This window comes from Harpia harpyja, chromosome 13, assembly GCF_026419915.1.
Source record: "Harpia harpyja isolate bHarHar1 chromosome 13, bHarHar1 primary haplotype, whole genome shotgun sequence".
NCBI lineage: Eukaryota > Metazoa > Chordata > Aves > Accipitriformes > Accipitridae > Harpia > Harpia harpyja.
In genome coordinates, this window is record NC_068952.1 from 6471001 (window position 1) to 6613614 (window position 142614).

Consider the following 142614-nt stretch of genomic DNA (forward strand, 5'->3'; position numbering starts at 1 on the left):
CTCAGGCTCCATTGACTTCAATGGAAGATACATAGTCTTAAATTTACACACGTGCTAAAGTGTCTCCCTGAAGATTGATCCCTAAGGAAAGTAACCCTGTTTAAACAATAAGGAAAGAGTACACGTGCCACATGAAAAAATTCTTGGAATTCCTTGGTTCTTCAGAAGAGCTTAAGAGACAGCTACTTTAAAATGCAAAATTATCAGTCCAGTCAAAGGTACTTCTTCTCACATTTTGAGCATCATGTGTGCACAGGGGATTCAGAACAATCTATTCTGGAGACAAACTGCATTTTTCAAATGTCTCATAACCCAACAGCGGTAAATCTGTTTGGGTTTTCTTCCTCCAACTTTTTTTTTTTTTTTTTTTAAATTTACACTGTTTCAATGAAAAGTTTCTCCCAAAAGGAAGTCCAAGGACAAAGTTCTAAAAGAGTGAAAATAAGCCTACAATAGCTCAGAGAATAAAATTCAGGACTCCTCGATTTTGCTTCTCTTTTTGGATCATCACTAATTTTTAGCAGGCTTGATGAGTTTGACTCGGCCTCCACCTTTGTTGTTCCTCTCCTGCAAAGACTTACCAAGCGCTTAGTTTCACTGAGTACCTGCCTGCTTTTATATATGGACTCCTGGCTCTAATTCTCTATGTATCATCCAGGATTCTCTTATTATAATCTCATTTGTATTGCCTATTTTTAACATACATGCACTGCTGGAACTCATCTCTCATCCTTCTAATGAGGTCCTACAGAACATGAAAGACTAAATAACACTACATAAAATAGCGCTAATTCTTTCTTTTCCATGGTCTAGTGAGTTTCTTCTGGTGGAAAGAGTGCCACACAAAAAACCTGTAAGAGCGCCCTATTATGACATCCCAAAGTTCCACTCCTATTCCTATCTTGTTTGCTTATTTTTTTACTTATAATAGCCTTTTAAATATGCTTACTATTTTAGTATCTTTTTTGTTAAAAAAAAAAAAAAGTCCATTGCCTTTTAAAGACTGGAAGTTAAAAATATCTTTAATTGCCTGGTACTCAGCTAAGAACAGTTCCAGGTACATAAGATGCATTGTAGCTGTAACCACAGTCTGTTTTCTTATCAGCTTTGAAGGGCTTGCATACAACAGTTCATTATCTTAAGGTGGAAACAGGACTTGAAATACTACACCAGAAAAGCAGTATTCCTATTATACTGACACTATATAAATCTTAAACAGAAACAGAGGTAGCTTTTTAAACAGCTGTACTCTATTTTATATTATGTTTTCATTTTGCATGACTCACGTGCTTAATATTTGATAATTATTTTCTCATTTGTTTCAATGTAAGGGGATGGTAAAGGAAAGTAACAATAAAAATAGCACTACCTGTTTTCACAGTCACGGACCTCCCCTTGACAAGAGAACTTCAGCTTCTTAGTGACTTCTCTAAGGTTATGCCTTTTCTTCTTCCATTTCTTAGGACGGTATTATGCTATTTTTCTTAAACAGATACTATCAGTTTGGAGTGCACTACAGGGTTAACTGAAACAGAAACTGAGTCCTAGCACAAGATAGGGAATAGGGTACAACAGATAATTGTGAGGTTATTGTACAGCCTTGTCAAAGACTGGAAATTGTATGATATGACAGGGAGTATCTGTGATTTTTAGATAAAATATGATCAAATGTCATAATGTATTTCAGAGACATGCTGTGAAATTTAATTATAAAAATATGTCTTAAGGCATTGGGTGAAAGGTCTGGTAGACAAACAAAAAGAAAAGGGCGTTTATTCTCTGTAATGATAATACAAGATTTTGAAATTCACCATACCTGCTTGAGTTAGTACTCATTGACAGACACATTTCAAGTGGGCTTTTGCAAGTTTTTCTGCAGTATAGGGAAGAGCAATTGTTCTGGGGAATATTTCTTCCAAGAGTTACAGTACGATAAAATTATTAAACTCATTTTAGCTTTCCTGGTTCTTCACACATGACTAAGTTATCATAACAACCTTTTTCTGTCTTTTTGAAGCATTGTATTGTACGGTGGAAGGAACTGGATAGCCCGTGGACTTCATCCTAATGGAGACTACTGTAAAATCTTTTATTTCCAGTACTTCTGTGTTGATAGATTCATTAAAGCTGCCAAGGAGAAACAACCAGCAAAAGCTCTAATTGGTTCCCAAATAAGATCCCTACTACTACAGTGATTTACTCGGCGCTCCTGTTGTAGAGAATTTCAGCAAGCTTATTTGCCCCAAGACTCACACATGCTGGAAAATAAACCCCTGCAGGCTTGCATTAGGGAGGGTTAAAAAAAAAGGCTCACTGTTTTCCACCACCCATTAGGCTCACATTGGCCCCATTTTGCAGCGCTGTTCTTGTAAAGGATGTCTTTTTATACACTAATGCAGTATCTAGCCCATGCTGACACTGTCTTGAAAGGCTCTATGAGCTACTATACTTGACAGAACTGAAAGAGTAATATTATTTATTTAATTTCCTTGCTCAGTGGGGTAATCTCATGAGATATGAGTCTCTTCTTCATGAGGGCCCTGGGGATAGCAGTCAGAGTGAAACTCAGCCATACTTTTAGTACAATGCAAACAGCACAGACCACAGCACTCAGGCTCCAACAGCAAAAGGCAGACCAAAATATCAGGTATGATGCCCAATATTGTAATTTATTTGGAACAACATTCTGTAGACTGGTTACTTTCAAATAGATCTGCTTCCTCCTTGTAAAAGCACAAGAGTAAGGTTGTCTTGAAATAGCATTGCTGCTTCACAAGCCTCATTTGTGAAAGTCAGCTGAGGAAGGGTCTCAAAAATGAAAATATTATTCTGAGGCCTGACCCTAACACAGTTGTGAAGTGTTCTGCCGTATTCCATCTTTCTTAACAAGTACTCTCAAATCTCAAAACCCACTTTCTGGAGAACTAGTCTCCTGAGAGCAGAAAAGGGAAAGAGAAGATGGAGTGGCAGACAGTATATCTTAAAGTGACAGCAAGGAAAATCAATTAAGTTATTTTCAGTCTTACGAGACTACAGAGTTTGGGGTTTTTTTTAAAGAAATGGAAGCTTCCTATTTTCCCAACATTCTTTGTAAGTCACACACTGTTAGACTATACTGTACCACATTTTTAGATAGTTTTTTCTTCTTTTTTCCTCCTCCTCTTCTCAAATTTGCATCTCATAAGGCATCTCAATGTGAAAACTGCAGTTGCTATTAAGAATAGTGCTTAATATTAGTGCCGCTCATTAGTTTCCTAATGCTTAGAAACTTACGTAAACACAATTCACTTTCAAGCCTTCTAAAGAATAACTAATTTGCCCTAACCACTCATTGTTGAGTACCTACAATCCCAGCTGAGAATAAAAGGATTCACAGGTATTTACCACTTCTGAAAATCAGGCCTAGTATACCTTTGACTACATACCCAGATGTGGGCACCCCAACCAGAGTCTATTTTTAAGAAATCCTGTAAAAATGCCCATATGCCTGCTTTCACATCACAAAGACGACAGTGCTAGAGCCAGAATTAGAAGTTCCTGGCTCCCAAACACGCTCTGACCACGCCATCTCTTGTGACGGAGAGCCGGAAGCAAGGGTGCAAAGGAACGATGTGGCAATTAAGTAGTTCCTTCTGATCAACGGTGCCTGCCAAGCCTCGCTCTCTTTGTGGGTACTGCAAAGCCACTGTCATGGGGCCCACCTGATTCAAAGGAGTCCAGTGATCCTTGGTGTATGAGAAGAATTTGTCAGGCAGCACCGGTTCTTCATAGATGACTTGTATGTCTTAGTCAGTTGCTAACAAAAATTCCCTCTTTAAGTTTTACAGTGAGTTTGGGGAGTTTTAATAAAAGCCCTAAATCCCTGCAGACAGATGATAACATCAAAATCTCATCTTCCGTTTTTGAATTGTAAAGAAAGTGTCAGGCAGTTGTGCTTGCAGAGACAAGCTTGATCCCCTAACAGCTCAAAACCCATCAAAACAAACAAACAAACAAACAAGCAGCAGAAGGTAAATGAGAACGCACAAATTTAGCATGTGCTAACATTGCATGATTCTGGCAAACCTTATGTTCTGTGGGGACTTGCTACAATTTTTGCATGCTAAGTCCTGGCACTGCTACTCAAAGTGTACAAGTGATGTTAAAATACAAGCCACAATCTAGGCAACTAAAGTGGAGAACGTCAGTTGGGTTTGACATGGACTGCACAGCATGGATCTCAAGGCAGAGGCAGAGAAGCAGCACCCCTTGAAATCTCTGCAACAAAGAACTTCGGGAGAGGTTGCCAAGCCTCTTTCCCCTGGGCTACGAGGTTTTCAAGTACAGCTCCCATGCTGGCACTCTGTCCCACACCCAACAGAGGGGCTGTGCTTAGGTAGGATAAATCCTCACTGCAAGAGGGAATAATTTATCAGATGCTACTGAAGTTGACATTAAACACTTCATTACATCTTGAAGTTAGACCTTTCAGCATAACCCTGACCCACAATGGACAGCTAGCATTCCGGGGAGCCACTGTCATTTCCCACCTGCAAAAAGCACACAGCGCCTTTCTCCCTTGGCTCGCTGAAGAACAAGCTGGCTGGCTGGCAGTCCTAAATTTTGGTATGTGGCTCAGAGGCCCACGAAGATTGGTCACGCCACATCTGCAATATTTAAGATTCTTGGTTATGAGAACCACAAGATCACTTGCAGAGCCTTCACAGGTAAAGGGGCACCCACACAAACGATGCAGTGAACACACTTCGGTGCCATGCCTAGTTCTGCAGAGTCAGACATGGTTCCAGTGGCATGAAGGCTTCTCCTGACAAACTGTTCCTGTAACTTCCTGCTACAGAAGAATGACAGAGAGGAAAAACCAACCGTCATCAACAAGATTTTCACAGCCGCTGTGACTTTCACACACTGGCAAGACTTCTTCATAGCCCTGCTTTGAGAAACAAGCAATCTGACATACTCTGACACCAACATCACTTCTAGGCCAGAGCCCAAGTTAGACAGGAACATGAAGGAACAAATGCACAGTTGTATCATTGTCATGTTGCTAATATTCAAATATAACCATGTGAGGACATGATTTTTCCAGGCCTTACATACATATGACTTAAGAAAGATCCTCAAGGGGCATAGCACACTGTATTACAAATTCCTCATAGATGACACATAATTACCTCTATTTTGGAAAGGATTAGAAGAAACACTGGAGGGGAGTCCAAAATACACCAGTGACATTCCTTAAACACCATACTAACAATTTAATTTCAATTGCATGGGTGCGAAAAGATGTTTGTGCTGGTTTGGGCTGGGATAGAGTTAATTTTCTTCATAGTAGCTAGTATGGGGCTATGTTTTGGATTTGTGCTGGAAACAGTGCTGATAACACAGGGATGTTTTTGTTATTGCTGAGCAGTGCTTACCCAGAGCCAAGGCCTTTTCTGCTTCTCACCCCACCCCACCAGCGAGGAGGCTGGGGGGGCACAAGGAGTTGGGAGGGGACACAGCCGGGACAGCTGACCCCAACTGACCCGAGGGATATTCCAGACCATACGATGTCACGCTCAGCATATAAAGCTGGGGGAAGAAGAAGGAAGGGGGGACGTTCGGAGTGATGGCGTTTGTCTTCCCAAGTCACCGTTAGGCGTGATGGAGCCCTGCTTTCCTGGAGATGGCTGAACACCTGCCTGCCCATGGGAAGTGGTGAACGAACTCCTTGTTTTGCTTTGCTTGCGCGCACGGCTTTTGCTTTACCTATTAAACCGTATTTGTCTCAGCCCATGAGTTTTCTCACTTCTACTGTTCCAATTCTCTCCCCCATCCCACTGGGCGGGGGGGGAGGGGAGTGAGCGAGCGGCTGCATGGGGCTTAGCTGCCAGCTGGGGTTAAACCATGACAGTGATGTATAAACAAAATGGCAAAGTATTCCAATATCAAGCCAACAAGAAGCTATGCATGTCTGTAGTGTTATAATGTCACTATTCTCCAACTCGAACTTACTGTTTAAAACCAAAAAACCCCAAGCATTTTCCCTAAAAATTATTTGTATGATTTCTTTTAAAGAGAAATAAAAAAAACCCTGCATCCGTTATTAGTCATTTGTAGGTCCTCTTTAAAGTAGCAGAACATTCCCTACACAAGGAGATAAATATTACTATTATAAGAATGCTGTCTGAATGTAAGTGGGGCTTATAATGATCCAGTCAAAAGGAAGCCATGCAAACTCAGCACCCAAAGAATGAGGCCACTGCAGACTGGATCCTTAACTTCACACATTTCTCCTTCAAGCCAATGGAGCTTTCAAAATTTACACTAGCTGAAGATCTGACTCATAACATTTTATCAAAGGGACAAACGATCAGTGACATGATCTGCTTTAAACAGGATTTATGAACACCCACAACGTGCCACAGACTGCTACCCACGTGTTCTCTCTGCTGAACATAACGCAAAATGAGGGATTACCTGCTTGAGGCTCTCTGCTTTAAATTTCTGTCTTTTTAGACCTGTCCTGTGTGCTTTCCCTTCTGTTGCTGTCCTCCTTTTCTCCTTCAGTTTCTTTGAAGAATCTCCCCAGGTAAACCGAAAGCAAGCAAATGTGGGTGGGGTAACGTAATTTGGGAGCTCCTCCCAACTACTGGAAATGCAACTTCAGTTATAGCAAGGAACATTTCCAAATCAACTTTCATCTCAGTTGAAAAACAAGTGAGGATACCTAATCTTTTTCTTTTTTTCTCCTTCAGCTGATCATTTCAAGAAGAATGTAACTAACTTTGGTCTAGGAGCTTGAAATTATTGCAGTGTTACAACAAGATGAAAAGCTTACATTGCAAGGGCATGCAATGTTTACTCCTGCTTCTTAAAAACTCTAAGGCATAGGGGTCTGACAGATAACAGAGATCTACCACGTACATAATACGCATCTCATACCATATGCTCACTCTGAGCTTTGGATTTTTGTGACGTTGCCAAACATTCAGATGCCAATTAAGAAACTAGAATCCAGTCCTTACACAGAGATTAAGTAATTCAGCACAGTGTCTCTGCAAGCTATAATTAAAAGCAGTTAGCTTCATTACAGGGAGAGCAAAAGTAGAGAGGCAGATACTTATTTTTGGTATTGTTTTCCTATAAAATATACTGTACACTACAACTAACCCATTTACCGCTCTCCAGCTGCATTCAGTTAAAATTAATCAGAACAGACCAAATCTAAGCACTATGGCTAGCACATCAGAGGAGACACAAGGTTAAGGACATCTTAGAATCCTAAGTATTAACTTCTACAGTATTATCTGGTTGTCTAATTAGCCAATTCATCTCAAATATTGCTGCCAAATTTAAAATTATTAACAGTAACAAGGCCAACTGTGCTGATGATACCTATGGCCAAACAAAAAGGGACCTTAGTTTCTCAGGTGCAATACATACATATGTGCAGAGCATTTTCCTTCCCTGAAAGGACTCACAGTTTAAACATCCTTGCATAGGATGGTGACAAAGATATTAAGCACAACAAAAGGACTAATGTGAGGGCAGAACCAGTTTTACAGCTATTTTTAAATCTTGATTATGTCTAAGTATCTGCATTATTGCTGACTATGGGCTATGAGAAGAATAAAATACAGTTATTCACCTCAAACTTGCTAGGAGATTGATATCTAGGCATTCACTGTGAGACAGTAAGTATATTTAACAGTAGCTATTGTATTAATACAAGGGTAGTATAAGTAACATAACATTTGTATTTCTGCCCCACTTGCTCCCAACCCAGTATCAGGTATCTTAACACACTGTCTCTACCCATTGCGCTGATAACACAGAAACTGAAGCAGATGACTATTGACATTTGGCAGGAAGCTGCACTTGCAAATATCAACTTAGATTCATTACGGTTAATTACATTTTTGTCAAACAGTATGATGTCATAGTATCTGAAGTAAAAAATGTTCCCTCATGTCATATAGCATCTTAATTATTGTCCTAAGAACATGCACACAAAGGTTTCTTTTCATTCTGTCCTGATTCTCCATGCAAAAATAATATGAAAGCGTGTAACACATTTAAGCCTTGCAAATACATTATCTGCAACTTACACTTTGGGATACCATTAAAATGTGAAAGAAAATATATCCAGATGAGCCAGTCTCCATATATACAATAGTACATGATTGACTGTCTAGCAGATGGAAAACCCACACTTAAAAGACATGTTTTCAAATTCAAAGTGGCTTTGGTGGACAAAATTTACCTTTGTTAATATCTCTTCACACTTAGAATATTCGAATAGGAATATACACATCTGTTTCATATTTTAAGGGGTATCTTTCGTCCTTTCTCTTGCTTGTGTCTAGGAACAATTTCAGAAGTGAGAAGCACTGAATTCTTACCAGAGCAACTTTTGACCCATTCTTTGTTAATCTGGGTACCTTGAGAACAACTGGTTTTGTGTTCTTCACTCCCACAGGCATCTTTCATGTGCAGATTAGAAGTCAAGGGCCAATGGCTACCTTACACCTTCTCTCAGTACAGAGTCTCGCATAATGTGATCTTGGTCTTGACAGACCGTTATTAAGCACTACAAAGCACTGCTACTACTATTAAAACGGAACTACTGGATGAAACGACAAGGGTGAATGAATGAATGAATGAATAGCAGCATTATGACAGTTACAGATCTGATGGTTCCAGGTAGAGATGTTCTAAAAACTCTGTTCCACATTAAATCAAATAATAGATTTTAAGCAGAAAATAGTCTAGTCTAACACACTGCATATTATAGGCCACAGAACCACACCCAATAACTCAGGCATCACACGCATGGATATCAGAATGAAATAAGAAAAGGATAGGTAGTCTCATCTCTTAAATTACGTCAAGATAGCAGGAAGTTTTAAAGTCTAGTCTTGGTCCTTCCACTGTCTTGAGAAAGCAGTATAACCAGTTTGCCTGAGTGTCACTGTTTAAAAAGTTGGAGTACTTACTTATCCCACAAGGGTTTTGTCAGGTTTAATTAATTATGTCTGTAAAATCCTTTCTAAATGAAAAGTGGCAAGCATGATTTATTAATTAAGTCTAAAACACCACTGCAGAATCAGAGACTGATCATTGTTTTATCAAGAGAATAACATTTCTAATAAAATACATTTCAAATGGGAAATTATAATAGCAGCCTTTTTGACTTATTTAAACTTTTTTGTGAGGAGCAAAGCAATAGACTTTTGATGAGTTCTAGGAATAGAAGTGTAATCAAGAACAAGAGAGACAGGAACACTCGCCCACCGACATTCATGTGGCACTAAACGGCATTGCATAAATCATGAGAATGGGGGCTACATACCTAGCACTGCTGTAGGACCAAGCTGACAGAAGACTACTCCTCTGCCTATTAGATGTCACTTGCTTGTAGCCTGGCTACGTGCAAGGATCTGCGCAAGTCACCTAGATATAGCCACCCACAACCGACCACGGCATTAGTGGCCCAAAACTACCTATAAGATGGCAATGTATGATCTACAAAGGGCCTGATTTATGGCAGTGTGACGCTACCGCTGCCAGCTCTCATGCTCACAGGTGTACCAACAGCTACAGCCTGTATCCGCAGGCAGAATCCAGGTGTCAGTTATGAATGACAGCTGTCATTGATGTACACCTCCTCTCGGGGTGCAGCGGGCCCTTTGCTTTGGTCCTCTTTTCCCTACGACGGCAGCTGTGTTAGCTAAGGTGCTCCTCACTGGGAAATTAGAATTCAGTCGGTGCTCAGTAGGGCCAGGAATCCACCAGCAGAGATAGAAGAGTAGTTTGAAACATTCAGAAAAAGTTGTGGATTGAAGGACCCGTGAATGACACCGGTTCAGCACACCCACTGGACAGTCAGTCCCGCAGCCCAGCTCTTTCCCGGACAATTACTCCGCCTGCACTGGCGAGCTCCACACCCTCAGCGCCGGTGGCCAGAGTTTCAGAGGAGGAAATGAATCATGCCCTCGGAATGCAACTGAAATCCTGCAGATCCGAGAAAATACTTATTCATGTGCATTTGTACACGTGCATACCTCATACATTGCCAGTTACATTTCGATCAGATACCGCATATGAATAAGAATACCCCAGATCTAGTGGTATTTAATATTAGGTGGCATTCCAAAGATAGGGCACGTGATTATAAGTGAAACAAGCGGTACCACATGACTTAAAATATAACATCAACTGAATTTGGGCCCAATCCAGCACAAAATAACCACCGCTTTTCCAGGCTACACAGACATCAGGTTTGAATGGTCACACTGCAGCAACATGACACATAATTTGGAAATATCAACTTGTTATAGAAAGACAGTAAGGGATTGTCTAGACTGGGTCAAAACGCTGTGCAGAAACATTTTAGCTAAAATTAATACAGCATAAGAAAGGGTGAGCCAAGTTTGATTTGTAAGTTGGCCATGGCAAGCCCATGGGAAGATCTCCTCAATTAAATTATTACTAATTTGTTTACATTTGCCTGTGAAGTTCCCAATTCTGGGTCACATCACCTTTCTGCCTCTTTGTTTCCCAGCTTCCTCCTTTTTTACCACATCAACTTAAGACGACCAGGCATGAGAGCTACCTCTCCATGCTCACGCAGACCTGGCCAAGCAGCATGGCTCTTCCGCAAGCAAAAAGGTTGAGACGGCCACAGCACCAAACTTTCTGGAACAGCCAAGCACCTCAGACACAAGCCCCATCTTTTTAAAGTGGCGTCGATACCTAAGACCTGGATGTAGCCGCAGGCTCCAACATAGGCGCCAGTCTCGCTTGCTAACTGGGGATTTTCAGTGTGGCAGGTGCATCCCTGGCAGGGGACCCCCCCCTTGGGCAGGGGCAGAGCTGAAGCAGGCAGATGATGCCATGAGCAACGGTCCTTGCCCATGCTGCTACTCCACAAAAAGGCACTGCAGGTAACGTCGCTATTTGGAAGTAAGGTGACAAGTGTATCGCGCTGCAGATCTCGGGGCAGCCCAACCACGTCTTCACTAGTGTTTGCAACAGTTCCCACCAGAGACAGCTGGTCGTGACCTACCTTCAAATATCCTCTAGCTGGATGGTTATGTTGAAGACATGGAGGAGATTTGAAGCCACCAAAGAATGCAGTAGTTACGTGGCCTGGATCGCCATCACACCTCTGTACGCGTCCTTTCCTGGGGAGGTAGAGGTGTGCATTTTCTTCTAACCAATTCTTCAGTCTCCTGCTTACGGGTAGTTACCGCATGTCATGAAGAGCTGAGTGTGGCCTCCTGCTCCAGCTCAACTTTCACCCTGATTTAAAAACACGTTATGTGACTATGTAACTGAATCTGCCCCAAACATCAGAGTTTGGGGCCTCTCCCCATCCATATGCTAAAATGCATGTAGGAATAAGCAAGACAAAGAAGCCATAGAGATGGAGTCCATCATCCTGCAAGTCCTTACATGAAATTTGCACCATATTTGATTGGACAATTAACAGCCGCACATTTCCATTACGTCTTACACTTGCAGTGCTTCGCCATGGAAGCGCTGCCCCTTCCCAGCCGCCTGAGGTGGCATGAGTATTTCCATTCTCATGCTGCCGCTGCCGCCACCGCTACTAAAACAGCAGGGAAGACGAGCTTGTTTGGAGCTGTGGTCCATTTTGCTTGCTGTTACGTCCTCACAGAGTCGATGTGACAGGTTGTAAAAAGCCTTTACGACCTGGTAGGCTGCACATAGCGGTCTGAATGAGAATTATAGGGCTGCCTCGTGTAAAAAAGGTAAAGGACAGAAACTGCTTCCCGGGATGGTTTCTTTTATCGCTTATGCTTGGAGACAGGGATGCTCCAACAAACAGTGCTCAAGGCCATTTCCTAAAACAAGACACCAGGGCACACATGGAAATGGATTCTCATTTAACCTTACATGTATAAAATGATAAATTGGGTCCCTAAGGACTGAAACGTCAGACCGACTCCAGAGTTTCGAATATAAAAAAACACAGGTTACCTTTCAGGTGTAAAACTGGTCCCTAAAACAACTGAAACATCACATTGACTCCAAAATATCAGAAATACAGGTTGCCTTAAAGTCTGGGTTGAGCCTCCAGCACTTAAAAAACCACCAAAACAAAACAAAACAAAACCACAAAAAAGCCCCCAAACCGATCAACTAGGAAATCTTTTAAAACTCCAATTAGGGGAAAAGCAGCTAACAGCAATTAGCAGCCTATTCGAACCGCATCGCCAAAGCGGGGCGGGCGGGGCTGAGGCGGGGGCGGGGCGAGGAGGGAGGCGGAGCCTCCCTCCTCGCCCCGCCCCCGCCTCAGCCCCGCCCGCCCCCCCGCGTCACCTGACCGTGCGCCGCTTCCGTCACAGGCGCAGGCGCAGTGGCCGTTGGCGTCGCCGTGGAGCAATGGCGGTGCTGGTGCGGGAGCCGTTGGCTTCGCGGGCGCGGCCGTGGCCGCTGCCCCCCGGCGGTGGTTCGGTGCGCGGCCTCCTCCGCGATCGGGCTCGGGCGCTGGTGAGTGAAAGGTGGGAGGGAGAAACCGGTGGCGTCCCCGCCTCAGGCCTCGGGGCGGGGGGATGGTGCTCCCGGTACCGGAGGGGGCTAGCAGGCCTCATGTCTGCCCTCGCCCCTGTCCCGCTCGCCGTCAGGGCTACGGGGAGAGGGCACTGAGGGGGCTGTCTTGTGTCGCGACTGCGGGCACGCTACTTCTCGTTGCTGTCGCTTAGCTGAGCAGGAGGGTTGGTTGTAAGAGAATCCTATAGTCTCTTACACATCTTTTATATATATGTGAAAGATCAATCTTAAATTCTTTACAGTTCAAAAAATGTGGCGTTTGTTTTTAATACGGCGTTTGAACGTTTAGTGTAAATTTTCCCGTAGCATGGCTTTTCCCTATCCGTGTTTACAAGCTGATTTAGACTGTGTTTAATTCTTTGGTAAACAGGAACTAAAAGCACCACAAAGAATGTTTATGCTCTTAAGATCGTCTGATTTTTGTTTGCGTTCTGTTCCTGTAGGAAGGAGGGAAACATAACTCCTTAATGATCTTTTTTGTCAGAATGTTTCATTTTAAGTCGATTATATGACTCAATTTTGCTGTTTTTTTAGAATATTCCTGAAGAAAGCTTGTATGTGAAATGTAATGGACGACTGGTTAATGATGAAGATGTGTTGCAGAATGGAGCCGTTTATAGTCTGGAACCAAGACTTTGTGGTGGAAAAGGAGGTTTGTTGCTTAACTGCTTGTTACCAATTAAAAAACTTTTGTTATACCGTAGTCTATACTGATAGCAGCAGTCCTAATCTATTAGCAGATCTCTTGTAACGTGGATGACTGTGATATAACGTCTCTGAGCTGAAACCAAAGTCGACATGCAAAGCTGAGAGTTGACCAGGGAAGCTGCAGTTCAGCTAACAGCTTTGCTGGCGTACCTCTTCGCACCCCTGGTCAGCTTAGCTCTATTAGTAGAAATCTGTGACATGCATCAGAGTGACTTCAGAGTTGAAATTGTGTTTAAAAGCACCTGGCTTCTTCGGCTCCTAAGTTTCATTCGTGGTCACTTAGGACAAATATTCCAGGTACAAATAGTCTGTGATTTGAATACATTATGTGACCTAACTGATTTTGTCTTCACTTATTTGAAAAAGCATGTAAATGCCAAGATCTCAGTAGCCTAAGAACTAAAAAATTCAGTCTAAGCTAGACTCCTTATATTGACAAAATATTTTAACTGCGTTGCTGAAGGTGTATATTAATCGTATAAAATGATGCAGCCCCTGACAATGTGGACATTCCCTAAAATGGAATATGACAGGTGAAACAAGTTTAGCAGAGTATTTGAGTGTAATTGGAGTCAGTATGTTTGCTTTTTGAATCCATTTTTCCGGCTGTTGCGCTAAAATGCTGAATAGTTGTGCAACCTCGCATCAGACTGCAGCTCATCTTACTTTGCCTTCTTCAGTTTTAGGTAGAACTGGAAATAAATATTGTTGCGATAGCTTATGAGGTATTTTGGTTTCTTTAAGAGCCCTAAAAGTGGTACACGTGGTAGAAGTTCATAGTATAGGATGCTTCTTCCTCACCTGTTGTCCACCAGCTTCAGTTATCCTGGGATGACACAGGATACGCATTCTGTGATTCACTCTGTGTTATTGATGTGCCATTGGGGTCAGTTTAAAATTGTTCTGTAACGATTTTGTCTGATTTCTAAAGTGTTCCTTTTGTTTTGACTTTATGACTTAAAATCCTGATAAAAACAGGGAAACAAACACAGGTCAGAACTATTGAGACTTACTGTGTAATCTCAAGGGAACAGAGATTATGCAGGTTTAGAAGAGAACTGAGCATTTTATTATCAGACCTAATTTAGCACCTGCAACCTTAGTGAATGCATTGCTGTTGATTTTGGGGAACATAACCTGGCTAGGTGTAGCAGCTAGGCCCACATTCTTCACAATGTAAAATTCAATGGCATGTTTCATGAGTTACAGAAGTTCTCCTCACTAATGGCAGCACTTTGTTTTATTAGCTGAACACAATACTTTTTCTGCCTCGTGATATAGTAGGCTGTCTGGATTGGTTACTGTTTGTAACACTCCTTAAAGGTACTTTTGGGGCACAGAAGAGTATAGATTTGTCCAGCTTCTAGTTAAAAAACCAGTGATTGGCACTTTCAAATTGCTTGAAGGATTATATTAATATTAATCCATATTGTGTTTCTTTGAGGTAGTTAAACAAGTGTCTTTCTCCAGCTGGGGACAAAATTAGATGGGACTGAGTGAGAGAAGTTAGCAATCTTGCCTATGAGTAATTAGTGGCTGAGGAGTGTGTAGAAACCTATTTTGGGGGGCTCTCCAGCATAACATTGTACATCATGATTGTCTTGATGAAGCGGCTAAGGTTGTCTCCTAAAAAAGTTATTTTGTTTTTTGTTAGAGTTTTTGAAAAGGGAATTTAAGTTTGGCAGGGGCTAAAGGGGCTTAAGGGAGAGGTATATCCTGGCTAAATTAGAAAGAACCCAAAATGTTATCTTGAGAGAAAAAAGGTTGCAAACCATTTCGCTGGGGGAGTCCAGAAATAGGCTTTCATGTTAGAAGTGCTGCACAGGTTCTAGTAAATCTGGAGTTCATCTGGTGTGATATCAGGAGCACAAAATTAGATGAGTGGTAAGCGCTGGATACCTTTTTTCACTTAGTGTTTCAGCATTTCACCCAATGACAATTGTCCAACATGTTGCAACTTTCAACTTACACTTCAGTTGCATCAAGGGAGAGAAAAGTGTTGAATTCACTGTATTCTTTTTCCATAATTAATTCTTTTGTTGTGTACTAGCTCATCTTCATTTGTTTCTGTTTAGCTAATTCTTGATTACTTTTTTCCTCAGGGTTTGGGTCTATGCTGCGAGCACTTGGTGCTCAGATTGAAAAGACAACAAATAGAGAGGCTTGCCGAGATCTCAGTGGAAGGAGACTTCGAGATGTCAATCACGAAAAAGCGTAAGGCATTTTCTTAGAAGCTAGAATTATAAAATAAACTGACCATGTAGTTCACTGTTAACAAAAGAGGTCAAATGACAGGCTGTTGTAGCAATGAAATTTTATTTTGAATACTAGAAAGAGCACAAATGAAATCTTAAGCACAGATGGACTGGAAGCCAACAGCATTCTTCTGCCTTTAATTCTATTATTGCAAAATAGGCGTGATTGTACTGCAGCCTGCTTCTGAGGGACTGTTCTGTGCCTCTTAGATTTCTCATCTGGAATTCTCACAGTTCTCTCTGAAGCTGCAAGACCATTATATTGGGGATATGTGACCTTACTGCTGTTTCTGGCTTCCAAAATAAACTTTACTCTCTTCTCTGTAGCAGAATCCCTATATATTCCTTCAGTAATTCCGCTGGGTGTTGTTAGTTGTCTTTTCCCATTGTCTCCCGTCCTGGCAGGTGGTAGAAGCATTGAGTAATTGCAAAGCAACAAACTGATATTACATTAGATGCTGGAAACACTCCCATTTTCATGGTTCTGTCACCTGCAGGATGGCTGAATGGGTGAAGCAGCAAGCAGAACGGGAAGCAGAAAAAGAGCAAAGGCGCTTGGAAAGGCTGCAGCGGAAACTTGCGGAGCCAAAGCACTTTTTCACAAATCCGGACTACCAGCAGCAGTGTCATGAAATGGCTGAGCGACTGGAAGATTCAGTCCTTAAAGGTATTGCAGTTTAACCTCACCTTCTCTCCTCAAAAAATAAAGTGAACTAAAAGTCCCTATAGCCTCACTCCGGTGTGGAAATTTAAAAAAAAAGGTGCTGACAGTAACTCTTTCAATGGAATGAAATTTAAATTCCAGTAAAATTTGTTGGACTTCATTTTTCCTCTTTGGCTACTGCTTTTCTTAAATTGCGTTGGAACAGTGTAACACAGATACAAGTGATGCTTCATCTTGCTGTGCTATAGTGTCATCATAATAAAAACAAAATTCTGTGAAGGTAGTGTTGCTAGTTCAGCTGTAAGAATTATGTAATAAGTTTCAGTGAAATGATAATATATAAATAGGTCTTACTAGAAATAGAATCTAACTACAAAATACCTTGTTTCACTTACTGTTTTTTGTAGTTAGTTACCCATGCAGGGTTCCCTTGCTGGCAGCTTGATAGTGAAACTTGAGGTTGAATGGGATGTAGAAACTGAGAGTTCAGTTCAAGAATCCAATTTTAAGATTGACTCCGTGCCTTAGTAGAGCAGTGTAAGAAAGCTTTTGCTGTTACTGAGTTTATTTCGAAGTTTTGAGTCTATGTAAATGTGCACCAATAGTGATTATTTTCAGCTGGTGTTTTAAATTGCATCTGAAATTAAAAGGTAAGTAGAATTTACAATATATGTGAATTGTGTACTGATGAAGTAGACTTTTAACTTTGTTTTAAAGGATTGCAGGCCACTTCAAGCAAAATGGTGTCACCAGAAAGTGGCAGTAGTCGGAAGCGTCCAGGTGAACCTGGAAAGAATGGAACAAAATCTCGAAAAAGAAAATGTTTTTGGTAAGTATTATGACTCTCTTAATACTCAAGTATTAAGCCTTGAACAGGATGACAGGTTAGGTGCATACAAGCAAGCAACATCTTATTGGAGATGTAGACTTAAATAGTAAAATTAAATTGAACTGATTAAATTGGAGAACTGAAAGTAAATCTTTATGCATTAATTTAATTCTGTCCCAGCTGAGCAGACGAACTTTATTTGCAAAAACAGGCACCTTTGCCTGCCCCCCCCACTAATACAGTTACATTCTGTATACCTCTCATGTCTTTTTTTTTTTATTAATGAATTAAATATACAATGAACTAAAGAAAGATTATTATTTTTTCCTGGCATTTTTCACCTAATGTGACATGAAAGAGAAGTCTTAATGATTCCAGCGGTGTTTGGAATAGCAATAGGTAGGACACATTTCTGTATTGGGAATGCTGTAAAAAGATACCTGTTTTCTGGGGATGTTGGGTCCTGTTCAGTTTTAGCAGCTCTTCCATTTACTAAACTATCCTAAGTAGCTGCTACAGTAGTTCACTGCAGCTCCCTGAAGTGAGTTTTGGAAAGAAAGTGTGACAATAAAAATAATTTTTTAAAAAGTGAAAGTAGATTAATATTCATTTGTAATGTACTGCTTATGCCAGGCTGGGATTGGAAGGATTGGATGATCCTGACAGTTCGGATTGTGAGGATGACAGCGAAGATGATTCCCCACATGCATCTGATGGAAGTTGTCCGTCAGGCAGCAGATATAATGAAAATGCTGGAAGCTCAAATGAATGTTCAAGCAGCTCTCTGGATTTGGTAGAGGATAGTCCAACTACCAGTGCAACTGAGAAACCACTGGAGCAGCCAGAATGTACTGGAAGAGATCTGCAAGGAGAGACACACACAGGTGGGCAGGCTGAAATTCCAGCTGAAGAAAACGGCAAAATGACAAAGCCCCTGAAGGAAGAGGCCCAAGAAAAGAATGAAGTAACCCAAGCTCCGAAAGAAGAGGAGCAAGAAGATATTTCTTCTAAGGCACAGGAAACAAACCAGTCACAGAGCACAGTAAGTATGAACCACTACAAAATGTGATACGTCTTTTTCTTCAGCTGCTTTTACTCAATCAGTTTTCCCTTTGTGGATCACAGAAAAGGGGAGGGGATTTGTATCCGATGACTTCAGCGTGTTAGATGTACATGCTTGAATTAGAATCATGGTCTCCATAAGAAGCTAAGAGAATCTCCAGAGTTTGATTCAGAGCACAAATCCCAAGGTTAAAAGGAAAAACAGCTTACCTGAAGATTCATCGTAGGACTTCTGAAAATGGAGTGTAGCAAGTTCATGGAAACTGCAGCCAAAGGCGGCTCTTGGTTGACAGTGTCTCCATAGAGAAAGCTGAATTGTGGTATGGTAGCATTGTCTTGAAAGATGCTAAGTAGAATGGGTCAAGGAAGAACTTCATACGATTAAGATTTTAATAGTCTAGAGTTTCTACTGGGATGCAGTTGCCCTTGGCTGTCTAGTATTGTCTTTCCTGAGATCCATGTTTCTCTTGAGGTTTTTTTGTTGGTTTTTTCCTCCTTCTACATAAATAGATACACTCTGGACCCAAAATTCTTCATTGAGGGGAAGAAAGGAAAAAACCCTTTTGTAGGATGAAAGACTCATACTGATTCTTTTTGACACATTACCAAACACTGTCCAATTTGACTAATCTTACTTACAACATAATTTGACCTTAATGTTTATAATTGGCCTCAGTGTTTAAATTAGAAGTTGTTCCAAGTAGACACCCCCTGAACCAATCAGCTGATCAGTCTTTCTCAGTTTTTATTATAAAAAGACTTGAGTCTAGTTCATAGAGAACCTTAGTAGTCTGCTGCAAGCTTCGGTTCTTCATTGACCATCGAAAGTCTGAAAGCAGCAGCTCCTTCACTAGAGAGTGTAAATGATGGGCCTCATCTGAACTGCAAAGGATGGTGGAAGAGTGGTTTTAAAATGGATCATCTGGTATGTCTGCGGTGGAAGCAGGCCTGTACTGTTGCCATACCATTATCTCTGCTGGCAATCTGGGTTGGTGTCACAGCCCTCAGCCAGATCAGAAGCAGTGCTGACCGTGAGGTTCCTTCTCTGGTGATTGACAGGAGGATGGCTGGGATTCTTCTGCTGAAGAGGCTTTGGATCCGTCTTCCAGCCAAGAGGGAGCGTAGCTTTTCCCACTGAATTGATGAAAGCCCAACTAATAATTGGCAGTAAAAGGTGCCAATACTTGTGCTTCATTGCTCCTTGCATAATATTACTATTAAAAATCTTTAGGGGTAATGAATGTAGGATTATTCTAGCAATAAAACAAAATGTGGCTTTTTTTTCAGGCTAGGGAGTTGCTTGGACTTTCTGCCTTTTTTCAGCTTGAGCAGAAAGTCTACCATCAGCTGCTACTGCTAGTGACTGAATTCTGATAAGTGAAAGTTTAATACAGTTAAATGGAAAAAAGACCAAGGATGTAATCTGATAAATTAGAACCTTACCATCTACTGTACTATTAGAGCTGGCAAATTTTAAACAGGATGTTTACCATTCTTCACTGTTTACCTTTTCCTCAGTATTTGTGAAACTGTCTATTCCTAGAACAGGAAACTCCACCAATGCTGTGGCAGATTGTTATTGCAGCTGGAAATATTTGTATAATAGTCCTTGATGGATTTTTTTTTAATTTTTTTTTTTTTTTAAAGTAGGATGAGAATAATGAGGCAACCAGTCTTTTTTTGTATGCTTAGCAGGACAAAGGTTCTAATTCTGCTAGCATTAATTGTTTTTGCTGAGTTTATAATGAAGTGGGCTCATTCCCACTGCTGGTATTACTTGCTCTGAAGTCTCTTTGATAACTCCACCATGATATGTACCATAAGACTAATATGTGCTTTTAAGTATTGAACTAAATGGGCTTAGATTTTTGTGTCCTTTTTAGTGTGTTAATGTTTAGTGTGTTAGTAATTCCAGCATTTTAGTTATTCAGTCTTTGCCCATGTTCTTGTGTGGACAAGGCCCTGGGCTTGGACTAGACGATCTGTAGAGGTCCCTTTCACCCTTGATTATTCTGCAAATATACTAATTTCATTTTAAGATTAAATTTTAATCCCTTTTCTTGTGGCAGGATGAGGTGAATTTCAGAACTTGCTTTTTGGTTAACCTTACTAAAAAGAGGGTGCTTTTATATCTATTTCTATAATTACAGTGTAACTGCATTAGAAATAACTATTCATCCTCCTTCCTGTTACTGCTGGGGGTGTGCTGGTTATATTCTACATCAGGCTAAAAAGGGGCTGTTAGCTTTGCTGTGCCTCTGGAAGCCAAGGTTGAGCTACTGAACTGCTAGGTGAGATGGTGGGCTCTTCTTTTTAATTCAGTTTTCTTGAGAGTACTTAACTTCTGTGGGGATAAAAACAGTGTCGACTATTTTGTCTCCAGAGGAATAGGATTAAATATTGCCACTTATTTTTTTTATTTTACTTTTTCAGCATTCCTCTATTGCAGGTAGAATATGTTATTTGTAGTGGCATAATTTTAAAAGTTCAGCAGTGTTCATAATTTAAAATGACCAGTGCTTCTGTCTTGGAGGCTGTGTACATTGCAAGCCTAAGCACATCTTCAGCTTGTCTGGACATGTAAGAGTGAGCCTTTAACTAGCTAGCAGAGGCACTGTGAGGAGTAGAATTGTAGCAGCACAGTTGGACACCAGGTACAAAGCTCACCTGGGCATTCACCCTGCTCTTGGGTGTGTTACTTCTGCTAAAATTTGCATGTTTTACAATTACGCTGCTAGCTAGCTTCAATTTGCTTGTACATGATGCAGTAATACTTTGCCTGGCTAGCGTAAGTACCGCTAATAATGAGAATATCCAACATAATACATATTGAGACATTGCTCAGCTTTATTAAGTAATTAGGAGTTTGAGATAATCCTAATTGAAGGTCTTCCATAAAATGAAGCATTCTGTCTATACTTGTTTCTCCACTCCCCCCCCCCCCCCAATCAGGAAGAAAATAATAATAGTCTGATGGGATGTTTTTCTCTTTGCAGGAGGTGGAACCAATAGACCTACTGGCATTCAACTCTGCTACTGAAATGGAAGCCCTGGGTTTAGATAAACTGAAGATGGAATTGATGTCATTAGGACTGAAATGTGGAGGCACTTTAAAGGAAAGAGCAGCAAGGCTTTTTTCAGTGAGAGGTCTGTCTAGAGACCAGATCGATCCTGCCTTATTTGCAAAACTCTCTAAAGGGAAAAAAAAGTGATTTAAAAAAAAAAATTATTTTGTATCCATGTGCTTTTAATTTTTTCTTACTCTGTTGTCATTCTGTACTGCCACATATAATTCTTTGGCATCCCTGGATAGTTTTTGTTTCTATTCTTGGTGAAGTTTGATTAATGTAACACAGAGTAAGTTGCTAGATAGTGAGTTAGTTAATGCATTTAATACGATCAATATTAAAGGAGTGAAACTACTGTCTTTTGATAAGCTTTACAAATGGTTGTAACAAGTCTTAATGCAACAGGTAGAACAAACTCTCTGTATATGGAAAGAAATAACCTGAATGTTTTCTGGAAAATGGTTGTATGACACTGTCATCACCTATTTTAAGAAAAATAGCAATTGTTTCTTAGCTTTATATTGAATCTCCTTTAATGTGCATTCCAGTTAGGGCAGTTACAACTGTCAAATTAAAAACATTGAACTTATGATTCAGGCTTAAAAGCTGAAGTTTCCTTAAATAAAAAGAACATTTTTATATGGATGAGATCAGTATAAATAAAGATGTTGTTCTGTGAGTTTCTTTGGGATGTCAGGTATTGGTATGATACAAATGATTAACATGTGTAAGTATTTCTTTTAGAAGAAATTAAATAAGGGTATTTACTTATTTTGCTCTGGAAAAGTATCTGAGTGAGGGAAAGGAGAGAATCACATCCTTAAGAAATTAAAAAGAATACGCTTGCTGGCTGCTGAAGGTGTGTAAGATAGAGTGATCATCTGAAGCTGAACGGGAAATTCAGGATGTGTTTTTTTAATTCTTTGCCTATGGTAAAAACAATGGAATGGTCTCCCAAGGACTTAAATATCTGCAGTGGTGGTGCTTTATCATAGAGCAGCATCTGACATCTCAGTACTGGGAGTTATCCTGTGAGGTGGTGAAGGCCCCTTGCTGGAAAGGCAGCATGTTTGCATGACTGTGGGTGCAGCTGCCGCTTCTCTGGCTTGCGAGGCTTTCAAAAAATATTTAGTTCAGTGCCTCACATTTCAGATTTACCACCGTATGCTGGAGAATATTATGTTTATGATCTGCTTATCTGATTTTCTTGTAGAGATGCTTGAAAAATATTTTATCTCTCGTGTTCTGACATCATACCATCCATTTATCTGTTTTAAAGTTTGGCTCATAAATTTTTGAATTGCAATACTGGCAGGAAATGGGCTCCAAACGCTAGGAAATCACTTCACTTGTGTGGTATTTAATGTTTCTGACATGAGCAGCTTGTATCTGATACTTCAGTCAGTTTTGCAGTCTAATGACCGCTCTCCTCAGAAGCTGTTTTGTTCATGCTTGGGAGTTTTGGATTGAGGGAGGGTGTCAAAGCTCAAGGATTTGTCCCTGACAGACTCTGCAGGCAAGCTGTTGGGTCGGTGGTGGTGGTGCAGCCGCTCCAGCATGCTGGTTAACCTGACAGCTTGTCCTTCCCTGACCTTCCCGGACGCGCTTTGTTACAAAGGGACGCTGGAAGGCTCACTCCCCCCCAGGTTCGTGTGTGTGTGTCCTGTGTGGGTCCCCCTTCCGTGGGGGGGGACGGACACACGACCCACGCCGGCAGGTGTCGCTGCGGGCCCGGGCTGCGGGGCCCTGGCCCCCCCCCGGACCCCCCCCGGCCCTGGCAGCCGGCCGGGAGGGAGTTCTTGGGGTGTTCTGCAGGGACCCTGGTTTGGAGGAGACAGGGCTCGGCCCTGCTGCGGACAGGGGTGGGCATGGGGAAGTGCGGAATTTATTTCTAATGCAGCAGCTGCTGTCTAGGCAAGTCAAAAACACTGCATGTACTGTAGTTTTTCTACCCACAAGATAGATTTGAGAGCATTTACCTATTTGCAAGCATATTTGATGTGGTTAAACAAAAGTTCTTGGTATCCTTTCAGCTCAGTATCCCCAACTTCTAAATTCACATCCACAAGATAAGCTTTGTTAGCATCCTGAGGAGTTATGAAAAGGATGGGCAGGTATTTGCAGTGGTGGTAATTACGCCGTGACACACAAACCCAGCACTTGTGGATCTGTTTGACACAGTGTTCTGAAAACATAATTCGTGGCACTTGAGGGCTGAATTGTTAAAGCACATTTAAACTGTTCTCTGTTTACCTGCATGTGAGATCCAAAAGTAATGAACATAGCATTCTGCAGCTTATCATTAGTAAAATCTGGTTTATATGTTGAACAGTGACTTAAATGCAGCAAATGATCTAGTAGGTAAGAAGATGTTTGGTGGCAGTAAAGCACTTCGCATATCTGACAATCTGTAAGAGAGTCTTGGAAAATTAAAAAAAAAAGGGGGGGGGGGGAGAGAGATGTTGAGGCTCTGCACATCACATCTCATGGGGGTTGTGACAGGACAAGTGGACCCTGGGTAGAAAGGAAATGGGTTTTAGTGAATATATTTCATTAGGAAACTGGAATGGAGGGTACCTGGGAGGTCACCTCAACGTAATGAAGTTTTGCTGGTGTAAATGTGTCAGCTGGGAATGTTACATACCGGCAGCAGTCCCGCTTGGGTGGCAAGCCTTCGGTGCGCTTACAGCCAGCTCTCATAAACACGAGTGCATCATCTGGGTCAGGAGAGCCTTCAGCTGTATGAACACACTCAAGCTCCTCTGGAGTAGGGCAAGGATGGTGTGGGCCAAGACAGAACAGGCCAGTTTAATGACATGTTTTGGCAACAACTCTTGCCTAAGTTATTTCCCCTCACTGTAATTGCAGTCTTGCTTCGGTTGCACTGACGCAGCTATTTCCACGTCTACCCCATGTGTCACCCATTTGCCTTTTGTTGTTGTTGTGGGTTCCTTGTTAAACCCGATCAGTTCCCTGACGGGGCATGTGATGTGGCTCTCACAAATTTATGCCAGCACAACTGAAGTCGCATTGCACAGGGTAGGGAATAAACACTGGTTGGGGAAGGGGAACTGGGATGCTTTAAACCAGCAGTAGTGCTGAACGCATTATGGATGAACTGTGTCTTCAGTAGTGCCAGAATTAAAACATACACCCTACATCTGTGTTAGAGGACAACAGATTGTACCTTTAACCAGCTCCACACTTCGGCACATTTATTTGGGAGTTGTTTAGCTCCTGCTGAGCTAGAGGAACAAGTGCTTGCTCTGGGATCTGCCCATGTGTTGTGGTTCCTAGTTGTACCTTGTACCAGCTGCTAGGAAGACAATGAACTCCATCCCAGCTGAAACCAGGACACCACGTAAAGGGTTAGCCTAGAGCAATGCTGTGTCTGGAGAGCCGTACGGGCACTCGCTGGCAATGCTAGACTTTTCACGTGTCCGTAAGGCATCCTTCAGAAAATAACTGGATAACAAACAGGACTCGGACTGATCCTTCAACAGAACAGAAACAAGTAGGTGAAGTGCTTGAAGCTTTCTTAAGAATTTGGGCAAGAAAATAAAGAAGTTGACAAATACCAGTAAAAAAAAAGAATATAAACTGAAACCTTCCAACATCATATGGGCCGTTTCCATAGGACAGAATGGCCTCAGAATAGAGGTGGTCTTTCTTTTTCCAAGGATTAATGCAGCTTTGGATTTCAAAAGTGTTTCTGGTTGTAAATGCACCAAAACTGTGAACATCTTTCCAGAGAAAAGGTTCATGCTCCCACACAAACACTTCCCCAACAAGCAAGTGGTATGACTTACAGAATTCTTCTGAACTGTCATTTTAAATGCATTTCAAACATCTAGAAGATCTAGAGCACTGCCTCGTGCTTCTCTTGCTTTTCAGAGTTACTGACTGAAAAAAATTAGTTAGTGAAAACACTGGCACAAACCTGAGGGTGGGCTTTTCCTCACCTCATACAGATCCATCTATACCCTGGGAAGAAATGTGAGTACATATAATACACAAAAAATAGCAGACAACAGGGCAGGTCAGAGAGAGAAATAACTTGGGGAAGTTTAGAAAGATCATCACCAGCAGACACGGTGACAGCTGCCAGCCTTCAACCAAAAGGCTCCCTTCCCATTTTCCTCACCTGCGCAGTCCTCCGCAACACGGACAAGTAAACGAGTTACTAAAAAGCCACTTTGGTGTTTTGACCTAGACAGCACTTTGCTGGAGTGTGCAGGAATTTCTTCCTTTGGTTTCCTGAGTCTGACAGCTTCTGCACTTGCTACTGTAGGTGGCACTGAACTAACGGTGGAGGATGTGTCCAGTTTGTGCAGCGCTGAGCAAACCCTCAGCCCTTTGAAGAAAATACCTGACCGGAGGCCCTGGCTCTGTGCCACGGTGCACAGGCATACGGTGCTGCTGCAGAGTGGGGATATTAGGTCACATTTATGTCATTCTGCCTATTCCAGAAACAGCCAAAATCGATCATTTTGATCCCCATGAAATTCATTCTTATCCAAGATTTTGCTTTCTGGGAAAACATTGACATTTTAAAGGTTTGTTTGTAGCAATGTCTATTCTCAGGAAGGTGCTATTTTTAAATCTTAAAGGTTCCTCCAAAACATTTAACGGGAGATGTTAAAGACCGCACCGCAGTTAGTTAACCCAGCCACCTCGCAGCCGGCTTTGCTTTCAGTTATAGCTGCGCAGTTAGGGTGGCTTTGCAGATTAACATACCTAATGGCACCTGACGGTGGGGAAGTGACAACTCCGCTGACCTCCAGCTGTTGAGGAGGGCCTGGGCAGGCACCGCTGCTTTCCAGCACTGCCAGAGGCTGGGCAGGCGCTGGCTGATCCAGGACGGTTAGTCTGGATTTAGACCCAGCAGCTGTCCCTGCCTGGGAAACGTCCCGGTGGCCTGAACGCATGTGTTGCCCGTCCTGCTTCTCCCCGCTGCGTTCCCTGTGTGTCTCTAACCAGGCACAAGGAGTCAGGAATTTACACAAAACTTGCAGCACAGAAAGGAGCAAGAAGCTCTTGAAAGACCTACTTGGGATGTACGGAAAGAAGAGCAGTGTTTATAAGGAGCCAGCCGGCTTGTGAAACATCTGCTGGAAATATTACACATTTTGGTGAAAACATGATGTCTAGCGGTTATAGATGGTACCTTATGACCTGTGTAGTATTGTATCCAGCATATGGTAACTAGCTGAGACCTCCTAAGGGTGACAGAGTTAACGGACTACTGGGATGGAAGTTGGCAGTCATCGGAGAGGTAGCGATTATGAACTGATTGCGTTCATTTTCAGCAAAGAGAAAACAAACTTTTAGAGGGGATACAGGTACTTAGACTTTCAAAGGGGCAGGTTTATCATCACTGAGAAAATTAGAAGAAGGAAAAATGTAAACAGAAAACCACAAATAAACATTAGGAGTGCCTTTAAAACAAAATAACTAAATAGCTTTTTTAAAAAAAGCCCTGATTCAGCAATTGTCAAAAGGATACTGAGAGCTGTGGTCTGATGACATTACTTTCAGGTGCCCAGTATCTGCAGATAACTATTTCCTGCCATGGTTAAAAACTGTTTCTTGGCTGTTCTGTACCTGCTGGTTTAGCTGTAGGAAATCCCAGCACCCACGCAGCTCTGGAGTGCCCTTGTACCCCTGGAGAGTAGGCCAGAAGACAGCAGTTGTGATTAGCTTTTTATTCTGTTTTACTCTGAAATGCACTGACATAGTGCACGCTGCTCTCCTGCACCTGCCCCAAGAATGGACAGAGGAGTTCAGGTCCCGGCTGCAAATCCAGCACTTTGCACAGGAGCTAATTTCACATTAAATTAATGGCAAAAATTGGGAGAAGTTGAGACTGTTAAGAGGCTCCTCTAAAAATATCAAAGTCCTGCGGGATCTCCACCTCCCGCCTTCTGTTTGCCCCGGGTTCCCCTTTCCCAGACTCCAGCTGTTCCCAGCCAAAGCCGGAGGAGCTCCCCTGATTATCACCTTTGCCGGGATGTGGATTGGGCATCCGACTTTCTACTTAGACTGGCAATTAGAAGGCTGCCCTGAAAGGCAAAGTGTCAGACACTCTTGGTAGGAGTTTGTGAAATGCAAAGGGGACAAAAAGAGAGAGGGAGAGGAAATACAGTCTCAGCGGCAGGGTAAAGCTGCAATTTCTCATAGATTTTGAAAGAAAATGGGAGAGCATCCTTGGTTCAAATGAAACCATGGAAGGATCAGAGCAATGTAACTCAGCTAGCAGTGGCATTTAATACAGCTGAAAACTTTTTTTCTCTCTCCTAAAAGGTAATGATAATGGAGAGAGAAAGTGCTGCTCTCCTGCCCAAGCCTTACTCATAAGAAAAGCTTTTGTGAGACCAATAGATTTCCCTACGTCCAGCTCCATTAAATATTGCAGGACGTCACGGATCGTGTTGTGAGCAGTGCCATGAAGGCAGGTCAGAGCTTACGCTCGTGATAAGCTTTAACTCGCACATGCTGCCACTGTGAACGCTTACACAAGAGCTTAACTTAAAGCGTGGGACTAACACTAACTTAATGTGAATGGCACACACCTCCTTCTTCTTGAGCATCACACGGGTGCTCTGCGCTTTCAGTAGTGCAGGAGGACACGCGATGTTTTAATGCTGGTTTTGCATCAAACATCTTTACATTTTTTGAAATCGTTTCTGCGTAGATGTGGTTCATTATGCTGCTGCACTGCTCTGCCTTTTTTGTTTTACAGTTCAGCATAAATGTTAATGCTGAACCATGCTGCTGCCAGGTGCCTTTCCTCAGAGATGTTCTGCCTTTCCTCAGAGACTCTGGTGCCGCTCAGACGGAAGGGATAACATGACAGCTTGACAGCCTTTGTATGCGTTACAAGTTGTACCGATATAAAAGCAGTGAGGTAGCACACAGAAAGTATCACAGTAAATGCAGCCTGTATTGAAGATGACAGGCTGGGAGATAATTTCCTGCAGCATGGGCTGATGTCTGAAAAAGCCCCAGGTGTGGCAGTATTTCATCCACAGCCTTCTGCCTAGAAGTCTGCGCTGTAGAAATCTCTGCAGCCTTCCCCACATCAGCCCGACCTCCGAGCCCACTGCATTTTCACTACAAAGCCAGCTAGAGTTTGAGGAGCGATGTCCTGTCCCCCCAAAAGCAGGGAGTCTCAGTCCAAATGTGGATTAAAAACTAGCCACAGCATCCATTATACAATAGCACAGCTAGATAATTTTCAATTAAGAAGCTTAATTTTTCAGCCACTTCAACAGATGACGGTGCTGCTGTGCACAGAGTCAGGGTAGGGAGGGTCTGGGCAATCCCGAGGGTCCCCAGGAGGCCCCATGTGCAGTTGCTGGGAAGGGACGGGGGTACAGACTGTGGGCACAAAGAGACGGGGACGCGAGGTGCCAGATACGGGTGTCAGTGATGCCCAGCCTGGCACGTAGCCACCCAGGCTATCTATGCTTATAGGTTTCTATAAATCACCTCTTCCCCAGGCCCCCCACTCTGTGCCTACCACCGGCCTCACGGCCCTGGACGGGACCACACACTGGGCTCGAGGGCTGTGAACGCAGCGGGGCGGTGGGACCGAGGAGGGAGATGCCGTCACATCTGTGCAGCTCCCCTAGCAATAAATAAGTATCCTTGCTGGTGGCAGGGCTGGCAGGGCTTGATCGCTCCCAGCTTTGTGCCCTGTCCCTGCACTGCAATACCCACAGTTCTCCCCAGAGTAACCCCACCGGGTCTCCTCGGCCACCGCCTCCCCCTCCCCATCTCCCCCGGCTGTCACACACATCCACACAGACCTGCTGCTCGCTTTTATGTACCTTGTGCTCACAGGACACCAAAGGGAGCCAGACGCAAAGCAAGGGGAGCCGGACACGGTGCAGGATCCTGGTGGAGGGGAGCAGAAGGGGGCTCAGCCCTTGCCCACCCCGCTGCTCCCAGCCCCGCATCCCTGCTGCGACACACTGCTCCCCGCTTCCCACAGCAGCCTGGCCCCGATCGCACTGGGTGGGATTTCTCCCAGGCCTGCGGGATGATGTCTGGAGCCTAAGTGCTGGAGAGAAGCCAGAGTTAATGCTCTTCTGTTCTCAGGCCAGAACCAGTTCAAACACTGTCTTCCCCAGGAGTGTGTGTGGACACATCTTAGGCTTTGTTCTTCAGGGTGGTAGCTGAGCTCATGGCCTTCAGGCTATGCCCTGCCCCGAGCTGGGTGGGGAGGAACTGGGGCTGAATGCCAATGCCATTACGTACTCATGAGAAGGAAACGGCCAGAGATCGATTGGGCTCATCCAGTTCTGATTCCAGTAACCCATGGTGCTGTAGCCCAGTGCCAGTAACCGGTGAGTCTGTGCTTCTGCCTTTTTTTCCTCCCCTTAAAGCTCTCCTTTTGCAACAGGCGTTTGCACAAGTGAAAGGTGCCAGCCTACCCACGGGCCAAGGTGAGGGCAGGGATGCGGGGGTGACCTCAGTCCTGGGGTCCTGCAGGGCAGCAGGGACATTTGACATCTCAGCCTTCCTGGTGAATGACCCAAAGCCACCGCAGGGACCAACGGGTCCCTCTTTTCAGCTGGTCCATGGCCCATGGCCACCCTGTCTAGCCAGACAAACTCATTTCCAAGCCTTCCCACCAGCAGTGGGTTCAGCCAGACCCCCAGGGACCACGTCCCACAGAGAGAAACAGCAGCGACCACTTCATCCCCAGAGCCACCGGTATCTCAGTAGGTTATGAACTGTGCAGAGGAGTCTGACACAAAGTGTGGTAATCACTATCATTAGTGACACCCTGGCCAGCAGTTCAGTACAGTTCAAAAAGGGATTAAACCACATTATCATTGCATTTCTCCAGGGGACGTGTTTGTTGGTCAGATGTCCGTAAGGAAGGGTCAGGGTTAAAACGCTTCACCTGGGAAGGGAGAGGGCAGGAGGCAGCTCATCTCTTTCTGCACCACAGCTCCAGTTGATTGCCTGCAGGTTCTGGCACTGCACTGCTGCAGCTCACACCAAGAGCATCACCTCTTGCCTGTCAGATATGTTTCTAGGTTTTCTCTTTAAGAAAGCGTTAACTCAAACTCCGCAGCAGCTCAGGGAGAAGTGCTGGCGGTGTGCACTCTGCTTCACCTGCCCATTCAGCCCAGTCCCAGTCCCTGCCTGAGTAGGCAAGCTCTACCAGAAGCAGGCAGGATTATGCAGGTAACTGAGAAGAGCTGTTACTGTGCGTATGTTTATAGGAGCTGGGCACTGGGGTACCTTCAGAAATATGACAGATTTTTTTCTCTCCACTTTTAGACCTAAGAATAAATATAAGCAAACACATGGCTACTTTAATAATGGTATTTTATTGTTGACTTGAGTTTGAAAGCATGCAAACTTGGAAAATATTCCTAAATTGAAATAACTGTAATACACAACCAGAAAAATAAGGGTCTGATTCTACAAACTGTTACTCACGCAAGTAAACCTAAGTCCTAATATTCCCATTGACTTCAGGACTACAAATTCTGCCTAAAACTGTGCTAAGCCCATGGAGCAGGGGCCAAAAATATAATCCTTTGACTTCCAGATAATGTTTTACATATGTGCATATATGTATATATGCATACGATACATACACGCATATATATGTTCCCTTGAGCTCTAAACATAGACAATACTTTATGTACATATATGTATGTATGTAGACGGTATGTATATATCCAATATGTATGTAGACAATACATACATATATTCATATACTATATATATGTACATGTGTGTATGCTTGTGTGAATACAATATATACATGTAAGTGCTTCTGCTCTCCAGTTCACCATAAACATGACTTAGACAGACAAGGACTAAAACCAGGAGTCTAAGAATGAAAAGCTGAACCCACCCATTACTTCTTCACCTGGTGATGATTGCTCCTCCTTTGCCTGTAGCTGTTTGCAACACTCCAGGGTGGGGACCAAAATAAATCGGACACAGCTCCATCAAATTCGGTGAAGTTTGGCTAGCATCAAGGGGGCCCTGAGAAGCGTTAGGCTCCATAGGTACCCCTCACATAGGTATATGTGAAGATGGATGCTGCTCTGAGCCCATCTATACAGACAGTGCCTTTAACTGCACCCTCTCTGCAGGGTAGTGGGGTGCGTGGGAGCTTTATCTCCGGCCCCACGGCTGGGGACCGGGGTGGCTCTGAGCAGGGCTGCAGGGAATCGGGGGACTGGGTGACCACCCTGGCTGGCCGCCTGCGTCTCACACCAGCGCCATGCTGTCCGTGACGCAGCTGCACTTCTCGACGATCATGTTGGGAAACTCGGCCGCTTCGATCTCTGTGCGGTTGCCCCTCTTGACGAGGTACATCATGGGGAGCGGGGAGCTCTCCGCCACGGCGCAGGTGCGGTCCCCGTAGCCGAAGCGCCGCAGCGGGCTGGGGGGCTGCAGGCAGCCCCCCGAGCACCGATAAGCCTGGTACCCTGCCGGCTCGATGATCCAGTACTGCGTCCAGGCGAGCTCGCGGAAGTTGACATAGTGTTTCTGCCGGCAGCAAGTAGACTTCCCCATCACCGCCTCCTCCTTGCAGTCCCCGGGACCCCTGCGTGCCAAGGGAGAAACAAGAACTGGTGCCATAACTGGAAAGCGGGAAGGTGGGAGGAATAATCCCCCCTGTTAATAGCAGGGGCGGGCCCTGAGACATGAAATGTGGGCCATGCTTGGGTTTCGTTTGAATATTCGGACAACACATATGGGGAGCGGAGAGGTGTGATTGAGCGAGCAGCAACTTTCTAACTCCTCTGTTCACAGCAGTTTACTCACAAGGGCAAGAGCTGCACGCCCTGCGTTGGCACACACGGTACAATAATTCAGGGGCAAAGCTACACCAGAGACAGTACTGATACAGGTTTACGTACCCATAGTCTTCCAAGTCGAGGGTGTAAAGCACCAGTTCAGGTTTGCCTAGGGCTTTATCCTTGGGGTCCTGAGAAGTGAAACGCACAGCTTTGGCCATTTCTGAGGCATGGCTGCCTACCCTTTCCCCTTCAATCCAGACCTCCAGGAACATTGGCTCCCGCCTCTTGTTTCGCAGCCAGTAATGCACGGCCTGTGTCACATCAAAGTTCTTCCAGCCTGACTCGCGTATAGGAACCAGCCTGTGCGATAAGGACTTGGCATTAGAGAAAAGCCCATCAGATAAAGCCCAGGCTCGCAGCCCTGTTATTGCAGCAGAATTATTTGCTTCCCGTAGATTGTCACATGCCTTGATTACACGATAATTTTTGCTGAGCGCTCTGGGCGAGCACCCATGGTAATTAACTCACACCTCAAAAAGAAGCATGCAGATCTAACAGACACTGAAGGCCTAAATAAAACCCTTTGTGCATGCTCATGTCAAGGCATTCATTCATGCTCATACAGAAATACGGCAGTGCAGGATTATATGCAGCCTCAGCATTAGTGACGACAGCTTGGTAAACACCACTACTCCCACCTGCTCCTGTCCTAGCTGCATTAAGGCCGTAAGTTTCTACCCATGCAGAAAATTGGTTTGATGTCTAATTCTGTCTTCAAGGATTGTAAAACTTCCACAGAGCTCAAAGCTACAGAATCAGATGCTTTTTGCATAATTTACTTGTTTATATCAGCTACTGAAATGGCCAATGGAAAGAATGCCAGCAGCCCGTAACCCACGTGAGTTAGAGCGAGGGAGAAGTGAACCAGGTGGAGAGTTTTAGAGGGGAAGACCTAGCAGTACGCAGCATTGTTTGACACAGAAATAGATTATTTCAACGAATCATCATATATTGCAGTCTTAACCTAATATCCGCTCTTACGAACTCATTCTGGGCTTAGAGGCTATAGAGCCTGATTCTACAGATGTAACCCCATCAGACTGACCAGAGGCACAAACACGTGACACCCAGAACCCGGCCCAGAGGACCCGTTCCCTGTAACTAGAGTCCTGCCTTCAAGAGACGTCCCTTTCTTACCTGGAGTCTATCAGGGAGGTCCTGTTGGTACCATCGTGCTGCCGTTGCACCCAGTACACGCTGACTCTGGCGTTGGAGACGGGCCTGTGAGACTGCTTGGCAGGCAGGTTTGCTCTGTCCAGAGGTTTTTTGAAGAGCTTCAGTTCAGCCATCGTCACTTCGCTGTTTTTAGGTATTCTGCCCTCCATGTCGAAGATCAGGTTCTGGCGCGTGGTGGTGTCAGAGTAGAGGACTTCTCCTGCCATGCCAGTGCACGTTGGGAACAAAAAAGGCAGCCTGCCATTGCCATCCTGGCGAGGAAAGCCCCCACACTTCGTCCACAATTATCATCACAACACACTCCTTCCATGCTCCCACATCGAGCCCTTGTGGCAGAGACAGCCACTAAACACACCTTTTCTAATGCATACTTGAATCAATGTCTTGCAAATGCCCTAATTCTTCTCCTACGTCTGAGTCTCTGCAAGGAGGAAAGAAGTCTCCTATATAATTTGACCCCAAATTGAGCAAACCCTGAAAGGTGCGCATCTCTTTGTGCCAGTGCTGGGTGTGAAAGCAGGAAACCGCACCACTTGCAATGAAAAAGTGTTTTCGTTTGCTGCCCAGGGTGCTGTGTATGTCTTTTGAAAGTGAAACAAGCTCTAAGTGTCCTTGTACAGACACCATTGTGCCTGTACAGCTGATTTCCTCCTTGATAATTTTTCCCAGACCAAAAAAAAGAAAAGGAGGGGGAGAGTGAAACATCCTCAAAGAGGTGTGATTCCTATTAGAGGACTTTCTGGAGTTTTGACCCAAAATCTGCAAGGTCTGCACTGTCTACTGACTTTTTTTTTTTTTACATCGTTTTTCTACCTGCCCAAAATGTTGCCTGGGTACCAAGGCTTTTCTATTCTATTCTATCAAGCGCCAGCAGCAGCCTGCTCTTTGCGACAACTGTGGGACCCCCTCTCCAGGTGCAAGGAGTTACAAGTGTGTGTTAATCTTTAAGATGCTGTTACATGCACTTCTTCTACCCAGCTCAGGTTGGCAGCCAGACCCAAACCTCATTCCCCCCGTGGGTTTGCCTCTGCCCGTCCTGTGGCCGGGTGGGTGAGCATGGGCAGCTTCCCCTGGCAGCGGCACAGGGCTTTGTGAGCTCCCACCAGTGACGGCCGAAATGTTACCTGTGTTGCCAGGGATCCCTCTGAGGATGCCGGCCAGGCTCGGCAAAGCTCGGCGCTTCACCCTGTGGCGCTTCAGCATGGAGATGTATTTGTTCTTTACGTGGTCTGGGATAACCAGGTCCACCAAGTCTCTCTTATGAAGTTTAGGGACCTCAGAGAGCCCCAGCCGCTTCAGCAACACCTCCTTGAACCCTTCCTGGGTAAACGCTCCGACCGTGATGACCAGGCAGAGCACGCAGAGCATCCGGGCGAACCTCGCATCCATCCTCCTCCGTCGGCGAAGCAGCCGCCTGCCTGGCAGAGATGAAGGGGGGATCTCCCCGGGGCTGCTCTCGGCAGAGATGTGGTGGCAGGCTGCCTGAGTGGGACCAAGTTTTATAGCCAGCCTTGTCCCACTGGCACAACAAATTCCACAAGTGGGGACGAAGCAGAGGACTTAAAAGGATCACTCCCCCGTCGGTAGACACATGCCAGTTTAACACCTTCATCTACTACAAAGTTAATACAAGAAGGTTTAGGGGAGCTTCAAGATTCCTTCACGGGGAATAAGTTTCCATCCTTTTTTAACTCCCTGTAAACTTTTGCCCAGAAAACGCCTGAGTGATCAGTGTCTCATGTTCAGCCTCGGTCAGGGAGGAAACACAACTGCAGAGTACATTGCTTTATGTACCACACCGTATGATTCTTAAAGGAAGCGGCAATCTTTACCGCAGGGGACTTGCTACCTAAAATAGCCAATATCAGTCAGGACAATAATGCTTTAGCTGGAAGTTCATCTTTATGGCAAGCATTAAAAAAATCATTTAAAATCTTTTTTTTAGGGGGTAGGTACCGCTTTGATCTCTGAATATTTGTATCAAGCGTGTGAATCAGGGCAGTGAATCACAGCAGTTGAATGGTTTATGGCCTTTTACGCTGCTTCTGAATCACAGAAGGTGGAAGATGCACAGGCCTGACATTTTAGAAAAATGTCCCATCACTCTTTATGGATTCCTGGGGGTTTTGTAATACTTGTGCTTAAAAGAAGGCGGCTTTATATAAAGGCAGATCACCTTTCAGTGAACATGAGAAATCACTCTGCTTTTCCACAGCGTGGATGAAGAATATTGGTATTTTGAAAGCTGTTAACAACCACAACAGAGAGCTGTCTCTGGAGAGAGAAGCCAACCTGGAGGCTGGCGGGGGGGGGTTGGATGTTTGCCTTGAAGTCAACCTTTAAACTTGAAGCTCACCTCCTTTGCTTCCCTGGCCTTTGCTGGCATAAGATGCGGAAGTCTATTTTTGAAACCAATCCCAGGAGAAGTGAATTGAAAAAAATAAAATGTGATCAGTAAAAGCGTGAAGGAGCGTGGCACTTGGGGCAGATTCTCATCCTCTTCAGCAGTAACATGCCTGAGCATACATACAAATGACTTCAGCATTAAAAGTCCTTTGGATTTCATATGTCTCTGTAAATGATTTAAAATTGGTCCAGTTTCATGTCTCTGTAAATGATTTAAAATCGGTCCAGTTTCATCCAATGTCCAGGTTGAATGGTGTGCCCTGAGAAAAGTCTGGCTGGAGGACCCGACGCAATGAACTTGTACAAAAGCACCCCGTTGTGGTTCATCCCTCATTAAAACAAGTGTCGGCTGAGGCAGCCTGGTTTTTGCGCAGAGGAAGACAACAAAGCCATCTGAAAGAGCCTAACTAAACACTTCTGTTACTGCTTATTTTGTCTTTATACCCTTTTAAGAAACTTGTCTCCTTAAACATGATAAAGCATCTGTTAGATGTTAAGGGGGCACCTTATTTAGCTGAATTGAGTTTTAAGGCTAAAATGGAAACATAGACTACAAACTAAGTTTGTGCATGGCCCGAGGCAGTACATTCTTTAATCTTTCCCTTTGTGTAGCGGCTTTCTCTGAATGAATCAATATTTTCTGTTATATTCATTCCCAAGACACAAATAGCAGTGAAAAATAACCACTTCGTTTGACCGCCTCAACTTCAACTCATGTCAAAAACTCCTGCTCTTGTGAATAAGAGGAGGGAAGGGGTTTTTTGCTGAAATCTTGCCGACCCTCTCAGCCTCTTAGGAAGGCACCGTACACCCGGCTGTTCCCTCTGGACTGCCTCTCCAGCTAAAGGGCACATTACTGGTTCTCATGGGATGGGACAAATGCAGTCACACAATGAACCGCTTTGGAGGCTTGGGCAACAAACTCTATCTAAGCAATGTTCAGGTGGCTGACAAAGTTTCCTTCAGATATGCTCTATAAGTATTCAGTTCCAGCAGTGAATTTCTTATGTTTATACAGTGACAGTCACCTGGATAAAACTGCAGTTCATGGATTTGTAATGATCTCTCCCTCATGTCAGAAGACCTGATCATGTAAACCCTTATCCATCCAATTAGTCTTCGCTTCGGAGAGTGGTCCTGCTGTGTAGTGAGGGCTCTTCAAAAAACCATGATAACATGAAATGAAAATGCCTGATTGCTCCAGCAGCACCTGGCTTTCCTGGATCCAGATGTGATTTTTCCTGTGGCTGATGTCTAATCTACCAGGACTCTTCACTGTCCAATGTGTATTGGAAGGTGATTTATGGGCTTCACATGTAAAATAAAATTATTGACCAAACACGGTTGAAACTCAGCTAAGAGGAAAACAGAGGATGTGGATTGTAGGCTTTTCACAGGAGAGTGATTATCTGGTGCAATTGGAGGATTTGCCATTCCCTCTTTGTCATGCAAACAAGAAAAAGTCAGGAATTTTATAATAGCTCTTTTTGTGCAATGTGTATTAGAACCTGCATGGCACATTAAAAATGTCAAACAGAGGATTTAAAGAGGCTGCAAGGGATGAAGTATGAGCAACTCACAGTTTTAATAAAAGCCAGTACTTAGTGAAGAGAGAATCTCTGTATTTAAGCTTTTAATTTGGTTACAAATGGTTCTCTAAGACATTTGCTGGGCATATCTATGCAATGATTTTTGGTAAATAAATCCAATGGGTTCAAAGAGAAAGTGTGAAAGGCTTAGCCTAATTATGTAGCTATTATCCTGGGAAGCAAAAATGTTTCAAATGTATTTGCAGTATGTCAATGAGGATCTGAATATTTAGTTTTGCAAGATTTGAATTTCCATGGACACAATTATTTTGTGTTACAGTTTGGCCCATATTAGAACAGCCTTTGCTTGAGTGATGTGAAAGGCAACAGTTTTTGTGTGCTCCAAGAAATGCCCTGATTTGTGCAACAGGCATAGCGTACAGAAATGAGAGCACATCTTTATGTAGACTTTGGTCTGTTTTCCCCCAAAGTCAGGGTCTTTTGAATCTAGGAGTGTGGAAGTAAAAATAGGGTGGTTAAGATGCAGGTATAAACTTGCCAAGTTAAAAAAGAATTCAAGTAGAAGTTCTGTTTCATATTCTTTTTCAGTCTTAAGCACACCGAGTTTTACATGGCTAACAAAACACTGCAGAATAGACTGGTCATGTGAAGTGCTCGGTGAGAGGTTTCAAAAGCAGAAATAAACTGCAGGCTATGCATGAAGGCATGCCCTTCTCGTGCTGCCTCACCAACACACCCCAACAGCCACCAGCTGGTGCTTCAAACTTAATATTCCCACCAGCATTTTAAACCCAGGCTACACACCTTTAAGTGGGATTTTGCAGGCATCTTTAGCACAGTCTGTGCTGGTGGTGGGACCCCTGTTCCTCTGCAGGGACCATCCCTGTGTCAAACAAGTCCAGACAGCGAGTGAGGAGGTCACCAAGCCTACCACTGGAAAGCCACCCCACTGCCAGCAGATAGCAGCCCCATTTCAGTCAAACTGGGTCTATGCCTAATTTCTAAGTAGTGACCAAGGCAAAAAGCATTTCCTTTTCCCATCCTTCAAGCTGTGCAGCACAAGAGCGAGGTGTCACCAAGAGCAGGAGATGGCATTCGCCTGGCTCGTGGCTTAGCCTGCCCTCGATGCAAGCACGGCTGGAGGTGCAACACAGCGCAACGCTTGTCCCCCCGCCAGAGAAGCAGCCCTGTATGTTGATGTTGCCTTTATGTAAGGAGAGAAGGGCAATGCATGCCTCACTCCGTCCGCCCTGTGTGGCTCCAGGGACGATGCAAAATGACGAGTGGTAATTCCTCAGCAAGACTCTATTATTCCACAGAGGCAAGACCTTTGAGAAATTTGAGAAATTCTTCTGGCACAAAGAGCAAGTGAGCAGGCCACAGGGTTCTTATCCCATTTGTTTGCCACTTTAGCTCCAAACACCACCGGCCACCGGCCTGGTCTAGAAATGCTCTGATTTGTGCTATGCTTGTTAGAAAATGGCTTATAAAATGGCATATGCCTGCTGAAAGATACAGGGAAACTGTCTTGCCAGAGTGGTGGCTTTCCATCCTCCTCTACTTCGAGAGACAGCTGCTCTTTCTTTAGGGCATGAATAACTTGCTCAGTGTACAGAGCCAGAATAACAGCACCCAGGACTTCTGTGGGGCTGGTATAGCTCGCTGGAGTTTGCATGTGTCCTCCCCATGGCCTCAGCCTGCTCTGCAAGAGTCTGGCGTGGAAAAGTTTCATAAGATATGGCCTGATAACACAGGACATCCAGCTCTTATCTGGCTCCCAGGGCCAGACTTTTAAAGAGCAGAGCCACTCAGTGCAGAGTGTTGATATGCACTAAATGCTTTCTGCTGCTTCTGATTTGGTCCAAAAATTTGGCCGTGTTAATTTTTGTGCCAAAAGGCTTTTTGATCTATTAGGTACCGCCTGACTTACCTGTCCTTTCCATGCATCCCCCACCCCAGTGAGCATAAAATCATAAAATGGACTTTACATCCGTATTGTGAACTCTAGCTAATACGACTCTGGGAAATATAACTTTGTCTCCCATGTCTGAGCCAAACCATGTTTATCGTGACCTGATAGCGCAGAGATATCACGCCAAAGACACTGCAACCACAGCCTCAGTCCCTAACGTTTACTCTGCCTGCCAGCTAAGGAGCCAGTTTCAGTAGCAAGTTTTGTGATGCAATCACTTACTTGAGCTATACAGAAATTATCCAATTCATTTAATCTAGGCAAGACCATGAGCCTGCTTTTCCTCATCACCAGTCTAGGCCAGACTGAACTGGCCATCTCGAATGGAAATATCTTACAGATCACATTTCCCGTTGGGTTCCTTTCACAAATGCTGGTGGTGAAGCTGCAGGCAGCAATGGGGATAATGTTCCCTTATGCATTTATCCCACAGTGTATCCAGTAGACTAAAAACCCCAATTTATTTGAGAGAGATATTGCAAACCTGGTTTGATCTTGAGCTCAGTTCATGTAACTTCTGGTGCTGTGTATCTTAGACTGCATCAACTTAAGCACGCCTTCCATAGGCAGGCTTCTGCTTTTACTCACAGGCTTGTTTTGGTCAAACGGCCCAGACAAAAGGCTGCCTGTTTGAAGAGGAATGGATAAAATGTCCAAAGTCCCACCATGTCCTTGGTCAGCTGATGTCAGCTGGCTTGCTCGCGGGGTTTGTGTTGGCAGCATTTGCAAAGTGCCAGTGTTCTGGCAGAAAAGAGATCTCCAAGATATTTTTTTTTTTTTTACAGAAAAGCAAACACAACTGTTTAAATACAGCCTTTTCTGTCCCCTCAGCAGTCTCCTCCCCACCGCCCTAGTCTGTGCCTTGTTTGTAGCTGGGGAAGCAGGATTTGTTACCACTCCGATGGCTACAGAAAAGGCTGCTAGGAAAAACGCTGACATTTAGCAAATGCTGTTGAATCAGATAAATAAGCATATGGCCCTAAATTGCTTGCTTTACACCACAGTCCACTTCATTAAGGAATGTCCCCATTACTGAGAAATAGCTGTATTTTGTAGGAGCACCACTAAATTTTCTAATAAGAGCCCATTTATCTGCCTAGTTAAAATGCTTCCTTTTTTTTTTTTTTCCCTCTTTGCAGCTGTGTGTTTACACTGTAAAAGTTTATCAGCTTTTTTTAAGAGTATGTTTTTCCTGCCTTAGTGATGCAAGTGAGAGCCCACCTCCGGGCCAGGCAGGGCTGGCGAGGCTCTGGGAGGCCGCACAGGCTCTCCCTGCCCTCGGCGGTGCTTGTTGCCGAGTTGGGCTTTAACCAACGTGCTCCAGAGAACGTCAGCGTGAGGGCTCAGTGTGCGACCCCCTCAGCTGCCTGCCCCAGAGCACGTCTGTCCGTCTGTCCGTCCGAAGGGAACCTGTGTGCGAGGGAGGCGTCAGGCACGCTGGAGCAAAATGTGACAGCGGAAGGCTTTAATGCACATGGTGCTATCAAGAGAGCTGGGCTCCAGGTTGACACAGCTTTCCGGCTGAACAGCTCTATGGACTTCTGAAAGTTTGGTGCACGACCACCAACATGAGCCGGCAGTGTGCCCAGGTGGCCAAGAAGGCCAACGGCATCCTGGCCTGTATCAGAAATCGTGTGGCCAGCAGGAACAGGGAGGTGATCGTCCCCTGGTACTCGGCACTGGTGAGGCCGCACCTCGAGTACTGTGTTCAGTTTTGGGCCCCTCACTACAAGACAGACATTGAGGGGCTGGAGCGTGTCCAGAGAAGGGCAACCAAGTTGGTGAGGGGTCTAGAGAGAACAAGTCTTATGAGGAGCAGCTGAGGGAACTGGGGTTGTTTAGTCTGGAGACAAGGAGGCTGAGGGGAGACCTCATCGCTCTCTACAACTACCCCTAGCAGATTCGGTGCCAAGTTTGCTTAGCAAGCAGCCTTCTGGTAATTGAGAAGTGCCCCCGTTTTCCTGTCATGCTAATACACTTGGAATACTATTCATATTGCATCTCTGGCAGTGAGTAGCCTGGCTTAATTATGGATTGTATTTCCTCCAGTTAGTTTCAGCTCTAATAACTTTTGCTTCACTGAACGGACTTTCCTCTTCTGCTAAGAAAAAGAGAAAACGGATCACTTTTCCCAACTCAGATAGACAGAGAAAGAATAACACTATATTCTAGCAGCTGTAATTTATTTCTATTACCAGCAGAAGCTGCAAAGGCACAAAGATTATGAACGACATGTTAATGGCAGTTGAATAATTTGCATTACTAACTTCACTAGAAGATGTTTTTCTTCTGCAGGCCAAAAAATAAAGATGAAAGGCCACAATGAGTGAGATCTAAAAGGAACTTCTTCTGCTAAGCATTGTGAGCTGTCATGCAAAACAGTAATTTGTTAGTGTAGTGCAAAAAAAGAAAAAGGGCCGCTCCTTGCACAGAAAATTACAAAAAACAGTGCAAGATTGTAGAAGACAAAATTAAGTCATAACACGCACAGACATGACAAGATAGAGTCAATAAATACTTTAGACTTCTCTAATTTGGTACATCAGATGGTGTGTGGAGCAACTGCCCAAAGGCTTCCATTAGTCCTCACTGAGATATTTAAAATTAACTTTGGCAGTGCCTTAGCAAATACATTGATTGGAAAAAAGATACCTGCAACAGCAGGAAAATTAGCTAAACTACTTATATAGTTGTTTTCCATCTGTAACATCTGCTGCTAAAGTGACTTTGGGGCTATTGTATGTCAGTAGGTTTTACACCATGGAACCTAGATGTATTCAGTTTCAAAATAATTACTTGCACATGGCTTTTTTCCTTGATGTTAACAGCACGCTAGTGCTGTGATCAAAAGGGTAATGAAGTGGAATTCTGAATGGGTCCAGCAACACCACCAGACCTGCCTGCCTGAGCTCTGGGTGAGCTGGGCTGATACTGGGGGAGGATGTCTGAGAGGCTTCCAGGGGAGCCAGGAGATTCAAGAGGTACCAAACAATCTCCTTGGAAATGATGATCTGGATCAGACTACAATTCCTCATCCCGATGCTTACTGTTCCTTCTCTTTAAACAGAAAGAGCCTGGCCTAACTGGCTGTAAACGTTGCATTGAACTTTGCAGGCATCTTTTCTTTGTCTTCAGAGTTCTGTCATCTCTTTTGAGAATGGTCTTAAAGGGCTATAGAGTATTTGAAATGCATTTTAAAAGATTTTAGATCTGTTAATACAATTTCAAGTCATTAACATTAACTCATTTTTTAAAACCCAGTGAGCGGTTTACTATTTATGCTGATTTATTATTTATCCTGTTCATTCCATTCCCTTTCTGTCTAGATTGGGTACCTCGTTACACCTTCGAGAACTGCATAATAAGAAATATCAAAATAGCCCCCCTAATTTTCTTTTGCCTTCAAACAATGCTGCAATGTTCAGAAAGGAGGGTGTGTGGATGGACTGCTTCTACTCAAGCAGTTACTACAAAGCTGTTTTCACTTAAATGTTTATATTATTGTTGTATTGCTTTTGTAACTTTTTTGGTATGTTATTACTTTTTAATGAAAAAGACTTCAGTAGGAAAGAACTGGAGAGAATACAGTTCCTTGTATATTTTTCTACAAAACAGAACACAAAGGGGTATTTTACTTCATGGCACAGGTTAAATTATGTAATTTCCTGCCACGTACCCATATCCATGTAAACAAGGGGTATAAAGTCTTGGTTTTAACATGGCCCTTGTAAAGAGTAAAATAAAGCTGTGTGACCTGACTAGTTTTAATCCTTTTAGCATTCATACTACAGGACCCTGGAAGATGCATCATGGTCATTTGATTTTAAAAGGGAATCCAGCCACACTTGGCCAGGTCACTTGAAGCGTGAAACACAAACTTCAGTTGTTTTTGTTTTTTTTTCTTTTCTTACCTCGCCATTTGCTTACTCAGAAGCATTAATCCAGGAATGGCCAACATTTCCACATAGCAACCAAATGCATTTCTGAACCTTAATTTTGGATTCAACATGAGATTCTGCAGGAAATGCCATGCATTTGAAGCTGGTATCTGTCAGCTTTCCAGGCTGAATAACTACAGTGAAGACATGGTGTCTAAAATTTGTTTTATTTATGCAGCATGGCTGTTAGCTTCAGCAGTTGCCAGTACAGAATCCAGGGTCTTTTGACAAATCATACACGTGGAGAAGAATTTCAAAGGCGCAAAAAGGAATTCAGAGTCCATTTTTCATTGATTTGAGCAAAACTTGGGTGCCTAGTCCCTCTTCTCTGCTTTGATTCTAAAATAGAGCAAGGAATACTTTACCTCTGTGACAGCAAAACTAGAAATAAATTACTACAATCAGAGCAGAGACATAGATGACCCCGGAATTAACTTGAGATACTTACTCAGTTTGACCAGATCTGTTAGAACACCTCAAAGGCAGACTACAGGAAAACAGTATTTTCAATGAAGTTCAGGTTCTGCAAATCCAATAGAAGGCATTTGAAAAGCATGATGTGCAGCAGACTTGGAAGACTGGCTCTTAAAACTCTTTAGAGGCTGCACTGCTTGATTTGTTCTCAGTCCCTTGTCGTAGGAAAGCTTACCTCTGGACTTCACCATGCTCCCAGGTTGGTAAACTCTTAAACACATGCTGTCCCAAATAAGAAAATGCTCCAATTCATAGTGGAACATGAAAATATACTATTGCCTGGGCTTGCCTTGAAACTGATCCAGAAACCGCAGCAATCATGGAACACAGCTGTCTTGTTTCCTAAGGAAAGTGGATGGGGACTGGTTTCTTAACACAATTTCATGTCCTCTCAGAAATGCTCTCACTGTGATAATTTGAATAATAAGTTCAAGGTCTTACATTGGCATATGAAACTCTTCTAATCTTCACAGGAACTACGGTGCAAAGGAACTACAATCAACCTGGCTCACTGTTCCCCAGAGAAGTTGGCAATTTGGGGCCTTAAACCTCAGGTCTGCTCATCTCAGGGCAACGCATGCAGCAGTACCAGCTTATACCTGGTCTCTCAGCTGTGCCCGTACAGTCCCAGGAACTGATCCAGACAGGGTGTAGAAGAAAAGGTGCCCCGTGTTATGAAGGCAGCAACTGTTTGCCTAGGTGCTCCCACGCTACATGGACCACTCCAGAAACTCCCACAAAGTGGCTGTGCCACTTTACAGGACCAGCCTTTAACTCCTTCCAAATTAATTCTGATCGCTCACTTCATTATAATCTGGTATATAATCTGAATATATAAACATCTGCTTTACTGAATCTGAATATATAAACATCTGCTTTATTGAAACTGTACAGAATGGAAGAGCTGGAAAGGGAGAACAGGAAGGGAGAGCTGAAAAGACTTGGGCGCTCTTCCCAGTTCTGTCCCTGAGTCAGGATAATGACCTTGAGCAAATTGCCTTGGCCAAAATTTTCAAGTCTGTATTTAGATACCAAAATAAATAACCTGATTTTCAAAGGTGCCAGCCAACCACAGCTTCTATCAACAAAACCCTAATCACCAATAGACTCTAACAATTACTGTACATAAAATATCTTAGTAAAACAAGAGATATCCCTCTTGCCATCTGTTACTGCTTACTGACAGGGAAGAAAGTTCTCCATTGACCCATAGATCACCCATGTGTTTAAGCTCAGCTTGCAGTGACTACATTACTTTCTCTTTTTACACAGATCAGGCCACACTCTCACTCATGAGGCAATGATGTCCAACATGCCAAGTACAGCTGGAAGAGATGCAAGGGAATACCTTTATACCCTTTGCATACATTTGAAAGGAGAAAGATGGAACAGAAAGAAAAGAAAGTGATTCAGAGAAAATAAAATCATCACAGAAAAGGAAATACGAGAAAGGATGAATGGGAGGAGGAAATAAACTACTACAGAAAGGAATGAAAGAGTGGATAGGGAGGGATGAGAATGGGAAAGTCAGAAGGTATGGTGATAATATGTCCAACAGGTGATCACACGCTAAGGAATGGCCAGTATTTAAGCAACTCTTCTTCCCTGAAGTGGAGATGCCAAAAAGTGTCCAGCGAGGACCCACATGCCTGCAGTGTGTCTCGAGTGGCAGTCATGCACTTGGAACAGGTTGGATGCTGCTGCACCCCACCATTTCCATTCACACTCTAGTAAAGCCAGGCCCTGGGTGCGGGATCTTCCTTGCTGGAAAAAGCCACACTGCCCTTGATCATGGCTGTTTGCCATTCTGATAGCTCTTCACGGCTTCCTGCTTAAGCCACTTTGCATCCGATCACCAATTTGCCCTGGACACTTGCACCTCGCATACCCAGCACCTGACCCCCTGCTTAGGCTCACCAAGATCATCCTGCTGTCATTAGTGGCCCCCCGTGCTCGCCCGCTGTGGCATGTATCTGCAAAGAAGCCAGGTCACTGCTGCAGTGGAAAATGTAACAGGGACCTCCTCAGCTCTTTGCAAAGCCAAAATCTGAATTCAACAGATTAGGCCAATTTCTAAAGGCTGAGACACACAAATCTACAGAAACAATTCTTGGTGCAGGCTCCTAGGTAGAACACAGAAGCTAATAAAGTGTAACTCTTAGTTCTGCTGCTTCGGGTTTGCTTTGAGTTAACCGGAGATTAGAATAAAATCAAAGCTCTTTGAAATCCTCACAGTCTGCACTGTGAATTTTTTTCATCTGTAAATCCAGAAGTGGGAAGGGGGAATTTTTGCCCAAGGGAAAAAAGAGAACTCCATTTAAAAGTCCTTTAAAAATCATTTAATCCAGATTTCTATTCAAATATATTTCTGTTTTTTAAAAATACACTTATTTAAAGTATAACCACCTATATTAAGGCTTAAGATTTTGACACTTGAAAAATAATGTAAATTACATTTATAAATGTTTGAGCAGCCTGTTTGATGCTGACGTTTTAAGGGAAGTCAAGCCAGTGAACCAGGAAGGGTCATCACCAAGGCCTTGGAACCCAGTTCTTAAGTCTAAAAGCTGGGGATCTCACTGGACTCTTTGCAGACAGAGAGCGGATAAAGCAGACAAAAACTAGTTTAATGACTAGTTTGCTCAAAGTTGTCAAACTGAGTAGTATTTGGGGAAAAAAAAAAAAAAAAGGAAAAACTAGTTTTCCTCCTCCGATCTATTCTGATCAAAAACAGGATTTGAGAGGTTGGTTAACAAAGATTTACTTTCAATCCAAGGTTCCAGCAAACCCTCCTGACTTGACCCTCCAGTGGTGTAGACTGCAAAATCTCCTGGAGCGTTTTGTGGCTCTTACACAGGCAGTCACCCAGCTTTCTGCTCCAGGGAAAGCAGAACCTAAGGGAAGGATGCTCATGTCTGTCCAGGTCTCACCCCAGTACTGTTGCAACTAGAGTTACTATGTACGGTCAGGACAGCTATGGAGAACAGAGGCTTTTGAGGACACTAGAGTTCTTCGCTAAAACTCATGTATATTATACCTGAGAACAGGAAAACGTTACAAGCTGTAAGCGGTTTGATGTTTTACACTGGTGACAAATACACCTGCTCCCTGATTCACCTAAACCCAATGGGTCATGTGGCCAGGGGCTGTCCTCTTCAGTGGCAGAGACCAGATTGTGACAGATGGTTTCTCCGTCTCCCTCTCTCTCTCGGGGAGCTGCCTTAATTATAGTTAGTGCTATGCCACCTATGCATTAACTCCCTTCAGCTTCTATACATACAGGGTTAATGCACGGATAGGCATTTAGATAATATGTATATTCAGAAAACAATGAAGTCATCCATGTTTCAGGTCACCTCATCCTACTTTTGTACCAAAGTGTGTCACATCAACAGCGGTTGCATTTTGACAATAGACCTAAAAATCCTATATATCAGTAAAAGATTCTCCACCGCTCCAACTATCTGCAAAACAGAGGTTTAAAACCTCACACCGCACACCGGTGAGTGATGAGGAAGTCCATGCAATGCCCCCAGGTAAGGCATAGGCCTGTCTTAGCCCAGTCAGGCCTATGGCAAGGTTCAGCAGTTGTTGCGGCTGGGTTTGGCAGTGTTTATAGCTGGGATATCGGTACAGAAGCCTCAGAGCACTCACAGGGATACCTCTTTAGACATAATCAGGATGATCAAAAACAATGAGCTCAGTGCACAAAGTAGGGACAGTAATTCACCATTTCATAAATCAAGTTTAAATGCAAAATATGTTGTAATTAAGCTTACTTTTTTCATCTGTACTTTTCAGTATTGCTATTTTTAGATGACAGTTACCTGTGCATTTTAATAAAATTCCAGTTTTCATCCAAATACAACTTGACGAAGATCATGAGATAAATTAATCATGCTCAAGCATCAATATCAATGCCCCATTTACCATTTCCTATCTGACACAAAATGTAAAAGAAAAGCAAGGCAAATTTCTATCATATATTGCTAGATAAATTTGTTTAAATATTTTGTATAATAGTCAATTCTCTTGATTAATAGAAATACATTCCAACTTTAATATAAGGCTATTTCTACCTTGAAAATCAACATATTATCTATGAATGAGAAGCAGCACTACAAAAATAATGAATAAGTAGGGAGAGAAACCAAGTGTAAATTGTTAATTTAAATCAGCACTTGCTGCTTATTTGTATTATGATTAGAGTTCATTTAAATCTGTCTACCTGTCTAGATTTTTCTGTTTGTTTGTTTTTATTATACACATATTAATGCTCAGGCCTTTCAAAGGAAGACTCCATAATGCCCACACTAAGTCCTTTGGTATACTGAGGCTTGCAAACAGATTGCTAGAAGAAGGCAAAGATTAAAAGACAGCAAAGGGCTGCCAGGCTAGAAGCCTGAATTAAATCCATTAAGATATATTTGAATAGGCAGATAAGTAAGGAACAGCAAGCTGGGCTGATGAGTTTCTTCAGAGAGAAGAAACCATGGCAAGAGTTGCCACGCATGGTAAAGCATCAGGCCACCTGCTACTCACGTCCAGAGACTATTGATGTTCTGTTGGGAGTTCACCCATCAAGGGAAGTCCTGCTGTGATAAATCAAACTAAAGTGACAGTGGAGTTCTTCAGCCATAAGGTCATTTAAGAAAGTAAGGGAAGAGTCACACATATAAGTGTAAATACCCCGCACACTTGTTCAACTTGGTGCTAAAGAGCTGTTGAAGTGAATATGGAGCATGCAAAATACAAGAAAGATTGAAGAATTTTAAATTCTGTTGACCTGCTCCCTAGGTCCTGAGGCTGGGTTTCCATCTGCTCTAGCAACATAATTAAACGTTTGCTAACTAATGACAGTATGTGGCTTTTGTCACCAAAAGAACAGACAGTGGTAAACAAAACCCTATTTACAAGAGGTAGGGAGGAGGGAAATGTGACTCTGCTGTTGAAATTAGAGATAAACAAAATCACACCACTTAGCTAAAGAGCCTGTCTAGACAGAGGAAGAAAAAAAACAAATGGCAAAAGCTTGATGTTATTCTTGTGAGAAAGAGAGGGAAAAATGATTTTGTAGCTGGGCAAAAGTCTTCAGAATGAAGAATGTCAACTACAATGCCAAGATCACTGAATATCACCTATTTTACGCTACAGAGTGAGATAGTCTAGCCAGAGCAAGGCCTTCTTAATTTTGAAAAATAAGGCAAGAATTAAAAGTACAAACAGCTTAGGAAATCAGTGAGAAAAGCAAGCAAACAGATTTTGGCCCTAGAAGTGTAAGAGCTGCAAGCATACACTGAGGCTTCACCTACATGGTAGGTCTACTCTGCTGCAGCTACATCAGTGAAATTTAATTTAAAAGAAAATTATTATAACTATTTCAGTTTGAATTCCTGTTTTGAAATAAACTGTCCACAGGAAGAGTTATTCCAGAAAAGCCAGGATGGAATAATTACTCTATTACACTCATGCCAAACAACTTTCCCACCAACATAGCCCTAAGTAGAAGAGAGTGCGTTTTAAACATAATTAACATCATTCAATAACAGTGGAATTTCTTTATTCCAGCAGTGAATCTGAACCACTCTGCTTTGAGCTGAGAACTTTTATGCCATTTTCTAACTAACATAATCGTTACGGCCAATTTAAAATCACAGATTATCTACAAGGCAGCTGCTAGATAAATTATGAAATTCTATCTTGAAATGTCTCTCAGTGCAGATAACTGGGACTTTTCCATTTTTGTGGGATGGAGTGGGGGAAGGCACATAGTACATGTACAGCCAAATGCTGCTCTCCATTGAGCAGGCATTCCTGAAACAATGATTTGACAGAGCGAAGCAATTGTGGATTAATAAAGTGGCAGAGAGCAGGATAGCGGGTATGCACGCAGGGCCCTAAAATAATACACACAGTTTGAATACATAGGGACATCAGGAGTTGAAGATGGAGAGGCAGGAGCAGAACTGTCAACTGGAGGAGATGCTGGCTTCTTGGCAGCTAGGATGCTCATTTCTTTTAAACATATAAGTCAACATATGACTGAGATTTTGGTCAGCGTAACATCAGATTGAACCTGTGGTTGTTTTTAGAGTGGGTCGCTGTTCTGAAACATCACTGCTGCTTCATCCACAAGACTGGAGGTAGGGTGCAAATCTTTGAAGGCAAGCGGTCTCCCTGCCTCCCTCTGAACAGTTACATTTTCATCATTATCATAATTTTCTTCTTCCTCAGATGCCTGCTGCTTATTGAGGTCAGTCATGCCAATCAGGGGCAAAGGATGAAGACACAGGAGGATGATGATTGTTGGCAATGCTGGGTATCAAATGGCTGCTGGAGGAAAGGGTAGAGAAGAGGTGGATGGCAGGGCCTTGCCGTACCGCGTTTCTGGGCTGTTGGCTGGAAGCAATTAACCCCCGTAAAGGATAGGACGTCCTTGTGGATGGCTGGGAATCAGTCTCATCCCAACTCTGTCATAAACACTTGAAGTTAAACTCTCTAGGTCTCATTTTTTCCAATTTACAACATTTGAATGCTATTTCTCTCTTTATAGGTGTGTGGAGACAAGGGGCTTTGACAATTTCACGGAACATTCATTTTACTACTATTACTTAATTTATTTCAGAGTTACCTGTCTTGGTGTATGGCCTGCTCCACTTGTACTTGCACGCTTGCCCACTTTACTAGGTTGGGAATTGTGAAATCTCTCTTGAAATCTCACCTATCTTCTTCCCTTTTTGCTATAAAAAGTGCTGTTTGGATGTGGTTGGGGTTTTTTTTTTATGTTAATGGATACTGTGCGTCATAGAGGCACACAAGGGTTTCCTCCAAACCAGAGCACTGTCATCCACGCTGATCTAAGATTAAAACTGAGAAATCACCAAGTAGTTAGGAAATCCTTCATTCTTCACCAGCGATTTTGTCTTTAGGATCCAGCACAAAATTTTTGTAGATAAACTATGGACTTCTAAAATAACTCTTGTAAACCATTACAGATATAATTTCAACGATACTGCATGAGGGGAAAGCTTGGCTCACAATGCTTCGAAGGCAGTTCTGGCACACACTGCCCTCCGACTCAGCGGCTCTTGCTGACCTTGCCGTCTGGGAATAGCACCAGCTCCCAGCACAGCTCCGACTGCCTCCTGTGCGAGAAAACAAAACCCCGCTGAATGAAACCGGGTGACTGCAGCTCCCGACCGCCATGTCACATTGGCGGCAGGTGGAAAGGGGCAGCAGTGCAAGAAAAATGACAGCAACTTCCCCTCGGGTTGTTTTACTACGGGCTGCCTTCCCTGAGGGAAGCACTTCAGGGTCTGGAAAAGAAGGCTAGAGAGGCGAGGGGCAGCAATAGCCCCACAAAAGAAGCCGGCCGCCTTTGGGGCTGCGCTGCCCCGGCAGGGAAGGAAGGAGGCGGGAAACCAATGGCCGCCGCCCCGGCTTCTAACCGCCGGCCCCGGCCCCGGCCCGGCCCGGCTCGGCGCGGGTACGCATGCGCAGCTCCCGGGACTTGTTGCTTGGGCTTGTAACTTCGGGGCCGGGACGGTGGCTTCGGCGCCGCGCCCCGTGTGGTGACGAGACGAGACGGGAGAGGAGAGGCGAGGAGAGGCCGCCCCGGTGCAGGTAAGGGAGGGCGGGAGCGGGACTGCCGGCCCTCTGTGGGGACGGGACGGAACGGACGGGACGGGCAGGGGCTGCGTGAGGCGGCCTGGGGGCAGGTCCGGCCGCGGGTTGCTGAGAGGGTGAGGTGAGCCCTGAGGGGCGGCCGCCGGGGCGCGGGCTGTGTTGCCGGGCGGGGCCGGGCTGCCCGCGGGGGCCGGGGCCGGCCGCCTCCCGCTCCTCTCCGCCCGTCCGTGTTTCCTCGGGGCCTCCTCCCCGCTCTCACGTCAGCGGCCGCAGCGGGACCCCGGCCCTCCGCGGGCTCGGGGCGGGGAACGGGCGGCCGGGGCAGCCCTGGGGGCGTCCCCTCCCTGTGGAGGGGCGGCGCAGGGCGAGGGGCTAACCCCCGCCGCGTCCTCCTTGGCCAGAGGCGAGCGCGGAGCCGAGGGGCTGACTCCCTGCGCCAGTTAGGAGCCCTGGGGTTTGCCCGTGTGCCGCCTGGGGAAGCTGGCCCCGCCAGCCCCGATTGCACGCCCCTCCCAGGGCCGGGCACACTGACAGGGTGCCAGCCAAAAAAACGGAGACGGTTTCTCCTTCCCAGAGCCCGTACGGCTGCTCGCGTTCCCTGGAAGGAGGGGTCGCGACGTGCCGCTGCTTGCGGGCTCGTTTGGTTGCTGCAGCGCAACTCCACCCGTGGGAGGTCTTGCCCTTATCTTCCTGACAGCTGGCCGGTTTAAAAATAATGGCTTTCAAAAATTGGAAGCGGCGCCTGATAAGGTCCAGTGTGTTACTTAAAATTTAGCGTGCAGTCTCTGCAGTTGTTGTGTTGACGGTTTCCAAAGTATGTTCAAAAATACTGTCTCTCTTCCATCGGCCCTAAATTTCAATCCTTAGAAAGCAAGGACAGATTTATGGCACAACTGTGTGTGTATTTTTTTTTTCTTCCTGTGAAGAAAGACGACAGTTGGGACAATGTTTCTTCTCTCCTGTGTCACGCAGTCCAACATTTAGTAAATGCTGTTTTGGGAGAAGTATTCTCCATGCTGTTTTTCCAATGTTTAAAGGGAGAGCTTGTAGTTATTCATATTCTCGTTTTGGTTTTGTTTTGTTTTCAGCATCCAGAATAGTGCTGTCATCAGAGACCTGTGCATTCCTCTTACAGAGGCATGATATCCCCAAAATAGTGTCCCTGGACCTGGGTGATGAGGACCTACAATATTTGCCTTCAAAGGATAGAGTTTTGTGGGGTATGCTTTCTTTATGAATTTATCAGTCAGAAGTGCGTTCTGCATGAAGCATGCTTTTGTGTAAAGTACATGGGAATCATCAAGTTAATAAGATCCGAGAAAAGAAATGTTTGAAGTCGAAAGCCCCCAAATAAGCGAGCAATTGCTTGCACTGATAAAAAGACCTTTGTATCAATAGCCAAATCTTGTGCATTCTTGTATGTTACTACTCTATCTGAGCAGCTCAGTTGACTAAAATGAGGTAGGTGGCTGTTCTCTTAGAAAATTAGAAATACTCTTTGTTCTTTCTTGTTCATGATAAACTGTAATTACTATGCTGTTCTTTCAGCTGAATTCTATGAAAAAAGGAAAATCACACAATATTTTAAGAACAGAGAGGAGCATGTGTATTTGTGTAGTAGTTCTTTTCTGTGGAATTAGTGGTGAATTTATTAATAATCTCAAGGTCTTGACATTTGAACAGAAAGTTCACAAGCCGGTACGTTCACACATGCTCATCAACTAGGAGCAAAATCTTCAAAATGCTACTGTTGGAATATCTAATGCCCCGTGTTACTCCTAGAATCAGAATCTAGACTGGAATAAGTAGTTCAATGTTACAGATTAGAAGATAGAGAAGTTTAGTTTGTGTGGGTCTTCTGTAGTCTTCCTTGGATGCCTGTAGAGGACATGGTTGGTTAGATGTCTGGAATCCTCGCTTGGGCACTGCTGCTAACTGAGCCTGTCAGTTATTGCGAAATATTTTACAGGGAAAGATTGTCAAATATGACTTCGCTTCCAAAGTGGTTTCCTGGTTGAGTCTTCCTCCACTTTTTGTACTTTTAATGTTAGCACATCTCACAAATACCAAGGCAAGCTTTTCACATGGTTGTCTCACTTTTTCTTTTATTTTTGTTTTTTAAGGGAAAACCAAAATGAACCCTTTCTTTTTTCTGGGTTTTGGACATTCTCATCTAGTCTACTTCTGGAATAGAAGTCTACCTTTCAACTCAACAAATGAGACATACTGCTACAGCACTGCCCAGGGCAGCACGGTGCTCCAAGGAGTAACTTTTGGTGGAATCCCAACTGTCCTGCTGCTTGATGTAACCTTCTTTTTTGTAAGCCCAGTTTCTGTTTCTTGTATTGAAAATCCTTCTGGCCTTTTCAAAAGTTAGATTGTTCAGAATTCTGTTATTTATCAGGTAGGGATTTGTTTCTGAGAATCTTCAGAATAATAAATGTGCTAAGGCCATCCTGGGAACATCAAAGCACTTTTCAAATATTGATAAAGATTCACATACATGTGGGATGACAGTGTTGCTGTATGTTGGATGTGTAGATGTAGAGAGAGTGCAATATTATAGGGTCTGCATGTGGAGTCATGGTGGGCTTTGTAGTGGTAGCTCAAATTTCTATGTTTTGTCTTAACTGCAAGAACACCTTTTCCTTACTCTGGGTTTAAGTACTGGGTACCTTTTCAGGAAGGGAACGCTGTTGCTAACTTGCTTTTTTTTCAGAAGGAAATACAATATGGAAAATCTGTCCTTTCACAGATTTTTTTAAAATTAGATTTCCTGAAGCCATTGAGGAAATAATGTACTGATCAGCTCAGTCCTGACCAAAGGAGGAGTATGATTAGTTGTTGGTCTGGAGGCTCCAAAACTGGAGCTGGTCTGGAGGCCTGAGACTCCAATAAAACTTACAGTTCTTTCTGTTAAGTTTGGCCTAGGTGGTCTTAAGCCACCAGAAAAAGAGCTGTAGATCTGAAATTGGCCTGATAAGTGAGGTTTCTGGTAGTAAAATGAGACTAAAGGGATCACGTAGTTCCTGAGTTCTACAAAGCCACTGTGTGTAAGGTCTGAGCAGGTAGTTCTGTAGGAGCGTAGAGGATGTTCCTAAAATTTATGTAGTGGCATTCTTTGCTATTGATTTGGTGTATGCAGCGTGCTATCATAAATCCATTTTCCAAGGGTGTACACTATTTATTGATTGCACAGCATTTAATAAGATTTAGTTGGAGTGTTTGGGGGTGTCGTCTTTTTTTTTTTTTTTTTTTTTAAAGCTGTGATTGGATTTTAAGATACTGAGTCTCTGCTTTTGAGTTCCTTGCTGTTGAACCCTCCTCTCAAACATCATTAGGCAGAGAGTGAGATGTAGAAGGCTCCTCTTCAAGTACTGCAATTTATTGAGCAACTCTTGTATTCCTACGTTCATGACATGTTTACAGCAGATCCCTTTAGTAACTGTAAGTTGATGGGTTTCTAAATATTATTGCTAGGCTGGTTTCCTAAGGAAGTGAGGTTTATATATTGCATTGTCTTCCCATTTTTGTCTGGCAGTTCCTCCTAATAACCGCAGAATACATTAGCTAATTTCAACCAAAGTTGTCAAAGACTCTAGGGAACTTGATATCTTGAAATTCCTGATTGCATGAAGTTTAATGGCCAGATGAATGAGAAAGATCTAAATTAATATTCTGTGTTGCAAAGAAGGCTATTATAAGAAGGTTTTATTAATTGTGAAATGCAGAAATTATCTGTGTAATCTTGACACATAGATAATCTTGACATGTATCGTGGCTGGCCAGTTGGTATTCGCATAGATCCAAATAAGTTACATCACTAGCACCACTTTCCAGCAAAACAAGTATGGGATGTAGGAGGGGCTAGAAGGTGAGGGCGTATGCTACATATGCATGGAAAACAGGCCTTGTTACTTCTGCTTCATTGCTTTGTACAGAGTAACTTGTTTCTTTAAAAAAAAAAAAAAAAAAAAAGAAAATGAAATGCATCTATGAAATACATAGTGAATTTTTTTGTTTGTTTGTTTTCTTAGCCTCATTCAAAAAGTGAAAATACAAAAAGTAAAAAATACATTGCAGAATGTAAAGGGAACTAGGCCTTAAGCCTCATTGTTTCTAAGACTATTCATGTTAGACATATAACTAATGATAGAGATTGCTTTAGATGTGATTAATAGAATGCAGGTGCTTATAAAACAATATGCATAAGCTGCTTATTTGTCCCATGTGTAGCCCTCACCATGGCTGGCTTAAAATCCAGTCAAGCTGAATCAACAGAAGAAGGATCATACATCTTAGATCTAAGACATAAGAATAAGAGTAAGTGATTAACTTTAGAGTAAGATGAATTAATAGAATAACCTGAGTGATTTTCAGAAATTGAAAGGTGATCTTTGATGTGTAAGAAGATAAGTGACTGTGGTGATCGGAGACCTTCTGCCTACGACCACTAACTTCAGAAGAACCGGGACAAGACAAGTTGAGACAGGAAAATGTATTGGACTTTTGAAACCACTGGAGAATAGATAACTGAGAAGAACACCTAGAACTTCTTTTGACAAATTATCAATTGCATATTGTTTTGGAAATCATATATATAGAGAGAAGGTGTTTTTGAGTAATCTTTTGCCATTCACTGCAGTGGTGGCCTAACTCTGAGTTGTTAATAAAGCAAACCTAGAGAAACCCATCTTTGAAAATCCTTTAACACAGAAATCAAATATAAGTTTCTGGAGTTTATAAGTTATAATAATACATTACTTTTGCTGAGGATAAAAAGAATTCTCATACTTGAGAAAATAGTTGAGCCCCCTACAGCCTGTTTACATGACTGTTTAAAAATAAAATAAAATGTCAAGTCTTCCATCATAGTTCTGGTCATTAAGTAATGAATAATAATAAAGGTGTATTTATGAAAGTTTTGACTTCCTCTCAAGTACTACTTGCTACTTTTCCTGTCATAAACCTTCATACACTTGCAGTTCATAAGTAATTTTGCATGCAGTTCTCCTTCTTTATCAATTAGAGCAGGAAGGCAGGTGTTCTGGTCCTGTGGTCCCAGACAGGTTGGTTTGTAGCATGGCCACCACTGGGTTGGTTAACATATGAGAGTTGGTTTAGGAACTAGGACAGCATTTTTTGACAGTTCCTACACACCTAAGAATAATTATTATGAAGTGGAAAAATAAATATTCAGAGATCTTTGTTTTTATTTTCTAGATTTTAATATTACTGTTTTCCATTATAAGAAAGAGATTCTGGGACTATGGTCGTGTTGCTCTGGTGTCAGAAGCTGAAAGGTAAAGATATGCAGACTGATTTGTTGAAACCATTTGGGGAATGTGGAAGTAAGTTCAGTAAATAGGGCTTAAATTAAGTGCATTTGTATCAGTTGTGTTTGTAATCGCATGCACGTATTTGTTAAATATGTCTTCATGCTGCTTTGTGTGAAATATGTCCCACTCACAAAGTTCCTCTTTGCAGTGTCAGTAATAAAGTTGTGTGTTTGCCATTGTCATGAATTTCATTCTACAGTTGTGGGTTAAGGAAGTGGAGGTAAGAAAATAAGCTACTTATCTGCTAACATGTCACATACCTATGCATTGATGTTTACAGTGTGTTTCTGTGATAAAAGGATATTAACTATTTTGTTTATCTTGGCTCAAGCCCAGTATCTTCCCAGAGCTCTCTATACAGCCTGTGCCATAATATTTTTGAAGGTGCTTAAAAATAAAACAGAAATGTATCACGGCAGGTTTCTGAAATTCTTCACTGATATTTAATAATACTGCAAATGAGCCTTTGATTTTTTTTTTTTTATTTTTTTTTTTTTAATAAGATGATTTCTACAGGATGATGTCTTGGGATGTTTAAAAGCTAGCTGTTTATTTATGAAGTGGGTAAACTTTAACAGCGAGCCTCTTCCTGGTATTAGTGGTGTAACTAAGTTGTGGTAAATTCACAACTAAGCAACAGGAAAGGACTCAAAATGTGGGTTTAGGTGTAATCCATGTACAATTGTGAAAAGTAGATGGTGGAAAAAAAAAAAAAGATGGACTGTAACCGAGACAGCTAGCTCAGGCAGCAAGAATGAAGGTGCTGTAGTATAGGCTTCCATGTGAGCTCTGTAGGCCTGCATGGGATAAACAGGTCCTTGAGCAGTCAGACACCTAGGAGCCTACGTTATTGTCCCTGCTGGATTGAGACCTGAGCCAGCTAGGTCAAAATTATCATAGATACACCTATGAATACGCTCCATTCTAACCTGCATTGTCCTGTAATTATGGGCACCTCACGATTGCAACCTTTCTTTTTAGCAGCAAACTAAAACCAGGTATTTTGCTATATTGGAGGGCTACAGAGTCTCTAAATGTTTCTAGCCTTGCTACAGGACTGAATTTGTCTGAGGTGGTGGCCCTGCAGGTAAGGGACTTAATTGTGCGGAGAAGTTCTGAGTAGTGGCTGGAAAATGAAGAAAGAGAGGTGGAGGGAAAAGAGGTGATGTCTTGTAATGAGGAATAACTGAACAGGAAGCTAGCTTGCAAATCTGATCTACGCTAGGCTTCCAAACCTGTGTTGCATTTTCTTATGTCACTGTGCTTTAATATTCCAATAAAACATTGTTTTCTTTTTAGTTCAGTTAAATGCTCTCACATTGGGAGCTCACGTCCTCCCTTTTCAACATGAGACACAGCGAAAGTTTCTATAATTAAGCATATGCTACAAGATGAAAATCACAGCTTTCATAAGTGAAAAAGTGTTTTTTTACTACTTCCCTTAGTTATTTCAGAATTGTTAAAGTTGAAATAATTCTGTGGGATTCCATCATCTGTTATTAAAGATACTTAAAAGCATCATTCAATGTATTTTAGTGAATCAAGATACAACCGATTGTCAACATCTTCATCAGTACCTGAAGATCTTGAATATGATAGGGTAAGTATTGTAGAGTTTTGATACGTTTTTTTTAATGTCAACTATTTAATGGTATTGGTCATAATTTGCCATTCCACCTAGCCCAATGAACCAGTCATTAAACTGGAAGACCATCTATGTGCAGAAATTAGTAATGCATTGTGTATTGTGTTTTTATAGAACTGTATGTAATCTCTCTCCATTTCCTGACAAACTATTGCCATATCACAAACCAGTATCTTGTGTTGTTGTTTTTAAGTGACTTTTTTTTTAATTAGGAGGGGGACTATGTGTTAGACCTTAAAAGGGGAAGAAAAAAAGAATACTAAATAATTTGTGCTTAAATAACAGTCCAAAAGGTTACATTATGTTCACATTGCAAATAATACCTAGTTGGTCTTTATAGTACATTGTCTTCCTCACAAAGATGAGAAAACTGGATGCAAGTGTGAGGCTAGTAATGTCGTGGTTTAACCCCAGCCAGCAACTAAACACCATGCAGCCGCTCACTCACTCCCCCCCACCCAGCGGGATGGGGGAGAAAATCAGGAAAAGAAGCAAAACCTGTGGGTTGAGATAAGAACGGTTTAATAGAACAGAAAAGAAGAAACTAATAATGATAATGATAACACTAATAAAATGACAACAGTAATAATGAAAGGATTGGAATGTACAAATGATGCGCAGTGCAATTGCTCACCACCTGCCAACCGACACCCAGCTAGTCCCCCGAGCGGCGATTCCCCCCCGCCACTTCCCCATTCCTATACTAGATGGGACGTCATATGGTATGGAATACCCCGTTGGCCAGTTTGGGTCAGGTGCCCTGGCTGTGTCCTGTGCCAACTTCTTGTGCCCCTCCAGCTTTCTCGCTGGCTGGGCATGAGAAGCTGAAAAATCCTTGACTTTAGTCTAAACACTACTTAGCAACAACTGAAAACATCAGTGTTATCAACATTCTTAGCATACTGAACTCAAAACATAGCACTGTACCAGCTACTAGGAAGACAGTTAACTTTATCCCAGCTGAAACCAGGACAAGTAATAATGCCATGTGATCTTAATATTAAAACTGGTTTGGAGTGGAAGATAATTTTTTGGCCAAACTTTTAATTGTTTCCATCCATGGTCTCTCTGGAGTCTTTGAATTCACACATCTGTATCTTTTGCGTTGCAGTTTCAGAATGAATCATGCGAGAGTTGTCCAATGGTGGCAGCCTACATTTTAACATGTTATATATGTATCAACTTAATATCTAGCCTTGCAACTAATAATCATGTGAGCATTAAAAGCATACTGGTGTTTGATCAGGATTGCTCTTGTGTTTGTGTAGTTTTCTTCATCTTTTTTAAAACCATAAAGCAACTTTCTCAGTGAAACTGTTGAATAAAAACGTATCTCTCTAGTTGGATACTATTCACGTGAAAGGAGAGAGAAGGGTTTTTTTGACCTATACTGGAACATTCAGTGAGATGTGATCTCTGCTGTACAGTTTCATAGGAGGATTTGTAAACTTATACAAGAAGCCTTTCTGTTAACGTAATAACAGCGTTGTTTCTAACTACCATTTAACTGATTAGCTTGTATTAGACTCTCATGGAGTTTATCCTTGAAACTGGAGAATCTTTTGAAATGGTTTTGGAAAAAAAAATAAATCACCTTTTCTGCTCTAAAACAACCCATTAAAAAATAATTCCGTAGAAGCCTCAGTCTTGACTTCAGTTCATTGGAGATGGGATTTGGATACACTTGTATAAATTCAAGAAGCCCAAGCAATAAATGTGCAAGTAATAATAAAAAACCCCCAAACTTAAATACTCTCTGAAGACAGATATATAAAGTACCTTGTAAAAAGTGTGTAGAGTATGAGGTATTTTTCTGTATGTTTCTAAATGATGATTTCAGAGCAACAAACTGCCATCTTTTTAGCTAAAAGATTGGCTTAATAGAAACAATTCTCTTACTTGTACAGATTAGAGACTATTTTTGTGTGTGTTAGCTCCTAAAAACTTCCTTCTTTCTTTATAGGGGTTTTGTTCTTGGATGACAGCTGCTTTTCGAATGCAGTAAGTATATGAAATGGAAATAGTGAGCTGTGGTTTGCTTTGCTCTTTTTTTTTTTTTTTTTTTTAATTAAAAAAGGGGGTTACATTCAAAATTTTTTTTTTCCTTGAGTAGATGGAATTTAATATAAACAGTAATACAGGTGCCTTTTGTGGGGTAGAAAAAGAATATGAAAACAAGATCAGCTTATGGGAATACTTCAGGATGCAGTCGTCCTTTTGCTGGCAGCCCAGGGACTTCCTGCTCTTGGAACAGTGTGTACCCTAAGTGAATCTATGGCATTCATATAGGTTCTGAGCTAATAACTAGGCTCTAGGCTTTTACCCTTCAAAGAGTACTGTGTGGGTGTTCCCCTGTTTGAAGCCAATAGGGCCCTGGGCAGGAAATGGGGTTTCCCTGCAAGGATTTCTGTGGACAACTGGTGGTTTACTTGGGGCTGGAATTGACTAACGAGGAAAAGCCCATCCCACTGTTTCCCAGAAACTGGGTGTTAAATGTGTGATGTTCATTCTTTGTATCTCTTGGGACTTAGTAAATCATGATTTTTAAAAATCAATTTCTAGCTTGGGCACATTGAAACAAAAAAGGGGTGGGGATTGAGCCTGTCCTTCTCCGTTTTTGCTAGTTCAGTTCCTTCCTTTTTCAAGAACTCCTATTTTAATGATCTGTCTTGCTGACAATGGATAGATGATGAGAGTTCATTCCAAAGCCTATTAATGTCATCTGTTAATTGGGTGTCATAAGAGTAAGGTGATTCTGTTGTAATTTTCCTCATGGGGAGCCTTTATGGAGGTGAGTGAACACTGTCACAATGTGATCTTAAAGTTTGAGAGCTAGACTTAACACCTTGTAACTGTCATGAAGCAGGTCACAGCAAATGACTTTGTCCTCTTTTAGGGTGATAAAAAAGAACTTGGATTTATATTTGCTTTTCAGATTACTTGTTTCCCTCTTAAATTCCCTTATGTTAATTTTTGTATGTTGATACTGCCCAAGAAAAAGACACTTTTGGAACCTAAATTTGTGCATGAAAGAACACACGATGTTGAAAATCAATAAGGATTGATGGAGATGTCACTGGGTAGACTGAGAAATTAGTGTATGTTCAAAAACCACCCCCCAAAACCCCAAGGATATTAAGTAGACTGACCGTGTGCTTTTCTGTCTATGATGCAGTGATGACGAGATTCATGAGAGATGTGGTGAAGATGCCATACATTACCTTGCCTTCCAGCGTCACATCATCTGTTTGTTGATTGCTGTCAGCATTTTGTCTGTGTGTGTCATATTGCCTGTCAACCTATCAGGTGATCTACTTGGTAAGAATTTTTTTTGTATTCTGAGAAGAATTTTGTGTTTTATATAATTGCATTTTTTTGTTTTGGTAAACTTTGTAATGTTTTGTTTGTTTGTTTCCCCCCCTCAGTCTGATATGTGTGTCATTTTGTGTGAATTTGCACGAGAGTAGAGGGTTCTTTAAACATCTGGCAAAAACTGTTGTCAGAAACAAGATGGCAGACCACATGCAGACATAGATGACCAGACCTAGAAGGCTCAAGGCAAGGTTAACTTGACCTATGCCCTCTTAACTGGTGTTTATCTAAGCACTCTATGGTTTTTATTTGTGTTGATTGCCAATGGAAACTGTCTTCACAGTTCAGAAATCTTTTTCTAGTGTCCAGTCTGAATCCCTTTTGCTTCAATTTAAGATCATTACTTTTTTTGACCTGTCACTGGGGAGAATAGATTATTCTTTTCCTCTTTGCAATATCCTTTTAGTTGCTTGAGGATTATAAATTCATCTGTGCTTTTTCCTCTTTTTGATAAACCAGACCAGTTAATTTGGTCATTAATGAGAAAAGTTTTCTGTTTGGCTGATCATAAGTTCAGAGGATGGCTGATCATTTTTTCTTTTATCTAGCTAGACTGTCTCCCATTGTTCCCTTCTGTCTTGGTTTGCGGCTCAAAACTGGACAAATCTTCTCACTGAGAATTTGTCCATGCTGACTAAACAAAGAATTATTTCATGTTTCTTGCAGTCTAGTCCTGATTATGTCTGCCAGTGTGACACCTACCTCTTTCCATTATTAACTCACACTCGACAAATACAGTGTGTGTGTCCTCTAGTCTGCCATCCAGGTTGCTAATGAGAATACTGGTAGACAGAATTCTGTTAAACCCTGTTTAAACTTTCTTCCATTTTTGATAATGAGCCCTTATAAACCCACTTTATACCTGGCTTTGTATCAGTCTTGTTGAGATCATGTTTACACAGTTGTTCACAGTTGATCATCTTGATGAACAGCGATGCAAAAAAAAAAAAAAAAAAAAAAAGCAATAATTCATTTGGTTTTCCTGAGTACTTGCTTGCCTTTTGTTTTCTTTGTTCTTATACAACAACAATTGCATCTTATTTTGTGTACTGCCCTTGCTGATCTTTGTCCCTATAATTTATTCTCTTCTATTGTCCTTAATAATGTGGCCTAGTTTTTGTTTTCAGTTTACTCCTACCTGTGTTTTAAAGAGCCTTGTGACTTAGCCCTCGTATGTAATGGCATACGTTGTACTTGTGCCTTTAGTATTGTTTCTTTGTGGAGCCGCCATCTCTGACTTCCTTTTTATGAGCTCTTTCTTAGCAATTCTGGTTATATTAATATCTGCTTTCTTAAAGACCATTGCTGTTCTCTTTTTCTTCTTTGCACATCTTTTTTTGTCCTTTCAAAGGACCCTTTATCACTTCAGTCAGTTCTCCTTCCTTGCTTTCCATCTCTGTGTTCTTAGCCAGCATTTGTAGTTTTACAGAATCACATCCAACACAACTGGTGCCCTAGTTGCTGTCTTCACCTCCTTCGTGAAGTAGAGAGAGAGATGCTGGTGCTTTCAAAGAACTTACAGAATGTAATTCCCCCTTCTGGTCTAGCTACTATCTGTATATTTATACCAAAATGGATTTTGTAATATGCATCAATTTGTGTGCACTGTCCTCCTCTAACTACAATTTGATAAAAGTTGTAGTAGCTTGGATACCAATAGATGCTCTCTGTTAATTCAAATGGCAGAGTATGGCTGGCCTTCTAAAGCAGGAGATTACAGCTTCTGTTTTCCTGCATTAATTTTCGTGATGCTAGGAAATACAGCTGATAAACAAATATGAAGTTTTAGTGTCTCTCCCCTTCTTCCTCCCCTTCCACTCTATGTGGATTTTGTGCATTTGCAGTTCTTTCTGTTGTGACAACTTAACATGCAATGTGATTTAACAGTCTATGCTAGAAGATTGTTTAGCTTTCCAGGTACACTTAGCTCTTTTTCCTTTGTGAACATGTACTCAAATTTTCACTCACTTGCATTATCATTTTTTAAAATACTTGACAGTCTACAGAAACAATGTCATATAAACTTTCTCATTTTTGACCTTAGTAAGGTTATCGGTACTGTTTTGTCAACACTGAATTAATGCAGTTTAAAAAACTGAGATAAGAAGTCAGTGAAGATGGAGTAAAAATGTGAAGGAAATACGTTCAAATCCCTAAACAAAATGGACATGAAGGGAGATTGGAGGGAGAAAGGGAACTGCTACAAGGATCTAGTATTTAGATTTTTAAAATAATCTATTATTTCTCTTGATGGGTTGAATGTGTGGTATAATCCTGGAGGGTTTTTTTTTTTCCAACTTTAAAATGCAATACAGTGTAAACCAGCATTTATTATGATTCTAAATCTTTTTAACAATTAACATGCTCAGCATTAAGAGAAGTATATCAACATTAAAAAAAAAATAGAACAAAAGCTGGCTCTTGGATATTTTGCATGTGAATGTTGCAGCAGTTAATTATGCTACTTGTTTTTGCTCTTCTTAGATAAAGATCCCTATAGTTTTGGAAGAACAACTATAGTAAACTTACAAACTGGGTAAGTAAATCTTGCAGAGTACTTTTATGCTTATGTCTTTTTCCTGCCATAGTCTCTGAACGCATGAATTGATACTTGCAGCATGGCTCATGGGGTAGGAATTACTTATTCAAGCTTCATCAACTGAAACTGGGATACGTTCTGCTTCAGGCTATGCAGTTACAGTGCTGATAAGAAATCTGGAGACTTGGCTTCTACTCTGTCAGCTCTTACTTCTTACACCACGTTTCTCTTGGCTAATGACTGCACATCTAGTGATAGTATTTTCAGAAATTTCCACATTAAAAGAAACCATATTTCAGAAGGAAAATAAAGCTGACAGCTTTACTAGAATGTGTAACTCAGATGATTTAAATTCTCTTACATCAGATTTATGTGTGTGCATATCTCCCATCTGAGATCACGATTAAAATTACTTCTATGTGTTTTAAAAACAGTCTGTAAAATAGTTGAGATACAAAGCTGTAAAATTTTTCTGTTTTATTACTTGATCAATCCACATCTTTCTGTGCTACTATGTCCAGTAGAGTTTCTGCCAATGCACTTTGTTTTTTTTAACCATGTTATGAATCCTAGTAACTAGTGGGGATTTTTTGTTTGGTTGTTTTTTTTAATCTGTAAAATAGGTTCCTGTATTTTAGGTTAATTGTAATTATTAATGCTCTTTGCAAAACTGAAGAACTGTTCACAGAACAGAACTTCTGTAAGCTTTGAGAAAGGAGCTATCAGAGAAGCAGAATTTACTCCCTGTATTAGGCTGTTCTCAATTTGAGTAAGGATTGTGTCAAGGAGAGTTCAATTATGCACTCAGCTCAGTAACTAGTAAGGCCAATAAAAAATGTTTTGGCAAATAGCATGGTGTATGCTATCGGTCATCTGAATGAGAAGGTGCAAGCCAAACGCTGCCTAAAAATGTCCGTGTCCTAGAAGATCCGTTTCCTTTGGAGGTCTGTTACACATAGAATTTTATGATAAGCAAGTAACCCTAATGGATATCCAAGGCATCTGCATAGGCGTGACTGACTACCAGTAACTACCTTTTTTTTCCTTGTTTTGTGTTCAACAAGAGGTTCTGATCTGCTTAGCATTTTGATGGCTACTTGTATCAGTTGGACAATTAGTTCTTCCTGTTTCTCATATTCATAACATTTTGTCTGACAGTAATAATCTTCTTTGGCTGCACACCATTTTTGCTGTTGTTTACCTGATTCTAACTGTTGTCTTCATGAGACATCACATGAAGTATGTCACATATAAAGAAGAAAACATAGTAAGTTTCTGTATTGGGGTGAAAAAAAACGTACAGCATGTTTGCAAGTGGATAATGCTAAAAAGGCAAATTGCCAAGATGCCGCCTGCTTGCTAGAATGTGACATAAGTGTGAAGGAATTCACTGAAAGCAAAGCTTTGCTGAGTGAATTGTGAAAATGGATGGAGAGAAGGGGGTTGGGGAGGGATTTGTGAAATTTTGATGTGATCTATTACCAATGTAGAAGGTGAATGTGGTGCTGTCTTGAATAGATGCAGCTCCCATCAAAATCAAAATGCCCTACCTTTTTTCCCCTCTACAACACAGCTACTTGTGCTGTGTTAATACCTTCCTCATGTTCTTGTTTTCTCTTCCATGATATGGTTTCTCAAAATTGGAGTTGCATTTTCTTTTGCAGGTTAAGTGCACATTGTTTATAACTGGTCTTCCAAAAAATGCAAAAGAAGAGACAATACAAGGCCATTTCACGTAAGTTCCATTCTTCAGGATTACCATTAGGAACAAACAGGAGATTTAAAATTGTCCTAGTAGTTTTACCTGCCCAAGCAGAAATGTTTTTTGACTTTTGCACTGTTTAAAATTCTTATTATGTATCTGTCTTCTAAAAGCATATCTTATTCCTTAGGCAGAATTGAGAAAAGACTGTTTTTCAATAAAGTTAGCTAATCTTAGAATTAGAATCTAAGAAAGTGGCTGTGTCTCCACACTTTCCATTCATGCTCCTACATGGCCTTTACTTGAGAATAATGCTGCACATCTCATATGAAAGTAACTTTCAGCAGCTATCTCTCTGGAAGTCTCCACTTTATGATATCTCATTCAGAAATGAAATAAGTGATTGAGATGTCAGTTGGCCATCAGTGATGCTCTTTGAAACAGTTTCTTCATTGTACTTTCTGTTCTTACAGAACTGCCTACCCAACCTGCACTGTGCTGGAGGTCCAGCTGTGTTATGACGTAGCCAAGCTTATTCATCTCTTCAAAAAAAGGTACTTGTTTTTGCAATCTACCTGAGTTTAGCATGATTTTATGAATGCTTTGCCAGTCCTTAATCAACATATACCAGTAGTACTAGGCTTGCACATACTAGAAGTGAATTCTGCTGTTAAAGTCCTGGTCTGGACTTTAGTTAGATTCAGCTGTGTTTTAAGGTGAGTTGTGGGGTTCTTGTAGGTGTGATATGTTGTGTGTTGCATAAGATAAGCTTTGACTTGCTGATTATTCAGGTATATATTTATTTAATTATTGTCAGGCAGTGCAAATTGGAAAACTCAACTATTGAATTAATAACTCTGGGACCCTGCTTCTTTGGCTGGAGGTGCTGGTCACAGGAGAGAAAAGTGTTATCTTCTGGGCTATACATTGGGTTTTTTTCCTGGAACCTCATTACAAGTGTAGGCTGTATAATGCTATTACAGGCTTGAAAATAAATTATACTAAGGAGCCAAAATAAGATATATGAATATCTCTGGTGACCGATTAGTTTGTTATCAGTCCTTGACATAACTTTTTCTCTTGGGGATTATATTCTTCTTAAGCTTAATGTTGATACTGTTTTCTTGCAAAGTGTTGTGGATGTATTTTTCTGTCCAGAAAACAGGCAGAAAAAAGCCTGACTTACTATGAACACCTGCATCAGAAGTATGGCAAGCGGGTCCAAATCAACCCTAAGCCATGTGGTCAATTCTGCTGTTGTGAAATGAAAGGATGTGAAAGGGTAAGAGATTGTGTTCATTTTTAGTGATGGCTAGGTAAATTGTTAGAATAGTAGAGAATAGTTTTTGTATGACATTTTGTTGAGTTTTGGAAAATTCTTTATTCATTTATTGCAGATAGCTCATACTTCATGTTCTTGCACTGTACAGAAAAGGAATTCCCCAAAACTTTTGAAATGTAATCTTAGTGCAAAAATTGAAGTGCAAGGAAAACTTCCTGTTTGTTTGTCTTCGCCTTGTGACTTGATTTGTAATTTGTGGAAGTAGTATGAGGAAGAGAGACTATGGTTTGTGTAAGCTTTATTTTAATGAAGATATTAGCCATCTGGTACTTGGATGTAACAGTCAACAATTTCCCAACAGGAGGATGCTGTAGATTATTATACCAAAGTTAGAAATGAACTGATGGAAGAATATTCAAAAGAGGAACAAGCTGTTCATAATAACCCACTGGGAATGGCTTTTGTAACATTTCAAGAGAAATCCATGGCAACCTAGTAAGTTTTGTCTGGTGTCTTGTTTGTTCTCTTTTAACTATAACAGTACAACTGATCTGCTGTTTGTGTTGCTTGTTTGCTTATGTTGGTGGTTCTTCCTTTCTTCTTCACCATCCTGTGGATTTGGTCTGCTTTGCTTTCCAGTAAGTTTTCCCGTAAGTGTGCATTTAGCCTCTATGCTTTGAGTGAAGAAAATATCTAAGGGACTGAATGGCTCTGGACATTTTTTGGGATAAGGAGCCTTACTCTTCTGTATGGGATCCAGTCCATGAGTGTAGGTTAATAGTAGGCCAGACTGACTGGCTCTTTGATATGAGTTACTGATCTCTTCATTGTCTACTGTGCAAATGGTCCAATTACCAAACTATCAGAGTGGGTGCAAATTACACTGCTAGTTAGTCTTCTCTACAAAGTAGAGTCAGTGACTCTTCCCTGTTAATATAGATACATGCCTAGGCCTAATATCAGAAGTTGTTCAGTGCTTTTTACTAAGTCATTTGTAGAGAAAATGCGTGTAGCCTCTTGTTTTCTGTTGGCACTTTGTGAGCATCTTTTACTAACAGAAAGTGGGTAACGGGAAGCAGAATAATGTTTGTATTACAAAAATAACACATGCTTTTTTTTATTCTTCATAGCCTCTCTGATTTAAATTGTCTGCATTCTTTTGACCTTCAAGTCATGTTAGAAGAGCCAGTCTTTCAGGCTTTTTTTTCGAGGAAGTCCAAGGTATAGAATTCCGTGCAAGAATTTGAGATGCTGGAGAAAGTTTTGCTTGCTGCTCTTTAACTGAGTAGTGATTGTGTGGTGCAATCTGCCCCACTCTTAATTTTGTAATGTTATACACCATATTTAGAGAATCTAGAGCATGAAATAACATTTTAAGATGTGAAACTGAAAGGAGAAATAAGCACTGAAGTTCCTTCTGTAGCTGCTGATTTGTCATATACGATTTTGATGGGATAGTCTCTCCTTGGGCATGCGTTCTGAGTTGCACTGCAGGCATCTGAGTTGAATTATCAAGAACTGAAAAGATTTTAGTTTGTTTAGCTTGGAATTGATGCAGTGGACTCCATTCTCTGGAAAATTAGATGATATTACATGCAAAGCTGAGGCTACCATCAAATTAGAAAGTTATTTGGTGCCCTTAGTAGGCTCTGCTCCACAGAGCCCTGAAATAGGGTGGGAGAAACAGGAAGCCAGGATTGAGGTTCATGGAGCCAGGTGGTTGTAGAAGCTTGGTTAATGATGGTGCTCAGTAGTATGGCTGGTAGTGCTAAAGCTTGCTCTGTATGTATTTTTAAAAATAAACTGTCAAAGTGTAATTAACTTTCTTAAATACTTGCTGCTGCAAGATGCTGGCAATTTGACATCACTACTTGAATTCTGGTAAGGTAAAGATCTGGGTTTGGGGGGTTATTTTCGTTTGTTTGGTTTGGTTTGTGTGTGTGGCTCTCTTTATGTTAAGAGCACAACTGAGAAACAAGCATGTTCAGGAATTTTAGAGTCTACCCATTGAAATATAATATATACTGTTTCCATGCTAGTGTAATACAGCTTATCTGGAGTGGAACTTCTTTTACACAGTAATGCACACGCAGTTGTACTGGCTCTGAATATATGCCTAGCACTTCTATTGCTGTGTTTTGAGAAATCTTTGAAAGCATTTATTCTGGCTATGTTTAAATTTTGTTTAAATACATCTATTGTCAATCAACCTATAATATTAGAAGATAAAATTAAGTATTGTGATTATTTTAGGAGTGGGTGAAAGAGGGTAATATTTTGAATTGTGAGAATACCAGCACGTTAAAAAATTTTCTGAGCATTGGTACTCAAGGCAAAATTGGCTAGTTTTGATACTAGTGTAATGAAATGAGAGTGCAGACTAATCCTTTAGTCTGCTTTGATTTGAAACCAGCTGTAATTACATAAGGAGGTGCTTGGAGAACTGGCAGTCTTTAATTTTTCCAGTGCTTTCAGGCTTTGATTGTTTTTTTTTTTAATATATTTTTAATATGAATCACTGCTGTTGTTTCTGTTGGTAGAAGCACCAAATGGTTCAAACCACGACTGCTTTTTGTTTCCAACTTTGTCAGATCTCAAAGACCTGTGGTAGTAACTGTTTATATGATGGTCATCACATGCATAATACACTGCTGCATTGTTGTCTAAGTACTATCTTGATCTCTGGTCATTAAAAGCAAAAAAACCTTTGTCACTATTCCCAGTCTTTCTCATTACATATGCAGCATTTTCAGGTGTAAAAATTGGGAAAAATTCTCCTTTTTCTTCCTTACAGTATCCTTAAGGACTTCAATGCCTGCAAATGTCAGAGTATTAAGTGTAAAGGAGAACCCCAGCCATCGTCCTACAGTAGGGAGCTATGCGTATCAAACTGGGAGGTTACATATGCTCCTTATCCTGAGAATATTTGTTGGTAAGATTCCTGTCTTGCATCCATTTATTTAGGGTAATGTAGGTTTAGAATGGGGACAGGAGGAGGGGGCTGAGTGCATTTTTCTTTACCCCTAAACTAAGACTTTATGTAGCATTTGTATTTGGCTGATCTGCATCTTTATTTCCATTACTGTTCTTCTTTGGCCTTGGGCAGGCCTCTCAGAGGCTGACTAGAGTTTTGCCACCCCAAAGTTCTCGTGCCTGCAGTTCCTGTTAACTAAAAAAAATAAATAAATTTTTAAAAATCAGCTTATTAATTAATGTCTGTGCCTCAGTGTTTCCATTTTACGGGGTTAACGCATATCTACAGTTGAGATCTGAGGAAAGCAATTTGGTGTTAGTGCTGAGTATTCTCCAACTATGTGTATGTTTTTTGAGTTGCCACATGATGACTATAACTTGATCCACTCTGTGAACTATGGTCTGTCTTCTAACATCTTTTTATTGACCCAGTAAATTTCCCAGACTTTACCCACTGCTTACAGGAGAGTGTCGAAAAATAGATAAATACTTTTTGAGTTAAACTGTTCCTGTGCTGTCTTCTGTCATGCTTATAGGCTAAAAATGACTAAACATTTTCCAGTTGCTTTGCAACTAACTTAGGGTTGGGTCAATATAATCCCTTATTCGTACAACAGTAGATTTGTTGGCATTTCCATTGACCAAACCAAAACTGCGAGACACAAACATGCACAAGTTACTGCATTTCACCTGTATGTAACTGGTTTTTTTTTAAAAGTACACTTTTCCCTAACAATTTTAACAGAAAATTGCTTTTAAGGTGACTATGCCATCTATTTCTAATAATTGAGAGGTCTTCTCTAGAACTACAATTCTGCAGTTGGGAATAAAGTACAGAATCTTTAACCATAAAGCAAACAACCAACCATGATTCTCAGCTGTGTCTTTCAGATGTGTTATTTTGAGACATGAATTAAAAATCTCTTGCAAACTGCTTCCCACGTAGGGTCAGTTTAATCTGCCTTTTTTCATGGAAGGGTTCTTGCATGCGTGTGTGCTTCATTTCTTCTTCCTTTGTTCAAGCACTCTCTTAGGGACACAGGAAATGATCGTTGAGATTCAGTGGGTTGAAGCACTTACAAAGCTTTTCTAAACATCTCTGAGAGGGGAGGATGGTGGGGTTTTGTTGTTCGTGTTTTTTGTGGTGGGGGTGGGGGTGGTGGTTTTTGGGGATTTGGGGTTTTTTTTTCTCTGTTCTTCCCCTCCTTCCCCCACCCCGAAGAAGAGGAGGCACAGAGATTTGCCAAGTTACTTACATAGGTTCACAAAAAGAGTTGTCATAATTGGGTATGTTACTGAGCCTTTGTATCCCTGTTTTGTCTGTTCTAAATACTTGGCTTTGGCTGGGGTTCAAATCATTCCAGTGCTTTTGAGAACCATTTCAGGTAACATTTAAGAACTTTTACCTGTTTAAGACCTATTGTTGCTGTTTTAATATGGCAGGAAGGGATGCAGGGATTTTTAATTTTTTTTTTTTTTTCCAAAATCATGGTTTCTTGGTAGATTCTGCCTCTCATAACTATTCTCCTTGCAGAAATTCGCTGTATCTTCTTCTATCTCTGTCTCGTCTTGTTCTAACTTTTAGTACTTCCATATTATTAAACAGTGGAGGTGTTTCACCAAACCTTGACTACATTAGACGTTATGTTTGTGTTATGAAAGACTAAATATGTTCTTCTGCAAATGCAATTTATGTTATCATTCAAGAAAGGTTGCACAGTTTCCTTTATTTCTAATAGTAACTGGAACTTGTGTAGTGCTTTGTTACACAACTTTGAGACTATGAAAGCTCAATTTAGAAAAAGCTGTCACTTGTTACTTGACAGTATATATTTTTTTTAACAGCAAATGCTTACTGCTTGGTTTTATGTCCTTTTTTTTTTTTTCTTTTTTGCAGGAAAAATCTTTCAGTGCGTGGACTGAAATGGTGGTTTAGATGGGCTTGCATTAATTTGCTTCTTTTTATTGTACTGTTTTTTCTTACTACTCCTTCCATAATCATCTCAACCATGGACAAGTTCAATGTCACTAAACCTATTCACTACCTTAATGTGAGTATCACCATATGTTTGGATATAGCTGTGTATCAGACCAAAATGTTGATAAACTGATAGGTGTATAGTAAGACAATGAAACAATGTCTATAAGCTAAATTCAATTGAAATTCTCAGGTCTGTTTTATGTAACTGCTGATTAAAAAGCATATGTCCAGAATCAGGTCTTTAGTCTTCTTTTGTTCCATGACAGTAGGCTGAAGCAATTTCACCTGAAACTTTATATTACTATAAACGTCTTGTTTGTAGTAAAAATTTGTATTTCAAATGTACATAATTCTAAATTTTGTAATCAAAAACTTTTGCCAAAAATGGAATTTCAAGTCCAACTTGTATTTTGATTTTTATGGTGAGAAAGGGGAAATTCAGATTTTAAAATCTGAAGTAAAATGCCATGGTTTTATTTTGCTTATTGGATTCAAAACAGGACGGCGTGTATATCTGGTCCTAATTTGACTGCAGCTAAGGTCTCTTGCAAACTGTTAATTTTAAATACTTCCCAAGCTGATGTAAACTACATAAATACTGCTTGCGAGACTTCACTCTCATGGAATTTAGTTCCCAGTCTTTTTTTTTGTCTTGCACACCAGTGCTGAGCACTCACTCATTTTAAGACTGTATCTGAATATAATTTCTGCAGTCCAGCCTATTTACAAATAGCAAAATATTGCAGCCTCAGTTGTACCACAGCTGCATTAACATGTTTTTAATACTTTATTCTTCCTTTTTTTTCCCCCCACTAGAATCCCATCATCAGTCAGTTTTTCCCAACGCTCTTACTCTGGTCCTTCTCAGCTTTGCTACCAACAATTGTATATTACTCAACTTTGCTGGAGTCCCACTGGACAAAGTAAGCAAGGTTTTCCTCTGTTTTGGCCTTATTAGCTGAATTACTAAAATAAATGGAGAAAGTGCTTATCTTCCATGGAGTTCTTAAATCCACAGACTTCTCATAGCAGGGAATGTCGTGTTCTCGTCTCTTATTAATGTTAGAACCAACACTCTGGAGTTTAAGTAATTTGTAATCGACACAGCAAGTGTAATCTGACCACATGATTTGCTTATGCTCCTTCCCCCCCTCCCCCCACTTTGTGTTTAATCAGAAAAAAAATGTATAAGCAGGCTCAGGGGGTGTAGCTTCAGCAGGAGCATTGGGAAGTGCCTCTGATCCCATAACCAGCTCGCTCTCTGGGAAGATAGGAGGTGTGGGTTTGGATCCCCTCCAGGCTGAGAACATCACAGAACCCCAGAATCCTACTTCAACAGACAGTGCTCCAACTGCTGGCATGCTACTTACAAAAAGGACATCCATCTTTTTGTTGTTTTACGTGGAAAAAATGGTCTGGTTGTAACTCTTGGTGCACAACTCAGTTGCTTTTGGATATTGTTAGTGGTGATCTGAGAAGACCTATGGCACCAAGGCCCAGCAGGTGTGTTGATGCAAGATTTTCAGATATGACTGGTGCGCTCCAGAGATGTGAAGCACAGTGATGTGCTGCTAACTTGGAGAACTCAGCACAGCTTGGTTTGGCGTACTAGATTTCATCCCCAGTTTCCCTACAGTCAGATAAAAGCATGATACTGCACACTGAATCCCAGCTTCTTTTAACTTCACTCAATCTTTTTCCATAATGCCTGCAGCTATTTTTTGTTTGTTTTTATGTTCTAAGGTCAATTTTTTTTTACTTTTTAATTTTTTTGTACCATTCCCTTGTAAGACACCATGTCCAGAATCTACTGTTTATTCATCAAAGTTGTATTCTTTTCATCAACTTTTTTGGTAGTTGTACTAGGCACATGAACTTTGGGCCCTTCTCAATCAGTTAGAATAGTTTTCTAAAGTCACTAGTGATCACAGATCTGATTTCAAGCCTCTGTATAGTTATACTGATATGTCCCACAGTGTCCAAGGGCTACACGATCCTATAATAAAACCTCTGTGGTTTTAATGCCCTATCAGATACCACCTTTAACAGTCTGAATTGTTTATAGCAATTGCTGCACTTTTCTGGCAACAGTGTGTCACTAGATAGATGTTCCCGCTACTGTAGTAGGGGTATAGCATTAGTAGTGTCATGTTGTTCCCAAAGAGTTGACACTTGGCAAAGACAGTCAGGTAGCTTGTCCAAGTGTCTGGTTTCTTGGCAGTGGTGCCCTTTTACGAACTGGCTAATCCCTCTTGGCATAACACTTGAGGAGCTGTTTGTTTACAAGCTGTTGTGAGATGTGAGTATCATTGGATGAGAGACCAGCTGTGATTGTTGCATATCCCCTTGCTTGTGGTGCAGACCTGTAGCGATGCTAATCAAGAGTTTGGATTAATGTTCAGAAATGTTTTCTTTGCCCAAGAAGATACTGAGAGCCTGCTTGGTCCAAATTAGTGAATATCTCAAAGATGTTTGTTTTGTGAGTATCTTGTAGCAATGTGATATGGTAGGGGAATCTGCAAGTCTGACAGGTGTAGACTTTCTCTGGGCAAGATCCTTCATGTGTGGAAGTCTTTTGTATGAGTTTCTTACTCAGTAACTTTTTATGTTGGTAGATCTGCAGAGAACAGAATAATGATGCATAAAGTCTACATATTTTTGATCTTCATGGTACTGATTCTGCCCTCCCTTGGTCTGACCAGGTAAAGAATTATAGTTTAATGGAGTAATGTTTGAGTATTTTAATCGTATGAGACAACTTCTGTTCTTTAGTTGCTAGTTGAGGTATAGTTGATGTACCCCCACTCCCTCCAGTGTGTATGGTTGTACTGTCATTACGCATTAGAATACAATGTTCATCTTTCATCTGAGGACCTCATAGCCCTTAAAGTTTCTAAAGGCTGACTTTTCTTTTAGTAAAGAAATTTTTAAGACCTTGTAAGATCAATGACTAATGACTAATTGAAAGTTGCCCATACTCACCATCGTAGCTGAGAACCCAGTTTCCTGACTATGTCTTATACTTCAGTTATAGTTGTCCTTTTCTTTCCACCTTTACAGTATTTGGCTGTTTCCCTGACTAACCTGGTAACATGTATTTGTCCTATCTATATAATAACTGCTAAAAATGAATCATTAAAACTTCAATATGAAGTCGATGTTTTTGTTTAGTTTGATTCTGTATCTTTTTTCCTGTTTCTGACTATCAGTAACTGTGATAAAGCTAAAGTAGTATTCAGATTATTTGATTAAATTCTCTCTATCCACTATCCTGATCTGAACTACTTAAAAAGAGAAGCAATTTTACACAGTACTAAGCTGTTAGAGACTGAATTACATTAACTGTCTTTCTTTCAGCCTTGATTTTTTTTTCCGTTGGCTGTTTGACAGAGAATCATCTGATTCTGCAGTTAGGCTGGAGTAAGTATTAACAACTCTTTGCTAAAGGAATACTTAAGTTGTTTGTTTTTTTTTTTTTTTTGCTGTTGACTAACCTCGGTTAGTGTTTATTAAAATTTGCTTGGGCATGGTACCCTGTGGGATGATGTTGAGCTTCTGAATAAGGGCAGGAGAATGCAAGTGATTTTGCTATGAAGAAATCCATGCTTGTTTCCTGCTAGCTGATGTATGCAAACATTCAATAAAGAGACAGTTATTCTTCCAAAACCTTACAAATTTTGTAGAAGACAAGAAAGGACAGGATGATATGATGCAGGTGAGAGGGGACCAGAAAACATACTGAGGATTGTTGCATATCATGGACGGAGGATCTTCCCAAGGATTACAGCGAGACCAAATAGCTGCAGCAGTTCTCTTTCTGAAATCTATTGACTCTTGATTTTAAGAAACATGAACGTTTTTACACCAGCATTGCAAATTTGCACATATTGGTTATTATAAGCTCTCGTGACTGTGGCTGGAGGGAAAGAATAGAATGCAGTTATTAGGACATAGTTAGGTTTCCAAATGCTGTTTCAAAATCAGTAACAAGAAGACAATTAGGAGTTACTAAGCTAGGAAAGATAATTATTCTCTTGCAGTCTTATCTCATCTTGTCTTGGGTTGCTGTTGCAGACATCAAATGATGCTCTTGTCTGCTATCAGCCACCCATCAGACTGCTGTATATTTTTTTGAAGAGTTTATTCCTCATCCGAACTGCAACTTAGCCAGGCTCTTACAGTGTACTACACTTACTGTATTTATAGCTGTGTAGTACTCTTTTTCAACAAGATTATCGAAGTCTTCTAGCCACTTCTTATGGTGGCCAGTGCTTATCCTTACGGTAAGAGATTTCCAAAGGTGATGGGGATCCACTGTATGTAAGCTATATTTGCTTGTCTGCTTTCCAGTCACTGTCTGATGTCTTCCCTTGCAGATGTGTCTTTTTGCCTGACCAGGGAGCCTTCTTTGTGAACTACGTGATTGCCTCTGCTTTTGTTGGCAATGGGATGGAGTTGCTGCGCCTGCCTGGGCTCATCCTTTACACCATACGCATGATAATGGCCAGGTCCACAGCAGAAAGGAAAAATATTAAACAGGTATTAGAGCCCCTCCTTAGCAAGTGGCAATTAAATGACTGATCCTTATCAGAAACAGTGGGAGCCCCCATCCTTCATACCATTAACTATCATCTCATGTCTATTTTTTGGCTTTTGTTTCATTCATCCGTGACAGATTCATATTCCCTTCATTTGCAGCACAGATAATGGGGAGGTATTTATTCAAGTCAGAGATGGTCAAAAATCAAAACCCAAGCTCTGAACTTCGGGTATTACTCTCTTCATAGCTCCAAGTCAGAGTTTTATGATTTGGATTTTATAGGATAATTCTAATGGATTTTATCTTACAGTCTAAACTTCAGTTTTGTAAAAATTCAAATCTGTCTATAGTTAGTTTCTTCTGTCAGCCTGCAGGTGTGTACAACTTACTTTAACCTGAACATACATCTAGCAAAATATATACTTATTGTCTATATTCCATTTTAAGTGGAGGGCTTTCACTTCCAGATGATGTGTCATCTTGCAGCTTGAAATTCCAGGTGTTACAATGGGAATTTAAGCCTGTATACAGCTGCCCCTGTTCTTTTTCTTCTTTCTATTTTTTTTTTCTTTTTTTATGGGTGGGTAGGTTCCATTTTTAAAAGATTCTTTTAAACATTAACTTCTGTTAACTGTTGAATATTACCCCTTGCTCTGGTTGAAATGATTTATATTGATTTCCTCATCCCAAGAGGAAAAAGTGGGAATACTGACCACACCAAAGCTTTGATATCTTGAGCTTTCCATACTGGGAAAGCCAACACAAGGAACAGTACAGATTCAATGGAATCTGCAGTGAGATGAAGGTTCTGAGTTTGGCGCAATTATTTTCTGCCTTGTGGTTTTAAGTAGTTGCTTCTTGTAGATGAAAACAGATTCTCTGAGGAATTACTTTAAGGCTATGAAAGAAGCAGCATATTTTCTGTAAGTACAGATGCATAAACCGCATAATACTTCATCTCTCTAATTACGTCATTTATGCCTCTTAGGGAAGTAACTGATCTCTCATAGGGAGAGAATAAGAGAAGGTGAATTGTTCCTTTAGTCAATCTCTACTTAACTCCTGACGTATTGATAGATGACATGAGCGGCTTGGATGTTTTGTTTTTGTTCCTAGCAACAAGCATTTGAATATGAATTTGGAGCAATGTATGCCTGGATGTTGTGTGTGTTCACTGTCATCATGGCCTATAGCATTACGTGTCCCATCATTGTTCCATTTGGTAAGTTTTCCAATGAGCTGTGGGCACTGTGTGAGCGAGATGGGGGCACGTGGGAGGTTTGGAAGGCCCAGTTCTGCATTCTTATCCCAGTTCAAATGCTGATAATCCATAGGACTTGGATCCAAGTTTCTTCCTTTCTTGTGGAAAAACAGGGCAAAACATGGTGAATTACTCAGCTCTTGTACTGCCTTTAGAAGTAGAAAGTATATTTAATGTCTATTAGATGCTTATTTTATTTCTAAAGTTTGAGTGTACTAGCTCTGGTGGTGGTTTTTAATAGTTAAGCATAGGAGATTAGGTAGGTTTGAGGATGAGGGGATTATTTTTTATCTCTGGGTCCTTGAGGTCTAGGAGAAGCAAGCCACAGAGGGTACCCAGCCTGGAGGTCCACCTTAAGCAGCCAAACTTGAGTTGAGCTTTAGGCTCATTTGAAATAACTTTTGTCCTGAAGTTTGACTGATGTATGTAAAATGAAGCACAAAAATAAGCATGTTGATCCAGAAGCAAGAGAGTGGAAAACTGCCTGTCCTTTTCACTACTACCCCTCTTCTCCATTGCAAACCATTTATCTAAAATTCCACATCCTGAATGAGAATGAGAAAAGGGGCTGTGGTTATCACTGTGCTATGGACAGCTGTATGCTCCATGGTCCTGACCGCAGGGATGTGACCTAATGATGTACTGACTGCTTTGCTGGGACATGGTCTTGGCGAACACCATAGCTGCCCTTTGACCAGAAAAGGAAATGCTGTATACTCTGGTAGATTAGCTGGCTTAGAAAGCCAGTCAACTAGGAGTTCAGGGCATGTGGATAAAGCCCTTATTCAGCTCTTATTCAGTTGGTTTATCTCTGTCCCATGAACAAAACTTAACATTTCTGCCTTAAGTTGCCTGTGTATCTGGCTTTGACTACTTTCTTCTTCCTGCACCAGCCATTAAATCCTGTATGGGTGTGCAAGAAACTTAGCAGTCTGTTTAGAACTCATAGACAGTTGTCCATCTTTAGTGACTGTGACACGAGCTACATCTTATGTTATTGCATCTTTCATTCACAGAGATTCTGGACTGTCATAAGAATTATGTATAAAGAATCATTTCAGCAGCTACAGATATTTCCACTCTGGAAACCTGTTTAACAGGCATAAGTAGTACTAAATCATTTTATATAGCTGGTATTTTCCTTTTCTAATCCAAAATTTTAGAGAGCTAGATACAACATAATTAGCTATTAGATATTGTTCAGAACTGATTTTAATTAACAACCTTATTATTGGGAGAATGTGGCCAATTTTTTTGTAACAATGTTCTTTATTTACATTTCGTTTTGTGTGCATTTGTAAATATCTGAATGTGCTAGTGCATACCAGAGCTGTTGCAATTCATAGCTGTCACAGCAGTAACTGGCTTTTTTGGGGGGGATAAGAAACAGCTGACTTGAAATCCAGTCATGAATGTGTTGAAGGCTGAGAAAGAGACATTAAGCCACTGTTTGACCTTTCTTCCTTACCAGGACAGTGGTGGAGGAGTTACCAAGTCTCCCCTACCAGCTTGGCCTCATGTGCCAGCTCTAGGAAGGAGCTCTGGGTTCTCTCTGGGAGCACGAGTGGTGCCGCAGAGAAGTGTGTGCAGAAGGGGGAGCGATGGGGAGACTCCGGGAGTCTTGGGCTGGGGATGCAACAACCTTAGGAGCAGGCTGCTGTCATGCAGCTGTACCCCACTCATATTTGGCCTGTATCCACCATTGGTATCTAGATTTTCAGTCACTTGGTTAGTGTAGATCTCATCACAGAATTGCTGCTTTTTGTCAAGTCTTCAACCACCTCCCTTGGCTCTCCCTTTTTTCCTTCCAGGTTTAATATACATACTCCTGAAGCACATGGTTGACCGTTATAACCTTTACTATGCATATCTCCCTGCCAAGCTAGAGAAGAAGATGCACTTTGCAGCTGTGAATCAGGCCCTTGCAGCTCCAATTCTCTGCCTTTTTTGGCTCTATTTTTTCTCATTTTTGCGGCTAGGTAAGTATTACCTATTTCCACCTAGAAGCTGCTCCTACCTTTCTTGTCAACTTACCTGAATTACATGTGAAGTTTCATTGGTTTTATGGGCTTTTCTTTTTGCTTCCATAAATGGGAAGTCATAGTGGTTACCTGTGGCGCTGAATTATACAACGCTTGCAGCTTACACAAGTTTGCATAAGATACTCTGATGGCAATAGCTGATATGTTAACTTAAAACTGTTAGCATGGAACTTCATATTTCTTCATTTTACAGGAGATCATGTGTTCCCTAAATCTGTGGAGTTTGAATTGGCCAGTTAGGCTGTGGAGTGACTGACAGTAAAAATCATTAAATAAAACACAGATGTATTCAGAATTAGCTCTTACTAGAAAGATGGTCCCTGGCTTCACTACCTGCATTTGTGTAGTCTGTGCATAAATTTAATTTGCCTGGGTGAATTGGCTACTGCCTCTGTTGTACAGTTGTCATTTGGAAAAAAACTGTTAAAACGTTGGCTATTGCTAGTAAGACCTGTGTTCTACATCATCTGTCAAACTTTACATGGAAGACTGCAGTGAGATGGTAACTCTCCTCCCCAATTTAAAAACTCATGTTTTGTGTGTAATTTATTTTAAAAATAGGGACATTCTGTATTTTGCAAATACTTGGCATTGATAGTATTGGCTGTGGTGTACTAACAGCTTTGATGTCAGAAAAGGTAGGCAATAGCTCATGGCTTTTTATCTGTGATATAGGAGGAAGCATTTGGCATGGAACAGGAATGCTGGTGATGCTGGAAGGAGTTGGGCTTCCCTTCCTGGGAAGGAGGCCCTTGGTATCTAACTGTATTTTGCCCTCTTCTCTGCTTTCACATCACTGATGACAAATGACCGTGCTTGCAAATGACCGTGCTTGCATTGTGTTTTTCTAGCATACCAGTAGTAAAAAAGATATTGTTGGCAGACTGTCATCTAACTTCAGAGATAGCTCCCTGTGGAAGTCAGAGGCACTCAGAACTATTGCTTCAGGCTGTCCTTGGATTTGAGCAGATGTCCCTGCATTACTTGTATGTTTCGGAGCTTGTTTTTTCCCTTGTTCTGAGAGCTGTCTTTGCAACCAGGAAGACCAACAAATCTATGTCCTTTAAAATAACAGCAGCATTTCTAGAGCATGCTTTAGAAGAATCAACTCCAAACACGCAGCAATTGATGCGCCTCTTTAATTGTTATGAAGGAAATCCTGGTGTAGTAAAAATGAAATCTTTCTAATAATGTTTTCTGGTTCTGCATCTATGGTAAAACCATCATTTGTCATGGACCTTAGTAATGGAAAATACAGGCTGGATTACCATGTTTGGTTTGGTCAGTGTAGAGGATCCTGTTTACAGGATGTTGTTCAGTGATTTGTCAGTGCACAGGGCAGTCTAGCCAAGCAGTGTGAGTCTGAGAGGTAGGAACTTGAGATTTTGATTTTGTTGCCATTGATTTCATTGCTGCTTCTTGTGCCAAAGAGAAGGAAGGAGGGGGAAGAGTGCCCTGCTTCCTTATCTGCAAAATTGATTTATGGTATGTAAAGTTTGATTGCTTAGTCATTGATTTGTGTCTGGTATGGATATTTCAGTCTGGTTGCAGAGTACAGTGATAATACTCTGTTTTCTCACTTATTATATTAATGTAAGGCTGGAAGGACCTCTATCCCAGTTCTCAGTGAGGATCAAATACCACTTGACTGCATACAGAAAGTGATAGGCTGTGCTGGTGTCATCCATTTCCTCCTCAGTTGCTGTTTTCTTCCTCAGCTCTCATGCCATCCATCCGTCATACACCTAAAGCACCACTGGGCTTCTCACAACAGAGGAGGTGACAGTACTATCTGCAGTTCAGCCTCTGTCTCCTGGGATAGTCACTTAAGTCCCATGTTCTCTAGAACTGTTGGCAGGGAGGAGTGCTGACGACACAGGGCAGGGAAAACTGATCTTTGGAGGTTTCTTCTTCCTTGATCTCTGCTGTTTGCTTTGTGGCTCACACCATATGTTGGCTTAGGTGTAGATATACCTCACCAGCTGGTAAATACCGATGTAGCCTATGCTTATAAAAACAACCTCTTCTGAAGGACATTCCAGAATACCCATAGGGAGGTTTTTTCACTTCCCTTTTTTGTTTGAATAGTGACATGATTGTGGGGTTTTTGGTTTTGTTTTTCGCGTGCGTGTGTTTTTCCCCTCGTGAATAGATTTGCGCAGGGCTTATATAACCTGCTAAAAAGTAAAACTTGTCTATTCTGTGCCACTGCATATTCTGGGGTTACCACAAAATATTTGAGGGTTGGTGTTGCCTGTTTTGACTAAAGAAGCTTGGAAACAGCTAGGTTTTGTGGTTTGGTTTTTTTTCCCCTAATATCTTACTCAAGTCATCTTTGCTGCAAAATGAGATTAATTTCTTCAGAATATTTCCCTAGTGGACCTGGAGAATAATAAGTCACTGTAATCACTACAACTTTTTCCATACTAGACGCTGCTACTATGTCCTTCCCTATAGTTCTCTCTCTCTCTCTCTCTCTCTCTCTCTCTCTCTCTCTCTTGCTCTCTCTCTCTCTCCACCCCCCCCCCCCTTACCTTCCAGCTTAGTTCGCTTACTCGGTTTCTTCTGTTGTTCCTTCTCCTTGGATTCCTCCCAGTTCTCTCCATATTTTATCGTGGTGTCCTGCACAGACAAGGCTGCTCAAGTTGAAGGCGCTTAGTAGCACCAAATTATTTTGTATAGGTACCAGAGACTTGCTGCTTTTTTTTTTCTTCCCTTCTTCCCATGTTTTGTGATAGAATCACACTATTGACTCTTTCCAGCTTGTAATCCTCAGTTGTATTCTGTAGTGCTACAGGTTTGTTATCCCTCTACATTTCATTTTTCCTTCCAAAAGGAAGTTATTTACAGTTTTCTAGGTACAATTTCATCTTACTGTTTATTTTTGGTTTTTTGGTTTTTTTCCTTGAAAGAGGGTGGGGTTGTTTTTTTATTATTTTTTCCTTTGGGTTGTTTGCAAGCCATCCAATTTGGTGCAATCATCATATTTAATAAATGGACTCTATCTATTACATTTCACAGATCATTTATGAAAGTATTTTAGAAGTGGGTCCAGAATAGATGACTGAGGGAGGAGGAGAAGAATCGCTGAGTCTTGTTTATCATTCAAGTATTGCAGCTGCCTTTCTTGGCCTTTAAGGAAGCTGGGAAAACAGCTTGTTCAGCAGTTTTACCAGTCAAGGAGCTTTGTGCATAATGACGTTCTCCTGTTTGTGTCTGGAAGTAGCGTGCCCAGTCCTCTAAGGGGGAAGAAAAAAACCCCCGAGACTTCTGAAAATGGGGAAGATAAAGTAAAGGTTTGTTTGGTTTAGTGTTTTTTCCTGCTATGTATTTTTATATTGTATTCTCTGGATATTTTTCTAGGCTTTAAAGCACCTACAACCATGTTTACCTTCCTAGTTGTCAACATCACAATTATCATTTGCTTGGCTTATACTTGTTTTGGCTGTTTCAAGTACCTGAGCCCACTGGATTATAAGGTAAGTGATGGATACCTACCACCTTTCAGCACCTACCTATGTGCTTGACATAGCACCAGCTATTCCTACTGGGTTGTTTGTGCCTCCTCACTAGCAATGTCTGTCCATAAAGGTTCATAGCGGTAAGATGGCTAAAGAGGGCTGATAGTAGACATAGGCTGCTTGGCACAGTGGGAAGTCTGCAGTGTTAGGAACTGAATTTGAGAGGAAAGAGCAGTATGGAAGAAGTATGCAAGAGGATTGGAGGAGAGAGTACCAGCACTGCAGAGAGATCTGTCTGTGCAGGTTTTCGGGCACTTATGATCTCTGTATATTGTTTTGACTTACCAATTTGATATTGTCTCTCTTCCTTTCCCCACGTGTTACTGGTTACAGATAGAAGACACGCAAGGTGAAAGAGGAAGCGACACAGATGTACCACCCATCCCAACATCTTCTGTAAGAAGTTAAGAGTTACTAATCTTCTTACATTTCCTAGAAAAACTTAATTTCTCGCCCCACTAACCAAAGAGCTTGTGTAGGACATATTAGTCTGAATGGACTGTGGGACTTCGCATATGCATGTGGGACCACCGAGTTCTGCGGCTGGGCTCCTAGACTGTTCCCAGGTGGTGTTCCAGAAGTACCTTCAGCTGACGTTTTAGGAGTAGTTGAGACATGCTACTTCCAGCAGCAATGTACACTGTGTTCTGGGCCTTACACCAGACAGATCCTCACATCTGGACTGCTGCCAAATGCAGTCAGTTGCCACTGCCTTGTGACTTTCAAAGTTGTGACGTGTAGCAGATCTTACCTGCCATGTCACTAAAAAGGATGTAGGACAGAGGTAGAAATAAGGGCCTTTGTACCACAGTCTACAAGTACAGGTGAGTGTTGCACCAGGAAGCCTCCATTAGGGTGCCAAAGGCCTTAGGTGTTAAGGTGAAGAATGGGAAATGGATGAAAAGAAGAGTGGCGAGGGCGTTATCCTGGGTGAATTATCCTAATGTACTTTGAGAGACTAGTAAAATCCTTAATGCTTGTGATTTCAGATGTACGTCCCCCGAGTTTTGCATCCTCATTGTACAGAAAGGACGATACTTGCCCATAAGGAGCAACAATCGTATGGCACCATGGACAACACTTGTTCACAGGCAGAAGGAATCATTAACTATTCTGCTGGACCTGCAATTACTGAGCAGGCACCGAGAGGTTCGCTTTGAATGCCAGGGACTAACACAAGGTGGAGCACTTGGTCCAGGTTTAGGAGAACTAATTCCACCCCCCCCCCCCCCCACCTGCTAAGTATTCTGTTTTATTTACATATTCCTGCCTACAGAAGAGGTACAGAAATAATTCATTGTGTGGTCTGCAGCTGTGCTCAGAGATTAAAAAGCAGATGCCTTGGGACTGATTGTTTTCCAGGCTGTCTACACACATTGTGAAACAAACGCGTTGAACACATTGATGCTGATCCTCAGGGACTTCACTTATGCTATCTCATCACTTGCCTTACGAAGATAACTTATGCTGCATATCGATAACTGGTCACCAAAGCAAATGCAGCTATGACAGCTGCCATTTATTTATTAAAAATAATTCTTCCTTTTTTTAAAAAAAAAACAAAACAAAACCAACACAACTCTTTAGTATTTATAAACCTCTTGGGATGCGTTAAATCCTGAGGCAGTGTCACTTTTGATGAAAATGCTGTTTGCGTGGGTGCTGAGGATGGTGTGTGGGAGTCTCTCCTCTTGTCACCCAAAGTAGTTGGTACAGACTTGATCATGTTACTTTTTTTCCTTAAAAGAGATGAGGGAGTTACTGTGCACTTGGGTACTACAAGTACCAAAGCAAAATGACTAGTGTAAAGAAGGGAGTGATTTATCTGATTGTGGTTTTATATATTTTTTTGGAGGGCATTTAGGTTGTTAGTTTCTGTTCACTATTTTTAAGGGCCTTCCACAATTAAAGTTTACCTGCCAACAATAAAGGATGTAAACATTTTATCTTTCTTTTAATCTTGGGGTCAAAATGACAGATCTCTGGGTTTTCTCTATAGTGCCAATTATATGAACTGTAAGATAGTAAGTTTTTAAATTATGTAATAGGTGCCAATTTATTCCAAAGTACATTGTGTCAAAATGTAACTAATAATCACAAAGCAATAAAACACTGAGTTCAGAGAAATTTCAGGCTGTCTTAATTGATATATATTTTTTTTTTTCTTTGTGTATTGAAACAGTTCTTTTGCTAGCGGTCTCACAGCATGATCAATGTCATGAACTGTCCATAAGAGCACTGTCATAAGGCTTAGAATGACAGTATGTCCCATGACAGATTTGAATACTTTTAAATTTCTCTAGGGGATGAATCTTGGTGACCTTTGGGTAGGAGAAGGTTTTGACCCTCCCACGCCCTCTGTTTGCCTGCTCATTGTTAAACTGTTAGTTCCTGAACTTGACCTTTTCTAGCATGTCTGTGAAGCAGCAACATCTTGAGATTGGAGTAGAATTTGTGTCATAAATAAGTGTATGCAGATGTTCAGTGTCTTGCAGGACTGCCTCCAGCTTCCTGAGACCAGCACTCTGGTCAAATGCTGAGTAGGAGACCTGCCCTGCTGCAAGAAGGACACTGCAGAGCTTTGATAACCATGATGACAAGCCATTCCTGTTAGTTGAAGGTACATATAACTCCTGGTTCTTAAAAGGCAAGGGAGGAGCCTTGTCTAGTGGGGGGGCATGGATTTGTGTCAGACTTTATACTGTTACTTCAGTGTTGCAGTTTAGTCAGGGGGGATGTGTGTGTGTGTTTGTTGATTTTAGCAATTGTGGTATTACTAGAGGTGGTACGTCCACTGAATATTGTGGGGGTTTTTTAGTGATCATGGTATTACTGGAGGTTCTATGTACCCTGGAGACAAACTGCCATTTAAGATTGGTATTCAAACCAAGAAAAAAGAAAACCAACAGATTCCACAATTTTTACTTGTCTCTGAGTATCTCATACAGATGTGAGGACAGAAGGAGGAGACAGAGCCTGTTTTATTAATTAGATCAGACGTGTATGATTGTTCTAACTCATTTCTAGCTGCAGTACCCCATCTTATACCAGTGTCTGCAGAAGCAGTGGACACTTACGTGTATACTAATTGAGGAATCAAATAAATGATTCAGCTACCACACTTGACCTATTTACAGTGCTGGCACTGCGGAATTTTTATGGTCTGTGGTATAACTTACTTTTTTGAACAAGTGACTTTTGATATTCACTGTGAGGTTCTATATGCCATATCAAGGACAAAAACTCTTTTGGTGATTGGATTTCCTTTTTGTGCTTGGAAGGCTGCTGAACCTTGGTAATGAAGCTCCTTGTGGCTGGCACAGGTTCAGTACAGAGCGAGCCAGCTCTGCTGTGAACTTGAATAAACCCACCTCCAGTCATGCTAACGTGCTTCAGATACAGAATATGGAAAACCTACTAGGTAATGGAAAGTTGCATGTTGCTAAATAGTCATTGCTGGCATTCGAGGAACCAGTTTGTGTGTCTGATGGGGAAGCCACCTGCATATTTCACTTATCATGTAGCAGCCATTCTTGTTCGCTACTGTACTCTGTTGCAGTTAAACTCATAGAAATGTCTATGATATTAGGACATGCACTAGTTTGAGTAAAGGCCAGGATCACATAGTAGTAAATTATCACAAGACCTCCATGTACAGCAACACACAAATTAAAGGCTGGTTTATCAGCTTTGCTGTGTTGTGCTTGCTTCCTAGTATCTTTTGGTTACCTCTCTGAGAGCCGGAAGTAATTAGGAAACTGCACTGGCTGTAATTTGTTCCTTCATGCTGGTGGATATCTCTGAGAGGATAAAATTAGATCAGCAGGAGAAACTCCTTGCATTCCTTGCTGAGCCTTAGAGAAAAGCTGAGGGATGGAAGCCTCCACAAATGTGGATATTGGCTGCACTGTATCTGAAATTCATATTTAAAGCCATTGCACATTCTTTACTGTTCTTTTTATAAATCTTTTGGCAGGAAGCCTAAGCAAATGGCCCAGCTGGAGTTACTGATTGTAGCTCCCAGAAGCCATATTTGTTGAGATCCAGCGCCTGCTGCTTGCCTTGCATTGCTCAGTTGGAACAACTCCTCCCCCCCTCCTTGGTCCTTGCTAAGTCCTTACTTGCGTTCTAGCAGCCGCCACCAGCAGTGCTTCTGTGGAACATGAATCCTGGACAAGTCTGACATTTGAGAATGAGTAAGCCCTACAGTGTGGTCTGTGATGGGATTCTCTGTGACACAGCTGAGGGGACAACCTTTGAAAAGTTGAAGAATGGAGCTCATTCAATACCGTACAATTCAGTATCCTTCTGCAAACACTTCGCTGTAGACTATTTTCTTCTATAGTGAAGAAAATGCTATATGGTATGCTGAGACTCAAAAAAACCCCTTGGCTTGTTTAGATATACCTGCCTCTGTGCCAGTTAGAGCTTATTCTAGATGTATGCCCAATCTGGTTCACCTCCAGCCCTGTTGAAACATATCCCCAACACCCAAATGATTGCAATTTCTCATTTGCATTAGGTGCACACGTTCATGTCTTGTTTTTCTTCGGGCTTTTCCCATGTCTTGAGCCAAAAGCAGATTTCTGTGCTGGCTAAGCTTTTAATGCTTCAGTGTAGCACTAAACCATGTTCTTTCTGTCTCTTTACAGAAATCAAATTCCCAGCTCTGCTTACCCACAGATGCTAGTAGCACAACTGAAAGCTTTCTCATGTATGATCTACAGCTAGTTCATTTATTAGTGTTTGGAAGCCTTTCACTTTTATGCTTTTCAAGAAGGTGGGCTTGACCTACAAGCAGGAGGCCACAGAGTTGTGTTCCTGGCTCTTGGCAAAGGTGAGGTGAGAGGCACAGGAAGATTTGGGGAGGAGGGGTCTTTTTCTGTCACTAACACAAACCCATGTCCACTGAGTACAAAGAAAAGACACGCTTTATTGTCTCTAAACTGCAATAATACAAGGAAATACACACTTCTAATTCCAATTGATGGCCAGGGTCATAACTTTCAAAGAGGCCATGTGTCTTGTCTTCTTAAACTGGTCTTGCAAATTCCTTCTCTGTCCAATCTAGGCAAGACTTCTTGAATGATTCTGCTTGTCACCTGTCTGTAACAGCTGCAAGTGCCTGTTTCAGATATTTCAGAGGTACAGTAGTTGTTCTTTCTTTCTGAGGACAGCTGTCTGACAGATCAAAACAGAAAGGAAATTACCAAAAGCAGAGACACTGAAGATTGGGTCATTATAATGGAACATTCTTGCCTCTAATTTTTTGGTTCTTGGGTTAACTCCTGACTCTTGCTTTGTATCTGACATCCTATTGGTTAGGCCGTAGCATCTCAGCTGTAGCAAGTGCAACTTCCCAATTTTTTTTGTGCTCAAACACAGAGCTCCTGGGTTATCTTCACTTGTTCTTTGTTAGCAGAATCTGTAAGCACTTGTTGCTTGGAGAGAATGTGTATCAAGGTCAGCTGTCTTTCTATTGCATGTACTATAATTAGCTTCCAGTTCTTTTGATGAAAGAATTAATGTGGCTCCATGAATTAACTGGTGTAGTACACAAAGCTGCTTCTCCCTACTCAGTGTGCCTCCGTTACTAATCTCTTCCAACCAGGAGCCTGCAGCCATTACAGGGCGACTCTGGACTCCTGGTTGAAAGCAAACCTTGTTCCTTTCCTGGAGGAGGATTTGTTCCCTTCTGTAGCAGGTTATTTCCTGCCTTCCTAGGTGAGTTCCAGTGTAACACGTTATCTGATCATATCACTTTTGAATGGACTGAAAGTTCCACGTCAAGCCCAACTTTTATGGCTAGTGGAAAATAACATTCTGTGTGTTAAGTAATAATTTCACTAACTTAACCAGCTAAATATATTTCCAGCTTCAATTCTGGATGGAGTTTGTTTTCCACTAAAGTTCTGGTTTGGAAATGTCTACTGATAGGAATTTTGTTGTCTTCAGCAGTCCAGAGCTTCATCCCATCTTATCAGTTCCTGAAGATGTGATAGGTATGTGATACATACGATACAACACAGATATGACAGTGTCATTTTAGGGCCTTAAAACACTTCTATCTTCCCGACTGTAAACTGATGATTATGTTTAGATCCTGAAGTAAAATATCTTTTTCTGAGAAGTCACAGGACAGTGGTTGTGAGATCTGATCTCCTTGGATGCTCTGTACAAGATCTGTGCATAATATTCAGGTGGGAATGGGAGGGACTGTAAATAGCCAAGAAGAAGAGAGGGAAATTTTCATATCTGTTTCTAGACTCAGTGGTTAATTAAGTGCTGGTTAATAGTTAATGAAGACACTCTTCTCAAAAGTGATGTTTAAAATAGAGTTCTAGAAATCCAATGTATGGTATGTCATAAGGGACTTCTAAATAAAACAGGAGCCAGAATTTGTTGCTGTCTCAGATCATTACTGCCATGTGGTTCTGAACCTCCAATTTTTATGTAGTGGTGCAAGAGGGTGAAAGTTTTTCATGGAAGCTAGTGACTGTTTTTGAAAGGTATCTATCTGTTGTACTTCTCGGATGTTTATTAAAAAAAAAAAAGTTGCAGTACAGGAGGAAAACTGAGAGCAGAGGGAATGTAAGATAGATGTATTTTTGTACACAGCTTGCCTTCCATGGGAAAATCTTTCATGCATTTAGTGGTGTTTTACACTTGGCTTTTCAGATCAATTAGCTTTATTACAGCCTGCTCTCCTGAAATGTTAAGCACCAAGTTGCTACTTTCAAGTGAAGATGTTCCATGTCAAAACTTATTTTGAATTCTAAATTATTTTTTTTTCCTAAGGCAAATTATCGGTACTTTTTTTTTCCCCTCCATCTATAGACATAGAGAAATAAAACTAGCTGCTATCTCCACAGAGGAAAATGGAAAATGAAGTGATTTAAAGAATTGCTAAGTACCATAATTTGGTTGCAGGCATTGAATTTTTTTATGACAGGGTTCTAGCTTTAGATAATGGAGTAGGGTTTTCTTATTCTTTTATATTTGACATTTGTAACTTCAAAATTGTTCCTAAAATAGGGAGAATTTATTCCCTTCTGAGACCAGAAATCAAAATCTGCTGGGAAGAAAAGGGCAAAAATTGAGAAATAAATCAGTTGTGCATCTTTAAGAGGAATCATTTAAGCAATTATTTCTGTTATTTAGCTTCAAAAGGGAAAAGATGTAGTGGTGGAGTTGGGAGAGTTATAATATCTGTGTTCTGCAGTGTGTTCTGTTCAGTTTTGTGAGATATTACTTAATCCCTCTTTGTCTCCGGTTTCTCTGAAACATTAAGAATGCCTTCTGATCACTGCAAAAAGTTTTATCAGCCGCAAAAGACTTGAGGTGATGCAAAAAAATTGCATTGAGACAAAAATGCAAGGGTGGACCTTAGTTCCCTTAAGGCTGTACAAGAATTCCTAGAACTCAAGAGATACAAATGTATTTACATACAAAACCACCCCAATAGTACAGAGTTGGTTGCAAAAGAGCTTAAGAACTGCTGGAAAATAAAGCTCCTCTTAGACTTTCCTTCATTTGAGGAAGTTGAAAGGTTGGTAGGTGTACTCTGAGCAGAGATGAGATCCTACAAGGCAGCAATGGCCATGGTCCAAAAGTGAGTGGGACTACTTAGGCTCAGCTGGAGCAGAGCTGCAACCCAAGCTCATGAAATCGCACTGAGCGAGGGATGCCATACAGACCTAGTGAGAAGAATGTTGGCTGGGCTAGGCCTTTCCCCTCTGCAGAGGAGGACGCTGACATCTATCGCTTATTGAATACCCTGGGGTGGGAGACATCCACATACTCTTGTGTAACGGACAACTAGGAGTGAAGCAACAGTAGGTGGATCGTGTTAAGAAGGAAGGACGGGGTATTTACCAGGAAGCCAGTATCATCAGGACAGGCAGAAGTTGGTTTTGCATTGGATGTGGCGTGGATACCAGTGGGGGGCAAGTCAGGGACTGGGACGAATTTCAGAGCTGCGGGTTCTCTTGTCACCTGCCTCCAGGGCCTGGCCCTCACTGGGCCCAAAGCAGGCTGCAGCTGCTGCGAGGGGCAGACAGCTGGGCTGCGCACACAGCCAGAGCCCCTTGCTCAGCCTTGGGGGCAGGAGGCTTTGCAACTGGGACGCCTGGCCCCTTGCAGCTGCTGGGACAGGCAGCACAGGCAAGGTGAAGCAGTCGGTTTCCCTCCTTGCACCTCTTTTGTGCTGTTGAAACAGTCGTGAGTCGGTCTTTCCATATAGTTAAGTTTGTCATGTTGGTATCTTTGACTCAGTAGCTGGGCGGTTGAGTGTAGTTTTGTATTCTAAAGTTTCTGTTCACCTTTTCTCTGTACTGCACTCTCTCTGCACTGATCATCTGCAGTGGTTTGAACCAGTGCTGCAAAGGGGGATTATCTTCCATTTAAGAAAATGGAAACTCATCACTTAAATCTCATTTATCATTCGTCCTATCCTCAAAACTGCAGACATTCAGTTACTAAACACAGGGAGAGCATGAGCATCCTTAACATCTTAAAATCCAATCAGGAAGGTATTTTGAAGACTGACGTTTGGACTACATCTAGCAAGGGGAAAGAGCTGTCACTCAGCGCAGATCTGTTTATAAATACTGCTCTCCAGAAGACAACTGACAATTGTAATGGGGCTAATTCTTCTAGCAGCATTGGCATAACACCATCAGGGCTGTCTGGCACTGCACAGGATATTTCTTCCATGAAAGAAAACTAATTCTAAGCTTTAGGTTTTAGTGTGAGTTATGTTCCTTAAAGTGCTATTACAGCAAGTAAAACAAGTGGCATCATTTCTCAGTGTTTTGAAATAAGCTACCCTGAAATCAATATGGATTTATTCCTTGTCTCTTCCCACAGTATGCAGAAGGATCCTTCCATTCCTCTTTAAGACAAAAATGTATCTTTATTTAATGTACATTATATATTGCACCTGCTGTAAAACAGAACGTACATTTGATTGACTGTCTTGAACAGATCAATCCCTGCCCCCAAGCAATTCTAGCTGATTCAGTGGTGATGAATAGTGCCCCTTATGGATTTAGATCTAACTGTCATGCTAGACTTCACAGATTTTATTTTTCACTAAAAGATGGTTTAACTTCCTTTTTTTTGTATGAAAGTGTGATTTCTATTCATATTTTTTTTTTCATTCATAATCTGAGTAATGCCTGACTCTTTTGCTTAATGTAAGTCTTGTCTGGTTTGGTTGTGTAAGAAAGATGTCCAAAGGCTGCATATAGCAGCTCAGATTTCAGGACTTTATCATTTGTAGTTTAAAAATCAGAAGTCAGATTCAGTTGTAGTGGGAGTTAGTTTAGCTGGAGCTGCATGAGAGGGTGGTGACCTTACTAGTGTTTTTCCATACCAGAAGCACTTTCCAAAGCACTTCAGTTGTGGAGGGCAGAGGGTAAGTTATGTTTATTTTCAGTGGCATCTCCGTGGTTCTGAACCTCTTATCTAGACTCTTCTTGGACTGTAACTGGCTAATTAAAAAGCAGGGTCTAGGTCAGCTACTTCTGGTTTCAGTGTGGGATAAATGCATGTTTTGGAGCAACTTAAGAAGGAATGGCTTTTAGGACAGCAGTTTCTTTGAGCAGAGACTTTGGGGCAACTTTGGTCCAGAAATGGAAGCTTTAACAAGAAGTGGCTCTGGAGCAAAACAAAATGTTTTGAGCATCATTGTGTCATCGGATTCTGGGTTCTCCTGAAGGCCATAGCTACTATTTCAAAGAGCCTTATTCCCAAGAAACAGCTCAGCCAGCCTAACAGCAGCGCATTTGGTCTTGTTAGAGGAAATGTACTGTCTGAATGGCACGTACTCAGCTGGCTCACTTTAACAGAGCAGGGAGTCCTTTCTTACTGTTTATTACTATTGCAGTAATCTGATATGCAGTTAATTGCTCACAGAAATGTTAAAACTATTTCTGATTATCTGACTGACTTTTGCACTTCTCACTGTAGTACTGTACCAAATAATAGCCCATTAGCCAATACCAGACTATCAGAAGTGAGTCTGGATTCACTCTAGGTGGTTATCAAATCCAAATCTCAGGCTTGTGGGAGAGTTGCTCCCTGCAGGAAGAGATGCAGATGCTATCACTAGCCCACAAACACTTCATTAGTATTAAACCTTGCACTACAGGCAGTGGGATGGGCTGTGTTGTGCTAAAAACAGATTATTATTTTGAAAAAGGGGAGGGGAATTGATGACAGGCTTTACAGCTGGCACATAGCTGAATTTTATACTCTTTCACATTGTCATAGTATTCCACTGAATCTTTGTATCTGTAGATAAGTAGGTGATGAACAACAGCTGCTGACATCTGTGGGCTTAAGGTTTGAGAAGTGTGACATCAGAATTCAGAATAACCTTTGCTATACAGCAGGTGTTTAATTATAATTTTTAAGCTTCTAAAGTCTATGCCTTTTAGGTCCAGATTTTTTTTTCTTTCAGACAGTAACTAATCAAACCCATTTTTGTGCTGGATTTAGTGTCTTGGTGCCTATTTTCTATACTCAGTAAAACTGACAGTGTGGACAGCTTGTGTTTGTAGTAGGCTGAAGTGCACTTACCTGGTGTGCAGAGCGGGGCAAGGACGTGCTCGTTTACTGCCTCTGTTCATTATCATTGTCTCAGATTGCTAAGCACTGTGAGGCATATTTAAAAATAGAAAGGTTCTACAGGCAGTTGTTTTTTGTCTAGGTCTCCCTGGTGACTGAGCCTGGGTGAGCTGCTGTAACATAAGATCACAAAACAGAGTCCTGATGTGCATCCTTTCATCAAGGCTGGGCCCCTTCAAGCAGATCTGCTCCAGAAGGGAGAGTGAAACTGCTTCGAGCCTTCTACTCACATCTGAAAATTGGTTTGGCAGGTATCTTATAGCAAACTTCCTTCCCACTTACTTTATCCGCATTGTGACTGAACAGTCCCTGGGGAAGTATTCAGTTATATCAGTATATGGCAGTGCTCCCTAGCACCACAGCAGATGTCTGCATGTGCATTAAAGATGAGAGGGATGATCTTCAGCTCTGAAATATAAGGCCACACAGGGGACAGAAGTAAGGCAAAACCAAATGGCCAGAGATCAAGACTTGTGCAAGAGGGAGCATAGTGGTGCCTGTAAACAGCTGTCGTTGTCAGAGGTGAGCTGGTTCCTCCTGAATAAGCAACCTTTTTTCAATATACCACACCTGAAACAAGTTTGGGGATGGTCTTCTCTGAGAAGAGTCTGTTTTAGACGAAGTGAATGATTCTGTATTTTCTTCCTGACTGGCCTGAACCACACAATATTTTGCAAATGAGAACACAAATTTTGACTAATGAAAGCATTTACAAGTAAATGTAGAATTAGTGCTCACTACTAATGTGGAAGCAGTTAGCCACCTTAGACCTTCAAGCTATACTTGAATTCTTTAAGGCAGTACTGCAGTCAAATCTTGTAGGGAGACATGAGAGCTACTGTGCCTTCTGCTACTGGCACCCAGGTGCAGAAGCACAGAAGGCAGAGGAAGGGTAGTGAGAGGTCTTGCCTCTGCTCACAAAACTGATCCAGGCTGCCCTAACGATTTTCTGTCATGGTATATCGGGGGCTTTGAGCAAGATTCAAATGTGCCCAGCAGGAGCATTAACTTGCCTTCTGTGAAACAAACTACGTGGTATTCTTGAGTCTAAAGCCCTGTGGGATGGAGCAGGGCTCTGCTGGAGTGACTCTATTTAACAGCTTCCATTTCAATTAATATGGTGAAGTAATACTAATCCATATTTCCCTGTGCTTGCAGGGGTAGGGAAGTATATCAGAAGTGACTGGAGAACAAAACTATCCTGAAATCAGTCATCTGGATACAGTTTAAGAGTACTGCACACACTAGGGACCGTTGCTGGCAAAAACAGACAGCCCTTCAAATACAATTTTCTTTGAGCAGTTTGCCTTCAATCTGACCTTTGTAACAGATGCAGTACAGAATCAATAGGTTCTGAATTGATGTTTCTCTTTGCTGTCACCAAGCAAAATCTCAGTTATTAAAAAATTTAAAAGAAACACACAGGTATTATTCAAAATTTTAATGCAAGTTTCTTCTAATTTTGGATTAGTCAAATTTTTACTTTTTAGTAAGAATACAGTACCTTGCAGAAGCCGTGCAAAGCCACAGTGTCTTGAGCCTATCCAGAGCTATGATTTTAGCTAAAAGTACAAATTCGGTGCAGAGGTAGCTTGGGCTATAATTATTGCTCCTACCCAGTCCCTCCTTTTGGGGTCCGAGCTACAGGCGCCTGTGTCTTTCTTTCAGCTGTTCCTCACATGTTGCTGTCCCAGGAGCCAGGCGCAGGGGAGCTGAGCTTCCTCACAGCCAGGAAGCGGCTCAACGGCCCAGGCTGGAAGAGAAAAGCAGCCAGCAGCAGCCAGCTGGCTAGTTTAAATGTACTATAGATCATCGATGCTGATTAACCGATGCACTCAGGCAAGTTAGGTCTTGCTAGGCTGTTCCCATTCTTTATGTGAGGAACCTCACATCTACACCAACTCAAGTTTTACTGCTGCTGTGAAAAAAAGCCCTTCATAACAATAAACTGTTCTTAGTTATTAGTTGTAAGGTCTATTTTTCAATTTCAAAGCAAGAGTCAGGAATACTACAGAACAGATTTTACAAGTCTGTGCTTGGGGGAGAAGATAAAGTAATCTTCATGCTACTTTCTTAGCCTAGCTGAACAAAAAAAAAAACCCCAACCCAAAATCTGCAGGTCCCCACAGCAGTATCTCATTGAGATAATACTGCATTCTTCATGCTGTCCTCTCTCACATCTGGTCAAGAAAAAGATCTAATTACATGGATTACAGTAGACTTAGTAAGGCCTGTACATGTGCTAAGCTATAAGCAGTTACCCTGCTGTTTGTTAGGGGAGTTAGTCTCCTTTCTTTCTCCAAAGTTGCTCTTTCTCTACTTTCCCAACAAATTGCAGAATATCTTCAGCAAGAAGTTCAGGTTCCTCCAAAGCTGCGAAGTGGCCACCTCGAGGCATGAAATGGAAGGAAACTATGTTGGTGTATTTCTTCTGGGCCCAAGCCTGGGGTGTGTGCATGACTTCATTAGGGAAGGAGGCAATGCCAGTAGGTACTTGTACTGTGAGCCTGAGAGGAGAGGGAATAATTTTAATCTTTCAAATACTTAACTCTGCAAGAAATGGAAAGTCCCAAGGAAATGTTGTTCTTAAACAGTTGGGCACACTGGTGTTAGGCAATTAAAATTTGACTTCCAGATCTTAAATTTGAAGACTAGACAACACTCCCATTCCTGGGAAAAAAAATTAAAATTTTTGCATACATTGATATTAAGGCAATTCTGCAAGGGATCCAGGGCATGAGAGGTAGAAGCATGGAAACTGAGAAGAGAGCCCTAGGAGGTGGTAGGTATTGAGTTTCCTCATGCTGCATTGAGTGCTCGAGTCACGTATTGAGGGGAAAGCACACAATTTGACAAGGGCTGGAGAGAGATGTACAGTGAATATTATAACTAGAACACGTTAAGCCTGGCAGGACAACTGGAGGGTAGGCAGGGGAAGAATTATCTTGAACTGCTGCAAAGGGGGAGGAGAGGGGAAGAATGATAGTCAATCTAGACTAGTTCAGAGGAAACATTTCTGAATGTAAGACTTGACTCTGTAAAGTAGCTCTTGCTTTTAACTGGCACAAATGCACTCTACAAAACATTTTGCACATTAGGGAAACAGGGTAGGGAAGCAATGGGATTTAAGGGGGAAAGTATCTTAGAAAGTGGAATGATCTGGGCTTGTTATAAATAGAGCAACATTTTCTAGGTTTAAATATCCTATACACATAAGCTGCATTGTCAGCAGTGACAGACTTGAAAATTTAGATACAAAAATTGTTGGACACAGCCACTGGAAGCCTGAAAAGAGGGTGCCTAATTTTACATAGGACTTTGAGACTCTTTCCTTTAGGCACATAGAAGCTCATATAGCTCATCTCACAAAGGCACAACTGGAGCAGGATACTGCCCACAGTGTAGCCACAACAGCTTCAAGAACTGAGTCAGCTTCCTGGGAGCATCACTTCACAGCTAAATGCCACAGCAGTGAGCTGTGGTTGCAGATACCTCAGGGCAGGTTTAAGCCTTCACTAATACTCAAGCTGACACAAGTATATGCAACCAAACTGCTGTCTTAAGTGTCTGCACAGCAGGAACATCAGTCTTACTGACTTTCAAATTATGCAGTTTGTCAGTATACTGAAGTTGCTTCCAAAGGTAGGACTTAAATCTTTTGCAGAAATAGGCAAACTGTGTCCAGAAAAGTACTAGAACTGCAAACCAAATAATAAACTATAAACAAAATTGACTGCATGACTCTGTCACGGGCTAATTTAGTAACTGAAGTAAAATCTGCAAGTACTTGTACGTCCTTTTCCCTAGTTAGATACACCATGAACAGGAGGTCCTCAAGCAGTGCTTCCCATCAGATCTCCTTACTGATGGTTCAGGATTCTTACCTAATTACTGTGTTTTCCAAGTGCAACACAGTATATCAACTAACAGACCTGTCCTGCAGAGAAACACTGTGATACAGCATTGCTTTTCCTCAGCACTCAAAAACTTGCAGCAGCTGTAAGACATAAGCAACCTGTCTGCAACCATAAAATTAAGTTCAGGGCAAAATATTTAAAGAAAAAAACCACTTACCTTTCATGTTTCTGTGTGCCTATCCCCTTCTGCAAATTTTCTTTGTAGAAACGCATTGAGGAGACTATACAGCCTGACACCCAGTAGATCATGATATTGGTGAGCAGATCATCCAGGTTAAACTTCCTGAATAGGTAAGCCCAGAGATTACTTAGTTGGAACTGAATATCATTTTGCATTACTTTTAGCAGGGACTTGACTTTGATTTGGTTGTAAGAAAAATAAGTTGCAGGAAAAAATAGTTAACTTGGTTTAGAAGAGTTGACAGGTGAAGTGTGTTATTCCCCCTCTGTCTGTCAGTGACCAATTAAGCATGTTAAAGGCTTTCAGACACAAACTGGGAAGTGACATTTTAAGTCCTACACAGAAGGCAGACTCCAACAAGCACCTTATGCTCCAGCATAGCTTTCTATACTGTCCATAGACTAGGAGGGTAGGAGCAGAAGAGCACACGGAACAGCTTGTGCCATTTATTATTCATAATTTGAAATGCTATCCTAAGCCTTCAGTGGAGCCATCACACCAACATGTGCTGTAAACAGTGCATGTTTCCTATCAAATTGTTAGCTGTATGCAGTGCAAACATTCTATTAAAATCCATTGTCACTGGACCTTTTCATAACATGCCCCTTCATTCCATTCCTGCCAGGTACCTCAGCAATTTTCAAAGGGGACTTCATCTCAGATTTCTGTTGCACACTAAGAATGATCCTTTATTAGCAAACAGTAGATAGATGAAGCAATACTGATCAATCTAAACCAAATTCATAGAGAGTGAAGTATTAGTATTAAAATGAATCATGAGTTCTGTTTCGCAGCATCTTAATGTAGGTTAAACTTTTTTCTGTCCTAATGAGATTCTTCCACCTAAGTCAGTTTTTAATACCCAAAAGCTGCAGGCTCTATCTCTTCTCTAGGAGATCAAAGTGAGAAGGGAGCAAGTACATCAGCCTTCACAGCCTATTTCCTTCTTTGCAGGCTGTAGTACAGCACCGCACCTCCCTATGAGATGTGAGGCAATCAATTCAGACAAACTTCTTTAGCTATGACTCTGGGCTTAGTCACCTCATCAAAAATGGCATGAGAGGAAACGCTTACCTCTCTAGTCCTCCATCCTCTAAATTATGGAATTCCAGATCAGTCCATGTAGAAAACTTCTCCAAGATATACGCAGCCAGTCCTACAGGAGAGTCATTCAAACCACAGCCTGAAAAGGAGGAGGAAAATTTAACTAAAATTGTGGTATCTGACTACTAAACTCAGACTGTTACTTAAGCAGCCCATTATAATACAGGGTAGATAACTTTACAAAGCTGTTCCAGCAGCTGTGTTCTTAAATAAATAAATAAAATAGTAGAACAAGTTGGAGCCATTTATTGTTGAATCACAAACTGATAGTATCTGCAAATCAACAGGCTCTGCATTAGCTCACACTGTATGTTTTTTGAACTGATATAACAGTATTGGATTTCTGCTGGCTTTTTTTTCTTGTAAGCTAATAAGATTAAGCTCTATGTGCCAAGCAGGGTTTGCTTCCATTAATCTGGAAGTTGTCATTTATTAAACAGCATTATAGGGCCAAACCCCACATGCCTACACATGACCAGGAAAATTTGCACCATTATCTAACAGCAAAAACATTTTAAGGATTATTAGAAAGTCATTAAGGAAGAGCAAGGCCTTACTGAAAGGTCCATCTTCTGAACTAGCAATAGCCAACGGCCTTCACGTAGAACAAGGCTTAATATACTTTTAATAGTTTGTTTTACTTGGACAGAAAACACACACCTGCACCTGGAACTTAGCTAATACATCCTAGTGCTATGAAATACAGGGACCATAAACTGTCCCAGCTCCTCAGAAAAACCTTAGAAAAAGTTTTTCCTGAGCAACAGCAATACATTTGAAGTTCCACCCACGCAACCCAACCTTCCTGAAAGATACCTAACACTACAGCTAGCACAATTTCATCAGTAATTGCTATTGAAACATAATTGAGTTCCAGTTATCAAACAACTAGTATTGGTAACTGAAATACCGAGTGTTTGAAAAAGTTATATTGAGCATGCTTTCCAGATCTGCAGAACTAGACAAGCAATAGCCTGTTCTCATATAGTTACTGTGAACAAAAAAGAGTCCATTGGTTTACATATAGGAAAAATTGACATTGATCCTAACAGTGCTTTGAATACAGGTGCTGCCTGTTTCAGTCAGTTGAAAATGAACCCACACTCCATGCAGGTTTCCCAAAGAATAAGTGTAAAATCAAATCCATGCAAGCCAGTTTGATCAAAAGCCAACTCTGAAGCAATCAAGAGTACAGTATTAGCAAGCATAGTATATGTATGTATCAAGAGCCAGAGACAACTTCCTCACTTAGGACAGCTTGCAAGGTAGCCCTGTACCACCAGAAGTCTCAGGAAGACCATGGTAGCCTCCATGGCTGCGCTTCTTCCGGCTACCTTACACTCCCGTCTTCAGAGTGTTCTTCTCCCTATGGGAACCTGCTACCCGCCATGCTCCTCTCCTTCTTTGTCCTCAAAATTGCAGGAATGCTCCTGTTCCAGCTCCCAAAACATGAACCGTCTGCTGGTTCCCAGTCTGCGCAATTTGTTCTGACAGACAACACATTACTGGTAGGGACAAGAATCGGCCAGAAAACCACAGCAGAAGGAGCATGGCTAGGCATCTTTCAGCTACCAGCTTCCCCATCTTTTCTTAAAGCACAAAGGCAATTAGAAACTAGTAATTTTTAGAAACCAAAACTCAAAAGAAGCAAAATTATTTAAAAATCCATAGAATTATCATCTTGCCTACACATTTTAAGAATATACCTGGTTCTGTAGGTAAGTTTATGAAAAACCATTAAGAAATAGTTTCCTTAGCTATGTTTTTAATAAAATCCAGAAGGGAATTGCTGCTGCACGAAACCAAAATATATTCAGTATTCTTGACTCAGTTGTCCAATTCAGTTGCAAAAGATATTTTTAAAATAGAAACACTTAATACTCAGATACTTAAAAGCAGTTAAGCAATCTGAGTGACTAGCTCATCTAGAAAGAACATGCATAGGTACACTTTTTTTTTTTTTCCCTTGAAAGTCTGCAAGTGATTCAGAACAATGAATGAAAACGAAATTTGATTTTACTTTTCAGGTATTACTTATCTCTATAAATAAGCAACATTGCATGCTGAGACAGCTAAAAGCTTCTTGTAGTTTACATCATTTGAATATGATCCATTCTCTGTGAAGAAACTATCTTTTGCTCTCAGCATAGCTGCATCTGAAATAGAATTACAGTCCCCAGTGATAGCAGAAGTGGAAAAGTATTAAATAAACTATTTTATTTATGAAAACTGAAAATGAGGTCAGTGGCACTTAGAGCATGCTCAATTCTGATGTGCAGATTTACTGCTTCTGCATGCAAAAGTGAGTGTAATGCTATATACCCATATGTAACCTTTTGTGACTTGGATACAGAAAAGCCCACCTTTTAAAACCTCTAACCTTCCTACTTCAATTTCCCAGAAAAAAACTGATTTTCTGCATAGTTTAAGCAGTACGGTTTGTTTCTATGAAAGTACAGCTACAACGAACAGACTAAGTATTCTGAGCTCAAAAGGGGTTTTTTGTTTGTTTTACCAACAGTATCAGGCTTTGTAGCCTGTATGTGAGCGTAGCCAGACTCCAACAAGATCCTGTAGAGCCCTTTTTTCAAGAAGGGAAACATCCGCCTAACATCTTCATCCTGGAAACCGAAGAGCCCTGGAAGATAGCGGCCCAGCAGAATGGAGAGCAGGTGAATGAATCCCATGTTCGTAACTGAGGCTAGATTTAAATGGAGACCTTTCATATGGCTAAAAATAAAAACAGAAGAAGCCCCCACAAATTAACAAAAATCAAATGTGATTCAAAGTTGTTATATTTAAAATGTTATTGACAAAAATGGACATACTTAAATTCTGACCTGCTAATTACATCAAGATTTTAGCTGTACTTTGTGGTGTGGCTTTTCACACAAAAATGACAAGACAAATGGGCAACTGTCAGTAATCGGCACACACTCCTGGGCACTAAGCCACAAATCCTCCTTTTGTTACAAGTACTTATCCCACTCCAGACCCCAGTGGGGCCATTACAAAACTACTGCACAACTGTTTGAAAGAACAGGTATATAATACAAACTCAAGTATGTAATTTTGGATCACTGCTTAACACCGAGCACTGAAGAGAGAAACTACACAGTGCTCATATGAGGACTTGGACAGGAACTCTCACATGCACAAGAAACAACTACTCAAAGAATAAAACAGCTTTACATGCCAATCATGCAGCACTGTACCAAAGCGGTACTCACTTGGGAGCTATCTGGGCCAGATTGGTGCAGATGAGCCAGCCCCAGTCACCACCTTGCGCATAGAACTCGTTGAATCCCAGTTTTAGCATCAATTCATAAAAAACAGAAGCAGCACTTACAGAATTAAAGCCTGCATTAAAAAAAGAACACCGTTGCATTAATTCCAGCTACACTTCTGACTGCGCAGCGTTTATTCTCCCTATAAGGTAACGTCAACGTTCCTAAAAAGCTACAAGTCCATGTTTCCTTGCCTGTGTGACAGACTATATGGAAGCCCTTGTCACATCCAGGCAAGGTCTGGAGAGCAAGCAGAATCCATGAGGAGAAAGTCCAGCCTTTGCTGCAGACTAGTGTTCTCCTAACCCCACCAGTTGCACATGCATTTGCCACCCCTGAGGGGTTGCCAGACTCCATTTAAACCATAGTCATACTCCAGCTGAGCCCTGTCAGAGGGACTGAGCGTTGCCCAGGGCATGTGTTTCCATTTCTACTGTGAACATAGTCTCATCTTAATGATAACTGGAAACTTTAAGTTTCCACTAGTAATGCACTTCTCCACTTCACTAAACCCTGACCACATAAATCATAACCAGGGAAGTACAGAAAAGCAAAACCAACCTTCCCCACATCATTCGGCTGCACACATAATTAAATACTAATCTCAGTATCACTTTAAGTACTACCTTGCTCCATTTTATTGCAGCTTGTGTTTATGTAATTCAGAGCACAAGCTGAACAAGCAGGTATTTGGCTGCAATCTACTATGTAGATACATGAATTCATCTTGTTTCAACTGTTGCTTGTCACCTACCTGTATAATGCTGTTGAATATGGATTCAAAACACCCAAAAGGAACCGTAGCAACTTTACTCTTCCTGCTCACCCCCACACAATTCATTGACTCAATTGCAATTCATGAGTTGTCACTTTGTAACTTTTTATAGCCCATTGTAAATCATCTATACATTGCTCCTAAAACTAATTAATGGTGTCACCTGAAGTCACACTCTTACCTCCCTCTTCCCACATGACACACAGGTTCTTTGTTTCTACACTGGGAAAACAAGAAGTGCTAAGAGTTACTGTTCTGCTAACAGGGGCTATCTCACTGTGACACTAGGATTGTATTAGTTCAGTTTCTTCTCATACATCGTACCTTTTTTGTGGGGTGCTTCTGAGAAACCATAACCAGGGATAGATGGGCAAATGACTTCAAAAATGTGTTCATCACTGAGGCCATGGCTTGCAGGATCCGTCAGGAGAGGGATAATTTTGTAAAACTCGTAAAATGAGCCAGGCCAACCATGAACCATTAATAATGGCTTTGCAGACTGGCCTTCAGGCAAATGAGGAGGCTTTACGTGAACAAAATGGATATCAATGCCTGTAAAAAGAAAATAATTAATTAACATGCCCAAATTTACCATGACACTGAAACTAATCACAGAACAGATTATGAATAAATCTTTTCTGAAGTCCTTTTTTGGTGAGCATGCAAACACACTGCACTTCTCTGGATCCACTTATCCAAGGACCTTAAAGTACTTTATAATGGCCAATTAAGCATCACAGCAGCCAAATGAGGTCGGCATATTTCTGTTTTAAAATAAATTGCCAAATTAAGACATAGAAGTGAAGCAATCTACTAACGGTAACATAGTGACTCACACAGCTTAAAGGCAGAAGAGACGATTACATCATTTAGTCCAAGTGCCCTTAAATTTTACCCAAATGTCCCTATGTGGCACCAGATAGGCTTCAGTCAACCACAGATTTTTCTTCCTGAAGGGCATACAATTGCAACTTGAAGGCATCAAGAGATAGGGAATCCATCATAACTAGCAGCTGTTTGTTTGGGGGCATTAATCACTTTCCTTGTTTTGTGCATGCCTTACTTTCCATTTGAACATGTCTGGCTTCTGTATCCAGCCACTGATCCTAATGTTAAAGCAAAAGGAATGTAAAAAGCCTTCAGTAAGTATTCTCTGTCTGTGGAGGCCTCCTGTAGTCAAGTCACACATCTTAACTGCTGATAAACCAATCGTGCTGAATCAAGGATTTGAAAAAATACCTTGCTAGAAGAGAGTTAAAGTGTTCAACTTTGTAGTTATTTTCTGCCTTTTGTCTAAAGCTTTCAGTATCTCTTTAAGTGAGTAAACCCAAAGAGGAAACTATGTTCTAGTACCAGTCTCCTCCATTGTTAAGTAAAAAGGTAAAAATTGCAGTCCTATTTCCTTTGTGATCCTTACAGTATGTAAGCAGTAGGCTTCACACAGCGCTGCACTAGTTGCTTCAGGTGAAATGCTTTTCCTCAAACCCATTCAGGGCTTTGCTTTCCAGGAAACAATAATTTGCTCTTAGTAGAGCCTAAACACCTCACTTGATGTATTTAAGCACATTTTACTGACACCAACTCCAGCTCACCAGCAATCCCACCTTCTTTCACTGACTGAGATTTCCCCATCCTTGACAATTCTGCAGACTTCTGTATTCTCTGAGAAACTTTCAAGGGATGACAGAAGCTAGGAATCTGATATACAGCATGTTTGATCTTGTCTTTTCATGTGTCCTCTCTGTAGTAATCATTCCTAACGTTGAAATTTCTCTTCCTATTGCTATACATAGTGCATTGTCCTTAGCTGCTTCTCCCTTTCTTGTCTCAGATGATACTTTTTTTTCTTTTTTAAGGGAAGACCTTTTGCTTTTATCTTTTTCAGCACTAACCACGTTGTATACATTTAAATAAAATCTTTACGTTCTAACCACTATGTAACAACCGTTTATTGTCCCAAATCCATTTTAAATATAATGGTGAACTGCCCCGTTTGAAATAATGTACAATTATGGGTGCAAGTAAAAACATAACAGCATAATCTCAAGCTTGAATTTTGCCATCATGTGAAACAATTGCCTGCTTTGCTCTAAATCTACAGCTGTACTCCCAGATAACCCAAGCACAACCCTAATTCAAGCATTTAAAATGTCCAGTTTGACCAAGCTCCAGCACCAGCAGATCTTAGCTGAATGACCTCTTCCAAAGGCATCTGTGCTTTGAATGGAAAGACAAACCATTCACTCACACCTGGCAGCACGTCAGCCCCAAGGGAAAGGCATTCTGTGTTTCTAGGCCTATGAATTCTTGAAACAGTGCAGCAGAGCACATCTGCCCTGCCAAGCAGGGACAACCTGAGCAGCCAGCACACCCAGCTGTGGAGGGCTGCTAGGCTGATGGCATCACCATGACAGCAGCAGCTGGGGAACTACATGGAGCAAGAGGAGGTATCTGTCGGTATTTTTGCATGATTGCATGCGAGTCAGGGAACATGTGTACATCTTAAGATCCAGTTCTGTTTCCAAATGCCTGTGCTTGGTTCCTGTTAACACCAGCTGACAATCCATCCATGCACAAGGGAATTCCATTTGTCGTTCCTTGTCCTAAAGGCTTCAGGAGTTTCTTGCTGCTTGAGCAGCAGTGCCAATGATCCATGCCATGGCAGCCAGGGAGGGAAGGCCCATGTGACACAACCATAGAATTCTTACCACCGAGATCCCTTGTAGACAAGGATTATGTATTACTGTTTGCTTATTTTTTAAGGGAAAAAGCCACAAACCTTGAATCTTAGTTTTGAATTGTGGGTACTTGTTGAGGACTTCAACTTGTTTCTTCCAATTGAACTGGTTTTTCCAGTAAGAGACAACCTTCCTGAGATACACCAAGTTAGTCCCATAATGGAAGAAACTGTTCTCCAGTGGCTCAGTGAATCGAGCCTGGTCAAGTCTCCTAAATAAGTCCTATAGGGAAAAAGAAAGAAGAGACATTACAAGCGCTTGTGTCTGCCATCTTGTGCTCCACTGTGCGTGGTTTCTAGTTATTCCCAACCCAAGTGAAAAGAGAACAACGAACATAACATCTCTAATGACACCTGTGCATTTTGCTGATGCTCCACCAGCTGTTCCAATTCTTTTTCTCCTCCAGATGGCCTCCTTCCTCTTCCATTTACAGCTGTTCTTAACACTCCCTGTTTTTGCAGTGCTGGCTAACCTGTTTGCCAGGCTGATAACCACAGAGGACAACACACTCTTCTGACAGTACTGTGGCTTCACAGTTTAAGCCTTGTTGCCTTTCCGTGGTACTTTGCTCCCCAGGTTACCCAAGAGCCCAACATCACAATCAGCGCATGGATCTGGCCCAAACCTTTTGCTCTCCTTCCCAAACCAAGGGGCTGGATGTCTTCCTTGGGAAGTTGGGGGATTTTGCGTGGCCACAAAGTTGGTGAAACTAGTCTGGAATTAAAAGTTTCCCAATCTAAAATAACTATGAAAGTGACCTGCCCACTGCACTTCAAGGTTACAGGGAATGCCGATGATACTGCAGAATCAGTTCAAAATCACTCAGCAGGGAAGGACAGCCAAGAGCCCCTTCCTACTGTGAACAGAACCACAGAATAGTTGAGGGTGGAAGGCAGGTCTGGAAATGTAATCCCACTCAAACCTCTGCGGGGTTTAAACCTGAACAGCATTTTCTAATATAGCGATAGAGATAGCTCTCACCCTAAGATGAGTTAGGTGTATGTGCTGGCTCATGCCTCGCACTGCACAGGCAGTCTTAGTCTAGGCAAGATGTTGGTATGTAAGCTCACTGTTCTGGCATTTAACACATGTACAGAAAGCATGGATTTTTAAATGAAGTTTTTAACATGTCTTTACATACATGCTTTTTGCCCATGCTCAACACCTTTTAAAAAATGTTTTAGTAATGTACGCTAGTGGAACTTTTAACTCCTAGTTTATGTAAGAATATATTTAGAAACAGAGTTTTCTACCAATGGATTATGTTGCAATAGCTGTCATAATACAGCATTGCATGTTTCAAAAACATCTCTAAGTTAGAAATTATCTAGCTTTGTGTCTGCAGTGTAAGGGGGAAACATATTGAAGATCAATGTCCATTGATATTACTAAGGAGGGCAAACAAAGTGTTAAAAAACCCAGGCCTTACTGAGAAAATAGGAATCCATTATACATGAATAATATGAGCAATCCCATGAGTACTGTTTGAACCACTACTCCACACAGATCTGTGAAATTGCACAATCCCTGACTTACTTAAACACACAGAATCAAAATCTTGCTATCTAACAAATTCTGCGACGTATGTGTTTACTGTAATTACCGCTGTGGTATTAGCGTTTGACCAAATTAGATCATTAATTACAGAAGAATCAGCATCCAACACAGCTGCAAACATAAAGCAGTCAAGAAAATGAGATACTCGTAATTGCTTTTGAAAGAAAAAAAAAAAAGACAAAAGACATTATTCTTATTCTGGTCTACACAATCAAACTGAGGAAGGTGCACAAACAGGAACACAGAGTTGAGTAATCTGTAATAAGATTTTTATGTTTATTAGGCTTTACAGAGTATGTTTGTTTACTAGCAATCTTGCAACAGCCAGCTGAGAACAAAATTGTATAGCAGGATGTGAAATCTGCCTATCCATACCTATCTTCTGAAGTACTGAAAAATCCCTTCCCCCAAGTCCTGGACATCATTACTCATTCTCATAAATGTAACTATTGGCTCAATTTAAAAATTACTTCCAAACAAGTTCTGCATTTATTTAGCCATTTCTTTCTTCTCTCTCCCCAGTATAGAGATTTGCTTACGCTCAGCTCTTCTTCTGTAGTTTCCACCTTAAATGGCCAAATAGTTGTATCTTCTTCAGTGTCAGGCTTTTGTCCCTTGCCCCACCATCCCTCTTTGAAGGGTAATGTCTCTTCTTTCTTCTTGGAAAGTAAGAAGTAGATGATGACTGTCCCCAGAACCAGGAATACTTCAAGCAGCATAATGCCTGCAAGAGAAGAACAGAACTCTGGTAAGCCCAATCAGATAGTTCAGACACGTGACATACTTTGTAAAGTCTACAGAGGTTTACTTGCTTTTAAAGATAGGATTCGATCTACATGGTGTTATGTCACTCACAGGACATCAACACTTCTGTAGAATTTCAGAAATAGGATGTTTTAACCTACGCAACTTAAATGGGGAGGAATTAAATGTTTTGCATAAAAGACATTTAGTAAAAACAGAACTCAAAGCAAGTCAAGAGATCTTATGGCTTGGTAATTAAACAGTCCTCTGATTAAACACATCATGTTGGCTTCCTCAGTGGCCGCTGATTGCTGCTAAACTTCAGCAGTAAAGGAGGTGACTGTGGATATTACTCAAGTTTAATGCTTTCTCTTCCTCTGAAGCTCTAGATTTCCCACAAATTCCAAAGCAGAGCATTTCTTCAGTAAGGCTCGCCTATCTATTGTTACAGATTTGGAAGGAAAAAACCTGCAAGACATATATAGAGAATAAAAAGTGAAGAGCCTTAGGGAAACCACCTTGTATCCCCCAATCAGCCTGGGGGAGTGGGGCAGGGATATATTTACATAACCCTTGAACAGCAGTACAAAGGGTAGAAGGACCTTCCCTTTCTTTCTCCCCCTGAACTGTTTTAAAGAAAAAACAAAAGACCACATGCATGGTCTCCTAGCTCTAAAACAACTTTCCCCAAGTAATAAAATTCCGTCAAAGTGAAGAACAACCTGATTTCACAGCATATCTACATAACCCAACTGCAGGGTTGTTTTGCTTTAGTCAAACAGAACACCTTAACAACAACAACAACAAAATTCATTTGAACTGTTTCACGCTGCAAGCAGAAAAAAATAGTTACTCAGACTCTCTTTACTAATTAATGTTTTCAAGCATCCCTTTAAGTATGAGAAATGTTTGTAAGGTGGTTTGGGGAACAGTACTGTCATCATTTTAATGCATAATTTTAAAGAATGTCATGTTTCAACACTCATTTGCTGGGGAATTGATAAGACAAGTATTTCTAAACTTCTATAGAGCAAGCATTGTTTACAACACAGAACAGTCTTCATTCTCTCCAGAGCTGGAAAGTTTTGTTAGTTTTGCTGCTGCAGAGTAATTTGATGCTCTGAAATTGCTCAAAGATATTCTTGGATCAAAACAGGAATTGTAACACAAATTAATGGGAGTTCACATGATTATAACAGGAGTAAAATTGACCTGCCTTGTAAGTGCCTTTATGTGACAGGACACATTTTAGTCAACCTCTTGAGTTTAATTTCTAATGCCTGACAATCAAGCAATCAAGCAATCAATCAATAAAATGGTCAGAATAAGCACCCACTAAAACATTTGTATACAAGTCAGGCACTATGCAGATAGGACAGCAAGCTACAAAAATTTATTGCTTAGACATGCAAGTGCTACAGCCTTAAAAAGTGACCTAAAATTCCTTAATCCTCAGAGGCTGGAGAAATGGGAATGATAGGCACTGAAAGAACTTGATCTGTTTATTTGTTTCACTGGTCCTTCCATAATTTCTGTTGTTTGAGGAGGTGCTAGTTTTTCTCCACAATGTTCTCTGGAGCACAAGACAACAATCTTTTCCCACCTCCACCATACTCAGGCCATAACTTACCCCTGAATTAAAAAGTTTGTCCAATTTCAGCTTGCCTCAACACATAAACCAATGCAGTCTAGGAGCCTCTAGAGCACACTTAAATTTTACTGCAGAGCAGAACTGGAGGGGCTTTTAGAAACCTCAAAGCACTTTACATAGGAATAATACCTACCACAGTATTTAATAGCATTTCTATTACTAAGTCTTCACAGAGAAGAACAGCAACTTCCCTGAAATCACAGCACAACTCAGGCCATGTCTAGACTACAAAGGTTCACCAGCATAACTATGTAAACACTACAATATGAAAAATTCAAACTCTTGGCCAACTTCAGTATGTTTACAAAGGCCCACGACAAACAGCCGCACCAAAAGAAAAGAGAGCTGCTGTCAGTGCCAGCCCCGTTGTTCAGGCAGGACGGCTGGGGTACCTAGAAAAACAGAGGACTCTTTCTCTTGGCTTACGCTGTATCAGCCCCATTGCCTCTGTCGACACGGTGACAGAGGCACAGTGCCTAACACAGAACCGCTTTACCCAGGAACAGAATCCCAGCCCATTCTCCAGCAAGAAACTCGTATGTCCTAAGTCACTGGAGTACCCAGATCTACAAAAACATTTCTCCTTCCCCCATCTGCTCTCAAGGAGACTTGAGAAATCATTTTTGCAGCAGAAGACATGGGAGGGATTGTGTGCAAACATATGCATTTGCCCCGGACTGTGTGTACAAAGAACTCGCTATGTGAAAAGATACCCATTTTTGCAATTAATTCCAAACAGACATTAGGATGAGCTTGTTTACAATCCAGCAATAAGCACAAAAATCAATTTCAGGTCTCACAAAAGTTCTGTCTTCTATCGCAGAGAATTGGGACCAGTGACAAATTGATTTGCATGAGATGTCATTTTGACTTGGAAGAAGCTGTCTCTGACACTGGTTGGATTATTTTTTGCTAACAGAGAGAGATCCCAAGTTGCTCTCTATATTCAATCTCTCTCAGTTCTGCTGAAAGTGCCTGTAAAATTCCTAATTACAACAAACACAGGGGCCTAGAGCTCCAACTAGGCTACATTTTCTTCTGACTGCACAGGAGGAAGAGAAAGGGCAAAGTGCGTCAGCAGTATATTAACTTGCACCAGTTCATAGCACACTCAAAGGGATTGTTTTGCTAGTGATGAGTTACTGGAACGCAGCATGCTCCTACCAACCTCTCCAGCCTGTGCTGAGAGGAAACCACTTAGAGCAAACGCACTCAATGATTTCCCAAGTTTGCTATTCAAGCTAGTTCTCTAAAACTCCCGTGTGTTATTTGAACAGCATAAAGCAGCCTCAGTCATGACGCACCTGCACCAGAATTTCCTCCACTAATCACTACTGAGCTCTTGTGAGATGGAACTTATTAGCCCCTTACACTTGTTCTATGATACAGCAATACAGGACCATGAATGTGGAAGGAGAAACAGGCACAATAAAACTTTTCTATACTTACAGTTTTCAGAGATTTAAAGAACAAAGTGCTGGTGTTTTTATTCTCTGAAGTCTCTCGATGCAACCGTGCTGGCATGTTGCCTTTAAAAATGACTACTTCAAAGGGAGTTCATGTTTTGCTTTGGCTTTTTCCTCTTTCTATGTGACCAAAGGCAAGACCTTAGAAGGAAATATTTCCATTTATTCCATGGTCAAGTACTTAGACTCCAAGACGTTCCTGTACCCCAGGGTGGATATTGTTTGTAGACAGCACTTAAATACCTCAGACAGTACTTTTATCCTAAAGAGCCCAAGGAAGAATGTTTTTGTTTTGCTACTTTAAAAACATGTTTTGAAAGAAAGCGTGATGGATTCAGTAAATAGCCCAAAACCTAGCTCCTCTTGAAGAAAGCCAAGTGCATCTCAAGAAATACGTTGATTTGCAAGAAAACCCCCGAACTTTCTTACAGTATCTTAATGCTGCTTGTTGAAAACACTCTTGTTTTTCAGCATTTTTTGCATTTTGATTTGCTCTGTCCTCTGTTTGTGCACTAACAGCAGAGCAGCAAAGCAATTATTATTTACATCAAAGCTATGTCCTGTCTCATGCCCTGTCTTCATCAGTATCCAGTAACAGATGCCCTGGAGAACAGTGCTATTTATTTTTTAGAGAGGTCATCTGTGAAATGGCTTAATGGTAAAATCCCCATCTTGTCCTACTAGTAATCATTCACCTTTGCCTTGCAGCATTAGAATCTATCTATCTGAAACATGTTACTGGAGAAATAAGCAACTGGGAAGACTTTCAACCTAACTCCTAGAAACCTGTTTTGGCCCAAACGCTATGCAACCAAGCTACTATGGCTTGAATGATGCACAATACCCACAACTCCGAGTCATGCTATTAAACCATATCAGTGCAAACCAGCTAGTGCATGGGTGATGCAAAAGCTCTAAGAGACCATGCTGCTTTCAGACACATGCCAAAGGTGATCATGGCTTAGAGTTAATTACATTTTCTCTCCAAGGTTGGTTTACTAGCAGACTACAAGGTAGCTCAGAGTGCTTAGCACGCTCTGACGCTGTCAGATACAAGGTTTATTGATTAATAATTACTCTGCAGGAGAAATAACAGCTCAATTTAGAAGTGGTGTTTCCATTTATTTTTGTTCTGTTACACAAACTCCCCCATTAGGTTTTACTGAAAAGGCACCCCTCTGCCGCAGCGTCTTTGTTTACAGATCAGTTTGCCTGAAGAGCGGCAATTGCAGGTTACTCTTCCCAACAGATCTGAAGGAAAAACAACGCACTGAAGGACTTAAAAAACTCATTAAACCTGTAACAGGGTCCCCTAGCACTGACAGCCTATAAGGGACTAAGACGTGGCACAGTCCCAGAAGCTTCACCCTCAGTCCACGTCCTACCATCTCCGGGCATTACATTTTTGTCATTATGTAGCACCAGAAACAGAGAGAAAACCATGAAGTGAAGACATACGTGTAAGAAAAGCTTCCTATTTGCGTAGTTTATGGAGCATTATGACAACCTTCAAAATAGCTTAGCAACACAGGAACTGCTTTGCATACAACTGATAACATCTCCCAGGTGAGCATAAAATGATACATTAACATTGTAGGGAAGGAGGAGAGGTAGGCATCGGATGAAATAAAGCATCCTACGCAGGGAAGCAAATCAAAGACAGGAAATAGAAATCCAATAGAGTTTCTGGCTTGTCTCGATAAGAAATTTACCATTTACATTTTTTATTGCCATAGGGAGGTGGCGCACAATGCTATCTCCAAAACAGCAGGAAGAGATGTCATTCTGTTCCACAGTCTTTTTCTAGACTGTTCACAATCAGGAATTAGCCAGCAGGAACCTAACTAGAAGAACACAACCAAGGAAAGGGGTCACCTCCCCAAAGAAGGAGAAGCCATGCTCTCTCTCCCAGGGGAACGGTCAGGCCTCTCCCAGGAGCGGGGCACACCACACCTGGGACAAGGTTGGGGGTACGCCTCCATCACCACAGAGAACGCCCCACGCCTGTGGCAGTGAGGCACTGCTCCTTTGCAGCTCTTCATCTGCTCGGCCCCTCGGACAACAGTAACAATTGACAGAGAGCTAATTGAAGGCTCTGGAGGTACCCGTATGCATCACCCAGAACTCGTACTTAGGGCAGTCAGTCCCAGAGGCACTTCATTCCAGGGGAGCAGCTGAGTACCTTATACAACATATTCCCACCTAGTTTTTCCCTACGATACAGTGACCATCAGGTGGTATCATCTCTTCAGTACTACACTGAAATCCAACATGCACTGAGACCCAAGCCTAGCTAAGCAAAAAAGAAAAGTAATATGGGACTAAGTTCACTGTTACCCACTTTGCCTAACCCAAAGGAGGCATATTTATGCAACCACTGGCCGGTCAAAGCTCATCTCACAATCATAATTTAAAATACTGCACGCCACATCTTTTAAGAAGAAAATACTCAATTTACAAGAACACATATTTAAGCACCACTGTGTGCTCTTTCAAATCCGAGCCCAACATATTCTTAAGTGCTTCTTAAAAACATGTCTTATTTATCTCAATTTTCCTTACTTTGCTTGTATTATGCTTGAACAAACCCACTTCCTTCAGAGAGTCTAAAAAAAGCCTGCGGGCTGCATAAATGCAAACTGGCAGAATCCGACCTAGGATCTGTGTGATACCTGTTAGTGTGACCTAATGACTACGTGCACGATTCAGGGGAAAGGAGATCTACTCTCCATCTGCAATCATTTCTGTTTAGGACTCTACAGAGAGAAGAGCTGCTAAAGGATTCTTAAATCAGCACTGTCCAGTCAAGATAAGTAAGGGTGAAAGAACTGTTTAAAATTTCACAAGAATGCATGTGATAGCTACAATGTTAAGGTTAGATCATGCAGATTTTATCCTATTTATCCTATCCAGCCTTTAGCCTATTTAACGACCCTCAAATTCCAACAACAGTAACAGAGGTTTTTCTGCACGAATGCAGAGAAGCAACAGAAGCCTGGCATCCAACCTGGGGGTGAACAGAGCTGAAAGACGGGTCTCCTAGACAGACCTCTCTCAAGTCGCATGTTACAGTTAAAAAAGGGAAGGATATCATGCCAGTAAAAAGTTTTTAAAACAGTTCATAGCTACTGTTCAGCCAACTAAGTGACACAGTCCAATAAAATAGACTCCAAAGAAGATCTCAAGCTTTACTTCACGTTTAATTTCAAATGTCTGAAAAGAAATTACAAATAGCACATTGTTCTGTTTTGCCTTCCACCAGAGTTTCTAGCAATAATGAGATGAATCTCCTCATCCTATGCCAGCATCTGCATTTTACAGAGAGGGGTAGAAAAAAGTGCACATGAACCAAAAGACTGAGATATTACAGATAAAGAAGTGAGATCGAGGTAGTTGTTCCTCAGGCCTTAAAGGAAATTCAGGCACTATTTTTAGCTTCACTAAATCCTCAAGTACTAAAGACTAAAAGGTTGCCTTCCTCCCCTGCGATGGTATTATGGCCAATGTTTTGCCCAGTCTCATCTCTAGATAAGACTCAGATTCATCCCGTACTGCTTGGTGGTACAGCACAGCGTGTGTCCTTCTGTTTACTGTGGGATTTTCCATTAGTCTAATTCTCTTAAGATTCTTCCATGAAATCAGAGAGGGAAAGATCATCTTTAACTAGCAGCTTTACAAGCTTTTTGTATTAGCGCTGTTAGAAAATTGTGTTACTACAGCCTTTAATTATTAACACATGCAGAATTGACGTGTATGTGGTGCCTTAGAGGGGAAGAAAAAAAAAAAAAAAAAGAGTGCAAACAGTTTGAAATCTTGCACTCCAAAGTATGTAAGAACAAAGTACATAACAATCTTTCAGTTAAAAGAAGGTGTGGAGATGGAAATGATGAATATAAAGATTGCCAAAGAAAATTTCTGGCAATATGCAAGACAGTAAGAGGAGGTGCATGCTGTAAATTTAAATTAGGATCATGACTCCAAGTAGTAAGGTCAGCATGAACGAAAACATGTATGAGTGTAAAAAAAAAAAATTTTTTTTTTAATAAATTGTGACTATGGAAACAGGAAGAAACTTGTTATCTCTCTATGAAGACTTCATTCTCAAAGAGAAAAGGAACTTTGAATGATGAGAGAGGAGGGGAACAGATGGTAGTCATCATTTTCTGTCAAATAACTGCAACACCAAAAGGATGTGCCAGAGTAAACATGTAACAAGAACAATTCTTACTACATCTCTCTCAATAACCACTAAATATTTAAGTTCTCTTTGTATTTAAGGGCTTCATCTAGAAAAGCGCACTACCTGTACCCACCAGATTAGAGCAATTAACACTCACGATGAAGCAGCCAAGAGGACAAGGTCCTTCAACAGAGCTTTATTTTTGATTCGTAATACATAGTGATTTAACCTGAAAGACTCGTATTCTATTAGACAGCAGAGCATACCCAGGGTACAGATGCAGTGGGCAGCCAGGGCATACGGAACAAACTGGTAGCGCAATAGTTATGTCTTCATTGCAGAGTTCAAAAGAAGAAAAAAAAAATAATCAACTGCTAAGTGCAATAAATATGAGAAGAATTGCTCGAGGTAGAGAAAGAACAAAAAAAAAATCAGTTTGCTGAGCCTTTACTTGTCTTGTGGATTACACCTAATCATCTCCAACAGAAATGTTTCAAAAAAAAGTTGGGAGGAATGTTGGAGAACAGCTCACTTCTCAAACCTAGAAAACAGCTCTTGTTCTTTACCCCAGTAGGATCCCTCCATAAACATGATCACAGATAATTTCCTCATTCTGGCAAATGCAGTAGAAGACAGCATCATACACTATTGAAAAAAGCAACTAACAAAGCATGGCTACCACGATTCCCACAGAAATATTCCCAGCCCTGCCAATCAGAAAGCATTTAATCAATAACAATATGCTTAAACACATATTAAAGCAGATAACGCTCCTTTAAAAAAAAAAACAAACCATAAAACCCAGGGTATATTCAAATCATTGTGTTAGCCATCCTGCTACGTCTAGTATGACCAAGATATTAAAGCAAATGCCATTTTAGAAGTAGATTTTTGTGCTTTACTATTTACGTAAATACCCATTTACACACACAATGATGTTTTTAATTAAAAATAATGTGTTTAGAGGAAGAATCCAGGACTTCTTCAGTAGTAGTATTCAGAAGGGAAAAAGTATTTTCAGCATTAATTACAAGCAGACCGAAGCTCTTCAGAGAGAAGCAAGACGCTCTACTTTCCGAGTGACTTTTCTTTAGGGACTTACACAGTAATTAAAGATCTATTTGCCACATTTGGAACTTCTGCATTCAAGAAGACTGCCCTGGTTCTGGGATTGTGCATTTGAGCCTGCACTCTTGCAGGCTCAACAAAGCAGTGCACACTCTAGCACAAAGGTAAGACTTTACCTCTGCTCATCTGGCCACAGAATCTGAATACTCCCAAATATAATACAAGAAATGTGCATAGGAATACGTAAGATAATCAATTCATTTTGCCTAGAGCTATAAGCTATACTTCACCTACCACCCCCATCCCTGCTTTGCTACTTCTCCACTGACAAATTACTTGACAAACTATTACTGAAGAAACAAGAATTTCTGGGAGTATTACCATTCTGGAATTATTACCCCAAACTTTTTTATTTACCTGTTGTAATTACTTAGAACAAATTGGCCATGTATATATTCTACTAAGAAGCCTGAACTTGTTTCACAGTGCTTGCCATACTAAAACATTGCAGTTCTATGTCTAAAAATACTAGGTAAGTCTGAAAGCTTTGCTGTAACCCTAGATGAACAAACAGGCTGAAAACATGGTATTGCCCTACGGAATGACCAAATACAAGAAGTATAGTAGATCAATGGGGGGGGGGGGGAAGGCCTTTTAAACACCTAGTAATCCAAAACCTATTTTGGGCAATTCATACAGACAAATTGCATGTGGATTCTGGCTGCACTGGTTATTACCAACTGTGCTCTATTTTGAATTATTTACTTCAACACCATGATTGCCCCTATGAAAAAAATAACAAAATTTGGAAGAAATAACAAACAAGCAGAGTTTAAGCAAATCATACACAAGTTTTTATATATGAATTCAGACTGGAAAAGATGTAGAACAAAGAGTCATGAACTTGACACTGTGCCAGAACCTTCCCACAAAGACTTCAGCTCTGACAAATATCTAATCCTTGTCCTTGGACAACTTCAACTGGGGATTGATTTTCAAAGCTGCCTAATTGCTTTTGGTGCCTATCTTCCATTGATTTTCAGTAGGCATTAGCAATTTGTGCACTCAAGTCTCAGCTTACTCAAGCTTACTTCAGACGAGTAATATCCGTTTCGGAGGAGGAGCACGGCATCTCAAAAGAACAGTGCCAATCAAAACATTAACCCCACATTTGTGGCTGTGTAAGTAAGTTTGAGACAGTGGCTTCTGAGACTGATCCTACCTCACAGGTTTACCTACAATAGCTAGGCACGTTCTCTTATTTTAGATAAAGCTATGCTATCTATGAAAATAAGGGAAGAGAAAGCAACCTAATTCAATAGAATTGGAAAATTAAGTAATGTACTTGATTATGGTATGTTTTAACTGCAAGGCAAAGTCAAAATCCCAATTGAATTCTGACAAACTGAGCCAAAATTGAGGAGCGGGTGCGTCATTTGCTTAGTCTTTGCAGATTGCTCAGTTATGCAACAAAATACGGTCATCAAACTGAAAAGGTTTTCTACTCATCTCTAAAATCCTTGGTCAGCAAAGGGAACTATGTACATGGTACTTGTTCAAACAAATTTCAGGTTTGGCAAATGACCCATAAACAAAAACAAAAAGTTCAATTTCATATCCCCACTGAGATGAGTAAAAAAACCCAAACCAAAACCAGACTAAACCATTTATATGCCAATAGTTAAAGCCACTTACTCTAACTAAACCAGGAAACCTGGCCAGACTCCCAATGAACGCTAAATAAAATTGTTTCCATAACTACTGTCAGCAGTAAGGCCAGCTTATCAGGAACCTTAAACTGGTCAAACAACCTTCGCTCCGGCAAGCTGTCAGGGAATGTCACATCTACTCTCTCCCCAGAAAAAGCTGATTAGGGCCTTCCTGTTCCCAAAAATCAACCCAGAAATCCCTGCCCGGCCCACCGCTATTATTCAGACTTTAATAAACACCCACTGTTAGTAATATTTTGATACTACCAGCTGGCAGAGGGGCACACACCCTTTAAAACAATGGTATTTGAGGCACGTAGGCGCAGAGCCCACTTTCAACGGTCCCCGCTCCCTCTCTCTCGGTGTCCAACGCCCGCGGGCTTCGGCAGGAGACGCCGCACACAGAACAACCTGTAAAAGTAATTTCGTTTACTGCACGGAAAGTTCAGGCCAGCGCTCTCGCTTCGCTCCCTCTTCCCTCAGCTGCCTACCGCCGAGGCTAGGAGGGCAGAGGCACCATTTCACTCCCCCGGGGGCAGGGAACTTCACAAACACGCCTCAGTCCCCGACCGGAGCTGCGCGGCATTGCCCTCAGCTTCGTCCGCCGCGGGGGGAAGCGGGGGGGTAACGGCCGCCGGAGAGCAGGACCCCCGCCCGGCCGCCGCTAGGCGAGCGGGACCGAAAGCCGAAACGCGCGTTAAACGCTGCGGGTGTCTTGCCGGGCAGCTGCGGAGCGGCTGCGGTGAGGCACGACCCCACCGCTGAGGGGATTCGCGCCTCTCCCCTCAGGCGAAAGGAGCAACGCCGCGCGGGCTTCTCCTCGCACCCCACCCGGCAACCGCCCGCCCGGCGCCGTTACCTGCCGCGGCCGCAGCGGGAACCCGCACCGCGCACGCCTCGCCTCGCCTCGCCTCGCCGCCGGGGCCGCCCACCCGCACGCCGGGAGAGGGACACGGTACCGGCCGGGCCCCTCCGTCCGCAGCCCGCTGGGAGATGTAGTTCCCGCCGCGGGGGCGGGGAGCGCCGGGCCGCGACGCGGGCGGCAGCAGGGGCCGTCCCCGGCCGGCCGCAAGCTGAGGGGTGCGGGCCGGCCGCCTCTGCGGCCGCCACAGACCGAAGACGAACAAGCAGACGGCGGCGAAGGCTTTACCGCCCTTGACGCCGGCCCCAGGCAAGGGGCGTCAGCACCTGCGGCCCCCCGCCGCTGGCAGAGCCCCGGCAGACCCCTCTTCGGCCCCGACCGCGAACGGGGCGGTGGGGAGCGACGGGGCTCGCCGGGGCTTCAAAGCACCACAGGTGGTCACGGAGCGTTACAGGCTTCAGCCCAGCAAGCGCTAATTCACTGTCGTAACGGCAGAATTAGGACACGGCCAGGCAGCAACGAACTATGGAGTGGCACCACGTGTGGGCTTCCTAAATGGCTTCTCGGGCAATCTCACCAGCACTGGCCGCACTGCGGTAGGACCGCCTGAAGAGAAACACGTTCACACTGCTCCACCTCCCCAGCTACTGTCCTGTGCAGCACAACTATCTGCCTAACAGAAGGAACACACTGAGGACGCATGTAACGGGTGCTTTTCCCCGGAACCCGTGTTCTCCAAGGCCTGTCTTCCAGACTCGGTCAGAGAGATCAGAGCAAGCCTCAGAAGGTCAGGCTGTAACACCTAATCCCATCAGTAAGAACATAACAAGCAACTTAAATTCTTTACTGGCTCTTTGAGGTTTTTCCATTCAACATCAGTTTTCATCTATCACTTCACTCCCACATTCCAACATTACTTTCTTTGTCACCTCCACATCATCTCAATTATCTTGTCTGGATTGTTGAAGAGAAGTCTTAACAAGCAGACTTGTGATCACAGGTAATGATGCCCTTCACATCATTCAACCTCTTCTACCTAATCATTCCAGTCTGCTCAAACCATTCCTTTGCCCAAAGAGTATGTGGTGCAGTTCTCATGCTGTTTTGCTATGAACAGCAATAGCTGCTAAATCAAAAAAGTCATCTGTTTTAAAGCAACATGTGCCTAAAACTGTTCTGTAAGTAAGGCTTGTCTTTTTTTTTTGTTTTCTTCTTCCACACCAAGCATGCTGGCTGTGAGTTCTGCCCCTTCTGGGGCATCCAGCTTCACAGCAGCTCCATATGAATTTTCTTCAGACACCAGAAGCATTAGTAGCAACCCATCTTTCTTCTGTAGGACTACAGGGATTTCACAAACATACAAATAGGACTGTGTTGAATTTCATAGTAAAACATAACAGCTTTTATAAGATGATAGACAAAAATGCAACTGTATTATGTCTCACACTGTCATAGCACTTTATTACAGCTACCAAATACTGTATTTGACCATTTTAGTTAATGAAAAATTGCATTCTTCTATCCCCTATTTGTTATAAAAATGCCAACTCCAACCTCTAGTTCACCAGTAACTCCAGCCTCTATAACTTGTTAAAGAAGTAGTTTCATACTTTATCCAGGCTGTCCCATATTCTTAAATCAGGTGTCTTCAGTCATCCAGGAAGGCACATTCTTACCTCTTTAGTGCCTTCCAGTTCTTCCTTTCATGAAGCAGACAGGGTAGTTCAAAGTTCCTACCATAGAGATATTACTCTTGCATATATGTCTTCCTGTGGGCGTTAACCTTCTTAAATTGCCAATTCATTAAATATTAATTTTTCTCTGTGCTTTAACAGTACTGGACATACGATGCTTCTGGTTCATGAGAGGGACTCTTAGGCCCTATGGCAGTAGCAGTAGTAAATAGCAACGAGCAAGGTAGTTACCTCAAACATACAGAGAACAGAGAAAGATTACATCAGGTTTAGTTCTTTATAAGCATTCCTCCTAACTGGAACTGTTTTGGCTGTTTATTGTGAAAATTATACAGCTACCACAGCCTATCAAAGCAAAACACAGAGACGCAAATACCACTAAAGCCAAAAGGGCCAACTGTGTCCTGGGGCGCACCAAGCACAGCATAGCTAGCCAGTCAAGGGAGGTGATTGTCCCACTCAACACTGCACTGGTTTGGCCCACCCTCGAGTACTGTGAGCAGTTTTGGGTGCCTCAGTGTAAGAAGGACATCAAACTATTAGAGTGTGTCATAGGAAGACACCCAACATGGTGAAAGGCCTCAGGGGCAAGTCTTAATGAGAAGCTGAGGTCACTTGGTTTGTTCATCTTGGAGAAGAGAAGGCTGAGGGGTGATCTCATTGCAGTCTACAACTTCGGGGGGGGGGCAGCAGAGGGAGAGGTGCTGTTCTCCTCTCTCTGGTGACCAGACATGTCACGACAGGACATGAGGAAATGGAATGAAGCCGCATCAGGGGAAGCTCAGGCTGGACATCAGGAAAAGGTTCTTCACTGAGAGGGTGGTCAGTCACTGGAACAGGCTCCCTGGGGCACCGGTCATGGCACCAAGCCCGTCAGAGCTCAAGGAACATCTGGACAACAGTCTTAGTCATATGGTTTAGCTTTAGGTAGTCCTGAGAGTAGCAGGGAGTTGGACTTGCTGATCCTTATGGGCCCCTCCCAACTTGAGATATTCTATGATTCTAAATAAGAGGAATGGAAAACATTAGCAACTCCATGGTCCAGCATTCCTTAAAGTTGTTTTTGCTTTAGAGTCTTGATCTTAGGTAGAGGAACATTACACAGCATTAGATCCACCTTTAAAGCAGCTGGAGTTTGTTACAGCAAACAGAAATTAGGGGGAGGATGTGGCCATTATAGAAACCTATGGGACTACTGGTGTGAGGGGAACTGCAGACAGTTCTGACAAAGAATCATATAAGCACAGAGAAACTGACAACAGATGTGGTTGGAGAACAGTTTTTATCTTACAATATAAGGAATGATTTTTAAAAAGACAGGTATTGATGACAAATTATTATGGAGAATTGCTGATATCTAATCATTATGAGCTGTAGCCACATAGGCAGTCATCAGCCAAATAAAACAATGTCAAGTAGTATGCAATTTGCATTACAGGAAAGTAAATGAATTGCTACAATCTAGGTAGATTCCAACACAGAGTTTGTGCTGAAGGATCTTCTCATTCGCTAAAGCCTAAGTGCTCTTTTTGAAATCCAGTAAAAATATTTTCTTATACTATTATTGGATCAGGAAGTTGGTCATGCAGTTTATTCTGACACCTACGCACATACTCTTCACAAGTGTGACAATGCAGAATCTCCCTCTACTGAAGCTCAGATTTGAGAATGAAATCTTCTATTAAAACCCACAAACATAAGATGCATGCAACTATGTCACAATCCTCTTCCCCCAAGGCAACCAAAAAGTCACCATGATCAACTATATAGAGGAAAATAAGAACACATCTTAAAGATCTAAAGAGAGTAAGTTTAGAAACAAATGAAAAAGAAGAGAGGAATGAAGAGGCAGAAAAGAAGGAAGCTTAATACAGAAGTCAAAAGAATGAGGAAGGAAAACTCTTCTCGGACTGTGAAATCAAAATAGTCCATTCTCACCACCAGTGAAATCATATCCAGTAGATGTTTCAGCATTTGTAGGTGTTTCAAGGATTGGTCACCTGGATGTATTCTGGAGGCACCCTAAGAATTTATTGGTTTGGAGCTACTGCACACTGAACAGTTACTATTACAGTCGCACATGCCTTTCAACATGCTGATCCCTTCTTAAACCCCTCCCCCAACATCAGCACTTTAGGAATGTTAAGAATTACAACGCAGTTTTATAAATCCATGATATAATCTTCACCTTCTATTGTGTGTTCAGTTCTGGTTACTCCATTTGAGAGACTACCTGGGTGTTATAGGCCTTTAGGAAGCAAATAATCTACAATCTTTGGTTCCATGCTTTCAGTACCATACATATGAACTACAAAGATACAGAAACAAATTCAGACATAGCCAGTTTTTAAGTAAATATTGTATGGCATGTACATTACAAAGCATTTAATGGGACAGTGCTGTGGTTTAACCCCAGCTGGCAACTAAGCACCACACGGCTGCTCGCTTACTCCCCCCCCGTGGGATGGGGGAGAGAACTGGAAAAGTGAGGAAACAACTCATGGGTTGAGACAAATACAGTTTAATAGGTAAAGCAAAAGCCACACATGCAAGCAAAGCAAAACAAGGAATTCATTCACCACTTCCCATGGGCAGGCAGGTGTTCAGCCATCTCCAGGAAAGCAGGGCTCCATCACACCTAACAGTGACTTGGGAAGACAAACGCCATCACTCCAAACATCCCCCCCTTCCTTCTTCTTCCCCCAGCTTTATATGCTGAGCGTGACATCGTATGGTCTGGAATATCCCTCGGGTCAGTTGGGGTCAGCTGTCCCGGCTGTGTCCCCTCCCAACTCCTTGTGCCCCCCCAGCCTCCTCGCTGGTGGGGTGGGGTGAGAAGCAGAAAAGGCCTTGGCTCTGGGTAAGCACTGCTCAGCAGTAACAAAAACATGCCTGTGTTATCAGCACTGTTTCCAGCACAAATCCAAAACATAGCCCCATACTAGCTACTATGAAGAAAATTAACTCTATCCCAGCTGAAACCAGCACAGACAGACAGGAGGTTTTTACAAGGAAGTCAGGGAAATTACAAGGTGGAAGTCATTTAGGCTGTGGTTCCATGGCAGCCTAAAGCCAATCTAACTGCTGGCTCTTTTGCTCCCATCGTTCCCCTCACCCCTGTTGGGAGCTCTCAACCTCTCCGTTTCACCCCTGTAGCACTCATTTGACCTTTTGTGAAGCCATCTCAGCATACTAACCAGGCAGAACACCAAACCAGCAGCTCTCAAGAACATTAAGGAGCTTTCTGATGCACTGATAAATTGAAATGACTCAGGTGAGGCTGTGAGGCACACTAGAATCAGCGCAACAGAGGCACCAAGGATCAGCAACCAACTGTTACATTGACCAAGGCTGCTGCAGAATCCCAGTCTTTGCACATTTATTAGCTGATCAACAGGGAATAATACTGCTGCAGTGATTAAGAAGCTATTTGCAAAGCAGCTGTTTGCTCTGTTAAAAACATGGTTGGTTATTTGCATATTTAAATATAGTCCCATGTTATGTGGGTCTGCTGTGTGACCAACACAGAGAAGGTTTGCCTCTGGGCACAAATGAAAAATCCCTGGTGAATCCTGTTTATTTCTTTGGTTACTGCCCTCAGCCACATGGTAACACTGCCACAGCAAATGTGTTTAAAAAAACTAAATAAAACCAACCCCAACCATCAATCACTCACTGAAAAGGTCAGGTTCCCTCCTGCCTCAAAATTTAAAAGCTATCTTTTATGGCAATTTAAAGTAAGACATTGACTTTCACACGGACACGTCCGAGACATTATTAGTTCATCGTCCTGCCTGCCGACTCCTTAGAGGAGCAGATGCCTTTGGGAGGTAACATCTTTAAGCCACACACAGAGTTTGCCAGAGCTCATTTGTCAGTGCCCTGAGGCAAGCCTTTCATCTTTTTGCCACATAATGATAGCAGAACTGCATTATAGATGGCTGTATTTACATGCATGAGCTATCCAGTCAAAATATGTATTTTTGCTAGCCAATGAGAACAGCAAATTCTCATTTGCTCACCACCAGCCAGCAAAGCCATTCAGTAGGTGTCGAGAAAACTCAACCCCATCTCCAAGAAACCAGTCTTTGAAATCTTGCTGTAAACACATGCCTATACTCAGGAAGATTCTGCTCAGTAGAAGCAGAACAATGCAGATTAGAAGTGGTATCTGTTCATAAAAGGACTAGACAAAAAAATGAACCCAACACGCAAACATGACTTCAAAGGAAATAAAAAACCCAATCTCTCCCACACCTCTCAATAAGACTAATGTTTTAAGTTCTAACAAAATGACTAAGAATCGCCACAAAAAAGGGGACAGAAGAATGTGATCCCTAAATCAAAACTTGCTACAAAAACAAAGCAAAACATCCTCAGAGCTGGTCTTGATTTAAATAGAAAACACTTTCATAAATACCAACATTACTGTTTAAGAGAAACACTATACTCTTAGTTTCATAATACCAACATTCACAACACCTAGGAACTGTCTGTATGGGGAGTACTAATGGGCTGAGCACACTGGTTCTTGCTGGAAGAGTGGGCATTTTCAGAGAAGAGCACTCAGAGATGGCACTCATGACTTAAGATGTTTTTAGAATGGCAGAAAGTAATTGCGTTCCCATTACAGGACTCTGAGTACACACACCTATAACTAACATCAGCACAGTATAAGAAAATAAGCACATACCTTCACCAGAAACAAAGACTACATTCAACAATAGGGCCTGTACTTGCATGAAGGCAGTTAACTCTGCTATCACACCGTTGCCATGTTTTTATTGGCTCAGTTCCCAGAGAGTTCAGTTTTACATGGTCCACTTTAAGCCCACATTCTCCTGAGAGCATTTAGTCTGTTAGAACAGTTACAGGACCTACACAAGGTTGCATAATAAGCAGGGTGCAGCAAACTACCATGCCCTGTACTCTGCTGAATAAGTAATCTGTTTCTAAAATACCGTAGCATCATTCTTATCTCAAACCCAACATTTCTACAGACTAAAAAGCCCACATCTGCCTTCAGTGCATAGTAATTAAAATGAAATACTTCAGCCCAGCACAGAGGTGGGGAGGTTTATCTGGAAGCTAGTCTAAAGAGTCTACTTATTGTAAAAGTAATAAGAGATGAAAGGCATGTTTTTGTCATCCACAGCAACAAAGACAATTCAACTCTTGCTTGTATTTGAATACCAGTCCTTGGACTCTCAAAGCCTTTGTAAAAGATAAAATCTTTATAAACAAACAGTTGCATTATCCTGACTCCTGAGTCACACAGCATCTACCTTTAAAGTGGTATCAGCTTCTCAGAACAGACACCCCCATGTCTTGAAAAGCAAATTACTTAAGCAAGAAACTAGATGTAGTTCTTTATAGACTAGTTTCCTTTAAAAAGTTAGTAGATAACTTTCTTAAAGGATCTTCTCAAGAAGACTCCTTAGATATGCTTGACCAAAACAGCTTTGTTTCAGTCAATTAGATTTAAAAGTTACCTCAGCACAGAGCATTGTACAAAGAACAGTATTGTTTTCAGCTGAGCTCCTACTCCCTAAGGTCACCCACTAATGCTCAGACTCTTGAAGGAAATGGGACTTGTGCAGAATCTGCAGTCTACAGGAGAATAAGTTATACCCCACCTATTTGCTATATATTCATTTTTCCACTTTAGATCTCAAACTTAATATGTGGTTACAGTATCATTTCTGTGTTATAATTTTATCTTCCCCTAAGCCAGGAACAGAAGTGAAAAAAGCACAGGTGCACTGGGGGACAACAGTATGTTACCATCCTTAATTAAGATGATTGAAGTGAGAAGGTTTGTTCTGCCTATAGCAAGAGGGCTAACACACCTTCCAGATGATGTAATCCTTTAAGATCAACCTATGGTAATAAGTGATCATCTAAGTCTTACTGACCACATCTGGCAGAAACCAGGGTTTCTTCACATTTATTACAGCAAAATGTTGAGTATTACCCACTTTTATACTGCAGGAAGGAACTTACCGAGATGAAATATAATTATTTTGACAAGTTAAAACATTTTTAAAAGCACCTGCTTGGCTTCAGTTGCATTTCCCATTTGACAGACTCAGGCACCAAAGCATCCCATTTTCCACAATAAATCTGTCACTCTTAAAATGTTAGGTCAGGATTTTAGTGGAAACAAAGGCCTCTTTCATAAGGACCTCTAAAATGAAGACCTGTGACCAGAATTCTCACTTCTACAGGTAATTTAAGGATCTTCCTGTAATCCAGAATATACTTACAGAATGGACTACATACAGAGAAGCTCAGGCTTAAAACCTGAAGGAAAACAGAAGTGATGTAGTTGCACATAAGAGAGAGCTCAGACACAAAGCTTAAGTGCTGTGCACAAAGGAAGAATTGAAATAAAGACACTCAAGAATCCAGGAAGTGAGAACACCAGAAAAACAGAATAAATTCCATCGGTAGACGAATCCAATTTCTTTGTGCAATAACAAGACCCATATTCTCTATTAAACTATTCTCACAAAACAATTACTGAAGGTAACTAACATGCATCAACAAAACCAGCTATAGCAAGAGAAAACATCCTTTTCTTTTAATCATTCCACTTCTCCTGCAAAGAAGGTTACCTGTCTATAACTGCAGATTGCCTGTCTGCTCCTGTGCTGCCTGTTTGCAGCCTGTAATTGGCACAAACTCCTAGCTGGTGATCAGAAGCATTTGCTGACACACTGGGCTACCAAATTCACTGCTTCACATGCAATGTGTTCAATCATCCCTTTGGTGCAGCAGCCATATTAAGCTGATTTCCTCATCACATACCAGTGGACATGTTCAAGTAGTTGGCAATATGATGGACTAAGTCATTGTAAGTTTATTAGGAAAGTGATCAGTGTACATATGCACACATGCACACTCTCAACAAATAAGCACAAAAAAGCAGACCTTTGAGTTCACAGCTTTTCTACCACCCCATGAACACAGTACTGAAGTTGCTGAAAATTCCAGGACAAAGGCAAGAAGCACCTGCCTTTATAAAAAGTTAAGCAGTAGCTTTATCAGTATTCTTGTGTATTATGACTGTACAGAACTGCACTAGTTTTTCTGCAAGTATATGGAAAATGAGCTTAACAGCACATACTCTTATGAAAGTAGAATTAATATTTCCTTATGGTTTTACAGAAAAGATTTCTGAATTTAGAAAACTAGAATCCATTTCCCTGCCTCTTTTGCTTGACAACTGCTACTCTAATATATAGTACTGTAATTGCTCCCCTCTGCTAGGTAACAGTCCCCTCCCTAAATTATATATGCTTAAGTATATAGCTTAAGCCTTTCAGCCACTTGGTACACCAAGATTCTGTCTATAGTCTTCTCTTTTTATTTTTGTCCTCCGCGCACAATACCTCCAAGCAAATACCACTCAAGCCTTTCGGTACCTCAGATCACAGAAGACATTTACATGCAAAACAATAAGAGATGTCCAAAAATTACACTAAAGTAGCTGCAGCCTTTTCACCTGCCAATTTAACAGCTTAAACCTTCACTTGTATGACTTTGTGTAGCAACCATTCATACTGCAGAACAACGCTTTAGACAAAAATGGCTTAACTACTTAATACACTATATTGCAAATATTAAGAAAATAATTCAGAGTATCAAGGAAAATTTTCAGCGTTACAGAATCTTATTAAACTATGAACAAAGTTTAGCCTTCTCTCTGGATTTATTCGTATTTCAAAAGCCAATACAAAAAGAAAAGCGTTATATACGTACCAGTCCAGTCACTCCTGCAGACTATAATTTGAGTAGTCACTGGGAATTTAGCACTGCAGGATTTTCCAACAATATGCAACATTATATGTTCAGCTGAAAGGGTACTCTAATGCAATATTCAAGCCTGGGTTTTTTTTCCGAGCCTTTGGCAAATGTGGGAACTCCACTGCTTCCGAGTAGCTCAATTCTTTTTATGTAAGTGACAGCAGGTAGCTATTTAAGTAGATTGTTTTGTTATATATAAATGCCACTACAGACAAGTCTCTGTATGGTTCTGCTTTACTGTCGTGGCTTGGTTTAACCCAAAACATTAGTCCTGGAAAAAAAGCCTAGTTATACCAATAGCATAATTACATTAAAATATTCACCTGTTTTTAAGTATGCAAGATCTAGTCAAAGCAAGTATCAATTTCAGCTACTGGGTTTTCAAGCAAAAAGCCTTTGCAAAAGACAATTAGGGCTTCCATCACCCTACCAGAGGTAACAATGAGAAACAAGTCTAAGCCACAGGAGCATTGGTCTATTTTTGACAGTGGTGTTTAAGTGTTTATTAAGCTGGTTTTCATCCATTTATTTAGTTGGCTGACATCCAGCTGCCACATGTAACATTTGAAAATGCACAGTTAGCAAGCTGCTAAAATAAGGAATCTGGATAGTGTTTGGTTGCATTTTTTCTGTTAACATAATAGGCAAGAGCTTCTAGAATTTGTCTTGCTGATATACTTCAACTCTGCCTGAAGCAAGGGTGGGAAAAGCTCCCCTGCTAGTATAAAATAGGTCAAGTATGGAAAAATGCCACTGACTTTAATAACAGTATTTGCATAAGCAGAAAATAAACTCCCAGTTTTTCACTGATCTCTAGCAATATTCAAGCAAAGTTTTACTTTAATTTTTAAAATACAGAAGTTTAATTATTCAGCCAATATAACAGTTCTACAAACCGCATCACAGATGTTGCACAGCTTATGACCAAGATCAATACTAAAAGCTAAAATCTTGCTAGCGACAGTGCTAATACAAATTGGCAATTTTAACATTTCAGCTCAGAAAACATCCATTCTTCTAAACCCCACTGATGTATATCATTTATGTAAATATTATTAGATCCAGTCATCATGCTACAGTATTAGTCTCGTTAATAAACCTTCTCACTGTGGGAGTACATCAGCATAAGGTATGAACACAAGGAAATCTATATTAAATTTTATAGTAACTTTCCAGAAAAATGCTTGTGGCCCATCAAATTCACACTAAAGTTCTGTAGATGTAAAACATTTACTTGTCTTCTTAGCATACCTAATGTGTAAGAATAGTTTTCTTGTTCGATTCCCAAAAATAAATAAGCTTTCAATTGAAAGCATTTATTTTCCTAGTTTTCCAAAGCGGAATCTGGGGGGGGAAAAAGCTTCAGACTTGTCATCGGTCCACTTCAGTACACAAAAGCATCTCCTGTCCCAGTATTCGTTCAAATCCAAGAGATATTTTCTTCCAGTGAAATATGACTGGAGCACTCATTTTATTTTCAGCAATTCAGTCTGTTTCCATGGCAGCACTGCGGGATTCCTTAGCCACCATGAGTCGCATTAGCTGACTCTGGAATTTCTCGATCTTCTTTACGTCTTGCGCCTGGTCTGTTCTATACAGCAAACACTGTAAGAGAAAGTTGCTTAACATCAGATTTCGCTTGAACTGTTTTTATCCTGTTTATAGTTGCAACAAATTTGTGCTTGGAACACACAAAACAAAGTAAATATTTAAATGTTCATTTGTGGCATGTTGTTACCATGAGACAGCACCAACACCTATCTACCTTGTTTTAAAATACACACACATCTGTGTTTACATTTAAGTTTCTCTGAAAGGCTCATGTCTTCCATTTTGAACACAGGAAAGCTTATGATTTATCCTAGTTTCTTCTCTCTCAAAAAAGATGCTAAAACTTGGGGTTTAAAGCTGTCTTTAGAGACACTCCTGTTTGTGTTGTCTAAAAACAGAAACAGATTTTAAACCTGAAATTACTTTCCTATTCTCTATATTCTGAAAGTAAGTTTATTTTGCCTTTTACACTGCCAGTGACATAAAATCAGTTCAGCATTTCCCACTAAAGGGGATCCCCTCCCCCAAGCAAAATCTGTTTCTAAGACAGTCCTAAATAAGGAACATCGCATCTGATTAAGATAAAAAGGAACTCCCTCATGTGACAAGCCTGTAAATGCAAAAGGAACAAGAGTAATATGCCAGTGATTTGTCTCAGAAAGACCACTTAGGTTTTTGTGTTTGTTTTTTTTTTTTCCCAGACTAAGTAATTCCTTACACCTGTACAGCATGAGTATGACTGCCCAGGCTGATTTAACAATGAAAAAACCCAGAATGCTCCATTCTTCAGTGCTGCCAACATAGCAACTTTTGCCAGCATTAAATTCCTATTTTAATTCAGAGACAAACAGTAGAAAACAGGTCTTTTTTTCCTTCAGCTATATTAGTTCTACAGATTGAGCATCAAGGAGAACTTCCCTTCCTGCCTTTAGGAAAAAAAAAAAAACCAAAACCCAAAATGAAACCAATCCCCTGCCCCCCCACCAGTGTAACAGCCTTCTGTGTCTGGAAGCAGGTAAGAAGGCCTGTAACTGAAAAGAGTTCACATTCATGAATCACCTGACTCCAACTTCCCCTATGGAAGATTTCAACTAAATTGCCCTTCACCTCCCCCTGTTGTCAGTGCTCCATACTCAACATCTAACCCATGTTAAGCCCTATTATCCTATCAGGAAGTGCCATTATTGGAGTTTCACATCTCTCCCAGGTACTGGAAATACCAATGCCAGACTACTTTTCCTGGAAAAGAAGAAATCTGATTTTTTTCCAAGTCTGAAGACAAGAGAAGGGCAGACTACTGTTGCTTACTCTGGACTGCAGAAAAACAGCAACTTGGTTATAACATCACTAGCACCAAGAACCTGCTGCTGGTGTGCAGATCAGCATGCATACACTGATGCATGCTGACGCATTTCTACCTGCTGCCCACCACCTCACATCCTAACCCCTCCCACGCTTCTAAGTGCCCTCCCAGACCATTTAGAACAAGGGCAACCAATAAGCACAGCTGCTCCATCTCCTTGTACAGCAACCCTTGGAAGGACACTGCCAAATTCCATATTGTGTATACGTTCCACAGTTTTTACTGAATGCGTAACTGACACCATAACAGTATTTCAGACAATGGGATCTCTGAACTGCAAGTGAATCTTGTCGTTCAGTCTCATAATCACTCCACCGTCTCATAATCACAAAGAAGGAGCTTAACGTACAGTTGGAAGTTGTCACCACTCTGAGCAAATAAGGACCACTCTCTAGTAAACACATCTGTTTGAAGATGCTCCTGAAATGCTTCAGCAGAAGCTACCAATGTCATTCCATGAAGCATTTTCAGAGAGTCCAAGATTTTTGTAGTGCTCATTTTCCTTGTTTGCATAGAATCCCAAAATAATTATGCTGGCACCCATAAAGAACACGGAAGTGTTAGAACTTCTCCTGGACTGCACAGAGTTGAACCACAGGTCAATGTCAGTCACAGACACAGCAACTAGGGAAGGCTGAACACAAGTTTTTAGAAAACTGTCAGGCACTCTCAAGGCAATGCCTAAGAGCTCCCAAGTTGACTGACAACAAAATGCAAGTCCATGAGAGGTACAATAAGCCCTGAAAGGGGAATATATTCTGTACTTACAGCCACATCATCCGTTACTTTGATACACAGGTTCCCATCACAATGTCGATATTTGAGAACAACCCGCACCTGAAATGACAAACATTTTAAGAATTAACATCTATCACTAACAATTCTCAGAACACATCTGAAGGAAATCTTCCCAAATTCAGACTACTTTTCATTATAATTATGTACTGCTTCACATTTTCACCACCTCTGTGGTGGTCCTCAGCTCTGGTGGCCACTAATCCAACAGCCAGGATGGTGTGGAAGTTAAGTTCTCAAACCTGGTGTGGAAGTTGAAGCATCACATTTCCCTGCTTAACATGTTAAACTGGTACTACAGCAACATCAGACAGCTTAACATTGCTGTATTTACAGTAGTTTTGAACATGCCCAAGGACAGCTGCAGAGACCTCAGTGACAGGTAAGATAAACTACGAGAGTCATGTCAATACAAGACACCCCCTCGCCATTTATCACACTTCAGAAAAACTAACTGGAAGCTTGTGCTTATAAACTTGAAACACTTAAAAGAAAAAAATAATTCTACATGAAGACTTGAAAGGGACTGAGTGGGGTCGGCTCAACATTACTACTTTTTCTTCTACAGTACCTAAACTATTATGTAACAGTCATCATATTTCCAGTCACTACAGTTATTTCAATAGCTGCACTGCAGCCTGCAGACAGATTTGGTGTTCTGATGTTTTTGCAAGTGGAAAGGGAAGATACAAAGAGTAACACTTTCAGAGTACTTAAAATCAGAGGACTGAAGAGAGTTCTTTCAAATTAAATTGCTTTCAAGACTCAAAAAGGCTAAATCTGAAGACTGAAAGCAAGCATTCAACTTCTCACTAAAACAGTTCCTACTGTAGTCACCTGCCCTGAGCTTTAACCTATCCACAGTCCCTCTGGACTCTCAAATCACCAAAGTTCTCAAAGCCACAGTGATAAAAATCACATCCTCAGCAACTGACCAAGCATTAAATGCTTCCTCCTGAATGCAGAGCTGGCCACAGGGACTTTTATATCTATTGTTTCTAGCCTCAGCTAGCATCAGTAACTAGAAACAAAGCAAGGTGTCCTTCTGAGAACATTCTGAACTCGCACCATAAACAGGTCTTTGTTGTACAGAGTCACCTGTGCTAATGGTCAACAACCTCCTTGACTACAAAATATATTTTGAAATTCCTGCTCCAAGATGGATCTCATGACAGATTTACCCTTCTTGTTTAACAAACAGTCATCTTCCAACCACAACAGCTATGTAACAGTACATCTCTCGACTGAGCCAGGCCCAAAGCACAGGAAAGGCTGCCACAAGCAGCAGGCATAGACTCGATAGATAACTAGCTCCCACAAAAGGCAAGACCACTCACTACCTAGCCTCACCAGCCCACAAAGAACGCACATCCATCTCCCACAATTCTTATTCTTCCTTCAGTTTCCGGACAAGCCCAGTTACATACAAAAGTTCCTCAAGCTAGTTCTCTGGCAAATTAGAAGGAGGGTACTTGTGTTGCGACTCTGACACCCATATAAACTCCTTCATAAATAGACAAGTTTATTGCCATGGATAGGAAGAGATTGCCTTTGGAGACCCCTCAAGAAAAGAAGAACAACTCCTGGCTGCACTGACATCCCTCCTCTTTCATTTAATTGAATGTTACAGAACATAAGAAGGTAAACCAGGACAATTTTATTATCAGTAGACAGGTGGCAATTGTACATGAAGGGGTCACCTATGCTAATTAAAGGCAGATGTTAAACACTACTTCAGAAGGTTCCTCCGTGTCCTCTGTTTTTGGTGAGGAAAACTAGGCCTTTTTTAATGAAGTTTTCTCAGGCATATGAGCTCCATGTTACCTTCTGTGCTGCTTTTTGGCTGAATTATAACGCTTTTTCTGAAGACTGAAATTACTTTTAACATTTGCACAAACTATACTCCTGAAAAAGTTACCAAAACCAAAAAGCAGTCATGTACCAAGAAGTTAGTTCCTAGAGCAATTACTATTCAGGAAGCAAACACCCTCCAGTCTGAAACGTCACTGCAGGCAACAATGCAACGTAAGAGCTAATGAACGCTTTCTTTTAATTTTTTAGGACGACAAACGATGCAATCTTAGATGTTGTAGACTCGTAAGATAAACAAATTGTTGATACACTCTTTGTTCAGCAGAACTCTTAATGCCCGTTTCTAGTGCACAGGTACACTGTAAAGAAGCACAACGTCTCTGAAGTTCAGTTCTCCAGGTTCGCACCTGTGGCTGGTAACAACACCCAAAACACCGTCCCCTATGGACATTTTTGGGGTGTTAAATGAGAATGTCCTCCTGCTCCGTGGGAAAAGCAGGCCAGGTGCGACAGCAGCGAGTAACCCCCTTCCCTGCTGCTGCTTCTTGCCTCCCCCGTGCAGGCCACTGCAACTACGCCTCGAAAAACCCTTCCAACCGGCTACCGCCGGCCGCCCCCGCCGGTTCGGCAGCGCTGCTCCCGGCGCCTGCGGCACAGCTACCGTCCCTGGGAGACGCTCCGGCGACGGCGGCCCGCCGGGTCTCAGAGGACCGTTTGCCTCCCCGGGCGGCCAGAGGACACGGAGCGAAGGCGCCGGAGCCGCCAAGCCGCCCCCGCACGGCGCCCACCGCCTCACGCCACAGCCGCTCCTCCCCGGGCCTACCGCGGGCGGCGGGACCCTCTCCGTCCCGCCCGCCCGGCCTCTCGGCTCGGCCTGGCCCGGCTCCCACCCCACCTTCATGGGGTCGGCGAGGTAGAGCTTCTCGGCAGCGCGCGTGAACTCCTCCCAGGCCTGGTAGTGCGGCATGGCGGGGCCGGGCCGGGCCGGGCCGGGCCGGGCCGGAGCGGCGCGGCGTGCTCCTCCGCTCCTCCCGCCGCCGGCAAGATGGCGCTGAAGGCGGGCGGGCGTCACTGCAAGCCGACACCTCCCATTGGTCGGCGGGAAACCGTCGCCCAATCGCGAAGCGCATGACTCGGAGATTCCGGGCCCGCCGGCGGAGCTCGGCCGACGTGCTCCGAGAGGGCAGCCCGGCGGGCGGCGCGATTGCCACAGCGACCCCTCCAGGACCGGCGGGATGCCGGCACGCCCCGCCCCGCCCCGCCCATCGGTGGCTGCGCCGCCGCATCGGAGCGGCGCGGGCTGCCCGCCCGCCGGCAGGCTGTCGCGGGTTCGAGTCCCGCCGCCGCCGGGGAGTCGGGGGGGGGGGCAGCCCGTTCGCCCTGGGGCTAGGCGCTCCGCGGGACCGGCACCTGTGGGCCTCTGCCGGGCCAGGTGCGGGCCGTCTCCGCGTCAGTCTCCCGCCCTGAGGCCCATGGGTGGCGGTTTGGGGGCGCGGGTGAGCCAGCGTGGGGGCGAGGGGCCTGGCCAGGAGGTCCCGGCGGGAGGTGAGGCCAAGGCCGCGGGTCAGCCCTGACCAGACGGGCAAGCGGGCCACCAGCATGAGGTTAGCTCGGCCGGCTTTTACAACTGAATCTAGTCCAGGTTTTCCCTGGCTGGACGGTCCTTTGTTAAGGGGGAGGTTGTCTCCATGTTGAACAAAAAGGATCATTTAGGAGCAGCTCACTGGTTTCTCTGGGCCGCCGGGGCAGCTGCGGTCATTTCGGAGGGGCGCTGAGGCAGGGCTCGGCACTGGAAGTAAAGCTGCTGGTTTCAGAGAGAGACTGAAAGTTATAAAGATCTTGGGGAACCCTGCTTTTCAAATATAGATGTGTGTGTGTAAAGAATTTACATAAAACTGACTAAAATTAATTTCAAAAGAGAAATGAGAGAGGGAAAAAAATCCACGATTTCTCCTGTTACGTTTTAAAATCCCATTTCCTGACGTGACCTGTGATTTCTGTTCCTTAATTACACAAAGGTTGGAGCCAGCCACAGTGCTAAGCTCTGACTGTGTTACACGGCTTGTGTAACTGCTGTGATTACAATAAACACATAAAAATTGCAGTCCTCTGTTCTCTATTTCATGGGGACGCACTGAAAACCCAGAAGCTCCTGATAATGACTCACAACTTCAAGTTAGTTTTACTGAACAGTGTGGCCAAACAAATAAACTGCAAAGTTTAGGGCAGATCCGCATGTAAGGGGACAAATTATGCGGGCCATTCTAGTCTCCACTAGCAACATGGGGAAATACTCGCTGTAGTTTTTTTGACCACAAAAGGCACAATAGGCGCAAAGGAGAATGAAGAAAGACGGCATAGAAATAAAACGGTGGATGGGAGGTAAGGGGAGAAAAACTAGAATGAATTTCCCTGAGTCAGTAAAGCAGAAAATAATTGTTACTGTGGGGATCAACTCTGAAAAAGTCTGCAGTGATTAGACTGCCAAACTTTAATAAATTGCAACTCGTGGGTGTTATGTGGTCTAAACAATTCTGTTAAAGGGCTTTTCACCAATGAGTGGAGGCTATGAATAGTGGAAAGACTTAAGACTTCTTTTTTTTCTTTCCAGAGCTGCTCACAGAGTTTAGATGCTGCTGTGTCAGAGAATCCAGCTTCAGAAACTAAGAGTTGTCTTTCGGAGAGTCTGATAATCAACAGCACTGATTAAAGGTGATAGATGTATTGACAGAGCCTAACGCAATTATCCCAAACACAGAACCTAACCTGGAGGGAGTGCTTCTCCACTATCTTAGGTTTTGGGTAGCCATTTATAACAGCAGAGTAGAAATCGCTTTTGGTAGTGTTTCATAGACACATAGGGGATGTAAATACAGGAAGATGAAAGGTGTGGGGAGCACAAACCCTGTAACACGCATAACATTTCACAGAACTGTGGCTCACCAAATTTGGATCCAGGTTTTCAAGTGGGACACAGATATTTTCTTTCTGAAGGAGGAGTCCCAATTTTGGGCTAGCCAGTCAGAAGCACCTTAAGGTTGCTTTTCAGAGGATTTTAATTTTGACTCAAACGTTCAGGATCTTTTATGTGTTTTTTGACACAAGAGCTGTCTTAGGAGCTTGCCAAGGGCCAGTCATTAGCCCTGTAATTCACAATTTCTGCAGTTGAGCTAATGCAACAGAGCAAGATTAGAAAACAAACCCATTTTGGTATTTTTTTTTCCTTAACCCAGATGATTTCTGTGATCCCGTTTAGGATGCAGCTTCTAAAACTATTATATATGCACAAATTTGGAGGTGACGAATTGCAGCAGCCAGGGCAAAGAACAGAGAGAGGGATTTCATAATTGGCCTTACCTCTGAAGAAAATGTGATGTGTCACTATGACACTTATATACAGCCTGATACACAATTCTGCATAGCGTGTTCCTGGCTGCAGATCTTAAGGATTTAATCTTCCCTGCCACCACCACCACCTATGGCCCCATGGTTGTGCTGGCACAGCTGTTTGTAACTCTGCGCTGGGGATCAAACCAATGCTTGGATTAAAAGCAGCACCGTTTTTAGTAACACTTTTTTTTAACTGAGATCAGTTCTTTTTTCCAGTTTACTGTGTGGCCTTACGTACTGTTGTGCTGACACAGCTGTTGAAAATGTACCTTTTTTGGTGGCAAGACAGGATATGGGAATTTCTACTGTTTTTGCTGGCTTGCCACCAAAAATGGGGGGCTGTATGTGAAACCAGCCCCCCCAGCAACCCTGAGAGCAAGGCCAGTTGCTGAAATCTCAGCAATTAAAAAGAGAAGCTATTTCTGAGCCTCAGGGAATGTCTGATACCTATAGTTAGTGTGCTGCTTCACTCTGTTGTTCTCCTCTTGCCTGGAGAACAGAACATTTTCTTGACATGTTTTGAAAAGTAACTTAGACCACTGCAGTTACTCAGCTGTAAGTTGTATTTGATGTATGTCCAAAACTGTATTTTTCAAGTGAGTTCCAGTGAATGCAGTAATAGTAGAAATCTTTCAATGGGCTTTTTGTTTAGTGAAATAAAATGAACAGTTGTTTATCACTGTGTGGAGTGTTTGGTATGCAGCCAATAATAATTTAGTAGTTAGTAAGAATTCTGCTAAAATATACATACTTGTCTTGCTTTCTTTTCTTGACTTCCTGCTTTCTTCCATGCAAGAAATCATTCCAGTGGTCTTAACGGCCATTCCATCACTCGTAAGTGAAATCTGGAATGCTATAAAACCTCATTTACCCTTTCCTCAGTCTCTCCTTGTATATCCTTGCTATATTCCCTAGACCACCTTAGATAATGTCTTTTTTTAGCTTAGATATTTAAGGCCATAAAAAGCTCTGAAGCAATAACGTAAGTACTTGTGTGATGAAGATTTTTCATGCGGTTTTTCCTCAGGCCTTTCCCCCTCATCCAACCTGTATGTACATGATTAATGATCTCTCTTTGATCAAGCTTCTACATGCATTGCCACTGCAAGTTCTGCTTCGTATAGTTATGTTCAGGCATCTGGATTGCACATGGTAATTTCTTTAGTTTTTTATCTAGTGTCTTCCTTTGCATAAATGACAAACTGAAAGAAAATAGTAGAAAAAGACCTTGCATTATATCTTAAAATATCATTCACGGAGATCTCGAGTTCTTGCGACTCCTGCAAAGTTCATGGAAGTTGCAGCTGCTCAGCATCACTCAGGGTTAGATATTTGGTTTCCTGTTCTTCACATTAATGCTTTTATTCAGTCTAAAGCAGGTGCCATATTCTTATTTGCAAACGTATTTCTCTTTCGTGGATAAGGAATTCAGGTAAGAGTATTAAATTCATTAAAATAGTTATCTGTCACCGTGACGTACTACTGGTGAGTAAAACAAGCTGGGCTTTCCACCTAAAAGAACCTTTGTATAGAACACTGTGCATTATCATGCTAAATTATGGATTTGATGGGAAACAATACGACAAACTCTGATCTCAGTTATGCTGCTGTAAATCCAGAGTAATTCCATTTATTTCAGTGGATTTTTTTTTTTTTTTTGTATCCGTAACAGTTTAATTAAGAGGAGACTTTGGTGCTGAGATGATAATCCTGTTCTTGGACCAGGAGCAACATAAAGTCAGCACAGTTATACAGGTCTAAAAGAGTGTTAATGAGGAGTTAGTTACAGGGCAATTATTGCTGCCAGGAATGCTTACAGCTTAAAGAAGGAGATACAGTCACTTCTTTCAAAATAGCTTCAACCCAGCCCTCAGTAAAGTTAAGGAGAAAGCATGGGCATGGTGATTATACATTCCATTCTTGTGTGTGTATGGTCTAAAACAGCTTGGGATTTGTACTGATGCAAACTTCAATCACACAGGGTTATTTTTTTCTTTGAAAGGGCATTTATGTGCATAAGGATGCAGCTAGATCTTGAGTACAGTAGGATCTGAGGTCTTTGACATTTCACTGGCTTCTGAATCTCAGTACCCATGAGAACTGAGTCTGCAGTCAGAAGCAGTTTGTGCTCCTGGATGGGTTATAACATGCCAAACTGAGCCACAGGTTTTCACTCCACAGCTCCTGAAGGAGCACGAAACATACTGCTTTCTATGGGTTTTATGTTTTAAACAGCTCGGCTAATGGTTTTGCCAGGCTGAGCCATAGATAGTTAATTATATCAATGCTAATTTTCTACTTCTTTTTCACACAAGCATCTTATCCAGTGATTCAGACTCATACTGTCCTAACAGGGTAATTAAATATTGGTGTGACTTGGTTGTTAAAATACAGTTCATGATAATTAAAGCTGTATGGGGACAGCAGGATTCTGGGGCCCTGTCGCGGTGCCTGTCCCAGCCAAGTCACAACTTCAAGTCGGGATGAGACCTGGGTGCCTGCTATTCTCCTCCCTCCTTTTCCCCAGTGCCCTTGTTCCTGTGAAAGGAAACACACTCCAAACACGTCCCCGATCGGGGCCACTGGGGAGCCTGCAGCCTTGGGCACACCGCGATCCACACTTGCCATACATTTTAGCCGTAACATTTCCCAAGGTGGCATGGTTTCCCAGTTTGCTTTAACCACTAGAACCCCCCCCCCATCATTTAATATGGACTAATTTAATCTTACTGTATGTTAGGGAGTTTATATATGTGCATGTCAATAACCATTACACTAGCAAGAGAGCTGTCCCTATGTATGGCCGTGTTGCCAGCCTGGCCTTAATAGAAGCTGCCCTTTCATTTTTAGATGGTGTTCTGACAGTGTTCTTGTTAAGCTGTTTGCTTTTGATAGCTAGAAAGATGCACCTCTTCCTGTTAAGTGGTCAGTTTAGTCCCTTCAGCATAATAACATATTCAAATTAATGTGCTGTCATGCAAGAGACATATGTTAGAGAGCAGACTCTATGCTGTCACAACATTGACTGTTGAGATTTGAGAATGAAATAGCAGTCCTCGTGATGGCCTTCAGGGAAAAGAAGAACACATCTGGTAGCCAGCTCATGAACCGGGATTTGAAGCACTCTGGAAGCAGACAGACATTCTTAGCATTAACTACTCATAGATTTTGTATCACCGTTATGTGAAGTTTCTGAGCATGCTTAAGATGGGGTTAGATCATCTGCTGGCACACACTGGAAGTGCATTGATTTCTTACATTAATCTTTAAATAGAAAAGTTTTTTATTTGATAGGCATGACTTAAGGCTGGTTTACCTGTGCTATTCATGCTGCCATGGCTGACGTAATTGAAGAGTACAAACCATCAGAAGGGGCAAGTGAGATTAGATGCTTATAGTGATGCCTTCCCAAGTCCTCTGGAGCCATGTAACTGCATCTGGGTTGGAAGGGCTTTCGGTACTTTTAACTAAGTTGACTTCTAACTCTAAGCTACGTCTCAGCCCAAATCAGATGGAAATTACCTCCTTCTCAGTTCAGCCTGCAGAAAGGAAGACATGAGCAGCTCCTAGTCTGCTGTAATGCTGAAGTTTGAACCTTCCTGGCAGGTGAGCCCTGCCAACTTGCTGAAGTGAGAGAGTAACACACTTCCCCTACCCCCTGTGCTGTTGTGAGAGCAGCAACAGGCAGCTGGTGGGAAACAGTAACTTCTGCTGTTTGCAAAGTCAATTCATGCCGTCCCTGAAGTTGCGCAGCCTCATTTGAGTGGACTCTTGATTTAGCTGTGTCAGTAAAAGAGTCTGGTAGTCCCAGCCACTTGTTGTTGCCTTTTCCCAGGAATTGATGCCCTCTCATGATGTGTTTGCAGAGATGCTTGTGTGAGTGCCCCTTAACCCACTTCAATCAAACTGGGTTAGCAAAAACCTCCTACTTATTCCATTTAAGCTAAGTCTGGCTCAGGTTGACCAAAGTAGGTTAGGGGGTGTCCACACGAGCCACTCTGCAGGCAGATCTGAAGAGGTGGTAATTTCCACAAGAAGAAGTAGGACGGGCTGAGCAGGGGGAGTGGATGTGAATCAGCAACTTCTCCCATCCCCTCAGCTGCAGGCAGAAGAGGACGCCCGCCGCTGCCCCGCGCTGCGTGCACACACAGGCGTGTTGGGCAGCTCAGCTGGCAGGCGGAACTTGGGAAGCCACAGCGATGCAGCTGTTTTCCCATACACCCCTTTCCGTAGTTGCAACAGTAGAAACACTTTGTGCAGAGCAGCTGTTGCTGAGAATGCCCAGCAGACAAAAGCCTCTGCAGGCTCCTCAAGCTCTCCTGTTTGAGCGTTTGTCCTTGGTCAAGAGTTGGTGCAGGTAGAGGTCCAAATTATGGTCAAATGAGTGTCAAAGTGGATTCTCGGCATTTGCATTGCCAATTCCTGAGTCAACTGCAAGCACCCACGTTCCTTTGATGTCTACAGTATGGCAGCTTTCTATAAAAGATGTCTGATACAGAGCTTGGGTAGCTATCGGGCTCACAGGCCCACATAAAGCATACGTAAGAGCTGGGATCGGTGCTGGGAAGGGCTTCCTTACTTCCAACACAGTGCTGCTGTCACAATCCTTGTCACGGGGGTTGCAAGTATTTAGCTGTCCCTTTGGTTGGCTTGAGCCTGCAGAGAAGTTTTAACCTCAAATCTGTAGGTTTAGCATTTTCATAAGATTTGGAGTACATTAAAAGTATGAAGGGTGATCTAGGTAGTATGTAGGTGTGGGGGCAGGGAGAATATCTGTATAAATTACATGCCAGGGCTGTGACTTTATGTTGAAGGGATAACTACTAGCAAGATTTGAAATGTGTCCTAACAATTGCATTCTTGCTGAGGTATTTTTCTCTCTCCATTACCAACTTTAACTGATCTCATTATTTTTTGTAGTAAGTCAAAGGTCGAAGCGATCTTGCTATTTCAGGAATAAATAACAAAGTTCTCCCCTCTCTCAGATGAGGCAGAAGTTTAG

The 142614-nt window shown here is 41.9% G+C and overlaps 5 protein-coding genes and 1 long non-coding RNA gene across 14 annotated transcripts; 2 read left to right on the forward strand and 4 right to left on the reverse strand.

The window, feature by feature from the left end:
* Nucleotides 1-9088: 9088 nt before the first annotated feature.
* LOC128150311 (uncharacterized) lies at nucleotides 9089-12076 on the reverse strand. Its single transcript, XR_008238021.1, has 3 exons — nucleotides 11989-12076; nucleotides 11051-11286; nucleotides 9089-9996 (listed from the first exon to the last, which is right to left on the reverse strand). It is a non-coding gene; the product is annotated as an uncharacterized LOC128150311 (long non-coding RNA).
* Nucleotides 12077-12346: 270 nt separating this feature from the next.
* On the forward strand, nucleotides 12347-21811 carry SDE2 (SDE2 telomere maintenance homolog). The gene is made up of 7 exons (XM_052806380.1): nucleotides 12347-12501; nucleotides 13096-13213; nucleotides 15372-15483; nucleotides 16022-16191; nucleotides 16906-17017; nucleotides 17651-18059; nucleotides 21076-21811. The coding sequence occupies exons 1-7, from the start codon at nucleotides 12394-12396 to the stop codon at nucleotides 21289-21291; spliced, it is 1245 nt and encodes a 414-aa protein (XP_052662340.1). The 5' UTR covers nucleotides 12347-12393; the 3' UTR covers nucleotides 21292-21811.
* A 9581-nt stretch (nucleotides 21812-31392) lies between these two features.
* On the reverse strand, nucleotides 31393-34553 carry LOC128150331 (left-right determination factor 2-like). Its single transcript, XM_052806447.1, has 4 exons — nucleotides 34289-34553; nucleotides 33126-33360; nucleotides 32049-32288; nucleotides 31393-31732 (listed from the first exon to the last, which is right to left on the reverse strand). Exons 1-4 carry the CDS (start codon nucleotides 34551-34553, stop codon nucleotides 31393-31395), a joined length of 1080 nt encoding a protein of 359 aa, XP_052662407.1.
* A 16441-nt stretch (nucleotides 34554-50994) lies between these two features.
* On the forward strand, nucleotides 50995-101885 carry TMEM63A (transmembrane protein 63A). Of its 5 annotated transcripts, XR_008238100.1 has the most exons (28): nucleotides 50995-51127; nucleotides 52219-52350; nucleotides 53254-53450; nucleotides 56354-56433; nucleotides 58006-58069; nucleotides 60078-60115; nucleotides 61290-61432; nucleotides 63971-64022; nucleotides 65184-65292; nucleotides 65690-65760; nucleotides 66201-66281; nucleotides 66886-67009; nucleotides 67371-67504; nucleotides 69804-69941; nucleotides 71880-72033; nucleotides 72780-72886; nucleotides 74579-74665; nucleotides 75321-75383; nucleotides 76340-76502; nucleotides 77620-77725; nucleotides 79576-79743; nucleotides 83170-83285; nucleotides 83661-83723; nucleotides 84317-84507; nucleotides 85813-85947; nucleotides 87304-87523; nucleotides 94042-94210; nucleotides 101683-101885. XR_008238100.1 is itself a non-coding variant. In XM_052806880.1 (24 exons), exons 3-24 carry the CDS (start codon nucleotides 53265-53267, stop codon nucleotides 84485-84487), a joined length of 2418 nt encoding a protein of 805 aa, XP_052662840.1. In that variant the 5' UTR covers nucleotides 50995-51127; nucleotides 52219-52350; nucleotides 53254-53264; the 3' UTR covers nucleotides 84488-85454. The 5 variants fall into 5 exon arrangements, 2 of the variants coding, with proteins under 2 accessions (XP_052662840.1, XP_052662841.1); XR_008238099.1 differs by lacking the exon at nucleotides 87304-87523; XR_008238101.1 differs by lacking the exons at nucleotides 94042-94210; nucleotides 101683-101885 and adding an exon at nucleotides 87980-88677 and having other exon boundaries at nucleotides 86609-87523.
* EPHX1 (epoxide hydrolase 1) lies at nucleotides 95386-119332 on the reverse strand. 4 transcript variants are annotated; one of them, XM_052806882.1, is made up of 10 exons: nucleotides 119196-119328; nucleotides 118626-118747; nucleotides 108058-108242; nucleotides 106003-106183; nucleotides 103548-103775; nucleotides 102392-102521; nucleotides 101677-101891; nucleotides 99132-99240; nucleotides 98034-98159; nucleotides 95386-96466 (listed from the first exon to the last, which is right to left on the reverse strand). In XM_052806882.1, exons 3-10 carry the CDS (start codon nucleotides 108235-108237, stop codon nucleotides 96241-96243), a joined length of 1395 nt encoding a protein of 464 aa, XP_052662842.1. In that variant the 5' UTR covers nucleotides 108238-108242; nucleotides 118626-118747; nucleotides 119196-119328; the 3' UTR covers nucleotides 95386-96240. The 4 variants fall into 4 exon arrangements, with proteins under 4 accessions (XP_052662842.1, XP_052662843.1, XP_052662844.1 ...); XM_052806883.1 differs by having other exon boundaries at nucleotides 118604-118747; XM_052806884.1 differs by lacking the exon at nucleotides 118626-118747 and having other exon boundaries at nucleotides 119196-119332.
* Nucleotides 119333-129175: 9843 nt separating this feature from the next.
* On the reverse strand, nucleotides 129176-135207 carry SRP9 (signal recognition particle 9). 2 transcript variants are annotated; one of them, XM_052806017.1, is made up of 3 exons: nucleotides 135118-135207; nucleotides 132384-132452; nucleotides 129176-130306 (listed from the first exon to the last, which is right to left on the reverse strand). In XM_052806017.1, the coding sequence occupies exons 1-3, from the start codon at nucleotides 135187-135189 to the stop codon at nucleotides 130187-130189; spliced, it is 261 nt and encodes an 86-aa protein (XP_052661977.1). In that variant the 5' UTR covers nucleotides 135190-135207; the 3' UTR covers nucleotides 129176-130186. The 2 variants fall into 2 exon arrangements, with proteins under 2 accessions (XP_052661977.1, XP_052661976.1); XM_052806016.1 differs by having other exon boundaries at nucleotides 135046-135207.
* Nucleotides 135208-142614: the final 7407 nt, after the last annotated feature.

What these genes read in the sequence shown, in the direction of transcription:
- TMEM63A (XM_052806880.1), top strand. Translation starts at nt 53,265, where the DNA reads ATGAACCCTTTCTTTTTTCTGGGTTTTGGACATTCTCATCTAGTCTAC. An exon ending in CTGGTGTCAGAAGCTGAAAG is followed by an intron (nt 56,434 to 58,005) that starts GTAAAGATATGC and finishes AATGTATTTTAG; the next exon opens with TGAATCAAGATACAACCGAT. An exon ending in TTTCTCATTTTTGCGGCTAG is followed by an intron (nt 79,744 to 83,169) that starts GTAAGTATTACC and finishes ATATTTTTCTAG; the next exon opens with GCTTTAAAGCACCTACAACC.
- SDE2 (XM_052806380.1), top strand. Translation starts at nt 12,394, where the DNA reads ATGGCGGTGCTGGTGCGGGAGCCGTTGGCTTCGCGGGCGCGGCCGTGG. An exon ending in ACTTTGTGGTGGAAAAGGAG is followed by an intron (nt 13,214 to 15,371) that starts GTTTGTTGCTTA and finishes TTTTTTCCTCAG; the next exon opens with GGTTTGGGTCTATGCTGCGA. An exon ending in CGAAAAAGAAAATGTTTTTG is followed by an intron (nt 17,018 to 17,650) that starts GTAAGTATTATG and finishes TGCTTATGCCAG; the next exon opens with GCTGGGATTGGAAGGATTGG.
- LOC128150331 (XM_052806447.1), bottom strand. Translation starts at nt 34,553, where the DNA reads ATGGATGCGAGGTTCGCCCGGATGCTCTGCGTGCTCTGCCTGGTCATC. An exon ending in AGGGATCCCTGGCAACACAG is followed by an intron (nt 33,361 to 34,288) that starts GTAACATTTCGG and finishes GCATGGCAGGAG; the next exon opens with AAGTCCTCTACTCTGACACC. An exon ending in CTCGACTTGGAAGACTATGG is followed by an intron (nt 31,733 to 32,048) that starts GTACGTAAACCT and finishes CTTGGCACGCAG; the next exon opens with GGGTCCCGGGGACTGCAAGG.
- SRP9 (XM_052806016.1), bottom strand. Translation starts at nt 135,189, where the DNA reads ATGCCGCACTACCAGGCCTGGGAGGAGTTCACGCGCGCTGCCGAGAAG. An exon ending in AGAGGGTCCCGCCGCCCGCG is followed by an intron (nt 132,453 to 135,045) that starts GTAGGCCCGGGG and finishes TTGTCATTTCAG; the next exon opens with GTGCGGGTTGTTCTCAAATA. An exon ending in AAGTAACGGATGATGTGGCT is followed by an intron (nt 130,307 to 132,383) that starts GTAAGTACAGAA and finishes TTTCTCTTACAG; the next exon opens with TGTTTGCTGTATAGAACAGA.
- EPHX1 (XM_052806884.1), bottom strand. Translation starts at nt 108,237, where the DNA reads ATGCTGCTTGAAGTATTCCTGGTTCTGGGGACAGTCATCATCTACTTC. An exon ending in AGAAGCACCCCACAAAAAAG is followed by an intron (nt 102,522 to 103,547) that starts GTACGATGTATG and finishes TTTTTAATGCAG; the next exon opens with GCTTTAATTCTGTAAGTGCT. An exon ending in GAGGATGGAGGACTAGAGAG is followed by an intron (nt 98,160 to 99,131) that starts GTAAGCGTTTCC and finishes TTACCTATTCAG; the next exon opens with GAAGTTTAACCTGGATGATC.